Source organism: Bubalus kerabau, chromosome 14 (assembly GCF_029407905.1).
Source record: "Bubalus kerabau isolate K-KA32 ecotype Philippines breed swamp buffalo chromosome 14, PCC_UOA_SB_1v2, whole genome shotgun sequence".
NCBI lineage: Eukaryota > Metazoa > Chordata > Mammalia > Artiodactyla > Bovidae > Bubalus > Bubalus kerabau.
Genome location: NC_073637.1, coordinates 72,099,537 through 72,243,715, shown reverse-complemented (window position 1 = coordinate 72,243,715; position 144,179 = coordinate 72,099,537). Strand labels below are relative to the sequence as shown.

At 38.6% G+C, this 144,179-nt stretch overlaps 2 protein-coding genes and 1 non-coding gene across 6 annotated transcripts; all 3 read right to left on the bottom strand.

The window, feature by feature from the left end:
- Nucleotides 1-22,143: 22,143 nt before the first annotated feature.
- On the bottom strand, nt 22,144-22,214 carry TRNAG-GCC (transfer RNA glycine (anticodon GCC)). Its single transcript has one exon. It is a non-coding gene; the product is annotated as a tRNA-Gly (tRNA).
- A 6,623-nt stretch (nt 22,215-28,837) lies between these two features.
- RAD54B (RAD54 homolog B) lies at nt 28,838-142,288 on the bottom strand. 4 transcript variants are annotated; one of them, XM_055546648.1, is made up of 16 exons: nt 142,134-142,262; nt 141,448-141,726; nt 125,347-125,497; nt 118,283-118,451; nt 73,395-73,589; nt 69,826-70,107; nt 65,400-65,562; nt 62,011-62,236; nt 61,533-61,740; nt 53,050-53,189; nt 50,888-51,178; nt 44,187-44,362; nt 38,457-38,718; nt 36,904-36,970; nt 36,519-36,716; nt 28,838-29,141 (listed from the first exon to the last, which is right to left on the bottom strand). In XM_055546648.1, exons 2-16 carry the CDS (start codon nt 141,564-141,566, stop codon nt 28,924-28,926), a joined length of 2,865 nt encoding a protein of 954 aa, XP_055402623.1. In that variant the 5' UTR covers nt 141,567-141,726; nt 142,134-142,262; the 3' UTR covers nt 28,838-28,923. The 4 variants fall into 4 exon arrangements, with proteins under 4 accessions (XP_055402623.1, XP_055402624.1, XP_055402627.1 ...); XM_055546649.1 differs by lacking the exon at nt 141,448-141,726 and having other exon boundaries at nt 142,134-142,288; XM_055546652.1 differs by lacking the exons at nt 125,347-125,497; nt 141,448-141,726 and having other exon boundaries at nt 142,134-142,264.
- FSBP (fibrinogen silencer binding protein) lies at nt 87,892-96,150 on the bottom strand. Its single transcript, XM_055546653.1, has 2 exons — nt 95,644-96,150; nt 87,892-91,830 (listed from the first exon to the last, which is right to left on the bottom strand). Exons 1-2 carry the CDS (start codon nt 96,015-96,017, stop codon nt 91,305-91,307), a joined length of 900 nt encoding a protein of 299 aa, XP_055402628.1. The 5' UTR covers nt 96,018-96,150; the 3' UTR covers nt 87,892-91,304.
- Nucleotides 142,289-144,179: the final 1,891 nt, after the last annotated feature.

The following is a 144,179-nucleotide window of genomic DNA, read 5'->3' as shown; positions in this document are numbered from 1 at the left end:
AAGACTTTTATAAATGACTTAAGGAGTAAGACCATTTCTTCTATAATTTGGCATCCCTTATGCCTGCACACATAGATACACAATAAAATAAAATTTAAAAAGAATTTCTTCTCTTTCACTGACTTCTCACCCTGCACCACCTCCCAACAGCCCCTGACTCCATCGCATACTGTTTCCCGAAAACTTAGGTACTGGTTAGATGAAATACTCAGAAAGCCCAGTACTGGAGATATAGAATAAATTCTGAAAATTATAGATCATTTCCTTCCCTGTGATTAGATTAAGAGAATATTTAAAATTTAAAAACAAAAATCTTTCTTTTAGACCAGTGAGTGCTCCTCAGTCTCTTCAGTCGTGTCCGACTCTTGCAACCCCCATGGACTGTAGCCCACCAGGCTCCTCTGTCCATGGGATTCTCCAGGCAAGAATACTGGAGTGATGAGTGCACTCCTGCAGGGGATTTTCCCAACCCAGGAATCGAACCCATATCTCCGGCATCTCCTGCACTGTAGAACATGCATTGAAGGCAGTTTATTGACCCATTGAGCCACGTGGGAAGCCCATTAGCGCACTAAGACCCCCTAAACCTTGTTCCCATTAGCTCACGGTACCAGGATGTGGAGAAACAAACCTACAGACCTGTCTCCTGACTACCTTCATAAGGCAGGTAAAGCAACTGTTTATTTTGTGAAGTTAATGTGACAGGGGGGGAGGAGATTCATGCATCTCACAATGTGCCCAAGTTGATCCACTAGTGTGTGGGCACAACATATTAGAACTTCAACTAGTGCAACCGTAGATGTATATAGTGTATAAAAAAAATAAATTCTGTATACTGGGGGTACATATCCAAAAATGGTGACAGAATTACAATTTATGTAAGCAAAAATGTTTGGAAATCACTGACTTAAATTGCATATTAAATGTCACAATTTTCCATTATTCTTATATCCAAAACTTATCATGACATTTCAATTTCATTACTTCAGATCTATGATCAGAATTAGTCCCATAAAAGCTACATATGGAGCTTTAGAAGGTCCAATACTTTTATTACACTTATGAGGCAAAAGGAGAGGAAATGAGAGGACCATGAGATTGAAGTTGTTTAAATCTGAAGAGATTAACTTCATCAGCTCATGCATTGTACTAACATTTCTATGACTAACACCCCAGTGAAGTTGCAGTGAAGTTGCTCAATCGTGTCCTACTCTTTGCAATCCCATGGACTGTAGCCTACCAGGCTTCTCCATCCATGGGATTTTCCAGGCAAGAGTACTGGAGTGGGTTGCCATTTCCTTCTCCAGGACATCTTCCCGACCCAGGGATCAAACCCGGGTCTCCTGCATTGCAGGCAGACGCTTTACCATCTGAGCCACTGGGGAAGCCAGCCAAAGTGGAAGAATACTTGTGAAAACTTTGTTTTGTCAGCCAACGTAAAACAATACACCAACACGAGGTCCAATCTGAGTCAGCAGAGTCCAGCTTCTTCCCAGGAACACGAGGCCCTGGGCAGGTGTCTGTTCCGCTGCTCTTTGCCTGGCCTCTCCTTGACTCTGACCTGCATATGGTCCTTGGCTCTTGGCTCCTGAGGTCATTTATAATTATGTTCTTCTGCCCTTTGCTTGTCCATGGCTTTTTTTTAAAGTATACTTGAGTTACAATATTATATTAGTTTCAGGTGTACAACACACCGATTCAGTATTTTTAAAGATTATACTCGACTAAAAGGTATTAAAAGATAATGGCTATAATTCCCTGTGCTGTACAATATTATCCTTGTTGCTCATCTATTTTACACACAGTAGTTGGTATCTCTTAATCCCATACCCCTATTTTGTCCCTGCTCCTTCCCTCTCCCCTCTGGGAACCACTAGTTTATTTTCTATATCTGTGAGTCTGTTTCTGTTTTGTTTGTACTATTTTTCAGATTCCACATATAAATGGTATCCAACAGTATTTGTCAATGTCTCACTTATTTCACTAAGCATAATATTCTCTGGATTCATCCATGTTGGCTGCAGATGGCTTGTCTATTCCTTAAAGAGGCGTTAAGTCATGAACAGGGGTCCGAAGGATGCCCCAGGATTGCACTGGGCTGTAGGTTATTAACTCGAATTGCCTGAACAGAGCAGTTACATGAGATCTTCTCCTTAGAGAAATGTGTTTTGTTAAATACATGTTTTTAAATCTTCACTTCATTACTGAAGCCTCTTGGTCCCCTGTCCAGCCATCTAGGGACAAACTGAGGTGCAGTCTCGATTGTCTACATCTGCCAAGGGAGTGGTGCATGCCCCCTCTCCCGCGGGCAGTTCTTGCTCCCACACCCAAGGCCCATTAAAGCTGGTCTCTGGACACGCTCGTCATCTGGGAAGTATTCCCTTTCTATGAGCTGAATACCCATTATTAACACAAGGCCACTAATGAGTCAGCCCTGTTCTCAATTGTTTGGACAAGTCATCACTGACTAAGTCACTTCTCAAACTTGTGACCCAAGGGTTTGGTGCCAACGTGGAGGAGTTGCTTTTTCTTTGTGACCTGAGGGCCAAAATCTTAGCCAGCTGGACTATAAAGTGAACTAGTAACAGAGATAAAATGTTAAATTATTTTTCAACATAAATCAGATTTTTCATTTAAATGAAATTGTGAATTTTTAGTTATTGTTAAAACAATAATAACCAAATATCAACTCTTCGTTAAGTCTCCTTTTAAGGTCCTCCATATTTTCCCCCACCCAACCTCTGATACTTGAATTTCATTCTTCCAGGACATTTCCCTTCCCCTCTGACACCTTGAATCCTGGGCTATCTGATCCAGCTGTCCAAATCCACCCTACCATCAAGGTCTCATTCATGTCACACATTCTCCTAGATCTTCTGCTGATATTTGAAGACTATACTGATCTCCCTCTTCTGCCCACATTTGCAACAGCCTCAGTCAATTTAGGGGCTTCCCAGGTGGCACCAGTGGTAAAGAACCTGCCTGCCAATGCAGGAGGTGTAAGGGTCACTGGTTCAATCCCTGGGTTGAGATGATCCCCTGGAGGAGGGCATGGCAACCCACTCCAGTATTCTTGCCTGGAGAATCCCATGGACAGAGGAACCTGGCCGGCTACAGTCCATGGGGTTGCCCAGAGTCAGACACAACAGAGAGACTACTTTCAGTCAATTTATGCTACTTTCTGCTCTTCTCCAATGATGCAAGAAAATGTTGTATGTTTCATAATTACAAGCATATTTGCTTCCACCACACCACCAAACTCAATATCATACTAAGTATTTATGAAGCTACATTCAGTCAGCATGTTAGAACTTTTGACCTTGAGGCTGCCTGTTGCTGTGCTAATCAGAGGAGATGTGCCCCCATGCCAAGAAGAACCTGGTAGAAAGGAAACACCGTGTTCCTAGAAACAACATATGTCAGATTATTGGCTTATTAACCTAACCCTCCCTACTTATTAATAATAGCTACTGTTCATTGACCTTTTAATTTCAAACAGAAAAGTATAAAGGACAATGTTATAATATGTATGTTTATCTCAGATCAAGTTTTTAGAGAAAATAATGTTACAGAAATTAGAAATTTCTATATTAGAAATTCTTTTTCCCTAGTCCCATTACTCTCCCTCTCTAGCCATTGGCAACTAATATTTTGAATGTGTGCATCCTGACAGAGGATGAGATGGTTGGATGGCATCACTGACTCAATGGACAGGAGTTTGAGTAAACTCCGGGAGTTGGTGATGAACAGGGAGGCCTGGTGTGCTGCACTTCACGGGGTTGCAAGGAGTCAGACATGACTGAGCGACTGGACTGAACTGATCCTGACCGTGTTGCTTATGTTCATTTTACACACACACACTATGGATCTCTATTACGTTCGTTTCCTCTATTGAAAAACTCCTTCCAGAATTCACATCATTCCGTAGACCCCTCCCTTGAGTCCAAGTTGGCTGTGAATGGTAGAAATGGTTCTGGCCCAGTTCCATCTCTAAGCTGTAAGAAGGTCCGGATGTTTCTACTTTTGCACTCTTGGAAGCCCTGACCTACCACGTAGGAAACCTGGCCTATGTGAGAGACCACGTGTAGAGGCTACATGGAGAAGGAGAAGCCCCAAAACAACAAGGAGAGAGAAAGCCCGGCTCGCCTGAGCCCCTGCTGACCCAGGTCCAGCAGACCTGCCAGCCACCAAGTGACTACTGACCAGCAGAACTGCCCAGCTGAGCCAAGCCCAGGCTGCAGAATTGTAGCCAAATAAAATGCTGATTGACTTACAAAGTTTTAGGGTGGTTTGTTATGAAGCAATAGATAATCAGAACATATGTGTTCATAAACAATATTATTTTATGTGGATTCTTTTTAGTGAGTGTTATCTGTGCACATGGGCTTCCCAGATGGCTCAGAGGTAAAGAATCTGCCTGCAATGCAGGAGATGTGGGTTGGATCCTTGGGTCAGGAAGATCCCCTGGAGAGGGAAATGGCAACCCACTCCAGTACACTTGCCTGGAAAATCCCATAGACAGAGGAGCCTGAAGGGCTACAGTCCACGGGGTTGCAAGAAGTCGGACACAAGTGAGCATGCATGCATCAGTGTACATAATATTCTGAAATTTGCTTTTTCTTGGTCAGTGTTATGCTTTTAGATTTATTAATATTAAATCCATAGATCTAGTTCATTTTAATTATTATACATTCCATTTTATGAGCAAAACAACGTGTCTTATTTATTTATTTATTTTTTACAACTTGTTTTAAAAATTGAGTTGTTCTGTTTTTCTCTACTGCAAACAAAGAAATAACGGGCATTCTTAGGTAGGTCTCCTTGTGTTTATATTTGAGAATTTCTCTAGTTTAAATATCTAAGTGTTATTTAAGATTTTCCAGGCAGTGAGCACTGTATTACTGAAACAAAGCTTTTAAGTAGCCAATATTACCCTGCTTTACAAATGAGGAATGTGAGGCTTAGAGAAATTAAGTAACTGGCTTAAGATCACATAGCAAATAAGTTACAAAACTAGAATTTGAATAGGTTTATTTGTCTCCAGATCCTACATCCTCAACCTCTATACTGTTCTATATCCAAGTGTCCTATGGATCTACATTTATTGATTTTCTCTACCAGAATTATAAGTCCTTTTAGGGTTAGTGATTATAATAAGAGCTATAACATATTCACTACTTACTGTGTGCCAGGTGCTGAGGATAACATTTGAAATACTATTTAATTTCACTTAATCTTCACACAACCTGATGATTGAGGTATTATGCCCATTTTAGAAATGAGGAAACTGTGAACTTAAATAGCTTACTCAGAGTCATACAGATAGACAAAGGCCAAGACAGGAACAAAGCCAAGTTTTGCAAAGCTTGAAGCTTATACAAGTTGGAATAGGGAGGGTCTCTCATAGAAAAAGAATTCAAATATACAAATACAGAATTAGGTATGAAAGTGAATATTCAAACTGAAAAAAGAAATCACAATTAGTTGCTGAATTCTAGGTATGGAAGTCTCCTGAGATGGCTTTGGACAGTTTCCCTGAAATGCTTACAAAGAAAATGCTTCCTGGTTGCTACCTGGCTTCCCCTCACCATCTAGAACATTCTGCAACTCCCTTCACTCACAGGGGCTGTAATAGCGAGGCGCTCCAAGGTTGAACCAGCATTAGCTCGTGACTCATAAATCTGCCTCTGGGTGGAAAATAATTATGAATTATGGGGACATAATTCTGTCTGCTCTTCTCCAAAGCTCAGATCTCAGGCACGATTTTGGATTCACAAAGTCCAGAGGGCCTGGCATGGATGCTCAGTACATATTAGGGGCTACACCATTATATGCTGCCCACCTCCATAATTCTCCCTCATGTCACACGGGTAATTTTCTTCCCAGTCTCTATTATTGCCTTGTTGTTCAGTCCTAAGTCATGTCCAGCTCTTTGCAATCCCATGGACTGCAGATGAAGTTCCTTCCCCGTCCTTCACTAATCTCCCAGAGTTTGCTCAAACTCATGTCCATTGAGTCAATGATGCCATTCAACCATCTCATATTCTCTTAACACCTCCTCCTCCTGTCCTTAAAATTTCCCAGCATCATGGTCTTTTCCAATGAGTAGATTCTCTGCATCACATGGCCAAAGTATTGGAGCTTCAGCTTCTGGCATCATTATTGCCTACGATTAATGTGGGAGACCTGGGTTCAATCCCTGGGTTGGGAAGGTCCCCTGGAGAAGAGAAAGGCTACCCACTCCAGTATTCTGGCCTGGAGAATTCCATGGACTGTCTTCTTCTTATTTGTGTCTTCATGTGTCTATTGTCTGTTTGTCCTGCTGAAACATAAACTCCATAAGATCAGGAACCTTGTCCATCTTTATTCCACATTGTATCTCAACATCCAGGATAGTGCCTACATAGTGTCAACAAACAACTGTCAAATAAATGAGAAATATATTAATTGAATAAACAAATCAAAGTACTTTTGGATTAAAATAGCACAAAGTTTAGAGATGTTTGTAACAGAAACAAAAGAAAAAGGAAAAGGAATGTAATAGTTTGTAGTTTTTGAAACAAGTTCAGGTAATCTTCTTAAAAACAAATCTATATTTTGCACAAATCATGCATTATACTAAAGTCATTTTCTATCAAAATATTGAATATTTCAAATCCCAGGTGCAATCCAGTTTTTGAGCAAGATTTATTATCTCTCCTCTATAGTAATTACAATAAGTTTGAGATCTAAAATATTTGAGCATTATCTTTATTAATATGGTAATCAAAAAGTTACACCACATGTATTTTGGGAAAGAATGGCTATCTAAAAGAACTAACAATCATAGCTTCTTTTTTCAGTGGAGAAATATCAGTTTTGCCCCTACATGGATGATTTATCTTAAGAAATCATCAGAACATCAAAATAAGGAGAAATGTTCATTTCTAGACTATGAATCATTTGAGAAAATTGCAGAAACTCTGTGTTTTCTATCTTTTTACTTTGGTCAACTTGACTATTTCATTTTTTATCCTCATTTCACATTTAACTAACATGATAAAAATTCAAAATAATGACCTTGTTTTCTTTAACTACATAATTGTTACTGAAGAAAAATTATAGACTACAAGAAGTTATTGTCTGAGGTAAATATTTGAGGTTAAAATGTCTTTTGTTTTCTGTTGTTCTATTAAATACAGCAAAAAATATCCTCAAAATAACCATAATTAATGTTTCATTTGGGAGTGGTTCACTTGCCTGTTGACTTTCCAAGCAGCCCACAAGCCCCTGTTCCTGTTTGTTTGGGTTAACAAGATTTCCAAATCTTTAGCCAGTATTGTGATGAGATTTAAGAGTATGATTCTAGCTTCAATCTATTTACATTGCTGTCAAATGTATGTGTTGGGATAATTAACTTACCATCTGGAGAAAAATTAATTAGATAACTCACTTCTTATACCAAAATAATTCCAGTGGAACCAGACACTTAAATAGAAAAAAAAGAAAAGAAACCACAAAAGTACAAGGGAAAAACACAGGGGACTTCTATTTCTTGTGCTGGTAACTTGGGTAATTCAATTGTCCTCTTAAGAACAACATGGTAATATATTTTTCAGCACATACCCACCAAAGGATCCAATTATTCCACTCCTAGATATTTGCCAAAGAGGAGTAAAAGTAAAAGTCCACACAAAGACTTTTACATAAAAGTTCAGAGCAGTTTTATTTGTAAGAACCAAAAACTGGAAACAATCCAAATGTCTATTAATAGGTGAATGGATAAACAAATTGCCAGTGTATATACGCAATGGAGTACTACTCAGTTTTAAAAAGGACTGAATACTCTCACATGCAACGACATGGATGAGTCTTAAGATAACTGTGCTGCGTGAAAGAATCCAGACATAAAAGAATAAATGCTCCATCCTTTCGTTTATATAAAATTATTGGAAAATGCAAACCAGTTTTCAGTGATGGAACGTAGATCAGTGGTCACCTGAAGATGAGGCATTGGAAGAGGGAAAGGGAGGGAGGGAGAGTCACTAAATGACATGAGGAAACTTTGGAAATGATCATTTTGATGGTGGTAATGGTTTCATGATTATATACATGTGCCAAACTCATCAAATTATACACTTTATACCTATGCAGTTTACTAAATATGGACTATACCTCAATAATTAACTCAGCAACAGTTAAAACAATGAATTCAATAATATACCTAGACAAAATGAGTGATAAACAGAATCTGGCAAGATTCATCAGGAAAAAGAAGAAAAGTAAAAAATATACCAGGAATGAAAAAGGTGATAGAACTATAAAGAAAGTAGAAATCTAAAAATCATAAAATACACAACTTTATGCCAATATATTTGAAAATGACACTTTTAGAAAAATTTTATTTACCAAAACTGACATAAGGAGCATTTTTCCTAACCCTAAATAAACTTAACAACCATTAAAGAAAGCATTTCAGTGTTTGAAAAATCTACCCCTCTTAAACACACACACACACACACACAAACACCAAACCTGAAGAGTTTCACCAGCAAAGTTCTAGCAGATCCTCAAAGAATAGACAATCTCAGTCTTATATTTCAGAGCATAGAAAAGACAAATTCTACAGTTCATTTAACAAACTTAATATGACCATTATACTAAAACAAACTAAGGAGAGCACGAAAAAGGGAAATTATGGGCTAATACCATTTATGAATATAAATGCAAAAGTCCTAAATAAAATGCTTCTTAATACATGAGTATATTAAAAATTCCTCTTGGCTGAACTATGTTTATTCTAGAGATACAAATATGGCTTAATATTAAAATTTTATTAATGTCCTCTACCTAATTAACAAAGCAAAAAAAGTTATGAGTCTTCCAATAGTTGCAGAATATGCATTGATATAAATGAAAACCCATTCATAAGTTTTTTAAGTCATAGAAAAATAAGAATAGAAATATCCTTAATCTGAGAGTGGAGATCAATCAAATTCTTATATCAAACATCCTATTTGATGGTAAATGTTAGGTCTATCCTCTTTAAAGTAAAGGATGTCTATTATTACTGATTCTATCCTACATTGTACTGGAAGACATTGTAAAACAAGAAAAAGTAATATAAAGGCTACAAATGAATAACAAAACTGTCACTACCAGATGATATGTCAACAGACAAGCCAACAGTACTTACAGACTGTTGGAGTTCAGCAAGATCAACAGGCCTGAATCAACAACTTATCTATGCACCAGGAACAAACAAGCAGCCGGAGCAATTTTTAATAGCATGTTTTCCACAAAAAAATAAATACTACCTATAACAAGAATTGGGCTTCCCAGGTGGCACAGCAGTAAAGAATCCGCCTGCCAATGCAAGAGATGCAAGTTCAATCCCTGGGTCAGGAAGATCCTCTGGAGTAGGAAATGGCAACCACTCCAGTATTCTCACCTGGGAAATCCCACGGACAGAGGAGCCTGGCGGACTACAGTCCACAGGGTCGCACAGTCAGACACAACTGAGCACACATGCATACCAAGGACTAAATCTATCATTTATGAGCAATATTTCTGTGGAAAAGGCTATAAAACAATACCAAAGGATACAAAACACAATTGAAGGATTAAATAAATGGAAACAGATTGATGATATTCATAGGTGGGGAGCCCCCACATCTTCAAGAGAGCAAGTCTCCCAAAATGAATCTAGGAAAGTTAGTGCAAACCTAATCAAAATACCAAGACTGTTCTCTGCATCTTGACAAGCTAATTCTGAAATTTATAGGAAACGCAAAGGGCCAGAAGCAGGTGCAGCATTCTGAAGAACGCATCTGAGTATCAGGCTGTAGTGATTAATAGCGCTTAGGACAAGGACAGCCAAGTATATCCATGAGCCGTCACAGAAAGTCCAAAACAGAACCATAAATATAAAAACTTGAGATTTTCAAAGACAGCACTAAAAATCATGGGGAAATTATCAACTGGCATGTAAATAGTATTGGAATAAACAGTGATCCTTAAGAGGGGGAAAAAAGCCTAGATCCTGATTAAACAGCATATACAAAAACAAATTTCAGGTGGATTAAAAGCTTAAATGTGAAAAGGAAAACGTTAAAGCTTTTACGCTAAAATATGGAAAAATATATTCATGACTTTTGGGTAAAGAAGGACTTTTTAACCAAAATACAAGAAGTCATAAGGAAAGATTGAATTTAAAAACCTCTATACAACCGAATCACTTTGCTGAAACACGTAAAACTAACACAACATTGTGATTTATCTATGTTCCAATAAATTTAAAAATAAAATTAAAAATATTTATTGAGCAAAATGATACAAAGTTAAAAAAAAAAAAAAAGAGACCAAAAACCTCTGTACATCAAAGCATGTGCTAAGTCCCTTCAGTCATGTCTGACTCTTTGCAACCCTATAGACTATAGCCCACCAGGCTCCTCTGTCCATGGGATTCTCCAGGTAAGAATATTAGAGTGGGTTGCCATGCTGTCCTCCAGGGAATCTTTCTGAGCCAGGGACTGAACCCACATCTCCTGTGTCTCCTGCAGAGCAGATGAATTCTTTACCGCTGAGCCACTCGGAAAGCTCACATCAAAGCATTCTAGTAACGAAATGACGATACAAACTACTTCAAATAAGATAATTTGACATGCAACTGCACAAGATTAGTGTTCAGAATATGTAAAAGGTTCATAAAAACAAGTAAAACAGAAAGTTCAGTGTTTAAAGTGGACAATTCTCAGAGTAAATAGTCAATTAACATATGACCATACACTCAATTCCACTTGTAGTTAAATACAATTTCACTAAGATACGATTTCAGTTCCACAGAGACTGGCAAAAACCACTTGGAGAGTAATTTTTCCATAAGGATGGAATAGCTTATAGCTGAGCAATTCCATCTTTTAGACAAAGTCTTGCTCAGGTATCTAAAGAGACATGAGCAAAAATAAGTTTGGGAGCTTGTTTATAGAGGAAAAAAAATTAGAAACTACCTACCTGTTCATCATAGGATAAACAATGAATAGTGATGTGTTCACTCTATGAATATCACTCAGCAATTACAGTGAGAAACCAGAGCAACTTGTATCAGCATGGATAATGTTTTTAAAATATGTAGAGTAGAAGGAGTAGGTTGAAGGAATACTCACAGTGCTATAACAGTTACACAAAGTTTTACAGCCCACAAAACAATACTTTAAAACCTTTATGGAAAAATTCAGGATATCAGTCATTTCTGAGAAGAGGAATGAGGTCAGAGTAGGGTTCACTGTATTTGTAAGATTTTGTTTCTTTTAAAAAAAATTCATTTCTCTTTATTTTTTTAATGTAGATTTTATTTCTTAAAGAAAAAACATCTAAAGCGACCCAGCAAAATGCTACAGTGAAAGTTGTGGGATGGGTAGAGGCAGCTACTACTATATTGTACTATATACCTTTTTTGTATGTTTACAGTATTTCATAATTTTAAAAAGAAAAAGGTGGTATAAACAGGTACCAGGGCAGAAGTAATGTTGAGGGAAAAGACCCAGATGATCAAGTCATTAAAGAATGAAGACATGTGAATGCACACATGTAACTAGGCAGGCTGGGTGAAAGGAACAGGACGGGTTGAACAGAGAAGACTGTCAGATATCACATCGAATAGCACGTCTTTCACAGGGTCTAGTATGGAAAAAGGAGCAAGCAGCCGATTTATCGACAATAAATTTAAATCCCATTATTTTACTCATAGGAGAGGTTTCCCCAGTCTGGGAACCATCAGAGTTCTTTACACAGGTGTCAGTTAATCAGCTCTGCCAGCTCAAATAAAAAGATTTCTGTTGATCAAGATTTCTGCTCACGGCCATGGGACATGGCAGATCTTCTCAAACTGCAGCTGATGGCAAAGCACTCTGAAATTTCTGAGTCAGCGGCGAAGAAGCACACTGTGGCCGTGCTGCAAGGAGGAAACTGGATTCTGTTCTGGCTCCTGGGCATTCGTTCCAAGGGAGACACCCGAAATCATCTCTGAGACAGAAAGAACCTGATCCAATCTAATCATCAGAGCACTTGGAGTTCTGAGCAGAAGCAAATGAAGCTCTGAATCCCAGGAGAAGGGCTTATCTCCTTCAGAGAACACCCTCCTCTCCGCTCTATCCCCACAATTCAATTTTGGTATTGTCTAAAAGCATCTTGCCAGGATTTGTTTATGTTTCCAAGTTTCCATGGATTTTATCTACATTATACAAGTGTACTCCAAACATCAGTTACAGTTGTGTTTTTGATTTTTTTTTTTTAATTTACTGAAGGTAGAAAATAATGCTGACCCATCCTGAAAACCTAGAACACGAAATCATCCCATTGGCACTTTTAGCAAAGTAGAAAATCTTATACTGTTTTATGGCAATTTTGTGTTCACCTAGCAGTTCTACTTACAGCCAAAGAAACAACAGAATTATGGCATCTCAGATAAGAAGAAACTTATTTTACTCTCCAGAGAAAACAAGTAAACATTCCTCCAAGACCTAAGAAATCTCAGAACCACTGACATCGTTTTACTTAAGATTTGGAAAAACTTAGGCACAAAACTAAGCCTAAGGTGTCAGCTCAAAAGAACAAAACATTCAACTAAGATTTGGGAATAAAGATGGATGTGGGCCATTTTTCAGAAAGACTGTATTTAAGTAGCTGCAAATTGGGGTTTCTTAATGTAATTAATAATGAGTCTGAGTTATTAGAAAATGTTCAAAGATTGGTGCAAAAAGAAGAAAAAGAAGAGGGTCAGGGACAAGCATTCAGAGCGAGGGAGACAGAGAGAAGAAACTGTCCCAGCCAAGAAGACATAACCAGGCTAGCTATCAATATTAAAAAATTATAGTGATTTTCCAGAGTGATAAGATCTTTTCCATTCTTTCTTAAGACATTTGTATTAGTATTAAAATGGACTAAACAGAGAATGAGTAACTAAAAAACAATGTCAATGGCTGTATGTAGCTTTACAAGCAAAAACTAAAATTAATGGAAAAGAGCAGAAGATCAAAAACAAGTCAATACAATTTTAAGCAAAATGGGTGAGCTTTCCATTCATGTGTCAAGCTTTATTACAAAGTTATATAAATTGAACAAACATAGTATTAGGGTTAAGCTAACAAACCAACATAAAAGAATACAAAATGCAGACCTTCTCCATGCACGGTGGAAACTTCAACTGTGACCAAGGTGACATTACATTCTTCTGAGTGCATGCTCAGTTGCTCAGTTGTGTCCAACTTCTTTGCGACTCTATGGACAGTAGCCTTCCAGGCTCCTGTGTCCATAGGATTCTCCAGGCAAGAACACTGGAGTGGGTTGCCATTTCTTCCTCCAAGGGATCTTCCAACCCAGAGATCAAACCTGGGTCTCCTGCATCTCCTGCATTGGCAGGTGAATTCTTTAACACTGAGCCACCTGGGAAGCCCTTACATTGTAGTTTCCAAGGGATAAATTTGTTCAACAAATATTATTAGGACAATTAATTATGCAATCAGGAAAAAAAAAAACCACATAGATTCCTGTCTTACATCCCTTACAAAAATACATTACAGGTGAATTAAAGACCAAAATGGAAATCATAAAACTGAAAACCTTAGGAGAGGACTTCCCTGGTGGTCCAGGGGCTAAGACTCCACACTCCCAAGGCAGGGGGCCCAGGTTCAAGCCCTGGTAAGAGAACCAGATCTCACATGCAGCAACTTAAGAGTTCTCCTGCCACAACTGAAGAACCCACTCGCCACAACAAAGATCGGGGATCCCACGTGCTGTAACTGCGACCCGGCAGTCAAATAAACAAATAAAAACTTTAGCAGAAATTACAGAATCTCTTGATGACTTCAGGGCAGGAAAGAACTTCTTCAATAAAGGAACAAATAAGCAAACAAAATCACGAACTCTAAAAGAAAATTCAAATTTGGCTACTTTAAAACTTAAGAATGATATACATAAAGAAACAAAAGATTGAGAAGAAGTTACACTTGTAATGCAAACAACTGACAAAGGATTAGTGACCAACCAAAATATTAAATATTAAATTAATATTAAATATAATTAAATGTTAATATTAAATAATTAAATCAGCCTGAGTATTTTCAGCCTTAAATATCAGTAAAAGAAAAACAATAAGGAAATGGACACTGTAATAAAAAGGCAATGTACAGAAGAGGAAATCTAAATGTCCAGTTAAGAATATGGAAGGCTTCCGGTTCAAGATGGCAGAATAGAAGGACAAGCATCCCACAAGAGCACCAAAATCATAACTAGCTGTTGAATAACCATTGACAGGAGGACCCTTCGGTCAGTTCAGTCGCTCAGTCGTGTCTGACTCTTTGTGACCCCATGGACTGCAGCATGCCAGGCTTCCCTGTCCATCACCATCTCCCAGAGCTTGCTCAAACTCATGTCCATTCCCCAAATTGGCAAAATAATTTCAAGATTCATCCAGAAAAGTAATTGACAGAATATTCATAACCAAAGAAACATTTTAAAAAGATGGGTATTATAGGGAGGTCTGATCTACTAAATATTAATAAATCTTGTAAATCCATAGTAATTAAAATACTTCGTCTAAGTTCAAGAGCAGACAAATCAATTCAAAACACAAAAAGTCCAGAAATAAACCTATAGCATATAAATGGCATATCACATCAATTGGCAGAAAATGAATTATTTAAGTGCAGTTACAATTGGCCACCTTAAAAAAATTTCTGTTTTTTCTAAAATTTAGATTCCTGATTCATGCTTCCCACCCAAATTATAGATGAAAGAACCTGCAGAAATGAAAATAAGCATTTTTTAATCTGCATGTGCATGCTCAATCGCTTCAGTCGTGTCTGACTCTTTGCGACCCCATGATTAAAACCTGCCAGACTCCTCTGTCCATGGGATTCTCCAGACAAGAATACAGGAGTGGGTTACCATGCACTCCTCAGGGGGTCTTCCCCACCCAGGGATTATTAAACTGGTGTCTCTTATCTCTCCTGCACTGGCAGACGAGTTCTTTACCACTTAGCGCCACCTGGGATGCCCCATCTTTGAATCTAGGTATTAATAAAATCTATTATTTTAGCACGAATATCTGCATGCTCAAATAACATATGGCAGAAGAATAAATAAATGAATGAGATAGACCTAGAGCTCCTTACGGAAGAAATGAAAGGGGTTATCTTGCATTATGTTATTTGTCTTATTTGTTTCTTCATTTAACTCACATAAATTGCACACTTGCTTGGTGCCATCAATATCTCAGGGTATAGGAATTATTGAAAGCTTAACATGTCCTTCCAGATCTATCATATTTCACCTGTTTAAGGGCTCCATCCAGATGCAATGCTGGGTTAGATCGCTTATCTACAAGGCACTCAGCATCCTTTAAGACCCAGCATTTGTTCCTTCCATTCGAGGAGCCCGGATGTGGTCTGCTGACACTTTACTAATAAGAAGCGTGACTTTCCTATCTCCTCCTCAGCAGTACTCTAGAATCAGAAACCCAGCTCAGAGGTAGCAAGGCCTATGGAGCTAAGCTACTCAGAGAAAAAGCAATGTCCAAGTCAAAGGATTACTGTCTGACCTTAAGAACCTTCTACACCTGGGCTTCCAAAAATAACGATGGGAGTGAGACATGAGACTGGCCTTCTTCAAAGCTCAGAAATTGTAGACATTTTCAATTTCTCTTTATGAGCACTTCCTTAGGCATAGATACAACATCCAAAACACTCATTTATCTTCTACTATTTATAGAATTAACATTATTATTTCCATGTTTTCAAAGCCATCTGACAGTCAAAGCATTCCTTAATCATTTGTATGAAAGAGAACTGAAAAATCATTACTGGAGCTCTCTCAAAACATTCTCAACAAAGCAGTAAATATTTCATTCTGTGCAAAACTCAGTTTATTAAATCTTTATTCATCTTGCAACCAAATCAGAGGTTAATAACTAAGGTGTTACCAATTTCAGTGGTCTGGTCCCTCAGTTTTTAAAACATTTGCACAATTTTCACTTAATTAGTAATACCCACCCCCTTCCATTCCCTCAACCAACAGGGGAAGAAATGAATGTAAATTCTGGAATAGAAAGTGTTCTGGAAAATAATCCTGTCAGTCATACTGATAGCTAGAATGATTTTCCAATTTTTATGGCTGTCATAACAGCAGCCTGTGATTTGAAATCTTATAGAAGCAGGAAAGCCACGTTTGACGCTGTGCTTGGAACGCCTATGGGATGAGAGACAGCTGCGATCCGTTGCTGCCACCAGCAGGCCACTCTCACAAAATGATATTTTCCCCTGGGCTCTCGGCTTTGTTTCCATCTCCTCTACAGATATTTCTTGAACACAAGATTCCTTAATCAGGGTAAATAATTATTATGTAAGTGCTCAGTCGTTCAGTCGTGTCCAACTGTTTGCAACCCCACTGACTGTAACCCACCAGCTTCCTCTGTCCATGGGATTCTCCAGGCAAGAAAACTGGAGTGAGTTGCCATTTCCTTCCCCAGGGGATCTTCCCAACCCAGGGATGGAACCTTGCGTCTCCTGCATTGGCAGATGGATTCTTTACCACTGCGAATAATTATAACCTAATAACAAATCTCTTTCATATGGAGCCTCAGTAACAATTTTTAAAATATCTACTATATATGATTTTTTCTTTTCGAAATAGGTCTAGTTTTTTTTCCTTCTCTTCTATTCTTACTTCCATTTTTCTTCATAAGTGCCTAAACTCTTGCTTTTTGGAGGTAATTTTTCTGGTAAATGTACCTTGAGAACATGTGATCTGACTGCTACAAGACATTCCTTAAATTTTCATTTAGCTTACAGGTTTAAGGCTGGAGAATACAAGTGCATTCCAAAGCCACGTCATTCTGGGATTATACCCAGCTTCCACCAGGCTTCCCTAGTGGCTCAGTCGGTAAAGAGTGCCCATCAGGATAATGCAAGAATGCATGTTTCTTTGATGACCAGGCAAAAACTGTTACAACCTGGTTAGTAAGTTCTGATTCATCTGCTGTATTCACCATACATTGCACCTTCGAATGTCCATTTATTCCAGTCTTTACAAAATTTCTCTTAATGGAAAAAATTTCAATTCTCTGGAAGACTGTAGAAGGAACCTGGAACAATTCTTTGCTCTAAAAGATAAAAAACTTTGGGAAGATGGAACTAGGACGTTGCCTGAAGAAGAGCCGAAGGCAGTGGAATGAAACAGCGAATACGCTATTCAATAAAGTTCTTGGTGAAAATGAAAACTGTGTCTTTTATTTTTACTTAAAAAACTGAAGGCACTTTTTGGCCAACCCAATGTAAACAAATTAGGTCCCCTGGATGTCCCACTAACACCTGATAACAGCTTTCTTCCCAAGAAATGACAGAAGTGGTATTTCCATGATATTTCTCATAAGATGTAAGTACATGTGATTTCCCTCTAAGCTTTGAAATTTCCTTCTTTTGATGAGTTTGAGAGCAATAAAAGTTATCCATCATTTGTTTCTGTCACCATTAAATGCATTCAAGGTGGAGTGTAACCAACAGGGCTGTTCCCCGTTACAATTAGTGGAAATGGTTTCTCGTCTAGGCCACGACAGTAAGCAAAGCCACGGAGTCTCCTTGCGTGACGCTGGTTGAGACTGATTCCTTGGATGTCTCACTGAGGAGCTTCCATTTGGTACAAGACTGGACAGTGTGAATTCCCACCCAGCATAGCTCTAAAGTCTTGTGGAGGATGGAGATGATGGAAAATAAATTTCAAAAATAATATATGTGTACTTGAATAACTAAATCACCTTGCCGTGCACCTGAAACATTGTAAGTCAACTATACTTCGATAGTATATATACATATACCAAAAAAATAAAGATTGTGTGGATTGATCATTATTAGAGGAATGTGCTTCTGCCCCAATACTCCAGTGAAGAAGGCTCAATGAATATAGCTCCTGCCTCCCTTTGCTCCTTTATTCCCCATAACCCTTGGAAGGAGATGACTGCTACAGCCAGTCTGGACCACGAGGTGGAAGCTGCATGGTAAGAACAGAGGAGCAGCACCAAGCTGGGAGCCAGGGTGACTGAGGTCGCACAGGCCTGGACTACCAACCCAGACCCCAGACTTTTACTTAAGAAATCCACTTCTGCCTCATTTTCACTCCTGTTATTTTGGATTCTCTGATAATCAGAGCCACAGAATGACAGCGGAGTCTAGGAATGCAGGGGCAGGCGGGGATGCAGCCCAGGAAGAGGACTCAGTGAATACGCACAAACAGAACAGGGAAGTGATTGAGGTGAACAAAAAGTAGATGAACGGGGTGGCAGGCAGCGCACATATTCGAGGAACAACCTAGCAAGCCATGAAGTGTATTCAGGTACTAAGACTTACATCCATGTATGTGTATAATGGATCTTCATTAATAAAGCACTTAGAAAAGTCTTTAGCACACAGTAAATAATATAGAGGTGCTACCAACTAAAAATTAAGAAGAATGAATGGGGTGATGGTTAATTTTATGTCAAGTTGGCTAGGGAGGTGACTGGTGTGGGGCCAAAGCCCCTGCTCAAACCCCAGTTGTTTAGTAAATCACTAGTCTAGAGTTTGTGGTGAAGGTACCTTTTAGATACGATTAAGATTTACCATCAGTTGATTGTAAATCAGACGGAAATACCAGAGCACCTTATCTGTCTGCTGAGAAGCCTGCATATGGGTCAAGAAGCAACAGTTAGTACCAGATACAGGACAACGGACTGGTTCAAATGGAGAAAAGCTGTATATTGTCACCCTGCTTATTTAACTTCTAAGCAGAGTACATCATGAGAAATGCCAGGCTGGATGAATCACAAACTGGAATCAAGATTGCCAGGGACAATATCAATAACCTCAGATATGCAGATAAAACCACTCTAATGGTAGAAAGCAAAGGGGAACTAACTAGAGAGTCTCTTGATGAGGGTGAAACAGGAGAATGAAAAAGCTGGCTTGAAACTCAACATTCAAAAAATTAAGATTATGGCATCCAGTCCCATCACTTTATGGCAAATAGAAGGTGGGAAAGTGGAAGCACTAACAGAATTTAGTTTCTTGGTCTCCAAAATCACTGCGGACAGTGACTGCAGACATGACATTAAAAGACGCTGGCTCCTTGGAAGGAAAGCTATGACCAACCTAGACAGCATATAAAAAAGCAGAGACATCACTTTGCCAACAAAGGTCCGTCCAGACAAAGCTACGGTTTTTCCATTAGTCATGTATGGCTGTGAGAGTTGGACCATAAAGAGGGCTGACTGACAAAGAATTGATGCTTTTGAATTGTGGTGCTGGAGAAGACTCTTAAGAGTCCCTTGGACTGCAAGGAGATCCAACCAGTCCATCCTGAAGGAAATCAGTCCTGAATATTCATTGGAAGGACTGACGCTGAAGCTGAAACGTCAGTACTTGGGCCACCTGCTGCGAAGAACTGACTGATTGGAAAAGACTCTGATGCTGGGAAAGATTGAAGAAAGGAGGAGAAGGGGATGAGATGACAGAGGATGAGATGGTTGGATGGCATAACCGAGCCAATGGACATGAACTTGGGCAATCTCCAGGAGATGGTGAAGGACAGGGAAGCCTAGCATGTTGCAGTCCATGGGGTTGCAAAGAATCAGATGTGACTAAGCTACTGAACATCAACAAAAAAAATAGATTAACCTCCCTAATGTGGGAGAACAGATGGCATTAAGAGCAAAAACTAAAGTTGCCAAAGAAGAAGGAATTCTGCCTCAAAGCTGCAACATTCTGCCTGCTTTTTCCAGCTGCTGGCTTGCCCTAGATCTTGGCTTGTCCCACCAGCCCCCACAATCACATGAGTCAACAGAGAGATAGATAAGATAGACAGACAGCCAGACAGACTGCTCTCATTTTGTTTCTCTAGAGAACAGTAATACAAATGGAAAGTTGGTGGTCCGGTGGTTAAGAATCTGCCATACAATGCAGGGGACACAGGTTCGATCCCTGATCGGGGAACTGGGCTCCCACCTGATGCAAAGCAAATAAGCCTTCTCAACACAACTAGTGAGTCCACGCATCACAACCAAAGATCTCACATGATGCAGCTGAGACCCAAGGCAGCAGAGAAAGAAACCTGCACTAGAAGGTGTTGGAATTTGTTTATTGACAGCCGGGAGGGGAGTTAACGGACCAGAACGGTCAGATGGAAGCCTTGCTCAGCACACCATCACCTCCAATCCTCCTTTCCGCCCAAAGCCACTCTGAAGAATAACGTCTCTGTTCAGTCACCCTCCTTCCCTTGCCACTGATTTAGAGAAGATGAGAAGGACCATAATAGTAACAGTCTACCCCAGCTCTGGAAGTAAATCCTTAGAGGCACAAGGTATCTTTTAGAGGGTGACAAAAATGTTCTAGGGTAAGAGAATGGTGATCACTGAGCAACATTTTTTAATACAATATTAATAAGTGGAAAATTCTGAATGAGATGGGAATACCAGATCACCTGACCTGCCTCTTGAGAAACCTGTATGCAGTCAGGAAGTAACAGTTAGAACTGGACATGGAACAACAGACTGGTTCCAAATAGGAAAAGGAGTACGTCAAGGCTGTATATTGTCACCCTGCTTATTTAACTTCTATGCAGAGTACATCATGAGAAACGCTGGGCTGGAGGAAGCACAAGCTGGAATCAAGATTGCCAGGAGAAATATCAATAACCTCAGATATGCGGATGACACCACCCTTATGGCAGAAAGTGAAGAAGAACTAAAGAGCTTCTTGATGAAAGAAGAGAGTGAAAAAGTTGGCTTAAAACTCAGCATTCAGAAAACTAAGATCATGGCATCTGGTCCCATCACTTCATGGCAAATAGATGGGGAAACAGTGGCTGACTTTATTTTTATGGGCTCCAAAATCACTGCAGATGGTGATTGCAGCCATGAAATTAAAAGACGCTTACTCCTTGGAAGGAAAGAAGGAAAGTTATGACCAACCTAGATAGCATATTCAAAAGCAGAGACATTACTTTGCCAACAAAGGTCCGTGTAGTCTAGCTATGGTTTTTCCAGTGGTCATGTATGGATGTGAGAGTTGGACTGTGAAGAAAGCTAAGCGCTGAAGAATTGATGCTTTTGAACTGTGGTGTTGGAAAAGACTCTTGAGAGTCCCTTGGACTGCAAAGAGATCCAATCAGTCCATCCTAAAGGAGATCAGTCCTGGGCGTTCATTGGAAGGTCTGATGCTGAAACTCCAATACTTTGGCCACCTGATGTGAAGAGCTGACTCATTTGAAAAGATCCTGATGCTGGGAAAGATTTAAGGCAGGAGGAGAAGGGGACGACAGAGGATGAGATGGTTGGATGGCATCACCTTCTTGATGGACATGGGTTTAGGTGGACTCTGGGAGTTGGTGATGAACAGGGAGGCCTGGCGTGCTGCAATTCATGGGGTCGCAAAGAGTGGGACACGACTGAGCGACTGAACTGAACTGAGCTGAATAAATGGCACTGGGTCATTCACTTTAAAATGATTGGTTTTTATGTTACGTGAACCTTACTTCAATAAATTACTTTCAATAGTGAATTTTATGTTATGTGAATTTTTCCTCAAAAATATTTCCACCTCCTTCCTCTGGGACGGGAGCTTTGAGCCTGTTATAGAAAGCAGGGTTCCTTTCCCTGCCTCCGCATCACAGCTTTCCCAGGGAAGCATTTCCTTGCAGGCAAGATAGAGGTCAGTATTACATCCACTTGGGTAACAGACCTCAAGCTAAGTCCACCAAGTAAGCTGTTCTCGATAATAAAAGTGGTACCTTAGCCTCCATATTTTCTCTTTATTTCTCAACCTTGAAAGGTATAAAGGCTGAAGGACCCCCCAGTAACTGAGGTTGTTCACACCCCCTCAGTCTTACGTCCCATGACCACATGCTCCCCAAATGCAGACTGGGTGGGGCATCTGGAGGCCTTGCCCGGAGTCAGGAAGCTTCTGCTCCATTTTACAGGACAGGGTTTCTTGTTCCCCGTCCTGCATATTGTTGTACGGTTGCTAAGTCGTGTCCGACTCTTTGCAACCCCATGGACCGTAGTCCGCCAGGCTCCTCTCTTCATGGGATTTCCCACACAAGAATGCTGGAGCAGGTTGCTCTTTTCCTCTCCAGGGGATCTTCCTGACCCAGGGATCGAACCTGTATCTCCTGCTTGGCAGGCAGATGCTTTACCGCTGAGCCAGCTGGGAAGCGCTCACCCTGTGTATAAGGAAACCTCACAGCAGTCTGTCGTGTCTTGTGTTTGTCGATCTGCGCAACCTGAGCAGAACAGGAGGTGCAATCAGACCAACGGCATTGGTGAGAAAGCAGCATTTCCACACTGTCCTGTGCCAGTAGAAACATCGATGTGGACCAAGTTTTCCCATCAAGTTAAGGACAAAGACCACAGTGAAGATGAGGGAGAAACTGTGGAAACGAGCTTCTCTCCCGTCCCCTTGCTGCGTCCCTACCTCTGACATTATACAGATTTAAAACTACTTAAAATGTCTTTAGTATTTTCTGACATTTCTTTAAAACATAGAAATAAAGGAATTGTTTTTGTCTGTTTGATTGGATTTTCATCTCTTACTCAGAGATTTATCATTTTTTATAAATTAAAAAAATTACAAAGATTAACCTACATTTAACACTTTAGGTTTTCAAGTAAGTAACAAACTCCAACAAACCGTTCTGTCTGTCAGTAAGGATTTTCCCCCACAGTTGTTTTCATCATAAAAGCTGCATGCTGAACTGGTACAGATGTTGTGGACAACATAAGGCTCTTAGGGATGTTAGTCTGTAATGGCCTGAAGCAGAGAACACGGGTCAGCTGTAGAAGAGGCTTCAGGAAAACTATTCTAAACCAAAAAAGCCCTCTGTCACACAAGGTAAGAGAAAATTATATCCCTTTGTTGAGTTCTTTCTTCAACAACAAAAATAGCATGTCTACAAACCCCTCTAAGGTCCAACATACTAACTTGGAAGCAACTCAGAGAAACAGTGCCATCTACTGATTATACATGTTATTTGCTGCGAATCACAGAATTTCAATCTTGTCAGTAAGTTGCCAGACAATGTGAAGCAGGCCTTGAAGGCAACGTGCAGGAACAGTGACAGCAGGTTTATCTGACTTCTTCCTTTATCATACACGCTGCTAAATGGATGGATGAGCTCTTGGGACGCTGAATTCTACCAATCCGAGCTGCTCACACTTTAATCCATCAGTGATTCAGTCCTAATGAGAACGTGATTCAAATGTATTTATGCTGTCATTTAGAGCAAGATATTCCCATGAAGATATGTCAAAGGTGCATTTGTGTAATTAGAAATGAATCACATACTTGACTCAAATAGTACCCTTTGCACTGACAGTTTTTGTCAGCTCATTCTGCAGACATGATTCCAGAAATCATGGAAGTAAGAAAGGAAGTCTCTGTGCTGCCAGAAGGGAAGAAAACCCACTGGCTCTGCATTCTGGAGAAGGAAATGGCAACCCGCTCCAGGACTCCCTTGTCTGGAGAATTCCATGAACAGAGGAGCTAGGCAGGTTACAGTCCATGGGATGGCAAAGAGTCGGACACAACTGTGTGACTTTCACTTTCTTTCTGCCTTCTTCAGTGCCAAGCACAGCCCCGCACTCAGAAATCAGCTGTAAAAAATACCCTCAAAGTGAGATCTCTGAGCAAGGAACCCAATCATGGCGGTTAAAGTGTGCATGTGGCAGGGGCGAGGGGGTAGGGGCGGATGAAGTATCTCATTCATTTATTCATTCATTTCTCACTTGCAAGTCTTCTGCCAGGGACCATACAAGGTACTGAGATACTAGGATGAATATGATAAAATCCCCGTCCTCAGAGAATTCAGCCTATTGTTAAGAGGGAGCCAGGTATTACAAAATAACAGTTACAAACTGTGTTATCTTGGAGTAGGTAACAGACAAAAGAATTCTTATAAATTGAGTATCAACCACAGGAAAGGCGCTGGGTATGTACAACCCAGATGTTAACTGGACACTCCTTAAACTCTGGGTTCACTGAGTCTGATCCCCCACAAATCCCCAGCCTGTTGGCCTGAAAGCCTTCTTCGATCCCCAATGGCCGAGCGCTGTCTTCTCAGCCTCCGGGCTCCTGTGTCCTGCAGGCGGCCTTGGTCCCGTGTCACATGGAGGCTCTTGGCAAACGCAGCCTCTCTTCTGAAATTCTGGCAAGATTTCAGGGTAGGGCAGAGATCGAGGAGGGTTACTTTCCACACTACTCAGCAAACAGTCAAGTGAGGAACAACTGTAATTCAAACATCCTCCCTGGTTCCCATCACAGAGCACGTCCCTTATCTGACCCAGTCCCAGCCTCCCTCCACATTCTCACTTTTCTCCCCTCCATCCTTCCCGCTCAGATTGTCTCCAAAGTTACAAATTTTCCTTCCTCTATTCCACTTTGATAGCAACCAACACCCACGTTGTTGAAAGGTTCACCAAGTTTGAATAGGGTGTTTTTACAAATAAAAACTAAGAGGAATTCTGATGTAGTCTAGATAATATTTCTCCACAGACACAGAAAACAAACATCTGGTTACCAAAGACGGAAAGGGGCAGGACGGATAAATTAGGAGTTTGGAATCAACAGATATACGGAACTATATATAAAATAGTAAGCAGCAAGGACCCACTGTAGAGCACACAGAACTATACTCAGTATCTTGTAATAGTCTGTAATGGTGAAGAATCTGAAAAAGAATATATATATAAATGAATCACTTTGCTGTATACCCATACCTGAAACTAACACAACATTATAAACCAACCATACTTCAAAAAAAAGATAGTATTTCTCTACATGGCTGGCTATATATTTCATGTAAGTTTCACAACTACCCTCAGACATATCACTGGACAGACAGTAAAACTCAGTTCATCGAAGACACTAACGCTGTGTCATAGGTTGCTATGTATGCAAAGCACTTAGCATTTAGAACAGAGTAATAAAAACTTAAAGTTAGCAATTATTATTATCATTATAACATTCATTTTATCTCTTCTGTAGCAACATTTACTACCAAGGTAATATTTTCCAGTCTCATGCCTTTATTAAATACCATCTACATGCTGAAAAATCCTGAATTTCTCTCTAGCCTTGACCAATGTTTCTGAACTCAGCTCATACCAAACTGCTTATTTGACACCTCCACTGGCTACCTAATAGGCTTATCAAACTTGACATAATCAAGTCTGAACTTGTGCTTTTCCCGCACAAACCTCCTCTCACAGTCTTCTTATCTCAGTAACTGGCAACTCCATTTCTCTTTTGGCTCGGGCCAGAAACCTTGCATCATTCCAAATGATTCCAACATCACTTTTTCTTTTTTTTTTACACCTTAAATTCAATCCATTCAGATATCTTGTCAGCTCTGTGTTCAAAAATATCCACAATCCAACACTGCCCTGCTCCTCCTTGGTCCAATCACCAACGCCTCTTGACAAGATTATGGCAAGAGCCTCCTAACTCATCTCATTGTTTCCAGCCCACGTTCCACCAGTTTGTTCTCATCACGGAGCGATTCATCTCGCGACTTTCCTTGGCTCAATTCCCGGTGGTTTTCCATCTCCCTCCAAGTAAAGCTGAAGCTTTCAAGATGGTCTTCGCTGCCCTATAACATCTGACCTCCTCACTGCGATTCTTTTACCTCATCTCCTACTACACTTCTCTCCCCGCAGCGGCCTCAAGCTGTTTCTCAAATGCGTCAATACTCCTTCCCCTGTCTCAGGACCTTTGCACTTGTGGTTCCTTCCATCTGGAACACTTTTTCCCAGAAAATGTCATAGGTCTCAATCCCTGACTTTTTTCAGGCTTCTGCATAAATCTACTGCATATAAATAGCAATCTCCATCTTCACTTTAATATCTCCCTTATTCTTATTTTTTTTCATAGCACTTATCACCATGTGCAATATCACGTTGTTAAGTCACTTTAGTTGTGTCCAACTCTTTGTGACCTTATGGACTATAGCTTGCTAGGCTCCTCTGTCCATGGGATGCTCCAATACTGCAGAGGGTTGCCATTTCCTCCTCCAGAGCATCTTACTGACCCAGGGATCAAACCCACATCTCTTACGTCTCCTGCATTGGCAGGCAGGCTCTTTACTGCTAGCATCACCTGGGAAGCCCTCTGAAACCACAGAACTATCTACAAAAGCAGGCTCCTACTCAGGACACTCTGGGCTGCAGAAGTAGACACACACCCAGGCACGCCAGCTCTGTGCACGCTCCAAGGCTACACGTGTGCAAGTGCATGATCCCTGCTCATTGGGGGACCAGCTTGACCGGCTCTCACGGGCAGACCTGAGAACACTGCTGGAGGGGGGTCTCCTGGGAGAGGACATGCATCCTGACCAAGCAGGCCCAAGTTCAAGGCTTCCTGGCCTAGAGCTGTAGGCCTGGGCTCCCAGGGCCGCCTCCCCAGAGCCGGGGTTCCCTCTGAGTGGCCCCACCTGGCACGTCCACCTGACACCTCTCTTACATATGCGTATCATTCTCATGATGCTAGAATGAAAGCACAGTGAGGGCAGAGACCGTCTATTCTTTGCTATATGCGTAATTCCTAAGACGATGTCCAACATGAACTAGGTATTCAATAAATAATTGTGGAATGACAAATGAATTTAATCAAAATTAAGAAAGGCAGGGATTTCAAGCAGTTCACCCATACCTAATGTGAACAGAAGTCAAGATGAAGATTGAAAAGAGTTCATTGCATTTGCCAGCTGGGGAATGACTGGATAGAGGCCTCTAGTACTGGGGACAGAAACACTGAGAATGCCTCTGAAAATGGACAGTGGTGATGACCGTACAACACTGTGAGTATACAGACAGCAATTCATTTCGACGTGGTCTGTTTTTCAAATGTGGTATGACGCAAAATTTATTGTACTTTTAAAAATGTTTTCATGTATCAGCTCATTCCATTCAACAATTATTCTGCCAACAACTAATGACAATTGGAATCCATCGATCATAATTATTCAAGTGCTTTTCCTCGGTGATGCCTCTGTGGGTAATGTCTTAGGTCAGGTCACCTGGACAACAGACCGAGCAGATCTGCATGCAGGGAGTTTGTCAGGAGCGACATCTGTAAGGCACTGAGGGAAGCAGGTCTGGACACAGAGACAAGCTGAATGGCAGTGAAGCAACAACACAGGCCTCAACAGAGGGCCTAGAGCTGGAGTGGGCCCTGAAGGCTTGTCCCAGATGAGGCAAGGGGCTGGGCCTTTCTACCCTACATCATCAGATCAGTGGGCACCAGTCACCTAGGGGAGGGACGGGAACTTAGCATAAGGTAGCTCCTTTCAGCTGTGGGCTCTTCTTGGAGAGAGACTTGGCTATGAGTGGTCGCCGGTGACACTCCCAACAGCTGGATAAATGAGCAGCTTGATCCTAAAGGGGGCAACCTGGGCAGTACACCCTAGTGTCCACTACAGTTAACATAAGACAATAACGCAGCTAGTCTCTTACCTTTTTAAAAAGATTTTATAACTGAGAATAATGTCATACAAGATACATACTGAAGACAGTTTTATATGTTAAGCCTCATATAAGAAGCCTGTAAACAGAGTCCAGAAATACCATTTTCGCTTTTTATTAGTTGATTACTTCCTTTCTGAAAAACTTGGTCCCCAAAATGCCCGTTCATGAATCACAGATGCACAAATGCCCAGGCGCGCATGTGCGTGCGTGTTTAGTCGCTCAGTCGTGTCCGACTCTTTGTGATCCCACGGACTGTAGCCTGCCAGGCTTCTCTGTCCATGGGGATTCTCCAGGCAAGAATACTGGAGTGGGTAGCCTTTCCCTTCTCCAGGGGATCTTCCCAACCGACTGATCGAACTCAGGTCTCCCACATTGCAGGTGGATTCTTTACCATCTGAGCCACCAGGGAAGCCCAAGAATACTGGAATGGGTAGCCTATCCCTTCTCCAGGGGATCTTCCTGACCCAGGAATCGAGGGGGTCTCCTGCATTGCAAGCGGATTCTTTATCATCTGAGCTACTAAGGAAGCCCACAAACACCCAGCATGGCACTACAGATCTGAAGAACTCAGATTTGATGATAATTGAGTCTTTACTCAAAACCTTAAGACCATATTCGGTCTAAAAGAATTTCCCTAAAAGGAATCAAAAGCTGATTATAGGAGCCCTAACTGGAGATTAAATGAGTAATTCCTTTCTCTTTGCAACTTCAGTCCTGTAAAGCTTGCTTTGTACACTAATGTCAACAATTTCCTCCGAAGCCTTCAACATGATGGTAGCTGAGCCATGGTCCAGTGTATACACAGTGCTTGGTGGGCATGGCTTTACAGACCGCGCGTCAGTCCCCTACGAGTCAGAGGTCCCAGATTAGAAACCAGTGCTTTGACGTGTCCAGTGCTCCTCCCCATCCTGCCACAACCTACACACCATTCTCATCCGAACTGCCCTGCATCACATCGTCAGCATCTGTAATCCCAATCTCTCATTCTCTTTCTCCCTTGAGCTATAGTTTAAACTTATCAAAGTTTTCAATTGTCTCCCACATCTATGGCTACAATTCCTAATCGATTTAGCTTTCCCAAAGACAAGAAACTGGGCATTTTACCTTTTAGTATTCCTTATGAAAATTCTTTAGAAAGCACTTAATAAAGTGTACAAATTATGGAATTATTGATAAGCAATTATAGGATGATAGAAGTATGTCTCTAATGTTTCAATATTTAGGAACATATACAAAACATTAAACAAGTCAGTTCTGACTACCATATCAAAACTATAATATAGTGTGCAACAAAATACATTATTATAATTAAAATAATTTTATTTGTTTTCCAGAAGTACATTTACTTACTAGATTAACTTTTTAAAGGGGGAAGCAAAGTAACGTCATAAAGTAATATTTCATTATATAGCAATAGTTTGATTGGTTATATTTTGAAAAAAGAATGATACATTTTCTCTTATTCTTTCAAGAAAAGGATCTGTAAGATTTAAATGATCTCCAGGAAAATGTTTCCATTGCTTCAGTTGTGACATGGAGAGAGGTTTCAGGGAATCAGACTTCTGTTGATGTGGACCAAGCTGACAATTTCTAGACACAGGGAGTTTTTCCAATGAATCACCTGAAATAAGTAAAACAATAAGAAAATCCTTAGGCCAATCAATACTCTATTATATACAATACTTTTCTTATTATATAATGAGTTTGTGTGACTTATTATATTTGATTACCATAGTTCATGTTAAGATGAGCAAATTCAATTAATTCATTCCTTTTACGAATATTTATAAATTGTTTATTATGTGTTAACTTGAGCAAAGAGGGCCAAAGTGGTCAACAAAAATAGACATGGCCTCTGACTTCAAGGACCTTATGATCTAACAAGAGAACTACACATTAAACAAATAATCATCTAGAGAGATAGATGTATTATAGGTCCACAATTTCTCATCTAAAAGCCTGTGGTGCCAGATAGGTTTCCTAATTTAGAATACAACTGTAACAACGTGGGATAACACTCCATAATCAAATTCATTAATCAGCTATGGCAAGAACAGTTGTACAAAAGAGATTAAAGACCATCAATAAATTCACATTAATTTAGCTAAGGTATCTGCCACCAAATAAGACTGTTGCAAATTTATGAAAGTGAAGTGAGTGAAAGTCGCTCAGTCGTGTCCAACTCTTTGCGCCCCCGTGGACTATACAGTCCATGGAATTCTCCAGGCCAGAATACTGGAGTGGGTAGCCTTTCCCTTCTCCAGAGGATCTTCCCAACCCAGGGATCAAACCCGGGTCTCCTGCATTGCAGGCGGATTCTTTACCAGCTGAGCCATAAGGGGGAAGGTGCGGGGTCGGGGGATGGGGGTGTGGTGGTGGGGGGGTGCGGGGCGGGGGGTGACAACTTTTGGTCTTTCAAGCTTTCTAGATTTCGAAACTGGAAATAAGGAACTATGGAACCACATTACAAACAGAGCTAAGGGTATGAAGCTAAGACAGAGAGGGCTGTGAGCATGTACAACAGGAGAAGCTGACCTGTGTTATTCAGATCTGAAGGATGAGAGAGTGGCCACAATGGCAAAGTAGGAAGACCCTGAGCTCGCCTTCTCCCACTGGCACACCAAAAGTAGGACTATGTAATTGTTACAAATTGCAACTTTCTATGAGAGGGACGTGAAGACCAACAGAAGAGATTTTCCACAATTAAAGACAGAAAGAACTACAAGGAGATGGGTAGGAGAGGCAGAGATGCAGTCAGGACCCACCCCGCTGTGTAGCTGACCCACAAACTGGAGGATAATCACAATTGCAGAGGTTCTCCCCAAAGACCAAGGGGCCTGTGGCCCATGTCAAGCTCTCCAGCCTAGGGGTCCCGCACAGGGAAGATGAGCCCCCAAAATATCTGGCTTTGAAGACCGAAGGGAATTGCATATGGGAAAGCCAGAGGAATACAGGAAATAGAGGTCACTTCTCCAAGATCAGGAAAAACCCAACCTATTTAACACACAAAAATAAACACAGAGGCAAAATGAGGAGACAGAAGAATATGTTCCAAGCAAAGAAGTAAGATAAAACCCCAGAAGACGTAGTAAGAGAAGTAGAGATAAGCAATCAACCCAATAAAGAGTTCAAGATAATAATCATATAGATGTGCAACAAACTCAGGAGATGAACGGTGAGAAGTTTAACAAGAGCTAGAAAATGGAAGAACCAAACAGAGCAGAAGATACAAAAGCTGAGGCTGCTTTGAGGATCTAGGAGACAGTAGAAAAATACCTCGAAAGTACTGACCAAAAAAAAAAAACCCAAAACATTAAAAAACCCTATCAACTAGAACTGTACACCCAGCAAAGACAGAATTTAAGAAAGAGAAAAAACACTTTGAAAAATAAAATACTGAGAGACTTAATCACTAATAGACCCTTGTTGGGGGAAAAAAACAAAAAATGAAAAGACAGACAGTAGAAATGAATCAAAATATATCCGTAATTATAATTAATGTAAATAGACTGAATGCTCTAGTTGAAAGAAAACATCAGACCGGATAAAAAAAGAAAATTCAGGCTCATGCTATTTAAATGAGAGCTACCTAAAACGATACAGAAAGATTTAATGTAAAAGAATGGGAAAAGATGTATCAGATAAATACTAACAATGAGAAAGTCAGTGTAATATATTAACATAAGACAAAATGAAAGCAAAAGACGTTAGGGATAAAGCAATCCCTACATAATGAAAATATAAATAATAATAAAATAATAATGAAAACATTTCACAAACAACATATAAAGTATATAAAGCAAAAATTGACAGAACAATGAGAAAGAGAAAACTTCACTGTCATACTGTAAGATTTTAATGTATTTCTTAATAATACATCTAACAAAGAATTAGGTTATTAACAGAAAAATGGGCAAATGTTATGAACAGGTGGTTCACATAAAGAAAATACAGCTCTTAACCATAGAAAAGCATTCTCAACTTCACTCATAACAAAAGAAAATTAAATTAAAACTAGACAAATGAGCCATTTTTACTCTCAGACTGACAAAAACCCAAAATCTGATAATCCTAAACTGGGAAAGCTGTGGGGAAATAGTATACTGTTGGTGGGGTATAAATGATACAACCTCCACTCCAGTGGAGGGCACCTTAGCAGGACCTATCAAACTACAAATGTACATATTCTCTGACAGAGCAAAACTGATAATTAACCTTACAGAGATATTTGAACATGTGGAAAAAGATGTATGAATGAAGATGCATACTGACTGAAAAGAACCTAATTACACAGCTGTGAGGTTAGATGAATAAATTATGGTCTATTCATTCAATGGAGGATTATATAACTGAGGGGCAAATAAGAATAAGGAAACTTTCTGTAATGATACAGAAAGATCTTGAGATATACTATTAAATGAAAAAGGTAGAGTTGAGTTCAGTTTAGTCGCTCAGTCATGTCTGACTCTTTGCGACCCCATGAGCCGCAGTACGCCAGGCCTCCCTGTTCATCACCAACTCCCGGAGTCCACCCAAACCCATGTCCATTGAGTCGGTGATGTCATCCAACCATCTCATCCTCCATCGTCCCCTTCTCCTCCTGCCCTCAATCTTTCCCAGCATCAGGGTCTTTTCCAATGAGTCAGCTCTTCGCATCAGGTGGCCAAAGAATTGGAGTTTCAGCTTCAACATCAGTCCTTCCAATGAATACCCAGGACTGATCTCCTTTAGGATGGACTGGTTGGATCTCCTTGCAGTCCAAGGGACTCTCAAGAGTCTTCGCCAACACCACAGTTCAAAAGCATCAATTCTTCAGCGCTCAGCTCTTTTTATAGTCCAACTCTCATATCCATACATGACCACTGGAAAAACCATAACCTTGACTAGACAGACCTTTGTCGGCAAAGTAATGTCTCTGCTTTTCAATATGCTATCTAGGTTGGTCATAACTTTTTCCTTCTAAGGAGTAAGTGTCTTTTAATTTCATGGCTGCAATCACCATCTGCAGTGACTTGGAGCCCAGAAAAATAAAGTCAGCCACTGTTTCCCCATCTATTTCCCATGAAGTGATGGAACCAGATGCCATGATCTTTGTTTTCTGAATGTTGAGCTTTAAGCCTACTTTTTCACTACTCTCCTCTCTCACTTTCATCAAGGGGCTCTTTAGTTCCTTTTTACTTTCTGCCGTAAGGGTGGTGTCATCTGCATATCTGAGGTTGTTGATATTTCTCCCGGCAATCTTGATTCCAGCTTGTGCTTCTTCCAGCCCAGCATTTCTCATGATGTACTCTGCATAGAAGTTAAATAAGCAGGGTGACAATATACAGCCTTGACGAACTCCTTTTCCTATTTGGAACCAGTCTGTTGTTCCATGCCCAGTTCTAAGTGTTGCTTCCTGACCTGCATACAGATTTCTCAAGAGGCAGGTCAGGTGGTCTGGTATTCCCATCTCTTTCAGAATCTTCCACAGTTTATTGTGATCCACACAGTCAAAGGCTTTGGCATAGTCAATAAAGCAGAAATAGATGTTTTTCTGGAACTCTCTTGCTTTTTCCATGATCCAGCGGATGTTGGCAATTTGGTCTCTGGTTCCTCTGCCTTTTCTAAAACCAGCTTGAACAACTGGAAGTTCACGGTTCACGTATTGCTGAAGCCTGGCTTGGAGAATTTTAAGTATCACTTTACTAGAGTGTGAGATGAGTGCAATTGTGCGGTAGTTTGAGCATTCTTTGGCATTACCTTTCTTTGAGATTGGAATGAAAACTGACCTTTTCCAGTCCTGTGGCCACTGCTGACTTTTCCAAATTTGCTGGCATATTGAGTGCAGCACTTTCACAGCATCATCTTTAAAGATGTGAAATAGCTCAACTGGAATTCCATCACCTCCACTAGCTTTGTTCATAGTGGTGTTTCCTAAGGCCCACTTGATTTCGCATTCCAGGATGTCTGGTTCTAGGTGAGTGATCACACCATCGTGATTATCTGGGTCATGAAGATCTTTTTTGTACAGTTCTTCTGTGTATTCTTGCCACCTCTTCTTAATATCTTCTGTTTCTGTTAGGTCCATACCATTTCTGTCCTTTACTGAGCCCACCTTTGCATAAAATGTTCCCTTGGTATCTCTAATTTTCTTGAAGAGATCTCTAGTCTTTCCCATTCTATTGTTTTCCTCTATTTCTTTTCATTGAGCGCTGAGGAAGGCTTTCTTATCTCTCCTTGCTATTCTTTGGAACTCTGCATTCAGATGGGTATATCTTTCCTTTTCTCCTTTGCTTTTCGCTTCTTTTCACAGCTATTTGTAAGGCTTCCTCAGACAGCCATTTTGCTTTTTTGCGTTTCTTTTTCTTGGGGAAAAAGGCATAGAAGGTACAGAATCATACACATACTACACAATCCCTTATGGGGGCCTGGGGGGAACTGGGCAAATAATATTTATTCAGAGTTCCTTGCATATGTATAAAAATACATCTAGAAGGATACACAAAAAACTAGTAACAGTAGTTTTTTATAGGGTAGCAGGACTAGAAACTAGACAGATGAGGGCATTACAGAAGGAAGTGTTTCCACCATATATATTTTATACTTTCAAATAGCTTTCATATGTAAACATTACCAATTTTCCAGTTAAATTAGTAAATTTTTAAATCTTTAAAATAAGAAAAAAGTAATTTGGTAACAGAAAGTTTGACTCATACGGCAGAACTGTAAACTAAGTAATTAAGAGAATACAAATGATTTTCATGCACAAGAGAAACATTTAGTAACTGAACACACCAGGCCATACATACACCAAGTCTCAGTAGTTGCCAAAGAATCAATATCATGCAGACCATACCTGGGACTACAGTGCAGCAGCCAGAATTCAATAACAAAAGCTAAAATACATTTTAAGCATACTTTTTAAATACCTCATGAGCCAAAGAAGAAATCATAATGGAAAATAAAAAATATTTAGAACTGAAAAATAATTAAGATGGCATATCAAAATTATGAGTTTCAGCTTAGTAGAAAATTTACAGCCTTAATAGCCATTTTAGAAAAGAAGACTGAAAGTCATTAACCTAAGGATTCAACTTTAGAAAATAAGGGAAAAAATTAGATAAACACAGGGCAAAAGAAAAGAAATAATTAGAATAGAAATCACTAAAATGGAAAAAACATACAACAGAGGAGATTAATGTTGACTATATAAAGTATAGATTATTTCATGCTAGTCTTATACAGTTTCACTTCTTAAACTCATCTCAATACAATTATCAAGTGACTTCCAACTTCCGGACATTGCTTGCTCAAGTACTACTCCAAATCGAGTTCCTATCTGAATGGTGTTCATTCTGGAGGGTTGACACTTTCAGCCTCATTTAAGCAGCACAAGCGGTGTGTGAGGTATTAAGAAGCATGGTGGCTTATGCGTACTGTCTACAAAGTATGACCTCATTAGGAATAAGTTGTACACAAAATAAACAGTAGGATTAGCCTGTCGTGTGTGTGTGTGTGTGTGTGTGTGTGTGTGTGTGTGTGTGTGAGAAACAGAAATAAGGATTAAAAACATTTCTCTAATTCTTAAATCATTATCAGGATTTGAAAGATTTTTACTAAATAAGTCAAATTTTCCAAAACTGATTCTGAAATAAGCTAAATTGAGAGAACTAACAGGGTTCTAATTAAAATTTTCTCTCCTACAGTAATGGAAATAAAACCAAAAATAAACAAATGGGACCTAATTAAAAGCAAAAGAAAACTGTAAACAAGATGAAAAGACAACCCTCGGAATGTTAAAAAATAATTGCAAACGAAGCAACTGACAAAGGATTAATCTCCAGAATATACAAGCAGTTCATGCAGCTCAGTATCAGAAAACAAACAATCCAATCAAAACAAGGTGGAAGACCTAAACAAACATTTCTCCAAAGAAGATAAACGCATGAAAAGATACTCAACATTGAAAACACAATGAAAAGATACTCAACATTGATGATTATTAAAGAAATGCAAATCAAAACTACAATGAGGTATCACCTCACACTGGTCAGAATGACCATCATCAAAAAAATCTACAGACAATAAATTCTGGAGAGGATATGGAGAAAAGGGAGTCCTCTTGCACTGTTGGTGGGAAAGCAAATTGATACAGCCACTATTCCTTTAAACAACTAGGAATAAAACTACCATGTGACACAGCAATCCCACTACTGGGCATAAACCTTGAGAAAACCGTAATTCAAAAAGACACATGTGCCCCAACATTCACTGCAGCACTATTTACAAGAGCTAGGACATGGAAGCCACCTCAATGCCCACTGACCTACAAGAAGCTGTGGCACCTATATACAACAGAATGTTACTCAGCCATAAAGAGGAGGAAATCTGAGTCAGCTGAAGTGAGGTGGATGAAACTGAAGCTTGTTATACAGGGTGAAGTTAAAAAGAGGAAAATATCATATATTAATACATACATATGGAATCTAGAAAAACGGTACTGACAAACCTATTTGCAGGATAGGAGCAGAGACACAGACGTAGAGAACAGACTGTGGAGCAGCTGGGGGGGAGGGGGCGGGTACGGATTGCGAGAGCAGCACTGACGGATAAACAGCGCCACGTGTGAGCCTGCTGAGCGGGAAGCAGCTGTGCAGCACGGGCATCTCAGCTGGGTGCTCTGGGGTGGCCTGGGGGTGGGGTGGGGAGGGGATCAGAGGGAGGCTCAGGAGGCAGGGGATATATGTACACTTATAGCTGAGTCATGTTGTCGTACAGCAGAAACCAACACAACACTGTAAAGCAATTATCCTCCAAGTGAAAACAAAAAGGGGGGTGCGGCTAAAAAAAAAATTTTTTTTTCTCAAATATCCAGGTCGTAGCTGCCCTAAGACCTGAAGAAAAAAGAATACTAACATATGCAAGTGGTCAATATTTTAGTTATTCTGTTTTTAAATATTTTCAACTGCTTAAGAGTGACCACTTAACTTCATCATAACAGAAGTAAAATGCAACTAACCTGTATGATTTTCTCCTGTACATTCACAGTCAAGCAGGTCATGAGTAACGCAATGTGAACTTTCATGCAATGTGAACAAATTTTTAAGTTCTTCCACTGAAAACTGAATATGATCAGATGTCTTGGATAGGTCTACAACTGCCCCAGAAAGATCTTGCTTACTGATCTGTCTTTGATAGATCTTTTCCTCTATGGTACCTAAAGAGAAAACATTCATTAGATTTCCTTTAGATCTTTACAACTGTCATTTTGGTAGGGTAAAATACATTTATTATTATACTAGCTAACAAAATAATATTCCTGGTACTGAAGCACAGTTTAACACACAAAATATCTTTATTTACTCAAAGAGAATGCCTCTTTTTTCATACTGGAGGGTTACTACCTGTGGTTAGGAGTCTGTAAATATGCACAGGGTGCTTCTGACCATCTCTCCACACTCTAGACATTGCCTGTAGAAAATAAATGAGAATTCTGAAAGTACAATAGAAACTAATAACCTTCTCCACATAAGCAACTTGTATTCATAAATTTAAAACTAGGAATTCTAGATTTCACTTACAGCTTCAAAAAACAAGGCCCAGGCATAACTAAGCCTTCTCTACTTCAATTTTTTTCCTGAGTTAAAGAAAGGGATGAATGAACACTCACTATGGTACTGTAAAATAACCACAGGGTGCCATGCAACAGTGAGACGGGCTATCTGCATTGAAAAAAAAAAATGGGATAGCAAGTTTGGGAAGTAAGAATGAAAAGAACCAAGGATAGCATGGGCATGGAGGGTTTATTCTCGGTCCAACAGGCTAATGATTCACCTCTAAGGAACCCTAGGATACCTGCAATCAGCTCAGGCCCTAGGTAGATCCCTGAGGTTTTAAGATTTATCCATGATAGTATTTAGTAAAAGGTCGATATTCAAACCCTGAACATTCCAAAGAAAATTATGGCCCTCAACCAGCTTCTGGAAGCCCCTGGAATATCGTGCTTGACAAAAGCATCTTAGGTTACCTGGGGTCTTGGGCCACACCAAGCTGTTTATGCTAACGATGTGATTTAGGTGGGGACTTGGGCCAGTTTGACCTTTGCAGAGGCCAATTCGTGCCTACATGACCAACCTCCCACAAAAAGTCTAGACATCAAGGCTCAAGTGAACTTCTCTGCTTGACAAAATTCCATGGGTGTTGTCACTCACTGATGCTGGGAAAATTAAGTGTTGTCCACATAATCCCATAGGGAAAGGAAAACCGGAAGCTTGTACCTGCTCTCTCCTGGACTCTGCCCTATGTACCTTTCACCTGTGCTGATTTTACTCTGTATCCTTTCACTGTAATAAACCCTAACTTGAATATAACTGTTTTTCCTGATTCTGTGAGTCCTTCTAGTGAATCAATGAACCTGAGGATCGTCTCCCGGTCCCCTAACACAGCTACCAGGTGAGGTGCAAATCTATAGGTAGAAACCTCAAAATCTGTGAAGATGGACTGTACTCTGAAGAAAACCAAAGGCTGCTTCTGAGATATTTTCCTAAGGAAGCTAATTTTGCATTTTCACCATACCCTGCACAAACATGGCACCTGCAACACCTTGCTGTGCTCCCCTGATGGTCATGGACATCCTGAAGGCTCAGCTAACTACAGAGCCAAGTAGGGCCTGGAGACATACCCGGCTTGGGTATGAATCCTGGCTCTGCCTCTTACAAGCTATGTGACCTGGAACAAGCTTCCATAGCTTCATCTGCAAAACAGAGCTTACAACACGCACACTTGCAGGACTACTGTGAGGACGGAACAGATGTAAAGCATGTAGTAGATGACTGATACAAAATAAGGGCTGAATATGCAGCAGTTCTTATACTTCATCATCAGCCTCATATCCCCGCAGGCCCCATATCCCCCTTCAGCATTTTATAATGTTTGTTTAATATAGAAACAGTCCTACCTGGATATCAGTAGCTGGATTCCAATCAATGTCATAGAGGATTAAGTGAGATCCTCCAATAAGGTTAAGCCCCACACCACCAGCTTTTGAACTTAACAAAAAAATAAAATCAGAAGAGTATTTACTATTAAAGCCATCAACAATTTGCTGCCTTTGAGAGATTGGGGTCTGTCCATCAAGTCTTGTATAAGCATATCCATGACGCTTGCAGACTTCTTGTAAAATATCCAGGGTTCGTGTATAGTTGGATACCAACACAACTCTGTCAATCAAAAAGAAAGAATCTTCATATACAACCTGGAAGCAGTATTAGATTCTTTTAATTAGAGAAAAATACTAATATTATCACTGATATTTATAGAATATCCAAGAGAACTTTGTATAATTAAAACATAGATTCTCTTTCAAATTCCATTTTAAAGTCAATATCTAAGAGGGAATTCCCTGGCAGTCCAGTGGTTAGGACTCTGTGCTTTCACTGCCAAAGGCATGGGTTCAATCCCTGGTTGGCAAGCTGGGATCCCACAAGGCACATGGTGTGGCCAAAAAAAAGAAATCTAAGAGACTTTCAGTATAAAGATAATGGAGTAAACACCTTTCTGCTTTCATTACCTTTCTTAAGTCACCCTAAGAACAGCAGGAGAATAAGAAACAGAAACACAAACTCTATCTCTGATGAAACAAGGAGAGATTTATATATGAAAACAGAGACTAGTGGAATGGTGATGTGTTTAGGAGTGAAACCTAAGTGCCCAAAGAGGGATATACAAGTCCATTCACACAGTCACATCTTACAAAGCCAGCGCAGAAGGAAGGGGTTTAGACTGCAGCTATTACAAGAACAAAGTAAGTAGAACCCAGGCCCTACTCCCATGAAACTAGTTGACTTCTCTTTCTCAACTAGAATACTTATTCTCTGTGGAAAGTAAATCAAAGAAACTTAGACCAGGGAACTCTAGAAGGCAGAGATATAGCAACAAACCAAAATGCGAGTCTGAGTTTCTCATGTCTCTCATCCTCTAGCAGGCTAGCCCAGGCTTATTCACATGGTAACAAAAAGGTTCCAGGAACCCCAAGGGAGGGCAAGCCCCACTGCGCAAGATCTTTTCAAGCCCCCTGTTTTGCCATGTTTGCCAGCATCTCATGGGCCAATCCAAGTCAGGTTGCTGAGCTCAGAGTCAGAATGGGATATCACCCAAAGTTACACAGCAAAGGAACAAGGATAGAGGGAGGGAGAACTTGAGACCATTGGTTGCAATCTACCAACATTCCTATAAAAAGAATCTGCCTGTACTAATATAGGAACAACATTATTACTACTATTAGTAGTATAGGAAGAACACTCCAGTACTAATATTTCAGTCACTTTTTCCCCTTCCTTTTCAATACTATTGTGTGGATGAATAACATTATCCAAACATAGTTTTTCTGACACAACTTTACTGGACTGGAGGAAGTCTGGTTTAGAATATTTTTCCCAAACAAGTTCTTATAAGACTAGTTGTAGACTAACAGGAGCAGTGATTATCTTGGTAAGGAGTCTTGGACAATCCCCTTTCAGAGGTCGAGAGCTCTCCCTTCCCCGCCACATACATACCACTTTCAAATAAGGACAGTATTTTTATGATTACTTTACTGTCCCTAAAAGCAGCTGAAATCTGCAGGCAAGGCTGCCATGTGAGGTAGAGTGCAAGGTGTACCCAGCACAGGAGTGTCCAACCAAGATGTATGGAGGCTGGAATTCAGCATGAACTCTGCTCACAGGGTTTCAAGCCATGCATAAATGCAACAACCAAGAGGGAAGAGGAACTTTTTAAATTTCGAAGTATCTTTTTTAGAAATTCCATATAAGGGCCACCATCCAGACAAGTCAGGAGCTCTAACTCATCTTAACATACACAAAAGCACTGTTGAAGAGTTCAGCCTGTGGACCTGAAACACACTAGCCGGTTCCGGTTAAGGACAGCACAGTAGGCCAAGTGACAGCAATACTGTCCCTGAGGTCAAGCACTGTGAGCAACTTACAGCTACGTATTTTAAAGGTCTGGGAGATGTTTGTGCAGAGGCAGTTCAGCTGTGGAAAACCTGACCTCTATACCCAATTGGCCATATGAGAAAAAACATAAAGGGCTACAACTCTAGAACAACAACAACAAAAAAAACCCAATTAAAAAATGGGCAAAGGATTTGAATAGAAATCTTCCAAAGAAAATATACAAATAGTCAACAAGTACATTAAAAGATGCCCAGCATCACTAATTACTGTGGGTGTGTGGGCGCAGGTGTGCACTCAGTCGCTCAGTTGTATCCAGCTCTTTACGACCCCATCGACTGTAGCCTGCCAGGCTCCTCTGTACGTGGAATTTTCCAGGTAAGAATACTGGAGTGGGTTGCCATTTCCTACTCCGAGAGATCTTTCCGACCCAGAGATCAAACACACATCTCTTACATCTCTTGCACTGGCAGGCAGATTCTTTACCACTGTGCCATTTGGAAAGCCCCCATTAATTACTAAGGAAATGCAAATCAAAACCACAATGAGATATCATCTTACTCCCATTAGGACATCACAAACAAAACAGAAAATAGCAATACTGGTGAGGCTGTTGAGAAACTAGAACCTTTGTGCACTCTTGGTGAGAATGTAAAATGGTGTGGTCACTGCAAAAAAAGAGTATGGACGTTCCTTAAAAAATTAAAAAGAGAATTATCCTATGATCCAACAATTCTATTTCTGGATATGTATCCAAAGGAATCGAAAAGAGGGTCTCAAAAAGACACTGATACACTCATGTTCACAGCAACATTATTCACAACCGCCAAAAGGTGGAAGCAGCCCAACTGTCCATCAGCAGATGAATGGGTAAACAAAATATCATATATATATACAGTGGACTATTATTCAGCCTTAAAAAGGAAAGAAATTCTGACACATGTTAGAACATGGATGAACTTTGAGGACATTATGCTAAGTAGAATAAGCTAGTCATAAAAAGACAAAGCATCGTATGATTTCACTTATGTACGGTACCTACAGTAATCAGATTCATGGAGACAGAAATTAGACGGGTGGTAACATGCAATTAAAAGATGCTTACTCCTTGGAAGGAAAGTTATGACCAACCTAGATAGCATATTCAAAAGCAGAGACATTACTTTGCCAACAAAGGTCCGTCTAGTCAAGGCTATGGTTTTTCCAGTAGTCATGTATGGATGTAAGAGTTGGACTGTGAAGAAAGCTGAGCGCCAAATAATTGATGCTTTTGAACCGTGGTGTTGGAGAAGACTCTTGAGAGTCCCTTGGACTGCAAGGAGATCCAACCAATCTATTCTAAAGGAGATCAGTCCTGTTCTTTGGAAGGACTGATGCTAAAGCTGAAACTCAAATTCTTTGGCCACCTGACATAAAGAGTTGAGTCACTGGAAAAGACTCTGATGCTGGGAAAGATTGAGGGCTGGAGGAGAAGGGGATGACAGAGGATGAGATGGCTGGATGGCATCACTGACTCGATGGACATGAATTTGAGTGAACTCTGGGAGTTGGTGATGGACAGGGAGGCCTGGCGTGCTGTGATACATGGGGTTGCAAAGAGTCAGACACGACTGAGCGACTGAACTGAACTGAACACACTAGTATATATAAAATATTACCCAATAAAACATTTTAATCCAACTGTATTAAAGAGTTCATAGAAAGTTTCCTTATTTTGGTCACTTCATTATTATGATAAAAGCAAATGACACTATTAATGCTCCAAAGAGGTGAAGCAGACTCCTTGACAATTAAATATAATTACTATTTTGCAAACTTGTCTCTGTATTTTTGCATTCAATAAGTTTGAATATCTCTTACCAGGATAATTAAGACACAGTCCCTGCACTATAGGTGCTGATATAGAAGAAAACTACTGATCACAGTATAACATGTGAAGAGCTCCACCAGAGGCAGGGACATGACGCTAGGGGCGTACAGAAGAGGGGCTGTGAACTCAGTATGAGGCCAGGGGCTTCCAAGAGGAGAAAGCATCTGAGCTGAGTCTTAATGAAGAAAAAGCTGCCCAGAAGCATGAGAAATGGAGGTATAGGAACCTGCAACAGGTAAGAACAGAGGTGAGAAGCAGAGCAAATTATAGGTTCTGCAAATAGATTCTGGTATAATTGGACAACATGAAAGTGTGAAGGAGTCAAGAGGGATTAAGGCTGGAAAAGTAGGCATCGCCCATGTCATGAAGAGTCTTGACCAATGTGCCACAGAGTTGAGAAATTTCTGGAAGGTGAATGGGAATCTTTGAATGATTTTTAAGAAAAGGAGGGATGTGTTCACATTTGTATTTTAAAAAATATACAATTTAGGGCATACTGATATGCAATGGGATTGAAAGTCAGAGGAACACAGTTTATACAAGACTACCACAACCCAATTGTAATAACAAGAATCAAAACAAAAATCTTGGCGCTGAACAGCAGTAATTAACACAACAGTGTAATCCAACCAGACCTCAAAAATAAATTTTTTAAAAAATTTAAAATAAAACTCAAAACAGGTGCTAAAAAAAATCTTGGTACCAGAAAGCAAATAGATTCCTGAGATTAAGAAATAAAACCAACAGAATGTAGTGACTGATGACATTGGGAAAGTGCAGGAGAAAAGTGAGTCTAGAATGATGAAAGCTTTTTCTTTGCGTATGGTACCATTCATCAAGCCAAGGAACGGTGAAAAAAGATTTAGGCTTGCAATGGCAAAGTGATGAAGCTGGTCTGGTACATGAGAAGGCTGAGATCCAGACAGATTTAGATACCATTAAATAGAGGCTTGAACTAGAGATACAATTTGGAATCAACACTATATGGCTGACAGCTGAAACTAGGGAAATAGAACTGAGGCAGGAAGGATGTTTAGAGTGAGAAGGAGGCTGAAGAGAATGTCCTCAGGAGTATCAACATTTAAGGACAGAAAAAGAATGATTCTTAAAGAGATAAAGTAATGACTTAGGGGCTTCCCTGGTCGCTCAGTGGTAAAGAATCACCTGCCAAGGTAGGAGACACGGGTTCGATCCCTGACGCAGAAAGATCTCACATCCTGTGGAGTAACTAAGCCAGGGCGCCACAACTATTGAGCCTTTGCTCTAGAGCCTGAAAGCTGCAGCCACTGAGCCCACGTGCACAGCCACTGAAGCCCGCACGCCTAGGGCCCATGTTCCACAAGAGAAGGTCGTGCACTGAGACACCTGTGCACCGCAACGAGGGAGGAGCCCCTGTTCGCTGCACCTACAGAAAACCCGTGTAGGTGCTTTAAAAGCAGAAAATTTTACAAATCAACAAATTTAAAAACAGAAAATAAAAAAAAAGACACAAATCAACAAATTTAAAAAATCAACAAATTTAAAAACAGAAAATTTTAAAAAAAGACACAAATCAACAAATTTAAAAACAGAAAATTAAAAAAAAAAGACACAAGTTAGGTATTACATATCAAAAGGTATCTCTAGGGTTTATTAAATATAGGTATTTACATTTAGTTTTTCTTAGATTAAAAACTTACAGGCACATTGGTAATGATAAATTTTTAAAAGACTAGGAGCTGACCATGCCCCCAAAGAAGAAGAAAACTTATTTTTAATGTTTTCTTTTTTTTTTTCCAAAAAGAGGCAGTGAGAGGAGGGAGTAAAGACATGGTCTAAGCTAAAATTCCATAAGCACATAGAAGCAGTTATTAAACTGCCCTCTTACTTTTCAGCAGGACGAAGTTCGCGGATAACGGCTAAGAGCTTTGACAGCACCTGCAGTTTTCCGGACTCTTCCTCAGTAAACATGATCGGGTTGTAATCAGCAGGGAACACATTCATCAGGCCTTCATAGAGATTTCTTTCTTCACTCTCATCCCAAGTTGAGTTGCTTTCTTTTTCCTGTTCAAAAGGATGATTGTCAACCCTGGTTCATGTTTTTTAGACAGGGAGGAAAAAATGCTAAAATTATGGGTAAAAAAACTGAAGCTTAATAGCTACCTGAAAAGCCCACTCTAATTGTTACCTAAATCTTTAAAGGTCACAATTTGGCCATGTTTGATTAGAGCAGTTCTAATGATGTCTCCAAAATGCCTGCTCCCTGAACCCCACAAGTGCCATATCACTGCCGATGTGTGATGGAGGGGGAGGCGGGTAAGCGAGAAATAAACAGAGGAAAACAAGAGGGCAGACAGTGCTAGGAAATCTATGCTCTCCAAAACCCTGAGGATCCTCATCACTGCTGCCTCATTTTCTCTTCTTCCCTCCTTCTCTCCCTGCTGTTCCTTTTCTCTCCTGATTCGCAGGCTCACACAGCACCTCCCAGGTGATACTCAAACTCAAACACAATAGTTGACTCAATCTTATCCACTTCTTCTACAAGAAGGAATAATTCTGCCAACACATTAACAGAGAAATTTACTGTTAGTTACAGTATTTTGGCTTTTTTACAAAAAGTTTTTGTATATTATTCCAAAGAGATTATCACTACCTCCGAAATTCCCCTGCCAAAACTTACATGTGAACACAAAACTGGAGATTACATTTGTTAATGACTGCATCACTTTTTTAGATTAAATTTCTGGGATTGGCAGTCTTCTCACTCTCTCCCACATTTACCAGATTTATCACTGTTCTTGAAACTTTGTTCAGCCTATGCCCCCTGCCTGAAATGTTCCATCACTTTTTTTATTTTGCCCAATTATCCCACCCCTATAAACACTTGAGGACCCAATGCAAATTCAACCTGATTACTCACCGACACCTTTTTGGGGACATTGAGTCTTAAAATTTTATGGCTACACAGTACATTTCAACTTTGAATTTATTTAGTTGTACAATTAACAATTTTTTTATAAATCCCTAATGCTTTGATGTGTGTTATAATCTTTCATTAATAATACTAGAAACATCTTAAGGGCAGTGAATCCTATAGCATAAAATGCTTGGCACAAAGTACTAATTTTAACTTGGCTTATTCCCAAAACATAGCAATATTTGCATAAAATCACTTGATTAAAAATACTTGGAACCCTAAGATATTTACATAACTGGAATATATATGAGAGGGGAGATGGTTGCTGGCTGGTTTGGGTTAGGTTTCCTACACCAATGCCTACACCTTGGCAGGGTTATCAAAGGATGACAGACCCCAGGTCCAATCTGCAGCTTTTCATGTTCAGAAACTTGCATATGCTTAAGCTCTAGGGAAATGAGCCATACTAACCAAATTAAGAGACTAAATCAGACTATAAATTATATAAATTTATTGACCTATAAATGAGACCTGCCTATTTACACCAACTGGTCTATGTATTCTGTCCTATAAACGGTCCATGGGGAAGCCAAGTTATTAGCACTAAGTTGTCTGGTGAACATTAAACCAAAATACAAGGGAGATGAATGATCCTAAGGCACAAGAGTTTTAAACCAGGAGCACATAATCAGAATCACTTGAGGCAGCTTTTTCAAAATCTTCATGACTGGGTCCTACTCTCAGAGAATCTGAACTGGCTCACAAGTGTCTGGAGTGGACAAATGTACTCTTAAGAGCTTCCCTGAAGACCGTAATGTATACTCCTAATTAAGAATCAATTAACAGATAACATCTTTATGCTGAGACAGCCTGATTCATGGAGGTGCATCACAGAGATTTACCAGTTAGACTTCCCAAATCAACTAGATAGGGCAATCTCTTCTCTGATTCTATGCAACCCAATACTCTCCTTATAAGAAGATACACATACATCATATATAAGAAGATACACAGAAATACACAACTCTTAAAAGTTGTGACTTTTAGTATTTTTATTGGTTATATCCATGCACATTTCCTGAAGAGAAACCCATCATTTTGACTGAACTTGGGAAAACAATCTAGTTTCAGTTGGAACACATTTATTAAGCCATTGCTTAAAGATTACTTATATGTGTGAAAGGCTCATTTCAATCATTTTTTTATTGATCCTTACTTGCTATGATGTTAGAGGGATGGTAAATTATGTACTCTATTTGAAGTTTGTAGTATATTCTGCCTGTTATTAGTTAAGCGGTACATTCTAGGCCACCATAGGTTTTTTCTTTTAAGGAAGAATTCAGGATTCTTTTTTTGCTGGGCATCATGCCCAAAGAGTTTAATTTTTATCACTGTGTACAGATTCTGTTCCTTTAAAAGTTGCTTAATACATTGTTATAATCCTGTTGACTGCAGAGTTATAGAAAGCTGACTTCTCCTATGATAAACTATGTAAATATAATCCACTGTAGGAATAAACATGGAGAAATGTGACAGAACACTACATCTCCTAAATACATAATGACCTCCGCATAACATAGCACCCACAGGTTTTCTTTTCATTTGTTTGTAAATTATTTTACTGTTTAAAGAAAAATAAAAGAAGAAAAATTAAGGGTGAGTTGGGGATAATAGGGTATTAATAGTTACTGTACAACTTCCATGACCAGGCATTCTGCTAGGTTCTTTCCATATTCTTTCATCAAACTGCCCCAATAACATTATCAGGAGGTTGTTATTATCTCTGTCTTCCAGTTAAGACAAACTACGGCTCACAGACATAACTTGGCCATGGTTAAACTTGCTTTTAGTTAAATAAGTAGTCCAGAAAAAGAAATCCAAGCAGGCAAAGTGGTTGTCTGAGGAGACTTTACAAATATCTGAGAAAAGAAGAGAAGCAAAAGGCAAGGGAGAAGGGGAAAGACATACCAAACTGAATGCAGAATTCTAGAGAATAGCAAGGAGAGATAACAAAGCCTTCTTAAGTGAACGATGCAAACAAATAGTGGAAAATAATAGAATAGGAAAGACTAGAGATCTCTTCAAGAAAACTGGAGATAGCAAGGGACCATTTCATGCAAAGATGGGCACATGAAGGACAGGAATGGTAAGGACTTAACAGAAGCAGAAGAGATTAAAAAGAAGTGGTAAAAAAACATACAGAAGAACTATACAATAAAGGTCTTATATGACCCAGAAAATCACAATGGTGTGGTCCCTCACCTAGAGCCAGACATCCTGGAGTCAAGTGGGCCTTAGGAAGCATCACTACAAACAAAGCTAGTGATGGTGATGAAATTCCAGATGAGCTATTTCAAATCCTAAAAGATGATGCTGTGAAAGTGCTGCCATCAATATGTCAGCATTTGCTGACCACAAGTGGTCACAAGACTGGAAAAAGTCAGCTTTCATCCCAATCCCAAAGAAAGGCAATGCCAAAGGATGTTCAAACTATCCTACAATTGTGCTCATTTCACGTGCTAACAAAGTTACGCTCAAAATCCTTCAAGCTGGGATTCAACCATAGGTGAGCCAAGAACTTCCAGGGGTCCAAGCTGGGTTTAGAAAAGGCAGAGGGACCAGAGCTCAAACTGCCAACATTTGTTGGATCATAGAGAAAACATCTACTTCTGCTCCACTGACTGTGCTAAAGCCTTTAACTGCGTGGATCACAACAAACTGGAAAATTCTTAAACAGACAGGAATACTAGACTACCTTACCTGTCTCCTGCAAAACCTGTATGCAGGTCAAGAAGAAACAGTTAGAACCAGACATGGAACAAAGGACTGGTTCAAAATTGGGAAAGGAGTATGTCAAGGCTGTATACTGTCACGCTGCTTATTTAACTTATATGCAGAGCTGTTGCTGGTGTTCAGTCGCCCAGTCGTGTCTGACTCTTTGTGACCCCATGACTGCAGCACTCCAGGCCTCTCTATCCCTCACCATCTCCCAAAATTTGCCCAAGTTCATGTCCATTGCATTGGTGATGTCATCCAGCAATCTCATCCTCTGACGCCCTCTTCTCCTTCTGCCCTCAATCTTTTCCAGCATCGGGGACTTTTCCAATGTACTTTGCATGATATGCAGAGTACATCATGCAAAACGCAGGGCTGGATGAATCACAAGCTGGAATTAAGATTTCCAGGAGAAATATCAACAACCTCAGATATGCAGATAATACCACTCTCATGGAAGAAAGCAAAGAGGAATTAAAGAGCCTCTTGATGAGAGTGAAAAAGCTAAGAACATTTAAAAAACTAAGATCATGGCATCCAGTCCCATCACTTTATGACAAATAGAAGGGGAAAAAGTGGAAACAGTGATGATTTTCTTTTCTTGGGCTCCAAAATCATGGCAGACGGTGACTGCAGCCAAAAAATTAGAAGATTGCTTGCTCCTTGGAAAAATAGCTATGACAAACCTAGAGTGTATTAAAAAGCAAAGACATCACTTTGCCAACAAAGGTTCATATAGTTAAAGCTATGGTTTTTCCAGCAGTCATGTAAGGATGTGAGAGTTGGACCATAAAGAAGACTGAGCACCAAAGAATTGATGCTTTTGAACTGTGGTGCTGGAGAAGACTCTTGAGAGTCCCTTGGACTGCAAGGACATCAAACCAGTTAATCCTGAAGGAAATCAACCCTGAATATTCACTGGAAGGACTGATGCTGAAGCTGAAGCTCCAATACTTTGGCCACCTGATGCGAAGAGCTGACTCAATGGAAAAGACCCTGATGCTGGGAAAGACTGAGGGCAGGAGGAGATGGGGGTGACAGAGGATGAGATGGTTAGATAGCATCACTGACTCAATGGACATGAATTTGAGCAAACTTCGGGAGACAGTGAAGGACAGGGGAGCCTGGCATGCTGAAGTCAATGCAGTTGCAAAGAGTTGGACATGACTTAGCGACTAAGTAACAACAACGAAAGTGGAGAGTGAAAAAGTAGGCTTAAAGCTCAACATCCAGAAAATGAAGAACATGGCATCTGGTCCCATCACTTCATGGGAAATAGATGAGGAAACAGTGGAAACAGTGTCAGACTTTATTTTTTGGGCTCCAAAATCACTGGAGATGGTGACTTGCAGCCATGAAATTAAAAGACGCTTACTCCTTGGAAGAAAAGTTATGACCAACCTAAACAGCATATTGAAAAGCAGAGACATTACTTTGCCAACAAAGGTCCGTCTAGTCAAGGCTATGGTTTTTCCAGTGGCCATGTATGGATGTGAGAGTTGGACTGTGAAGAAAGCTGAGCGCCAAAGAATTGATGCTTTTGAACTGTGGTGTTGGAGATGACTCCTGAGAGTCCCTTGGATTGCAAGGAGATCAGCCCTGGGATTTCTTTGGAAGGAATGATGCTAAAGCTGAAACTCCAGTACTTTGGCCACCTCATGTGAAGAGTTGACTCATTGGAAAAGACTCTGATGCTGGGAGGGATTGGGGGCAGGAGGAAAAGGGGACGACAGAGGATGAGATGTCTGGATGGCATCACCGACTCGATGGACATGAGTTTGAGTGAACTCTGGGAGATGGTGATGGACAGGGAAGCCTGGCGTGCTGCGATTCATGGGGTCGCAAAGAGTCGGACACTACTGAGCGACTGAACTGAACTGAACTGAACAACATCAGAGTAGGGACTGATACTTATCGTTTCAACTCCCAAACAGAAAGTTCTCACTGTAGCCCAAATTGCCTTATGTTCAAATCCAAATGGACAGCTCAACTATGTAGCCATTAAAAACCATATTTGTAGAAGGCATCTAATGTGGGGAAATGACTATAATTTATTTAGTTAAAAAAAAAGATTTTTAAATAATAAGCATAGCATCATTACAATTAAGTTTCTCTAGAAAAAGACTACACATGTGTATCTTTAAGCTCCTATTTTCTCACCAAAAAAGGGATGGTAATAATACTTATTCCATAAAATTCTGTGAAGAATAAGTAAAATAATATTTGAAAAGTACTTAGTGTTTGATACATGTAAATGTTTAATAAGCATCAACTAAGATTATTATTATTAATACCAAATGTGGTTTTGTCTAGCTGAAGAGCTTTACCTCTTTATAACAAATTTCTCAAAGTGGTATTGCCAGGCCACAAGTTACATAAAATTTTAAGGTCTTTGATACACATTACTAAACTGTCTCCCAGTTAGACCAATTTACATTCTAACCAGTATATGATTTTTATTTTCTTCTTTGTGATTTTCACAAATTTTGTACAATAATCATGTATTACTTCTACAATGAGGAAAAAATAAATTATTTCTTAATGGTGGATTTTGTATGTGTCAAACCAAACAGAGTGACTGGCTTTGTTAACATAAAATAGGAAGGGAAACCAGGACCAAGCATTAGGTGAGGCACCAGGGGGCATGGGACACAAAATCCAGAAGGAAGACCCTGAAGCCCAGTTCACCCCTCGTTCAGCTCCATGAATAAGGACATGCTCTGAAGAACAAGCAGAAGGATGGAGGAGCTCTAGAGAAGAATCACACCGGAAAGGCTGCACAGCTTTTGGAAAACACACACATGTAACCTCAGAGATCAGTCTCATCTGCCCTCTTGGGTTCATATGACATAGAACCCTCAGCTCATATTCCTGACACAGTCTCACACACTACTTACCTTTATTGAGCCGAACAAAAGGCAGGGGTGATTGCACAGCTTTTTAAGAGCTCCGATACATATTAGATGAGAAGTATTTTCCAACAGTCCTTGAAGACAGAATCTGACGGCCTGAGAATTTAACAGTTTTCTATAAAGTGCAATCTGTAGGGCTCCTGGTCGGCAAAAGACTACATTCTCTATTTTAGGAGGGAGATATTGATTTATGACTTCTTGGGTTCTTCTAAGGATGAAGAGTCCAGTGAGGCAAGTAAGTTCAGCTGCTCTTTGCTCTCCTAACTCCCTTTCTTCCTGTGGAAAATAGCAGACTTAAAAGTGTTTTAGACAAAAAGAATACATGCAGTTAAAAAGAATATTAAATATTTTATCATGATCCAACATTTACTAATTGCTTCCCTTCAGATTTATTTTAAACAAAAATTATTTGAAATACAGTTTAGAATAGAAAAACCAACAATCATCTCTTTAAATGTTTAGCATAATCATTTAATTAAGGGAAGCCAAAGTCTTCGAATCCTTGCTTGTTTGGCTACTGCCACAACTGAGAACCACTGGAAATCAATAATCTACAAACTGAATTATCTGAAAGTAAGCTTTTATGTGAAGATACGATGGTACAATAGTCTTAAAATCGTTATCAAAGCACTAAAAAAGCAAATTCTTGGAAGAAAATATTTTGACAAGTTACTGATCCTAAAACTAAGCCTTTAAGAAATTACTGGCACAAGGCACTGCTGACTCTTTCAAAATCATTACACATTGTTTGTTCACTATATAATAGTACATCTTTAAAGTCAAAATACACTATGAGTGAAATATATTTAAATTCTCTACATAGAATCTTCTAATCTTCTACATTAGAATCTTCACAGTATAAGTACATATTTGTTTTTATATACATCATGGAAAATTTCCCTTATATTTTAAAACTATTTTCCATTTTTATTCCAAAAAAACTGGGTCACAGGTCAGAAAGTACAGTGATGCAAAAATAAGAAAATTAAAGCCAACTTTCATTAACCAGAAATAGCAAATGTCAAAACTTTTTACAAATATCTTCAAAATCATTTTGTTTGCATAAATATGCAAATAGATGTTTTATTTTTATTTGTTACAAAAAACATGATCTCAAACGATAAAGCATCATGGAAACCAGAAACCAGTTTGGTTTATCATCATAGTCCTCCATGTCTGGAGCTTAGCATTTGGCCCATTTCAGGGATTTCATATGTAAATACTGGGAAAATAAATTAATGTGATCTTATTTTTAAATAATGAATCATAAACATTTTCCTTTCTATGAAATAATTATTTTTATATGGTTCCTGGTTCATGGAAAATGCTCAGTAACTATCTGTTAACTAATCACAGTATTGTATTAATTCTGAGATTTACTTTTTTTCTCACTTTAACTTCTCTGAAATAGGATGCTTTTACAATTGATGACTTCTTACAATTACAACTGACAGTATGTTTTGTTACTGGTGCAAAAAATAATGGTGCATCCTAAAATTAACAGTATCCTAAATGCAATGAAATATACAACATACAGCACCTAACTTAGATTTTCCTATCTTCAGAAATGTTTATTTCCAATTAGTTTGTTTTCCTTAGTTTTATCTGATTTTTTTTACCCTTACAGCTAAATCTTTAAGCATTTAATAAAAATCTATGACTATTTCTTTATAATAAATTCCTAAAGCTGGTATTTCTAGGCCACAAGATACATTCACATTTAAAGCTTTTAATACATATTGGCAAACTATCTTCCAATCATACCAATTTTTATTTCAACCAGTAGAGGACAGTATTCTTAGGTACATTTGCTATTACAGTGCAAATCTAACCAATTAAAACATCAATAGAAAAGTACAAAAATCACTTCACAGTTATTTACATTTTTCAAAGTCAGTAAAGATAAACATTTTTATATGTTTACTATCATTTATAATTCTTTGTGAAGTACCTACCAATGAATCTTTTTAAAGTGATAATGTCATTTTACAAAGTAAGAAATGCAAGAGAAGTTGAAAGATTGTGGAGAAAATAAAAAATTCACTCTATTAATTTATTTTTTTCTAAATTAAAATAATACCCAAGTTATGGATGATTTTCCTAGATAAACTGGTCATTTTTAACCTACTTATTAAAGTAAACTATACCTCAGAAGCAGAAGGTTGTCTTGATATGATAATGGGTTCTTCATATATTTTTCTATAAGCTGACAAAGAGCCTAATATTCCTGGATTTACAAAATCAATTAATGTAAAAAATTCTTGGAGATCATTCTGAACTGGAGTACCTAAAGAGATAAAAGTGATCAGAAGGTCAAGTTTGTGTTTTACAGTATCAGTTTTTTTAAAGGAATTTGTACTCTCTTCCCTAAGAGGACTACATATAAGCAAAGTCTCAAATTAAGAAAGAGCAGCTAAACGAAGTTTTTAAAAATTAATAATCATGTAAATTTTTAACTCCGGTTGTAACTGTGAACTGAAGTCTTATTTAGTACAGCATTTTGGCAGAGTACAGGCTCTAGAGTCTGACTGTGCTGTGCTTAGTCACTCAGTTGTGTCTGACTCTTTGTGACCCCATGGACTGTAGCCCACTAGGCTCCTCTGTCCATGGGGATTCTCCAGGCAAGAATACTGGAGCAGGTTGCCATGCCCTCCTCCAGGGAGAGTCTGACTATTTGGGTTCAAATCCCACCTGTATCACTTACTCTCTGAGTAACCCTGAAAAGTTACTTACACAAATTTTATTTGCTGTAAAATAGGAATAATAATAGAAGTACTAGGGTTGTGAGGATCAAATGAATTAATTCATGCACTAAGAACAGTGCCTGCAGCACAATAATGTTCCATAGCTGTTATCTGTTACTATTAGAACTGTGTGACTCTGGACAAAGTTGCTTAAGTTCTTTTAAGTTAAACTGGGGATTGTTTTTTCACTTAAAAAAGTGTAAAGATAATAATTTCCCAGTGATATTACAAAGGAAAGTAAAGACAAAGGATGTGAAGTGCCTAACGTTTAATAGACACAATGAAAGGTACCTAATATTAATATATTACAAAGTAATCAGATAAAATTGGGATCGTCACTAATCCTAAAGAGTGACAGAGACGCTAATGGATTGATACACCCTGCACATACTACATGCTCAATAACTTTTGGCTAACTAATTTTTAAAGAGACACTAGCATGTTTCAATAATTATAATAATGTTAAATGAATATATAAATCAGCACAGTAAAACAGCATAATTTCAGATGAGTTTCAGAAAAGAGACTACAAAAAGTTGTCCAAAGATATAAATAATGTAAGATGTACATTAAAATGCACTTATTTCAGTAACAGATGACACGAACTTTTACAATGTTCACGAGTTTCACAATCACTTTCTTTGAAATTAAATGGGTAGACCAAGGTTGGACCAATGCTTACTAATTTTTTTAATACATCTAGTTAGTTTTAAATTTTTTCAGACACATCACATTTAAGAAAATACATTTATATTGATATGCATTTTGTTAAGCCTTTAAAAGAATCCATGACAATGATTAAGAAAAAAGTGAGGAAACAGGAAAAGCAAGAAGGGAACAAAAGGTACACGGTTCATTGTGATTGGCTTCCAGGCAGTCATCCAAATGATTAATCCAAGCTAATTCTGGTAGTTCTGTCCCCTTTGCCAACGACTGATGTTAAGAAAGAGTTTGTCTCAGACTAGGTTCTCAGAAGTAGAGCCTGAGATACAGATTAGCTACACATGATTTATGGAGAAATGACTCAGGAGAAAGGGAATCAGAAAATGCAGAGGAAGAAACCAACAATGTAGCTTGAGTTAAATTACAGGGAGCCTTACAGCAAAAACTGCACCATATAAAGTTGCTCCTGAAATTATCCTAAGGTGAAGGAGCTGGCATTTTTCACTTACTGCTCTATAGGAGTCAATCATTGACTGAGATGCAAGGGAGAGAAGAAGCTCTCATTCAACCAATGATAATTCTCCAGATAAGGCAGGAGAGTTCCTTAACCAACAGCCCCAGCAGCTAAGGGGTGGGTCCGACAGCCAGAAAAGGGGAGCTAGGGAGGGCACCGACAGTGTCTGCCAAGAGTATGCAATCCATCTTGTCCAGTGAGACATAAGAGGAAGTCAGGAGAAAAAGGCAGAGCCAGCCCCTGTTCTCCTTTAAACATCACCACATCTAGCTGTGATGTCTGGAACTGCTCTGGCCACTTGTTACAAGCATGGGGATGAAGTCAACACCAAACATGGCACAGCAAAGAACAAAAAGAACCAGAATCCTTGACAACACTGTTGGGCTGCTGTCCTCCTCCCGGAACCTGTCCTCGCTCTAGATTTGCAGTTGTGTGGGAGAATAAGCACGTTTAATTCACGTATCTGTTACTTGCAGCTGAAATCACCCTGATACGTAAGGAAAAGAGGTAAAAGCAAAACTGGAAAAAAGAAAGGTGAAACATCAGAAGGGGGTAGGAAAAGGATTTGGGGCAAAAAATAATAAGGAAGTAGAGTAAAGAAGGAAAAGAAAAGATGGATTTCCCTGGTGGTACAGTGGATAGGAATCCACCTACCAATACAGAGGATACAGGTTTGATCCCTGGTCCAGGAAGATTCCACACACCAAGGAGCAATTAAGCCTGGGTACCACTACCACCACAGCTAGAGAAGCCACCATAATGAGAAGCCTAGGCGTGGAAAAGAAGAGTAACCCCTGCTCACCACAACTAGAGAAAGCCCGCTCACGGCAACAAAGACCCAGTGCAGCAAAAAAGTAATAAACTTCTTAAAAAAAGAAAAGAAGGGGCTATAAGCTAGGCAATACACTAGGATAGTATCATTCCGATAAGTTGTCACAAATGTCTAGAAATACTTTAGTTCCCAGCTCGCTGCTTTTAGTATTCTTTTCTAATTCTAGACTATGCAGAACCTGTAGAAGCAGCTAAATAATATAACGTTAATAAAAGTTAAGTAAGCAGCAATGTCCAATGACAAGAAAAAAGGAAACACTAAAGATTTTTCAAGTTTGTGTATTTACTAAAATTATTTTCAGAGCTATGGAAGTGAAATTAAGAGAACATTCTCTTCCTCTACCTCTATCCCAGCAATAAAAGCTTTTTATTTCATTGTTTACTTTTAAGGAGACATAAATCTACCACCCAACCCAAGTACAGGAACACTACCAATAACCTACAGCTATATCCGTGTCTCTGATCTCCATAAAAAGGTGTAAGAGCTCTTTATACATACTCCTCTGTGTATTTTTCCTTTAGATCCAATAATTTCACTTTTAGCAGTCTACACAGAAAAAAGTATGTGCTTGAAGATATTCATCACATTTCAAAATTATGCAATATAACAGAAAAATGTTTACATTAAGTGTATTTTGATGTGCATTATGTGTGTCAATGAATAAAGATGGATATTGTATGTACTGGATTGGCCAGAAAGTTCATTCGGGTTTTTCCATATGATCTTATGGGAAAACCCAAACAAACTTTTTGGCCAACCGAATATATACAAAAAATAAAGAAATATGCATGTATGTTCTGTGTGTGTGTGTGTGTGTGTGTGTGACAGAGAATAATGAAACATAGCAAAATGCTAACAGCTCATTAAGAAACTGAGACTGAAGGATGACTTCCATTCTCTAGTTTCTAAGCATGCCATAATACAGCAGTACATATATGTATCTGTATGTCTGCGTGTATTTTTAACTTTTACTCTTCAATAAGAATTTTGCTTCAAATCTCATATTTTTCTTTTTTATACTATAAATAAAGGATATCTAATATTTAATGAAAGGCTATTTGACATAATGAGATGTTATGAATTGACAGTGTCCCCTCAAAATTCGTATCTTGAAAGTCCTAATTCCCAATGTGACTATATTAGAAAACAGGTTTTTTAAGGAGGTAAAGTTAAACTCATAAGGGTGAGGCCCTAATCCAACATGACTTGTATTCTTTCAAGAAGAAAGAAACACACAGGGATACACACACTCAGAGGACAGGCCATGAGAGGACCCAGTGAGCAGACGGGCATCTTCAAGGCGAGGAGAGAGGCCTCAGAAGAGATCAAACCTGCTGACAGCCTGAGACTGGACTTCCAGTCTCCAGAACGGTGGGAAAATACATTTCTGTTGTCATTGAAGAAATTCACCACCCAGTCTGTGGTATTTTGTTATGGCATCCCTAGAAGTTTAACATACCTCTATTAAATTTTAATTTAATTTTAATATTAAAACTTTTCCTGGAGGAAATATTAACTGAATATTCTTCACAGCACTGGGCCAGATAAGAGGAGGAAACAAAATCAAAATTACTTTCATTGGATTCTTAAGATAGCTTTTGAGCACCTATTATGTATGCAGCACTGCACATACTCAGAATCGAATGTTAATTCCATAATAAAACACAAATCACCTTGGGAGTAAGATACCCTGCCACTATTAAAAAGAATTTATGAAGGCAATTCTGAGCAGATGAAAACCAACTATAAGCATTTCTAAATATGAGAGCTTACCTAGTGCTAGTTTTCACCTAAATTCACAGCTCAGGAGCAGGAGCAACCAGGACAGGAAAGCAGAAACAGGGACATCTCTGGTGGTCCAGTGGTTAAGAATCCACTTTGCAAGGCAGGGGACTGAGTTCATTCCCTGGTTGGGGAACTAACCACATGCCACGGAGCAACCAGAGAGCCTGCTTGCCACAACAACAACAGCAAAAAAGGTCCCACATGATGCAACAAAGATCTGCAACTAAGACCCAATGCAGCCAAATAAATAAATATATTTTTAAAAAGAAAGAAAGAAAGCAAAACAAGGTAAAGAAGACAAAGCACAAATAAAGGGGGGCAATCCTAATTCCTCAAAGGAAATGACCTTATTGGTCATCATTGGGATAGTCCTTCTGAATGGAGTCCCAGAATCATTTTCTACTGAAAATATTAAATTTATTAATCTCCAAAATATATAAGCAACTCATATAGCCCAACATCAGAAAAACAAACAACCCAATCAAAAATTGGACAGAAAACCTAATCAGATATTTCTCCAAGAAAGACATACAGAAGGCTAATAAACTCATGAAAAGATGCTCAACATCACTATTAAAGAAATCAAATCAAAACTACAATGAGGTATCACCTCACATTGGTCAGAATTGTTGCTGTTCAGTCACTCAGTCATGTCTGACTCTTGCAATCCCATGGACTGCAGCACACCAGGCTTCCCTGTCCTTCACTACCCCCAGAGTTTGCTCAAACTCATGTCTATTGAGTCAGTAAGCCCATCCAACCGTCTCATCCTCTGTCACCCCCTCCTCCTGCCCTCAGTCTTTCCCAGCATCAGGGTCTTTTCCAGTGAGTTGGCCCTTCACATCAGGTGGCCAAAGTATAGGAGTTTCAGCTTTAGCATCAGTCCTTCAAGTGAATATTCAGGGTTGATTTCCTTTAGGATTGACTGGTTTGATCTCCTTGGTGTCCAAGGGACTCTTAAAAGCCTTCTCCAGCATCACAGATCAAAAGCATAAATTCTTCAATACTCAGCCTTCTTTATGGTCCAACTCTCTTTGACTATATGGACTTTTGTCAGCAAAGTGATGTCTCTGCTTTATAATACACTGTCTAGGTTTTAATACGATGGTCAGAATGGGCATCATCAAAAAATCTACAATCAAAAAAGCTGAAGAGGATGTGGAGAAAAGGGAACCCTCCTGCACTGTTGGTGGGAATGTAAACCAATACAACAATTATGGGGAACAATATGGAGATTCCTTAAAAAAAAAGAAACTAGGAATAAATCTACCATATGACCCAACAGTCTCACTACTGCGAATATACCCTGAGAAACCACAGTTCTACAAGACACATGTACCCAACGTTCACTGCAGCACTGTTTACAATAGTCAGGACATGGAAGCCACCTAGGTGCCCATCGACAGATGAATGGATAAAAACATGGTACATACATACAATGGAATATTACTCAGCCATAAAAAGGAACACTTCTGAGTCAGTTCTAGTGAGGTGAATGAATGTAGAGCCTGTTATAGAGAGTGAAATAAGTCAGTAAGAGAAAAACAAATATTGTATATTAATGCATATATATGGAATCTAGAAAAGTGGTATTGATGAACCTATTTTCAGGGAAAGAATAGAAACGGATACAGAGAATGGACGTGTGGTCACAGTGGGGTAAAGAGAGAGCAGGAAGAATGGAGCAAGTACATTGGATATATATACACTGCTGCTAAGTCACTTCAATCGTGTCTGACTCTGTGCAACCCCATAGATGGCAGCCCCGCTTCCTGGGATTCTCCAGGCAAGAACACTGGACTGGGTTGCCATTTCCTTCTCCAATGCATGAAAGTGAAAAGTGAAAGTGAAGTCACTCAGTCATGTCCGACCCTCAGTGACCCCATGGACTGCGGCCTTCCAGACTACTCCATCATGGGATTTTCCAGGCAAGAGTACTGGAGTGGGGTGCCATTGCCTTCTCCGATATATACACTACCAAGTCGAAAACAGATAGCTGGCGAGAAGTTGCTGTGTAACACAAGAAGCCCAGTCTAGCATTCTGTGACAATTTAGAGGGGTAGGATGAAGGGAGGGAAGGGAGGCTCAAGAGGGAGGTGATATATGTATAATTATAGCTGATTTGCATTGTTGTACAGCAGAAACCACACAACACTGTAAAGCAATTTTCCCCCAATTAAAAATCATTATCAGTTCAGTTCAGTCACTCAGTCGTGTTCGACTCTTTGCGACCCTATGGACTGCAGCACACCAGGCCTCCCTGTCCATCATCAACTCCCGGAGTTTACTCAAACTCATGTCCATTGAGTCAGTGATGCCATCAAACCATCTATCTCATCCTCTGTTGTCCCCTTCTCCTCCCGCCCTCAATCTTTCCCAGCATCAGGGTCTTTTCAAATGAGTCAGTTCTTCACATCAGGTGGCCAAAGTACTGGAGTTTCAGCTTCAACATCTGTCCTTCCAATGGGCATTCAGGACTGATTTCCTTCATGATGGACTGGTTGGATCTCCTTGCAGTCCAAGGGACTCTCAAGAGTCTTCCTCAACACCACAGTTCAAAAGCATCAATTCTTCAGCACTCAGCTTTCTTTATAGTCCAACTCTCACATCCATACATGACCACTGGAAAAACCATAGCCTTGACTAGACAGACCTTTGTTGGCAAAGTAATGTCTATGCTTTTTAATATGTTGTCTAGTTGGTCATAACTTTCCTTCCAAGGAGTAAGCATCTTTTACTTTCATGGCTGCAATCACCATCTGCAGTGATTTTGGAGCCCCCAGAAACAAAGTCTGCCACTGTTTCCCCATCTACTTGCTATGAAGTGATGGGACTGGATGCCATGATCTTAGTTTTCTGAATGTTGAGCTTTAAGCCAACTTTTTCACTCTTCTCTTTCACTAAGAAGCTCTTTAGTTCCTCTTCACTTTCTGCCATAAGGGTGGTGTCATCTGCATATCTGAGGTTGCTGATGTTTCTCCCACCTTTCTTGATTCCAGCTTGTAACTCATCCAGCCCAGCATTTCTCATGATGTGCTCAGCGTATAGGTTAAACAAACAGGGTGGCAGCAGACAGCTCTGTGGTACTCCTTTCTCGATCTTGAACCAATCAGTTGTTCCAAACAGGGTTCTAACTGTTGCTTCTTGACCCACATACAGCTTTCTCAGGAGACAGGTAAGATGGTCTGGTATTCCCATCTCTTTAAGAGTTTTCCAGATTGTTGCGATCCACACAATCAAAGGCTTTAGTGTAGTGGATGAAACAGAGGCACATGAAGGACTCAAAGACGTGGGATATGATGCAATAAAAATAACCATGCCCTGCCCGTCCTTTCTAAAAGGATAAAAGATGATCAGGAAAAGGAGCCTTGAGCAGAAAACAGAAGGGATGTAAACATTAGTAATGACAACTTTTTTCTCCTGCTACCAAAATGGTAAGTTGAAAGCACCATACAAGACCAAAATGAGGTGTGGGAAAATAATTCCTTTGAGTCGTTCAGGCCTAATTCTAGTCTAGGCCTTAAGCTAAAAAGGATAAGGCAGAAAAATATTCTTGTATTTATGTATAGTCTATCCCACTTTTCTAGACAATCTGGGCTAGAAGCTTTGGCCAGCAAAAAAACATATGCATACAGCACAAACATGGAAAAATAAAGGATATTTGTATTAAACACTTATCATATAAGGGTAGTCTTCCAAGAACTTTACATGAATTAACTCATTTGACCCTCAAAACATAAGGAATCTATTTCACACATAAGAAAATTGAGGTACGGAGAAGCATAACTTGCCCAAATTTGCACAGCTATAAATGAATGTCAGACTTGGAAACCAAGCTCAAGCAGTCTAGCCCCATCTTCTACTTTCTTTACCATGATACCATCGTGTTTATTCCTCAAAGAATCCAAAATCTGGGAAACATTACACAGGAATTTGATAATTCAGAATCCTACCGAGACTCAACTAACCCAGGTTGATTAGTATGAATTTCACTCAATATCATCAATTCTTTGGACGTCAAACATCATACTACAAGTTCTGCATATTCATTAGGCAAAATTCCATCATATCTCACCCAAAGTAAATACAGACCCGTTAAAATTATCCTTTTCTCACAGGAGAGGCTAATGAGGGCTGTAGTTGTCTTAATGGTACTGTTCTTCAAACGATGCCCTTCATCACAAATTAGAAGATCAAATTTTACATTCTTAATTTGATCCAGGGAACGAAGTAACATTTCATAACTGATGATAAGAACAGAATATAATGGAGATTTCGTGAATTCTTCTACTTTGTGGTCCTAAAAAAAAAAAAAAAAAAGGTAACCTTTAACAAATCATGGGCAAAAATTGTGTGAAATTAAATAAAAGCAGCATATTCCTGAAAACCATTATCTAGGTATTAGAATATATTAACTCATAACCAAATTGTAAGGCAAGATTCCATCTATCAGAAAAAAGAGAACTACACACACTTGAAAAACTACTAGACAGAGTGAAAGCTGCAGCACTGATTTGAAAAACCAGAGATTTAGTAAATAACCCAATCTAAATTTTCAAAAGTCTCTTACCTGATCAACAGTAAATATCTTGATCCTTTCGATTCCTAGCCATTTTTGGAATTCTTTCCTCCAATTATTCACCAAGCTTCCAGGTGTGACAATAAGTGTCTTCTTTACTACTGGCTTGCCTCCATAGGGTCCCTGACACTGTAGGGTCCAGATAAGCGAAATACATTGCAGTGTTTTCCCTAAACCCATTTCATCGGCAAGAATAGCTCCACATCTGCCATTCACCCTGTTAGAAATAATTATATTTCCTTCAACTACAAAAGGAAAATATTTTATGCCCCTAACATCATCACCTATTAGTCAAAAACCAGAAGCTGATATTTTGTAATTAGGATGAATTCTAGCCCCCACTAAACACATTTTCTAGCTTTTCATTCAGCTGATTTATGACATTTTGCATCTGTGCTAATTATATTCATTATATATTTACTGTCAACTAAATTATTAAAACAAACTGAAATTACAGTTGAATCTAAATGTTACTATAATGATTCCATATTTAGAAACTAGAAATGAATGCCAATTTCATATCTACAGTTAAATAATTTAACTATAACTGTGCTTCTCATCACTAACAGCTGAGCAGTTTTTATCAGTTTCAGTATTAGATATCAAAACACTTTAAAATGTAATGAAACATAAACCAGAAAGACCTAGTGATCTGTATTTATGATTTTCTTGCAATAAATGAAGTCCTCGACCAAAATAGCTCCTTGGCCTGTAAGAAAAATTAAACACTATTTGATCTAATACACATAATTTAGTAAAAATCTTATCCTACAAGCCTATTTGGTTCATGCAATTGAAAATTAAACATTATAAGGAATACTATCAGTAACTGGCATTTATACCACTTTATAGTTTTAAAAGCTCTTTGACAAGTATTAGATAAACACTTTAAAAGTTACAAAATCCAAAGGAATTAAGGAAATATAAGTATAGTTTGTTAATCCATTCTGTTTCTTACTAGTAGAAATAACAACCAAAACCAATTTTATTTATGTTTTCCAGTTCAAAATGTAGAGAAAAAATTACAAACATGAATTATAGCCACTATTATTATTTTAGATTACTATAGCCCTTATTTGGAGAAGGCAATGGCACCCCACTCCAGTACTCTTGCCTGGAAAATCCCATGGACGGAGGAGCCTGGTGGGCTGCAGTCCATGGGGTCGCGAAGAGTCAGACACGACTGAGCGACTTCACTTTCACTTTTCACTTTTATGCACTGGAGAAGGAAATGGCAACCCACTCCAGTGCTCTTGCCTGGAGAATCTCAGGGACGGGGGAGCCTGATGGGCTGCCGTCTATGGGGTCGCACAGAGTCGGACACGACTGAAGTGACTTAGCAGCAGCATAGCCCTTATTATTACTTTAGATTATTTTATATTTTGCCATTGCAAGATGCCAGCTAAACGAGATATAGTGAGTGGCAGAGAGAAAACAGTGATCCAGCATTCAGGTATAGCGAAGAGAGAGGAAGGCTTCCCTTGAAGAAGATGAACCTTGAGCAGAGTTTTAAAAGAAAACAGGAATTCACTACATTAATCAGTATTAACACATCAGCACAGCTGGAGCTTGAACTGAATTCCAAGCAAAGAAATACAAGGTTAGGAAGCTGGCAAGATTGGTAGAAGACAGAAGATAAGGATACTTGCCCTTGAAAGCTCAGACGGTATCTTGTAAGTCAATGTCTCCCCAACATCAGTCTTCCAAGAATGACTACACTGCTTTCCCATATACGTGATACTATATGTTACTATTCATTATTTTTCTCTAAATCAACTCACTTTTTAACTTAGATTTATTTGAAAAGAAAATAAATTCTTTCTAAGGATAATCTACTTGTGAAACCAAAAGTTTGATGTGCTATTTCTTTCCATTTATTCATTAACTAAATATGCTATGATTAAAAGTAAAAAATAAAGTTTGTCCATGTACACCTAAAATAATTCTATACACCACCCAAGTGGAGTGCATACCACAGATTAGGAAACATTGCTCTAAGTTCTGAGAATTGCAATCATTTTAAGCAAGGAAATGCCATGTTCAGAACTGTTTCCAGAAACATCAAACTGCCAGCAATAAGTAGAAGGAATGTGAGGAGCATCAGAAACAGATACACAAGTTAGAAGCTGTTGCAATAGTCCAGATAAAATATAATTTTATGACACCAGTTACTAGAACTGCTATAGTGAGGTGCCAGAAACAATTAGGTTAGAAATGGTATTTGGGAAGTCAAAATATTCAAAAGCTTAGGTGTGATTAGACAGAGAAGGTGAGAGAGAAGAAATAAAAGATGATTCTCAGGCCAACTGAGGTAAGATCTCCAAAAAAGAAGAGCATATTTGAGAGAACATGAATCTAGAAAGCTTCCAGGAGATAATTTTCCCCTTGTCAGGGGTCGCTAAGAGTCGGACACGACTGAGCGACTTCACTTTCACTTTTCACTTTCATGCCTTGGAGAAGGAAATGGCAACCCACTTCAGTGTTCTTGCCTGGAGAATCCCAGGGACGGGGGAGCCTGGTGGGCTGCCGTCTCTGGGGTCGCACAGAGTTGGACACGACTGAAGGGACTTAGCAGCAGCAGCAGCATCATTCAAGGGGTTCTTTAGAGCTTGAAGGAATTTACATTCCCAGCTCCCTAGCAACTGAGGCATACTGAGTGGCAATGACCAGTGTAAAAATCAAGGTCCTATGCATCAAAAACAACAAAAAAGGCCTGGAAGGAAATGTACTAATATGTTAGCAGAGATCTTTGATTCTTTTAACCCTCTTTGGTTTGAATTTATGTGTGTGCCTTCTACTTCAACTGTATTTTGACTATAATTCTTTAAGAAAACTCAATTATAAAAAAGGAAGAGGGACTCCTGTGTGTGTGTGTATAAACAGAGGTGAGATAAGAAGGAAACTTTTTTGCAAAATCCTCATAAGTTGTGTGTCCAATTCCAAGCAAGATGTTTAGCACACAGTATCCTTCAAGAACTACCTGTGGAGATTTCCCTGGTGGTCTACTGTGGCTAAGACTCTGGGCTCCCAATGCAAGGGGCCTGGGTTCAATCCCTGGTCAGGGAACTAGATCCCACATGCTGCAACTAAGAGTTCGCATGCTGCATTAAAAAAAAGATCCCACATGCTGCAACGAAGATTATAAATCCTGCCTGCCTCAACTAAGACCAGGCACAGCCGAATTTTTTTTTAGATAGAATTATTTTTTTAAAAAGAACCCACCTGTGGAATAAAACATACACATTATCATTTGCCATTCCTATCAACTAAAATATATGCTGCACTCATTGAGACTCATTATATACTAGGCTCGTCCTAGAAAACCATTATGTTACAGGTAAATCAAAGCTCTGATTAGATCAAACAAATTATTTTCCTACCTCATTCCCATTACACATTCATAAAGGAATGTGATCCCTTCTTTCTGATGTGGTCGAAGGTAATATACGAGGTGAGGATCTATCACTACATCCACAACAGGAAAACAGTTCTTATTGAACAGCCACTGGTGATTCTTATCTGGTCGGAGCATAACAAGGGAATCTTAAGAAAAAGGGAAAAGTATAATTATAAATGTATTCCACTCTATTAGTAATTACATTATCTTGCTCTAATTACTCAGAAGATACAACTGTTTGCAGTCATTTGCGACAAAAAAAAAAATCAAAAACTTTGAAATTCAAAAAGAAAAAAAAATTAAAACACAATAATTTTGAAATTCAGTAACATCAATGCTAAGCAAAGGTATAAAATTTTAAAAATAAAATCTCATGCCTTATTGATGTAAGATTCATGCAAAGAATGGCAAAGAGCTTTCCAAATTTCATGCACAAAAGTGCTTTGAAACCACTAAAATTCACTATTGTTTCATAAAGAATTCATTAAGCCACAACACTTACTAGCTCAGTATTCAAAGCAAAGAGAACTATTTCCAACTGAAAGCACAGGTTGGAATTTTGCCAAGATAGCCTTTACTAATACTCATAGCTTCTTATTCTCGAAAGGCTTTCCAAATTTAATATAAAGGCTTCCTTTATTTTAATTCCTATGCACACTAACAAAGTCTATTACCCTTATTAATCAGAAGAACTGAGAAAGAATGACAAATTTTCCATTGACTTCACCACCATTATTTGCTTAAAATTAATTACTTCATTCATGAAATGTAAAATTCATGAATCTTGACAAAGCAGCATGGAGTAACCATCAAATAACAATGTAATTCTTTAGTAATATGGTAATACAATTTAAAAGATTTAAAATCACTCAAAAAACAAAACCAAATGTAACTAGAAAGCTGGTATCAATTGATAAATCTGAAATCAGATAATAAACTCATCAAAATAATTTTTTGGATATGTATGTCTGCATCATGGTTAAAAAAAGTAAAATAGATTTTTTTAAATATGAAAAAAGAGAACAAAGATGAGAAAAGGAGATTAAAAAACAATAGGTTCCAGGAGACTAAGACTCAGTGCTTTCACTGCTAAGGACACAGGTTCAAACCCTGGTCCAGGAACTAACATCTCACAACCTGTGTGGGGCAACCAAAAAAAAAACCACAGGGGATTTAATAAATAACCCTCAGTGTGGAAATATATAGTCACAGAAATGAGAGTCTGGTCATGTTTACTGCTAGTAATTACCTGGAGGAAGGTTTTCTGTGGATCTTCCCAGGTTTCTGAGCAACCAAAAGAAACTCTCATTTTCAAGGTGAATCCCTGGCAGGTAGGGGACTAGAGAGTGAAAATGGAAAACTCAGCCCATATCCCAGTAGTAAAGAAGAGAGTATGTCTTGTGTATTTCCAACCAAGAAATGGTCCCATTTTTTTTTTCTTTTAAAAAAAAAAAAACAAAAAGAGGATCTCCCTGGTGGTCCAGCAGTTAAGAATCCACCTGCCAATGTAGGGGACACAGGTATGGCCCCTGGTCTGGGAAGATCTCACATGCCTCAGAGCAACTGAGCAAACGCTCTGCAACTACTGAAGCCCGTGCGTTGTAGGGCCCAAGTGTAACGAGCAAGAGAAGCCACTGCAATGAGAAACCTGTACAGCAACTAGAGCAACCCCTGCTCACTGCAACTAGAGAAAGCCCACACGCAGCAACTAAGGCTCAGTGAAGCTATAAAGAAAGAAAGAAAGCTTTTTAAAAAATTAGTTAAAAAGGACAAAGGGAATTAAAAAGAAAATAGAGGTAAAGATGATTCACAGCTCAAGCAAGGACCATAGAATCATAAGTCATCTAACAAAGCACGAAGCTTCGAGAAAAATAAAACCTAAAGCACCACAGCAATAGGACATCAGTTTAAATCTTTAGATGCCCTTCATGATCATGAAGCATCCTTTAATGCTAACAAAATCTCTCTTGCTTTAGTTTTAAGTCTACAGCTTAGAACTACCTTTAACAAGATTTAAAAAGAGAGAGGATAATCAAGTATTTACCACTTACAAAAGGGGCTTGCTTACACACACACACACACACATACACACTCATGTACACATATATACAAATTATCATAATAAAATTTTTCATTCTCTCAGTTATCAAATATTTATTGTACACAGTATATACCAGGCACTCTAAGTCTCTATGGTAGTTATTAAAACCCACATTTTACATGAGGCAAAACATAGTAAAGTAAGTGACTACCTCAACTGGTCGAAGAATCAGTAGTTTAGTGGCAAAAGCAGGACTCTAACTCAGGCCCTTGACTAAGCACAGTGTTCCTTTCAGTTCACCACAGCTCTCTACTACATAACAGGAAGGTGAAGAGAAAGAAGCATAAAGGACAGAAGGAGGCTTATGAGCCAGTGTGACAGACAAAATATTCACACAAAGAGAAAAATCAGAAGCAGAAACTCCCACTCTCTAAATTTCAATTAAGTATCAAATGAGCTAGAATAAAGCAAGGAGTTTTTAATTTGGGGGTTTTAATACAAATTATGCCAATACCTACTTTAAGCAAGTCAGTTCATCCTTCTGGTACTCAGTTTCCTCAAATGCAAAGTGAGGGATTGGTCTAAATTATCTAAAAGGTCCTTTTATTTCAAAAATTCTGTTCCCAAAATGGCAAGAGGGGAAAATAGTTATTTTAATACTTTTTGCAAGCATGCGTGCATTCTAAGCCCCTTCAGTTATGTCTGACTCTTTGTGACCCTGTGAACCCGCCAGGTTCCTCTGTCCACGGGATTCTCCGGGCAAGAAAACTGGAGTAGGTCGCCATGCCCTCCTCCAGGGGATCTTCCCAACCCAGGGGCTGAACCTGTGTCTCTTATGTCTTCTGTATTGGCAGGTAGATTCTTTACCACCAGAGCCACCTGGGAAGCCCTTAACACTTCTATTTATAGCTGGTTTAAGAGTTATTTTTATAATTATTTCAATATATTTACTACCATTATGAGAAAAGCTTACTCTATTCTCCAACTTCTATATAACAAAACAAATTCAATAGGAATAAGTCTTTTCAAACAAATGCTGAATTAACTGGATATCCACATGGAAAGAACTTCCCAGATGGCACAGTGGTAAAGAATCCACCTACCAATGCAGCAGATGCAAGAGAGGACAATTAGAACCCTAGGTTGGGAAGATCCCCTGGGGAAGGAAATGGCAACCTGCTCCAGTATTCTTGCCCTGACAATTTCATGGACAGAGGAGCCTGGCAGACTGCAGTCCATGGGGTCACAAAGAGACAGACACAACCAAGCACATACACTGCCTTTCTTACTGCCACATGGAAAAAGATGAACATCAATCATTAACTCACCCTGTACACACGATTTTAGGCAAAATGAATCAAAGACTTAATATAATTCAAATTTTATGTCTGTCACGTCACCAAATGAGAAGCTCTGTAATGACAGTTTTACCTCTGGGCCCAATGTATAAAAGGCACACAAGAAATACTTGTTGACTGAGCAAGCAAATCTTAAAAAGTCATAAACAGACTAGGTTTTATTTTTGATGCAATTTTTAAATTAAATTCATTAATGTGAAAATTAACTTGACTGGATTGAATTCTCATGAATAAAATTTGAATTCTTTACATGAAATCTCACCTTTCAAGATTTTTCACCTTTCAATATTTTAATACTCAATTAAGTCACTAATTCAGAGAAGGCAATGGCACCCCACTCTAGTTCTCTTGCCTGGAAAATCCCATGGATGGCGAAGCCTGGTAGGCTGCAGTCCATGGGGTCGCTAAGAGTCAGACGCGACTGAGCGACTTCACTTTCATTTTTCACTTTCATGCATTGGAGAAGGAAATGGCAACCCACTCCAGTGTTCTTGCCTGGAGAATCCCAGGGACGGGGGAGCCTGATGGGCTGCCGTCTCTGGGGTCGCACAGAGTCGGACATGACTGAAGCGACTTAGTAGCAACAGCAAGTCACTAATTACTAATACTTGTGATCAAAGCATACAATCTTCAAAATGGAAGTTCAAAAATAGTCCTAATTTATAAATTTACCTAATTTATAAATTTACTAATTTTTCTCCCTACAAAAGACATAAGGTTTTGCTGAAATTATACACATGTATGTGTGTATACATCTATAATTTGCACAATTTTCCTTCAACACATGTATTTTGGTTAATATACTCTTGCAATTGAACATTTATGAAATACTTCTCAAACTATATTATTATTCAACTTCAACATTATCCCTTATGTCAGACTATATATCTGAAAAATGATATATACTTCTACCTGAAAATGTTAAAACAAAATTTCAACTTTAAATTCACATACCAAAATATCTTTAGACAGTAAAAACAGAGATCTCAAATTAAGCTTTTAAATCTTACTTGGCGCATATGGGTCATGGCGTGGTTTGCAATTTTGGAAACTGTTCTGTTTATTTTCCTTTGAACTGAGTTTACAGACACTTTTGAAAGGGTTAGAGAAACACTTCTTGGCAGCTTGAGAAGAACTTAAGACAGCAGAACATCCTCCTCCAAACTGAAAACATCTTCCACTGTTGAAATCATCTGGAGAGATGATACCCATGACTTCTATTTCTTTTCCACCAATCATCATTGTTTGACCCTCTTCAATCTTTTCAAGCTCTTTCAATTTATATCCAGTGCCTTTAAATTAAGAAGGAAAAAATTAATTTAATTTATTGACACTCTAAGATGACTTAATTAGTAAAACCAGAGTCTCTTCTTATAACTGTACAGAATGAAAACTACTTTGAATGCAAATAGCCTCATATATAACCCACTAGCCAGAACAAAAATATAATTTATCCTTTTAGTAAAAATACACACATGCAAAAATCAAAATGAATAAATAACTATATAGTTATAAAAATTAGGTAAGGTTTAGAGACCCAAGGCTTTTTTTTAATTACTTAAAATACAGTCTACTGTATTCATGGTTTTGCCATCTGCTGTCTATGGAAAATCAAGTGAAGAAGGGTTTTGGTAGGCTATGGACCCTCCTTTCTTGCGAACAATCTACACAAATGCCAGGGCAGCTCTCCTTCCACTTAGAAACAAGTGCAAACGTGAAGAACTCGCAATAGAAGCAGTTTCTAACACAACTAGTACTGTACTCGTCCACCTGCGATAGCATAGTAAAACTACACTTGTCACAGACGCTACTGATAGTCCAAGTTCTCGCTCTTGAATAAAAAGCAGGATATTTTATAATACCACGCTTGTTTGAATTATTATTAATTCAACAGACATTTATTAGGTGCTGCCATGTGTAAGGTGTTGATGCAATATAAATATGAGTAAGTTATCACAGTCTGCTTAAAATGAACTCATTAATCAGATAGAGGGAGGGAATTTTATACTCCTCTGCTTGGAACATTAAATGCATGATTTTTGTGCCACTGTGAGGGGCAAAACTGTGTATACCAAAAACTTTAAAGTTTCTAAAAACAAAAAATAAAAGATCATCATATTTTAGATAACATTACATGACCCTTTTAAACTAGCTGGAAAATTGCTACAATTCCCTATTAACACTGGGCTAATAATTACAATCTCTGACAACTGGGAACTACATAATATACATTTTTCAATTACTAATGATAAAGCTCTAAGATGAAGCCAAATAGTTATTTGGCTGGTGTTCCTAAATGCTAAAAGACCCAGCCCTCCATTTCCCAAGCTATTTCAATTCAACAGCAGTCCTGACCTCTCCATATTAATGAAGATAACTGTTTTATCTTCATACTGAATCCAACTCTATTAATCCAATTACCATTAATTACATGAAAATGGGAGATAAGAATAAATTTAACTTTGAGGCATCTTCAAGAGGCCCTGCAACTCCAAAATCTCTCATTTCACTTTGCTCCCTAGTGATGACTGTCTCAAACATCTCTACATCTCCAGAAGACTTTCTTTAAACTCCTGAACTTTGTTTCCCACACTTGTTCTTTGCTGGGAATGTGGAATAAAAATCAACTGAATCTGACTATATTATCACAAGCTATTAGCAATTTCAGCATTCCAGCCTTCAGGTTTCTTAGGAGTGTTTATTCTTATAGTAATAATATTTAAATGCTGAATATCTAAATTATTTAAAAGAAAAACTGCTTGTATAATAGGTGATAACTTGCAAGATTAACTCCAGGTTGATATATTATTAACATTATAATTAAGCAACCAAGTCTTATATTTGAAAGCTTTCACTTTGAAAGCCAATAAATTAATTTTTTAAACCAGTAATTTTCAACTCCTGCTGGATATGAGAGTCATCCAGAAACCTAAAATATACGGATGTTCAGTCCCTCTCCCCATCATCCAGACCAAATAATCACAGCCTCAGAGATCAAGGCCTAAGCACTGGCATTTTTTAAAAGCACCGGAGGTGATTCTACCTGTATAGAGTTGATTCTACTTTTTTCCACTACTTGGAACTGAGAGATCATTTTATTATTAATCAAAACTACACATACTCAAAACCATATATACTATAGTTATGGGTAACAGTTCAGGGTAATTTTGGTAATTTTTTCCTTGCTAGGGGGCTTTAGAATATAATTTCACTAATTAAGTATAAACAAGTTCTCAAAAAAATTTAGCCTCAATCCTTGGTGGCTCAGATGGTAAGGAATCTGCCTGCAGTGCAAGAGACCTGAGTTCAATCCCTGGGTCAGGAAGATCCCCTAGAAAAGAGAATGGCAACCCACTCTAGTATTCTTGCCTGGAGAATTCCAGGGACAGAGGAGCCTGGTGGGCTATAGTTCATGGGGTTGCAAAGAGTCAGACACAACTGAGCTACCAACACCTTAACTAACATGGAATGTGTATTGCTAATTTTCTTTTTAATTTCTCTAAATACTAAGCATAATATTGGATATATGGTATTCAATATTTTCATAATAAAAAATTCTATTGCAGATAATTCCATTCAGCCTCAACTCTTGCCCCTCTGTCACTGCCCTTCGCATACTATATTCCTAAAACATTGAAGTAGTTTTAATTCACTCTTGCCTATACCTGTACATATGCAATGCCCCTTTCTCATTCCCTACAAAATTACTCATCCCTCACATATTACCTTAAACAATAACTCCTTTGAAGCTTTCCCTTGGCCTCGTAGGCTGATTTACATGGTCCTTCTATATATGTTCCTATTGTACTTAGCAAAAGTTCTCATTGTAACAATTATCTTAGTGCTTCCTAATTATCAGTTACATTGCCCTGTCCCTACTAAACTTAATAAACTATAACCCTCTTTGAATGCTTATTCCTAGCATAGTTATTGAAACTACAAACTATGTTATTTTCAACATGTAGAACAGACTTTATAATTATGGGCCACACTCAGAATTGAAGAGTAATTTAAGAGACAATGTAAAAAGACCGTGATAACTTTACATACTCTGATTTTGTGGGCTAACTTATGCAAATAAATCATGTTGGCAATGTTTTATAATGGAAATAACAGTTACCTCCAATTTAGATGAATTAATCTAAGTTATCTCTAGCTATTATCTCCTTGCTATTTTCAAATTTTTATTAGGTATCATCGAAGTTAGATATCATTCTATTCCTAATACCCACATGTTTTTTAACTTTTAATCACTCAGCATTCTGGAAAAAAAGAAAAAAGATGAAAAACACACAAAGAAAAACTGCTTAATCTCAGAAAAATGCCAATATAACTGTATATATCTAGCTAATCATTATATATTCAAAGAAAATGATACCATGGGATGAGATTCATCTCACTGAGTATACATAAGATTGTCAGAATTGCTATTACAAGATAAATTTATGTTTATCAGATCATTTATACATGAAAGTCAAGAAAGAACACCTTCATAAAACACAATTACATTTCAGTTTTGTAGTCAGATACACATATTAACTTTAGACCAAATCATAAACATCAGGTAATATCACAATACCTCTTCCAATGTCTTTGCCTTCCAAATCCTTTAATGTAAATGACTTTCCTTTTACAATAAGAATACCATCACCTTCCCACTTTTTGTGTTTTTTCTTTGAAGCTTTACACCAAACAACACTGAAATATTTAACTAGGCTATCAGGTTTCTCTTCTTGTCCCTCAGACACTGTTATTTCTTTAGGGGCTGAATGAACTAGAATATAAACAAAATAAAAACCAATTATTATAGATGACATTAATATTTAAGTAATAAAATCACTCAGCAAAATAAAAGCACAAGTAAATTGGATTGTATTAAGTATTTTTTCATATATATGCTATAAACTGGGAAATTCAAATATCAGCTTCTAGCATTACCACGAAAACAGAATGTAAATTTCTTATCATACAAACTTAGTACAACTAGAAAAATATAATCACTGGTAAGATTTTAAAACTCTAGTAATTAAAGATAAAATCTCAGCATCCATGGAAAAATACCTAAAATCACGCAACAAGATATAACAAGGAAAAGTAATACATTATCACAGAGTTCTCCAAAAGAAAAACCTGTAGTTTTTTCAATAAGAACAAAGGTAAAACTGCTGAAGCTGAAACTCCAGTACTTTGGCCACCTCATGTGAAGAGTTGACTCATTGGAAAAGTCTCTGATGCTGGGAGGGATTGGGGGCAGGAGGAAAAGGGGACGACAGAGGATGAGATGGCTGGATGGCAACACCGACTCGATGGACGTGAGTCTGAGTGAACTCCGGGAGTTAGTGATGGACAGGGAGGCCTGGCGTGCTGCGATTCATGGGGTCGCAGAGTCAGACACAACTGAGCGACTGAACTGAACTGAACTGAAGACACTAAAGCAGCAATCAGACTAAAATTTCATCAATATATTCTTGTCTCCTAGCTTAGGGAGCTAGCTGTCAGGCTGGGTCACTGATTCTGAGAATTCAGTAGTATATGATCAGGAAATTAAAAGTTCCTTATGAAAATCTATACTTTTCTTGAAAACATTCCCAGTATCACCTTACAAAAACATATGCAAAGGGTCTAACAGAGAAACTTTTTCAGCAATGAAACTGATTTATGGTGACAGAAACCAGAAAGTGGCTGCTGGCTCTGGAGTTGGGAAATTGACTGGAAAGGGGCAGGAAAGAAGAACTTGTCTGGGTGATAGTTGCATCAGATCAGATCAGATCAGTCGCTCAGTCGTGTCCAACTCTTTGTGACCCCATGAATCGCAGCACACCAGGCCTCCCTGTCCATCACCAACTCCCGGAGTTCACTCAGACTCACATCCGTCGAGTCAGTGATGCCATCCAGCCATCTCATCCTCTGTCGTCCCCTTCTCCTCTTGCCCCCAATCCCTCCCAGCATCAGAGTCTTTTCCAATGAGTCAACTCTTCGCATGAGGTGGCCAAAGTACTGGAGCTTTAGCTTTAGCATCATTCCTTCCAAAGAAATCCCAGGGCTGATCTCCTTCAGAATGGATAGGTGAATACATTTAACAGAAATCATTGCAGATCATTTAGAGCCATAAATTTTATTGCATGTGAAGTACAGAGCTTGAAAAAGACAAAACATAATAAGACAAAGGATAACAGAATAGGTTGAGAGGTATGTATATGATATTCTATATAATGGTATCTTTTAGTGCTTTGAAGCAAAAACACTCTTAAGTTATCTATTAACTCAAAGCACACTTGACACTAAAGACAAAATCTCCCCTTGTTACTCGGTCTTATTCTTTCTTTTCCCCTTGGCAGTTAACCATGAGCACTTCTGTGAGAAATACAGAGCATCCTCATACTGAGCCCTAGCTCTTGCTTCTCACCTAACTTTTATACTATTTTTTTCAATGACTAGGTAAGTTTACTCCAGCTGAAGAGAGGAAAAATCTCACTCCCCCGTTATTGAAGAGCTATTCACTGTATCTTTTACCAAATACACAACTTGACCTCCAAAGCTATCAAAACAACAGAATTTACAAAACAAAAGCCAAATTACTACTTTATCTTTTAAAATACACCCACCTACTTAAATAGGAAAAGAAAAAGCCCTGAGACTAAGAATAAAAAAAGAATTCCCACTTTCACCACTTCTAATCAGTGTTGTCCTGGAAAGTCTTAGCCAATGCAATAAGGCAATAAAAAGTATAAAGATCAGAAAGGAAGGGAAGAAGTAAAACTGTACCTATATGCGGATGATAAAACTGTCTACATAGAAATCCACAGGGAAACTAAAAACAAAGGACTGAGAACTAATGACTTATTCCACCTCATTTCAAAGTTAACTATCATGTAACAAAAATGAAGATACTTTGGTATTTAAAAGAAAGACACAATGATCAATGCAACAAAATAGTGGCCACTGTGTATGACCACTATTTTTCAACAAAGTTGGCAAAACAAACTGATTTTCAACACAGTTGGCAAAACAAATTCAATGCTGAGTTAACTGGATAGCCACACAGAAAAAAGATGAACATCAACCATTAACTCACCCTGTATACAAAATTTAACGAAAAATGAATCATAGACTTGAATGTAAAATGTTACTACAAACTTTTACAAGAAAATGTAGTAGAAGATATTTGTAATCTTGAAGTAGACAAAGGTTTCTTAGAATACAAATATATAAAACATTAAAAATAAAATATATGTTTAATTTTATCAAAAATTTTAAAGGATGCCATTAAGAAAACAAAGTCAAACAAATCAATAGAAAATGGGCAAAAAAACATGAACAGATAATTCAGGAAAGAATATATACAAAAAGTCAGTAAGTACATAAAAAGATCTTTAACATCATTAACCATTTGGGAAAGGCAAACAAAAAACACAAGATACACTTCACATCTACTAAGATGATTAGTCTCAAATGGATAAAAGCAAGTATGGTGCAGATGCAAAAAAACTGGAATCCTCACTCACTACTGGTGGGAATGTAAAATAGTCCAACCACTTTAAAAAACAGTTTCACGATTCTTCAAAAGATTAGTTACCATATGATCCGGCAATTCCACTCCTAGGTATATGCTCAAGACAGACAAAAACATGTCCACACAAAAAAACTTACACATGAATGTTCATAGCAGTATTATTCATAATAGCCCAAAGGTAGAAACGAACCAAGTGTCCATTCAACAAACAAATAAATAAATTGTGGTACATCACGTTATTATTAGTGATATTATTCATAATATTATTCAGCCATTAAAGGAATGGATACAGGCTACAACACATATAAACCTCAATAACATTATGTTAAGTGAGAGAAGCCAATCACAAAAGACTACACGTTACATGATTCCATTTATATGAAATGTCCAGAACAGGAAAGTCTATAGAGACAGAAAGCAGTTTAATGGTTGCTTAGGGCTAGGAGGTGAGGGTGAGACTAGGGGCAGGTGGTATGGGGACTGAAAGTTCAAGAGCACAGGATTTCTTTTTGAAGTTCTGAAAACATCTTAAAATTGTGGTGATAGCTGCACATAACTGTAAATATAGTACTAAAAAATCATGAACTATATACTTTATATGAGTGACTTATGTTGCTGTAGTTCAGTCACTCAGTCATGTCTGACTCTCTGTGACCCCATGAACTGCACCATGCCAGGCCTCGCTGTCATGAGTAAATTACGTGGAATGTGAATTATAACTCAATGAACTTGTTTAAAAACATGATAACACCACACACTAACTTGACTAAAATTTTTAAAACTATCTTAAGTGAAGGAGATCAGCCCTGGGATTTCTTTGGAAGGAATGATGCTAAAGCTGAAGCTCCAGTACTTTGGCCACCTCATGTGAAGAGTTGACTCATTGGAAAAGACTCTGATGCTGGGAGGGATTGGGGGCAGGAGGAGAAGGGGATGACAGAGGATGAGATGGCTGGATGGCATCACTGACTCGACGGATGTGGGTCTGAGTGAACTCCGGGAGTTGGTGATGGACAGGGAGGCCTGGCATGCTGTGATTCATGGGGTCGCAAAGAGTCGGGACACGACTGAGCAACTGAACTGAATTGAAAGTCAATTATAACTGAAAAAAAAAGTATAGAGTGCCTAGAAATATCACACACTACTAGAAGGAGTGTAAAATAGTACAATAACTTTGGAAAACAGTATGACAGACTCCTAAAAAGTTAAACATACACCTACTATAACCAGCCATTCCACTGGAAAATATTTACTAAAGAGAGAAGAAAACACATGTCCAAAAACCAAACAAAAAAAAATGTGTACAACTTCAAGCCAGGTACATCAGTCTCCTAAAAGTCTGAAAAACCACTGTCGCTATTAGAATTCAGATAATTCATTTGTGCGTCATTGGCATTCATGGATTGAGAAAGTGAATTTTGACTATCTGAAACCAGCAAGGTTTTTTTCTAAGAAAACAACTGACGTGCAGCTAAGAAGTTGTGTCCGGAATGCTTGGCCCAACAACTTAATCCCCTGAAAGGATTCTAGCTGCTGTAATCCCAAACACAACAGTCAAGAACAGAAAGGACTGAAGGGCGGTGGCTCTAGTTTCCTGGCCTTCCTATCACAAATAAGGGTGTTTGAACAAAGAGTAATTTTATACACTTCTTTGAGGGAAAATACGCTTCTAATATAGAAAATATGGTGTAGTTTTTTATTCTATTCTTTTCATATATTACTTTGAATACATTTCTCGTATCATTAAACAGTAAAATGATGCTTTCAGTTCAGTTCAGTTACTCAGTCATGTCCGACTCTTTGCAACACCATGAACTGCAGCAGGCCAGGCCTCCCTGTCCATCACCAACTCCCAGAGTTCACCCAAACTCATGTGCATCGAGTCAGTGATGCCATCCAGCCATCTCATCCTCTGTCGTCCCCTTCTCCTCCTGCCCCCAATCCCTCCCAGCATCAGAGTCTTTTCCAATGAGTCAACTCTTCACATGAGGTGGCCAAAGTACTGGAGTTTCAGCTTCAGCATCAGTCCTTCCAATGAACACCCAGGACCGATCTCCTTTAGAATGGACTGGTTGGATCTCCTTGCAGTCCAAGGGACTCTCAAGAGTCTTCTCCAACACCTCAGTTCAAAAGCATCAATTCTTCGGCACTCATCTTTCCTCACAGTCCAACTTTCACATCCATACATGACCATTGGAAAAACCATAGCCTTGACTAGACAGACCTTTGTTGGCAATGTCTCTGCTTTTGAATATGCTATCTAGGTTGGTCATAACTTTCCTTCCAAGGAGTAAGCATCTTTTAATTTCATGGCTGCCAAAAAAAATAAAGTCTGACACTGTTTCCACTGTTTCCCTATCTATTTCCCATGATGTGATGGGACCAGATGCCATGATCTTCGTTTTCTGATTGAGCTTTAAGTCAACTTTTTCACTCTCCTCTTTCACTTTCATCAAGAGGCTTTTGAGTTCCTCTTCACTTTCTGCCATAAGGGTGGTGTCATCTGCATATCTGAGGTCATTGATATTTCTCCCAGCAGTCTTGATTCCAGCTTGTGCTTCTTCCAGTCCAGCGTTTCTCATGATGTACTCTGCATACAAGTTAAATAAGCAGGGTGACAATATACAGCCTTGACGGACTCCTTTTCCTATTTGGAACCAGTCTGTGGTTCCATGTCCAGTTCTGTTGCTTCCTGACCTGCATATAGGTTTCTCAACAGGCAGGTCAGATGGTGTGGTATTCCCATCTCTTTCAGAATTTTCCACAGTTTATTGTGATCCACATAGTCAAAGCCTTTGGCATAGTCAATAAAGCAGAAACAGATGTTTTTCTGGAACTCTTTTGCTTTTTCCATGATCCAAAACATCTGCATAATGTATTACCAATGATATTCCCACAAAGACAGGATCCACTTCACTACTATATTTATCATTTTACCAATTTTTAACTGTATTTTTTAATGTTACAATTATCATACAGTAAAACTGACACTTTCTCTTGGTGTACAGTTCTATGAATGTTAACACAGGTATAAATTGATTTACCCACTACCACAGTCAGGATGAGTAGTTCCATCACTCCAAAAGACTCCCTCATGGGACTTCCCTGCTGGCTCAGTGGTAAAGACTCCGCCTCCCAGTACAGAAGACATGGGTTTGATCCCTCATCTGGGAAGATTCCCCATGCCTCGGAGCACGTAAGCCTGTGCACAACTGTTGAGACTGTGCTCTAGAGCCTAGGAGCTGTGACTACTGAATCCTCGTGCCCTAGAGCCCATCCTCCACAGCCAGAGAAGACAGCAGTGAGAGGAGCTCCGCTCTCCACTAGAGGAAAGCCTGCACAGCAATGAAGGCCCAGCAGAGCCAAAAATAAAAGTTATTTTTTTAAAAAAGATTCTCTCATGCTATTCTTTTTTGGTCACACCCTTACCCTATTCAGTTACTGATCTGTTTTTCTACCAATATAGTTGTGTCTTTTCAAGAATGTTTCAAACAAATCAAAATCATACAGTATACCACCCTTCAAGCTGGTTTCTCCCACTCGGTATTGTCTTTGAGATTTACCCCAAATTGATGTCTATATATCAACTTTGTTATTATTTTGTTCCTTATTATTTATTGAGGTGTTTCCATTAATAGCTCTTAACTATCGCAAACAAAGCTACTATGAACATTTATGTACAGATTTTTGTGTGAACATTCATCTTTACCAATTTGATAGAAATGGCATTTAACATGGTAATTTGAATTTTATTATTAGTGGTGAGACCTTTTTTATATATAGTTACATTTCCTCTTTGCTTGACTTCTCTAATTTCATATTATAAAGGATGTACCTAAGGCAACGGCACCCCACTCCAGTACTCTTGCCTGGAAAATCCCATGGACGGAGGAGCCTGGTGGGCTGCAGTCCATGGGGTCGCTGAGGGTCGGACACGACTGAGCGGCTTCACTTTCACTTTTCACTTTCATGCATTGGAGAAGGAAATGGCAACCCACTCCAGTGTTCTTGCCTGGAGAATCCCAGGGACGGGGGAGCCTGGTAGGTTGCCGTCTATGGGGTCGCACAGAGTCGGACATGACTGGAGCGACTTAGCAGCAGCAGCAGCAAAATAAGTTTCTCACCTCTTTAAAATGAATTTTCAATCTGATCTGAAAACCCTCAACATTCATTCATCCAACAATTTACAGATTGCCCAAAATGCAGTCTAAACTTGAACTCTTATTGCAAAATTTCAGTGAAATCTATAAGTAGAAAACAGGCACTAAAGAGAACTTGAATTAGTAAGAAATTATGTCAAAATTAAAGTAAAGGACTTTCCTGGTGACGCAGCGGATAAGAATCCACCTGCCAAAGCTAGGGACAAGGGTTTGATTCCTGGTCCAGGAAGATTCCACATGCCGTGAAGCAACCAAGCCCCTGTGCCACAACTACTGAATTCAAGCTCTAGAGCCAGCACACTGCAACTACTGAGGTCCGCATGCCTACCGCCTGCACTGGCAACAGAAGAAGCCACCGCAGTGAGAAGCCTCGCAGGGCAAGAGTAGCCTCTGCTCACCACAACTAGAGAACGCCTGTGCACAGCAACGAAGACCCAGTACAACCAAAATTAAATGAATAAAAAAACTAAAAATTTTAAAAATTAAAATACTATTGTATTTTAATATGTAAAAGGCGAATACTTAGTAAGTGTTGAATGTGCTAGAAGAATCAAGAATCCATTTATATCCTCTTTAATATAAGGAATTCACTACACCTTTTATTATAATAAAATTTCAAATAATTTGTGAAATTTTAAATAGGCACAGATTATTTAAACACTCTTCTCTATCCCTCCCTCCTAAAAAAAAAAGAAAGCCATATGTTTTGGCAACACATATAATTTAACAGATTAAAATGTGCCAGGTCGACATAAGCCCACTCATTAGAAATTATTTAACATTATACTGTAACTCAATAAATGATTATGTTTTATTAACAGGTCAAAAGGCTGATTCTTTTTTTAATAAGAAACTATGGGATTGGAGGGAGAACCAGTGCATTATTTTAGGGGTAAGAAAGAGCTCTTAAAAAGATCACTGACTTCCCCCTACTAAAATCCTTTCCCCACAGTAAATCACAGGAAAAGGCCATAGCATGGAAAAATAAAGTTATTCTGTCATGTGTATGTTCAGGGATAAACTAGAACACATGCATAAAAAGGGAACTTACATTGCCTGAAAGAGTTGCCTGTCCCCACTGTTTCCACTATAATCATATGAATAACCACTTACTCCCTCGGTTTCTTCAAATTCGCAACTTCACCAACTTGGCTCCCAGTCGGGCCTGCCCCAAAGTTGCTGTGTTAAAGGCCACTAAGTCCAGGTTCGATGCATGAGACAGGGTGCTCGGGGCTGGTGCACTGGGATGACCCAGAGGGATAGGATGGGGAGGAAGGTAGGAGGGGCGTTCAGGATGGGGAACACATGTACACCTGTGGCGGATCCATGTCAATGTATGGCTAAACCACTACAATATTGTAAAGTAATTAGCCTCCAATTAAAATAAATAAATATATATTTAAAAAAAAAAAAGAAATAAGAAACCACACACAAAAAAGGAGCTCTTTACTTTTTAGTCCTGACCAAAGTTCCTGAAAGTATTGGATAATGTTGACCATTTCTTCCTGAAATACTGAATTCTATTTTTATAGCTTCTAACACACTTCAAATTTTCCTCTTCCTTGATTGCTATTTCTTAATCATCTTTGCCAGTTCTTACTTCCTGTCTAACCTTTGTTTACTGGAGTTCTTCAGCCCTGAGTTCTAAGCCTGCCTCCCCTCGCTATGTACCAAATCTCCTTAAATTAGCTCCCAAGGCTTCAATACCATTACTATACTAAGTTATATTTTTTTCTCTAGCCCAGATCATAACTCTAGATTTGTATATATACCAGTACATGCAGTTGGGTCTACATGAATGTCTCATAAATGTCACAAACTCACCAGGTCCACTTATCTTCTCTTCAAAAATTGCTCCTCTTTCAGTTTTTCCATTTCTCAGTGAAAGAAGCCAAGAAACTGGTAATCATCCAGGGCATTCATTTTCTCAGTTCCTGAGCCAATCAACCACAAAATCCACATGATTCTACCCTCTTCATGGTTCTCAAAGCTGTGTACTATTCGCCTTCTGCATTGTCCTTACTCTTTCCAAATAATCATCTCTGGACTACGGAAATATTGCAGGGTCTTCTCAACAGTTCTATTGAAGTCTTCTCTTGCCACCCCTACACCCAAAGCCATTTTCCATATATACTGTATTTATTTTTAAATGTGGGCTTCCAAAGTAGTGCGGTAGTAAAGAATCTGCCTGCCAATGCAGGAGACACATGTTCAATCCCTGGGTTGAGAAGATGCCCTGGAGAGGGAAATGGCAACTCCAAGATTCTTGCCTGGAAAATTTCATGGACTGAGGAGTCTCACAAGTTTGAGTGACTGAGCTTACACACATGAGTTTTTAAATGTGAATCTAATCATCTACTTGTCTTAAAGGTCTTGAAGAAAACATTACTTCCAGCCAAAGTTCCTTCTACTTCTCTTCCTTCAACATGCTTATCTAAATTAATTTCTAGTCACCCTTCCATACAGTTTAAATTTCCCTGACTGCAAAACTACATCAAGTTGTGTTATCTCAGCATAAACTCAGCAATTATGTGACAAATTATTTAATGTCAGCCTTTCCCACAAAACTGTAAAGTGTTGAGAGGAGGGCCACTTTGGATCTTGGTCATCACCATATTCCCGTAACAGGGAGTTTTCAAAACTGCCATTATTATTCTAGGCACATTTTTACTTCATGTTTATAAAGATATTAAAATAGAATTACCTTAACACTAATTTTCATGAGAAAGTAGCCTTAGAAATTAACTTTGAACTCAGCTGCATAGTTGTACACACTATACATTCAGGATTATTTTCCAAGTAAATGTTATAAGAAAGATTTATCACTTCTTTATGTATTTTAATTTTTGCCAACATAAATTCTTTCATAATCATAATTTCTACCAAATAGTTTTGCTAAATCAAATTTTGCTAAAATATGAAGACTGTATTACTCCATTAGTCAAAAAGATACCAGTTTTTAGATGTTAGTTGTCATGTGTTATTTTTGTTGTTTTAATTTTTCCAGATAAAGTTTTGAGGGTTTTAGCATTAATGAAAGATGGGATGCTTTGATCAGTTTTTGAATTCTAAAAAATGTTGTGGTGTGCAAGTTTAGACAATTTTAGTTTCTTTATACACTATTTCTACTAGTAGCAGTCACTGTGCACTGAATGGAAGACTGACAGCAGCTTTCTGTATTTTTCAAATTTGTTCTTGATTTTCACTTGGTTAAGAGAAAAATGCAATTCCTCAGGATTGCTATTAAAGAAGGGACAAAAAGCCTGTCTTCATCAAAAATGGCTGGGAAAGATATCTTAAGAGTCAAATATCCTGTTGTATTCCCAGGAGAGCTGCCTGTTATGTCCAAACCTGCCCCTGCAAAAAAAAAAAAAACTAACTAGAATAAAAGACAGTAGTTGAATTCTAAGAATTCAGAATTCCTTATACTAACTGAAATAACATAAGAGTCTCAGATTTAGATACAGCCTTTCTTTTGCAGGAAAGAAAGGATAAGGAATAAAAGCATGAACTCTGGAGCCAGACTGGTTGCACTTGAAGCTTGAGTCTGCCCTAACCAGCAACATGACCCTGCACAAGTTACTCACCCCTGTGCTTATAAATTGTCAAATGAATGCAATACTAATACCTACATCACAGAGCTGTTGCATTAGACTAGCTAATACATGTAAAATGCTTAGAACAGTCTTTGCCATGCAGTAAGCGCTCTCCAAATGCTGACGACCATCATCATCATCGTGCACTTGTCCCTTTCCCATTTAGTCCCATTTTAAATGGAGGCATAGGGCAGGAGAAAGGACTGGCTACCTGCTCCAGTACTCTTGCCTGGAGAATCCCATGGACAGAGCAGGCTGGTGGGCTACAGTCCACGGGTTTGCAAAGAGTCAAACACAACTGAGAAGGACTAACACATAGAGGAGGCAAAGGAAAATGACTGCAAAAAAGCAGAATGAAGGTATTAGGAATTAAACATATTAGGAGCATAACTTCCTTTATCTAGACTACTTGTAACATATAAAATAATGACTAATTTGCTACATTCCAGACTAACCACCACTAACAATTCCGCTCTAACCTATAATTTTTCCCAGGCTTCTCAGGTGGCTCAGTGAGTAAAGAATTTGCTTGCAATGCAGGAGATGAAGGAGACATGGGTTTGATCCCCAGGTCAGGAAGATCTCCTGGAGGAAGGCATGGCAACACAGTCCAATATTCTTGCCTGGAGAATCTCGTGGACAGAGGAGTCTGAATGCCTATAGCCCATAGGACTGGAAAAGAGTCAGACACAGCTGAAGCAACTGAGCACGCATGCTATTCGTTTTTATTTCTAAACTTGGTTCTGATCTACTTCTCCCTTCACCCTGTAATGTGCTTTCCAAATCAATGCCAAAAATAGTCTTCATAAGCCAGAGGCTCGAATGTGTAGAGCAAGATTCACAAGGTAATTCACAGGGTAAGAATGCTTAAAACCATGCTTTGACAAAAGAGGAAGGCAGAGACATGGTCATTTAAATATTAATAGTGGATATTATCATCTTAATGGATGAGTCCTAAGCATAGTAACTCTAAGATTACGTGGCTTAATTATACATTCCATAAACCCAAACCTTTAATATTCTTTTGATAATTCTAAATATATACATTGTTTTTAATGGAGTAAATGGAATTTAAAATGTCTCATATCATCAAATTCAACAAAAAATATAAATACTCTTACAAACCATATTTTTTGAGTTTCAAAATTACCAAAAGCTATCAGAACTTTTAATATGCATTAACATATAACTGCAATATAAATGTGAGATTTGAAAGATATGGTTTTTATTACACTAAAAAATATGCAAACATGAATACACAAATTCTTCAAACTGGTAAACATCCATAGTTTTCTTTACCTAACAAAACAGACTGAATGTCAACTAACTGCAAGTATCATTATGTAAAAAATAAACCTAAAAGATATTTCTTTGCATTAAAGATCATTTTCAGAATGATACTTTGAGGATGGCAGGAACTATACATTTCATCATATTTCTCAATTCTTCATGACAAAGCATATATGCAATTAGTGCTAAAACAGAAAAAAAAAATCAACAAACTACAATATTCCCAGATATTTAAACTATCTGCCCAACATTTTTAATTCATTTAAATATAAAAAATTTATTCATCAATTTCAGTTCTGACATTCCAATCAATAAACATGCAAACTTTATTTTAAAAAATAATCCATACACTGTTGATGGAAGTGTAAAATGGTACAATCACTTTGAGAAAAGGTCTGGCAGTTTCTTAAAAAGTTAAACATATATCTTCCCTAAGCCAGCATTAAGTTCATGACACACTTATATGAGAATATACAAAACAACCAAAATCTGGGAAAAGGCCAGAAGTCCATCAAAAGATAATGGATGGGGACTCTCCTGGTAATCCAGTGGCTAAGACTCCATGTTCCCAATGCAGGGGGCCTGGGTTCGATCCCTGGTCAGGGACCTAAGATCCCATATGCCTCAACTAAGACCTGGTACAGCCAAATAAATTCATTAGACAAATAAAAAGAATTTTTTAAAAAAGATAAAGGATAAACAAACTGTGGTGTATTTATAAAATGGAATACTACTCAGCAACAAAAAAAAGCAATGAACTACTGATAAAAGGATGATGAATATTAAAAACATTAAGATGGATGAAAGAAAACAGAAACAAAGAGTCCACACTGTTTGACCTCAGTAATATTAAGTTCTAGAACAAGAAAAATTTATCTATTTTTTTTTTAAATTAGAATAATGGTTGCCTGAGGTGCCAGTGGATTGGTTAGGAAGGGGCAGGAGAGCACATTCTAGGGTGATAACTTTTTATACTTGATCTTGGCAAAGAATAGGGTGATAACCTTTTAAATCTTGAAATGGGTTTAAGCTACACAGGTGTAATTTGTCAAAACTCATCAAATGGTGTATTTAAGATTTCACTGTTTGCAAATCTTACTTAAAAACATCATACACACACAAATAAATATTGAACTCCAGTTCATAATCCTCATGCTGAAGTGCTTATGGGTAAAGTATTTTAATTCTGCAACTTGTTTTAAAATAAGTTTTCCTTAAAAGAAAAAAAAAAGAATTTATGGATGGATATAGATGGATAACTATGTGATAAGTTCAAGTCTAATGATATATCCATGTTAGTTAAGTGTGGGATAATTTGGGCAACATTTTTATTTATCTATTTATTAACTTTGCTTTCCACTATTTACAAAGGAACTGAAAACTAAAGATAAATAATATAAGTTCACATCATAGCTGCTATTTTTAGTGAAAACAACTTATAGAAGATATATAAAAAATATGGGACCAATTTCTCAAAATCATATACAAAGATCTGGTATGACTATTAATGTTTAATTAGGTTGCATATTTTAAAAATTTGCTCTTTTCTCTTTGTTAAGTATTACAACCATATTTCATCTAATTACTTTTACTATTTACAATCAAAGTCACCATCAAATGTTCAATTGATTTTGAAAATCTGTGAATCTTAACAATTGAAAAAAATAAATACACTATGAAATTTAGACATGGTATATTTGGCAACTATACTGGCACAAGGGCTTCCCTTGTAGCTCAGTTGGAAAAGAATGTACCAACAATTCAGGAGACCCAGGTTCAATCCCTGGGTTGGGAAGATTCCCTGGAGAAGGAAATGACAACCCACTCCAGCCTGGAGAATCCCGTGCACTATATCCTGCCAGGCTCCTCTCTCCACGGGGTCACAGGAGTCGGACCTGACTTAGCAACTAAACCACCACCAACCACTGGCACAATCACCTAAAAAAATGTCAGTATTTCAATTATGTCTCATCAAAAAATTTTACCTGTGTAGTACTGAATTCTTTGACTTATGGCACACAAAAAGTGTACACAAGTCAATACAATGTATAACCATGTATTTAAAAGAACATGTGTTAACAAACCATTTAACCACTATCATCTATAGTATATTTTAATTACAATTTACCACACTCAGTTAAAACTTGACATTATTCTAAAAGAAGGCACATGAAAAATAATTCATATTTTAAACAGTTTCATGTAAGTAATGATGCAACAAGGTAGAATCAATCTTTCAAAATTAAATTACACCAAGTTGATGTCTCATTACACAAAAGAGAAATATATTTGAGTATTTTAAGAAATCTGGCATTTGTTAGAAATGAAAGAACTTCATAAACTTTTTCAGGGTGCTATTATAAATCATACCTAGTTTTATAAAGTGATAAGTTGTTAAAAAAAAAACCAACATACCCATTTGAGTTCCAATGAGTAAGAAAAGACAAGATGACAAGAATAACGTATGCACTATCTAAATTACTAATATATTGGATGAAACAGTCTTATGACTTAGTATATTTTTCAAATTTAATGTATTTATACAGAACCAAGTCTACATTTAAAAAATAAAATCACTCTTTTCTATGTTTTCCCAGCATTACATTTCATAAGTAAAGCTCATGGCCCCAAACAGTTCTCTGTAGTATGTAAGATGTCAGGGGGCTTCAGTTCTATTCTATTTGCACTAATAGAATTTGCCCTTACATATGCCCCTTAGTGAAACTTGTCCTCAGCAAAAACTGTGAATGTAAGTTGGTAAGTAGCCAAAAACTCAAAAAATTCTCAATACAGAAAGGAAAAGAAAAAAGCTTTAGCTCAGAATTTCCCTAAGATACTCTGCAAGATAATAATAAGCAGCCTCCAAAACCAGTTCAGTAGTTAAACAAGTCTTTTTCACACAGAATTTTTCAAAAAACTATCCTATGCTAACTATAGTTGCTGGGGTGAGGAGGTGGAGCAATAAAAATGAAGCAGAATCACATTCACTTTAAGTTTTGCAGATTAAAATTAAACAACAGTGATTCAGAAAAACTGCTACAGTGAACTCAACTGCAATGAGTGGAATGCTGGTGTTTAAAAATATGTAAAACTAAGGTTTTCTATTCTATTCGGCCCTAAACGCTAACACATTTGTCACATGATATCAGCAACGAAACAACAATCTTGAACACCACTGGTGAAAAATCTTACTGAAGCAGACTACGTTTTCTCGGCAGCAAAAAAAATATTCAAGGACGATTTTGTATAGTCTATGTTTTTACCTTCCACACTTATTTTAGAATCTAATCACCAAAAAAAATGTATATTGTACTTTTTTTGAACATGTTACTTTGCTAATAAAGACATGTCATAGAATGACTATTCCACAGAACAATTTGGAAAACTCTGATTTAGCTGTACAAAGTTAGCATTCTAATTGAACATTCATTAACAATTCTGAGTAGTACCATGCTAAGATTATAATATGAATTATTACATTTTGTATGGTAACTTGCTTTCAATAATTTCAAAAAGTTAAAGCTTACTACTGTAAAGACTTACGACAATTATACTGTAAAAACATTACCTCAAATAAGAATTTTAAAGTCTTTGGACTGAAAGAAAAGTCAGAGAGCAGATTAAAAAAGATGAAATTGTCAAAAGGATATATCACATTATACATTCAAGACATTTTTGTAATATTTAACTCTAATAGCAGATATAAAAGCCAATGAAATTAAGCAGTCAACAGGCTCAAACAGTACCGTAAGGGTCTATTTTATTTACTTTCTTTCTATTCCTGTAGCCATAACTTAAATTTTGGATTTCATCTCCTCACTACAATGCCCACTCTGAAATGCTGTTATTATGACATTAAGACAGAGCTTAAGGCATATGCCCCTAGTCAAAAGCCTTACAAGGTTTCCCATTATACAATCACATTTGATTCCTTAAAACAGCTTTTAATGTAATCCGTAATCTAGCACCAGTTTCCAACTTCCAAAATGATATCCCTCAGTTTACCTTCACCCACTCTTCAACAAAAATTTTTGAAATTCTAATGATTTATGCATCATGTTAGGTTTCAAAATACTCTGTTCCAGCGGTTCTTTGAATGGCTTTATAGCTTGCATCAGAAATCTCTAGAGAGCTTATTAAAACAAACTGCTGGACTCTGCCCTTTGAGTCGCTGATCCAAAAGGAACGGATTTACATTTCTCTCAAGTTCTTAAGTGATACTGATGCTGCTGGTCAAGATGCACTCTTGGTGAACCACTGGTCTACACCAAAGGCCAGGAGCCAGAAACCCAATGGCTGAATGAGGCCCACTCACATGTTTTATGTATTTATTAAACATTTAAATTATTTGTAAATATTTTAAATATAAAAATGTCTCAAAAATGCAGATTTCTTGCTTATTTCTGCATATAAAAATTCTGCTAGAGCTGAAAAGTAGCTAACCCCAATTAGTCAAGGTATATGTCCTCATCCAGACTATCACAGCCCTAACTGGCTCTGTGTTCACTTAAAATCACTTAAAAACCACCTGGCTTAGCACTGTATTTGGGCTTATACGCTCTGACCCACTTTTTCTCTTCTTCTATGCCTTTCTTCATGCTGCTCACTCTGACATAAACAGCCTTTTCCCCCAAAAGTGTTGAAATCCAACCTACCCCATTCTAAAGCTTAGCTTAAAATAGCCTTCCTCAACAAACCCCTAGCCAAAATAGAAATCCTTAAGTAGTACACATATTAAAGATTTAACAAAATGTGTATGTGTGCTTTAAGAATCAAGGTTTTATTTATTTCCACAAATACTAAAATAGTAATATTTACAGAAACATAAGACTACAGATATCATAAGTTATACACATACAATGTTTTGCTATTTTTATTGTAAGTAAAATTTTAATTTTGTTCATTAAAGTTTACTGTGATTTTACTGTGAAAGAAATCTTTTTCAGACTAAGACATTCAAAATGAATCAACATATTAAATCTCAGAGTCAACATACTGGATTGGCCAAAAAGTTATTTTGGTTTTAAGTAAAAATAAAAAACATATTTACTGTACAACATATTCACTAATCAAACTACCTTTTTTGGCCACCTCAATATGTAACAGCTCCAACAGTATATCTTATTTTGCAGAACAACAAAAAAAAAGGAGGATGGGAGTAATTGACACAATCCCCCTGATTTCACAATCCACCAATTTTTAAAGACAATTTTAATGAAATAAATGTTTCTAATTTTTTACCATGTAGGATACTTTAGCGGATTTTTTCTTCTATGAAACCGTAGGGGGGGGAAAATTACAGAGAAACAAAAACCGAGTGCTGGTCCTTGCTATGCCATAAAGAGCTTGGCTAAACCAAGTAAATCACTGAGTTTTCCCTTGCCCTCAGTTTTATTACCCTTAAATTGAGATGGGAAAAGTGTTCTCCAAATACCTTCTATTTTAGTCCCTAAAATTCTAGTCCCTAACATTTTAGTCCCTAAAATTCTAGAACTTATTCCTTCAAAGAATGAAAGCATAAAAATCAGTGTCATATAGACAAGCTTCTATGAAGCTAGTATTGCTTCTAAATTAAACTAACTTATTAATAAACAGCTTGAACTACATACAGCTTTCAAAGTGTTAATTAAAAATGTTGAAGATTCAGAACTTTGAAAGAATATTTATGTATATACATATGCATTTATATATGTTAATAATCAAAATAAAACATCTTTTGTAAAGCCCAGGAAGACAAAAAATTTATAAGCATGCCATCAGTTTTACTATATCTCAAAGGAAAATTAAATAATCAGAAAATCATGTCAAAAAAGCTTTTTTCATAACAGAGATTAACAATATGTTTTAAGAATATGTACTCTGCTTCAGGATATTCCCAAATGAAACTAACCAGGCCAAAATTAATCAAATTGCAAGACTGAAAAAAAATCTCAGAGACTATTATATTCAGGTAGATCATGCCGTAGTCGAATTGCTTTCAGCTTCTCAACTTCAATTTTTGCTCTTAGCAGCTCTTCCTCTAGCTGCTGCCTTCTTTTCAATCCATCCCTCTTCTCCTGAACATATAATCCAAAACTTTTTTGATTTTCTAAAATTATCTGATGCTCCTCTTTCAGCATTTGTAGAATCTGAGGATCATACCCTAATTGTGACCTAAAATTTTCTCCACTCTCATGCCGAAAAAAATCATCTCTCCTTGGGATAGAAGATGGAGACGATGTCATTCTCATATCAACAGAGGAAAGTGATGGTGACAAAGATCTTTCCATTACACGCACTAATTCCTGTTCTTCTCTTTGCTCTAAAGTATCACTCTGTTGAGAATTTAAAACCAGCGGAGGAGGGGGCTTAATGTCTTCTTCTTGCTTCACCTCCACTGTAATAGCAACTGGATGGCGGTCCAACATTACCTGTAGTGAACTGGTACCAGCCTGTGCTTCCTCATCCAAGTTTGCACTACAGCACACAAAAAACCATTATAAAATGTAAATCAAATGAAGACAAGAACATTTTAAAACATAATTTCATATTTAATATACATCAAATTATCAAGGTAAAAAGCAAATTATGAAACTAAAAATATTTTTTAATCCTTGGAATAATGAAGTGACTAAGGCTGGGATTTTAATTATTTTATATATATATATATATACTCATTATATATATATATATATATATATATATATGGCTCTCCCCTATCCTTAACTTTAAAATTGGGCTCTTGAAAGAATAGTAAATTACAAATACTAAACAAGGCTATGGAGGTAAATAAAAAAGAAGTGGCATTTTTAACACTCTCAAAGAGCTATCAATTGTCCCTGTAAGCCTGAGGTTCTTAAATGCTGTAAAGAGTCATTTAACTCATTCTGGGCTTCACTATCCCCACATGGTAGTCCTAGACCTTCTATTTCTGCTCTCCTGAACTGATTAATCTAAAAACCACTGAGGTCCATGACTTTGGAAGGAGGACAGTGGAGGGCCAGTGGACAACACAAGGCAGTCTCTGAGAGGTACTGATTTCTGCATTTGTCACACACAAAAAATCAAGACTGTGTATGATTTGGGGTATGCTCCACTAGCAGGGGGTTCTCCTAACTTTCCAATTTCAAATACAGTGGCGTTTCCCCCTTACCTATCCAGAACCACATGACTCAGGTGCTCTTTAAGCCTTTTAACCAGTGGCCAGGTGAAGTGTACAAGAGCAAGGGTTTACATCTACCACTGAATCATCAGTACCCAGCATCATACTAGTACTTGGAATCTAGTAGGTACTCGTCATATGCTGAAAGACTGAATAAATGAAATGGTGTTTTTAATGCAATTTTTAATGGCCTCTATATATTGATAGTTTATTAAATTTACATGAAATTTCCATAAAACATGCATTCCTATTAGAGGCAACTACAGTTTTGGCATAATTAAAATTTTGATATACCAATATTTGTTATGACAAAACACAATGTTCCTTAAAATTCTGTTGGTTTTTAAATAATTTCATGTATAATATTAAGTTGTGAATTAAGAATACATGTTTCTTAGGTTTTTTTAAAAATATGTCTCTGCCTAACTTAAAAACAAAAGTTATAGAGGTGAAAGAGATTATTGGAACATTAATGGAAATGCTACACTTAATATTATTGAAAGAACATTTTATAAATCATAAATAAGTAATACAGGTAAGAATGCATTCCACATGGGTGATTAAAATGCTGGAACAAGTTCAAGTAGAACATAAGGAAAAGAATTTAAACTCTCCATATGTCACTAATAGCATTAAATTGCCAGAAATATCAGATATTTGTCTAAGAGGTACAAATGAAATAAGATATTTAATGTGTTATGAAAAATCTATTTGTATAATAGGTTATATAAATTATAATCTTGCCTTTGTGATTTTATGATTTTTGAAAGCAAAAAAAGGAATACAAATGTAATTCAAATTAGTAAGATTTACTTTTACTAACATCTCTAAATCCTAGAGTGGGAAAAAGTTAAAACTACAGCTACAAATGAAATTTTAAAAACCCACATAATTACTTTTCCAAATTAGTATGTATAATAGACTATAAGACTCACAATTAAACGTAGATATATACTCCCATGTAAATTTAAAATATGCCTTATATCTGTTATATTCCATGCTATTTTAGTTTAAAACATCACAAATAAGGCATAACAAAGTCTAAAAATGACTTAGAAAAAGTCACAAAAAATGATCAAACAGAAAAGGACTTTTAAAATTTATGAATATGAATTCTGAGGATCAGATAGGTTATAAAAACACAAAATATAATGATATTAAAGAGAGGCAAAAATAAAGACATAAATCAATGTGAATTGCAGAAACAGCCTTATGAAATAGTTGCATAGCTTTAAATACATTAAAAAAAAATATGTAGTAACATTTTCCTTATTAAGTATAAGAGTTTGATGAGATTAACAGGCATATTTATATAGAAGCATAATTAAGATACTGTAATTATAAACTTCCAAGATAATTAAGAGTCAAGATGATGTCAAATAAGTACATTAAATATATAAATACATTAAATGAAAATACTAGTATGGAGAAAGTGGCAGTGCAGACATGCTGACACGAATGTTTTAAGTGGCATATTTCTGATACTCTTACATTTAAAAACTGAAAAACTGTTTCAACAGTAGGCATAGAAATGTGTAAATCAATTAACTCATTTTATCAGAGAAATGTTGGTGTCCCAAAAGACTGATTGTGTAGGTATCTATATTGTATGTATGTATGTACACATATACCATACATAGATAAACAGATACTTGTATCTTATATATTATTTCTCTTTTACATTACTGTATTTTTAGAATACACAACTTAATAAAACTACATTTAGTTTTAGTTTTCAAATTATAAAAGCCTACAGCCAAAAGGTAGTTTAATACCTATAATGCAAAGCCAATGTTCTTTATGGCTCAAAGAGGTAAAAAAATTGAATGAGTATAAAGCAGTCTCACTATGAAGGGTTTTGACATTCACCATACTGGGATTTAATCATTTGTCATCACAGTGAACAGTTTAAGCAGTGACCCCATGAATTAATGTAGTGTGTATCCATGTCTTGGATTCCCACTGGTGTTATCTTTCACTATGCTATCAACTAGAAATAAGTATATTGTAAGAAGTTGGGCTCAAAAATACTATCCTCGTAAATTATCAAAATAACAAATATGTTTGACTAAGAAGGTTTTTCCCATTTCTTCCCTAACTTCAAAGGAATTTCACAGGCAATTAATCATTTTGCTTATATAAAGACTCTTTCACCAACAGGAAAGAACTTTGTAAAGTTAAGTTTGAAAGGTTTCTCAACTAGCAAGGAGTTTATGGTTTGCTTAAATTACTCCAAATGATTCAGAAAAAGCATGAAGCTGCCATTTTTATCTTTTGCTGGGGGTTAAAATCTGAATTAGCAGTAAGATAATAGTCTTTTAAGATTTCCAGGCAAGTGGTTACGTAGAGCACAAAATTCAACCAAAAACCTGCTTCTAATCCAGTTGCTCTTACTGACATATTACAATTCATATTTTGATACCCTTGCAAAACACTATGGGAGAGCTTAAAGTGAAACTAGACCATTAATACATAAAAGCAACAAAAGCTTTTATTACGTAATCTGAATCCTTAATTACACATTAACACCTTTTCCTGTGTTTCCCTGTCTCTTTTGAGTATAAATTAGAAAAATAATTTAAACTGTCTTAACATATACATATGCAATGGTGCTACTAACAAGTTTACTTAATTGTTCATTTTAGGTTTTTAGCTCAATTAATATTCAGTAACTGTAGACAATGAAAATTCATAATAAAGCGAGAGTCCCATTTCTCCTGAAACTGCTAACTTTATACAAAACTGAAAATCCAATGAAATGTAATCTTAAGTGAAATAAGAAAAAGGTACCTCTCAGAAGCTAATTAAATAAATTAATATTAAAGCTTCAAAAGTTTATGAGGTAATGTCACAAATTACATCCCATTTATTCCTCCCTAACCTTTACTTTTTAGAAACTACAGAAGGAGGGAAGGGGGAAGGGAAGACAATCAACAGTGGCTTAAATCAAATGCAGCAGAAAAATTCCTTATAGCCTCACTTTTCTTGTTTAAGAATGCAAAACAAAGAATCTATTCACTACTCCCGTAGTGGGGATGTTTACTATGCATATCTCTATCACAACTAAGCCAGAGCCCAATAGATAGGAGGCGCCATAATTTTCCACAACAAAATAAAATAAAGCTTACCTTTGTATGTGGTTTCTGTCTCTTACCAGGCAAAAACTGGAAATCTGGGGAATCATCTCCATAACTTTCTTGGTTGGCTCAGAAATATTGCTTTTGAAGTCTGACTGGGTCTCTTTTTGCTGCAATAGCTCCTGTTTGGCATATTCTTTGAGCCTTTTGTAAAGAGTGCGTAGGCCCTGCGCTGTTCGAGGAGGGCGGTCTACTCCAATTGCATTATAGTTAACTGCTATGATATCCCAACATCTATTCTTTTCCACTATCACTGAATGTTTGTTAGTGTGTTCTTCCAGAATTTTAACATATGGCTTCACAAGCTTTAACAAATCAAGCTTTTCAGATAAGGTAAAATTGGAAGATCTAGCTTTTCCTACCATTGTTCTTTTCAAATTAAGTAGGCAGTTTCTGAAACCACCATGCAGCTTCCAGCTCTGCTCAGCTCTTTTCACAAACAGAGAAAGATCAGGCTTAACTAGGCTAGCCTCATTTAGGCCCACGCCTACAGGGGAGGGTTTATTAAAATTCCTCCAGCTTAAGCTGACGCAGGTTCAGGAAATCTGCTTAAGCCAAGCCTGACCTACATAAAGCTTCTCACTGAAGAAGACAGGAAGGCACAAGCAAAACACACTTGCTTATAAAGAGAACAGCTCGAGATAGGATTTAATACACAAAGGTCTAGAGATAAGCATGGAACACAGCTAAAAACTGGCTAATTTAGTGAGAATATCAAATTTCGACATGTTTGCCTAGCTGATAGACTGAAACTGCATTGCAGTATCACTTTAATAAAAACAAAAGAGGAACTGTTTTGTGCTATTTGTTTACAAATCCAGTAGGCAGAAAAATGAAAAAACTAAAGATATGAGTGGTGAGTGCAGTGCTTCCTAACAGAGCCCTTATCACGGTTTCTGAGCTGCTGCTCTCTCTTACAAAATCTGCCTAATGCTGGTCTTGCTGTCAATCAGGAATTGCATATCCTCTAGCTAGTTAGGTTACACCCAGCTCAGACTCCACAGTAAAGCTAAGCTTCTCCTTCATTTTACAGGCTACAGTAGCCACCGTGTATTTCTTTCCCCCAGTTACTTATGAAAAAATATTTGAACACTAAATCTAAAAAGCAGATAAAAATTATTTTTAAAGCAATGGATTATTCCAGCTGTTAACGTACTTTGAATAAGCTAGCCTGCTTTACCATGTGTAGAAAACACCATTCACAGAGAGAACTGCATAATAACGCCTTGAGAGTGCACACAACAAAATCACATTGGCTCTTAGTACTGAGGAGGATTTCTGTTTAGCTATATTCACACAATTTGGACTATGAAAGCAAACAGTCAGTCTAGTCATTTGCAAGGCTATCCATTTGTGTGTTTAGGATATATTTCCTAATCTCTGTCTGAAAACATGATAAATAACAAAGTAAACAAACAAGCCTATTTTCTCCTGATACACATGTTTTTCCAGACAGGAGAATGAATTAGAACATACTTCAACACAGTTACATTCAATCAAACAATTACTGAACACCTACCTATAATAATGTTCCCAAGCACTGAGAAAGACCCAAGGAAAACAAAGGTAAACACTGAACTGTCAGGGAAGCCCAGATCTAGAAATCTAGATACAGATCCTATCCAAAGAACTGCAGCTCTACAGAAATGCCATACGTTTTCAATTACTTTGTTTTTCATTCTTTCAATGGAAGAGAATTAAATTTATTAAGTTCTCACTCTGAGCCAGACAATGTGCTAGAAGCTTTAAACATGTTATTTGTCAGGAAAAAAAGTGAACGATTGCCGGGTGCACTGTAGGATGCTAGATGTTTTCTGGCATACTCTAGAGGGTAATCTGATTCTTCAGTGTTTCTAGCCTTTCACTGTTTTTGAGCAGTTTTATTGCTGAGTAAGACTGCAGAAAATAGTCATGTAAATGATTCTGGTCCATAGAGAAGCAAACTGAAAATTGACCTGCTCCAGCCACCTGATCAGTTACTTAAAGGAAAGCAAGAACACAGGATATATACTATCTTTAAATACAAGCATTGTGTTAAGAAATGAAGTGCTAATGAAAACATGAAAAATCATTCAATCTCACTATCAAGGAAATGTATACCAAAAATGATTTTCATTCATAAGACTCGCAAAATTCTTAATGACTGAAAATGTCAGGAGCGGATGAAGGTGCAGGACAAAGTACTATTCAGGAAATGTTCACGGGAGTGTAAAATGGCTGTGGTGACGGCAATCTGAGAGTATCTATTCATAGTTTACATGTGCAAAAACTTTTAAAATTGCAGTAATTTTACTTCTCAGACTCTACCTGGAAAAATGCTCAAACACACAAGGCCTTCTTGGCAGATGCATAGTACTGGGAGCAATCTAAGAGCAATCAGTTGGGAACAAGTTAAAGTCACTAAAGTATATCCATATTATGGTCAACCCCGGGCAGCACTAAAATGCAACAGGCAGATTTCTATGTATTGACACAAAACAAGCTCCAAAATAAATGGTAAGTAAAAAAAAAAAAAAGCAAGTAAAACAAAAATACATACAATATAATTCCATTATGCTTATCAAAAGCACCCAAACCTAAATATTTCTGTGGGTACAGAAAATATATATTTAGGTACAGAATGCAGGTCAATACACAGGTAATGACACTCCAAAAAGGTCTAGAACTCCACTGTCTAATTACAGGAGCCATGAGCCACAGGCAGCTATTGAGCAATTTTTTTTTTTGGCCCTGCGGCACGTGGGCTAGGTTCCCCAACTAAGGATCAAACCCACAACTGCTGCAGTGGAAGCACAATCGTAACCACTGGACCACCAGGGAAGTCCATCTATTGAGCATTTTAAATGTGGTTAATGGGATGAAGAGGTTGAATTTTTTTTATTTTACTGAATTTTAACTGTGCCATGCTGTGCTTCAGTCATGTCCAACTCTTTGGAACTCCAAGGACTGTAGCCTGCCAGGCTCCTCTGTCCATGGGGATTCTCCAGCCAAGAATACTGGAGTGGGTTGCCATGCCCTCCTCCAGGGGATCTTCCCAACTCAGGGATTGAACCAAGGTCTCCCATATTACAGGCAGATTCTTCACCATCTGAGCCACCAGGGAAGCCCAAGAATACTGGAGTGGGTAGCCTATCTCTTCCCCAGGGGATCTTCCTGACCCAGGAATCCAACTGGCACCTCTTGCATTGCAGGCAGATACTTTACCAGCTGAACTACAAGAGAAGCCCTAGTTTTTAACTAATAAAAACATAATTTTTTAACTGCAGCAGCATATTATTCCATTAAACACAACTTCATTGTTTGGATAGGATTACATTTTTACTTAACCCTTTTGTCATAAATGATTCTATTGTTTCTAGTATTAGAACTCCCTCCTTCGCCAAACTTTAATCAGGCTCCTCTAAGCCTTCTTCTCAACTAGCAAGAATCCTACTAAACCAGTTTACAGACAATCCCCCTACCCTTGAAACCTAACCAAACTGTTGACACTCCCACCCTTAATACCTAACCACGTTTTTCGCAGTAATTTTTTACCTGACTGCCTTACCCTGCCCATTAGCTACAAACCCCTGTTGTAGTAGCATCTGAGTTCAGTCTCTCTCCCCTGCTGGAACAGTCTTGAGTAAAGTCTTCTTGCCTGTTTTAACTTGTCAGTACAATTTTTCTTGACATTACACATAATCACATCACCAGTGTAGTCAATCTTAAATCAGAGATTCTGCTTGAATGAATTTTTTCTATGCACTGATGTAACACTTAATTGATTTGTTTGAATATTTTATGCAAACAGCACAAATTACATTGACACCCTGTGTAAACTGTAATTGATTATTAATGTGAATTATTCTGTCTTAATTAGAATTAATTTTCTAGCTAAAAAATAATGAGCAAAATTTTTAATGTAAAAAAGTACACTGCTGCTGCTGCTACTAAGTCACTTCAGTCGTGTCCGACTCTGTGTGACCCCATAGACGGCAGCCCACCAGGCTCCCCTGTCCCTGGGATTCTCCAGGCAAGAACACTGGAGTGGGTTGCCATTTCCTCCTCCAGTGCATGAAAGTGAAAATGAAGTCGCTCAGTTGTGCCCGACTCTTAGCGACCCCATGGACTGCAGCCTACCAGGCTCCTCCATCCATGGGATTTTCCAGGCAAGAGTACTGGAGTGGGGTGCCATTGCCTTCTCTAGTTGAGCCTTAAACACAGATAAGGTCTAGGACTCAAGAGCATCTCCCCTACAGATGCAATCCCCTCCTCTGTTTTGTTTCTTTAATTGAAGCATAGCTGATTTATAATGTTGTGTTAGTTTCAGGTGTACAACAAAGTGATTCCACTTTACATACACATGTATCTATTCTTTTTCAGATTCTTTTCCCATTTGGGTTATTAAGGAATATTGAGCAGCACTCCCTGTGCTAAACAGAAGATCCTCGTTGGTTGTCTGTTCTAAATATAGTAGTGTGTTCACATCAATCCCAAACTCCTGTTTTAAGAGGAAGAAGGTGCTCTGGGCGGTGGATCCCAGTCCTTGTCACCCCCACCTGGTCCCTACTGATGCAGAATTAAATGCAGGTGCAGAAGCTAGTACTCTTATTGAAATAATACAGAAAAAAAGACAGAACTAAAGCATATTGCCTATTTCACTTTGAATACCAAAGGCAATTTACTAAGCAGAACAGGAATAAGTTGCCCAATACATTTTAAAAGCTTAAAGAAAGTAAACTAAACAATACTAAGAGACAGTGTCAACATAAACATAAACCTGACGAGCAATTTCCTCTCAACAAACAAAAACTGAGGAAGTTTAGTCACCTCAAATCAAAATTAAATATCCAGAAATATTTTTAAATAATATGTAACAAGGTCTGATCTGGCAACTTTGGTCAGCTATAAAATGGTTTCTTGCACTCACAAAAAAAAAACAACCATTTTTAGACAAAGAGATGGTAAAAATATATATTATTTCAGTTGTGTAAATTTTATCAGAAATTTATGGAGAAAAGATTTTAAAAGGTATTTTAAAAATGAAAGACCTTCAATTAAGCAACCAACAATTGCCTATAGAATATGAGACCTAACATATCGTACATCAATTGATTCAATATTTTTTAAATTGCTAACATTTAAATCCTTTATTTTTAATTGAGTTCTACGATAAAAGAGATACTGCAATGGCACCCCACTCCAGTGTTCTTGCCTGGAGAATCCCAGGGTGGGGGAGCCTGTTGGGCTGCCGTCTATGGGGTCGCACAGAGTCGGACACGACTGAAGCGACTTAGCAGCAGCAGCCCTATTAACATGAGTCACATTTTATCTCAAAAGATTTTCAAAGTTACAGAGAAATGTTACCAATTCATGACCAAATAGATATATGAACTCATAACACAGCTATGTTTTAATCTTCTATATCTGTCAAAGAATTCCAGCTAGACATGGAACAAAAAACAGTTCTACTACAATAGATGCTGCTCTGTTAAGTCTAAAAACCCAGATTTATTGAAATTTTAAAACAAGAATTAATATTTCATTTATTACTGTTCCATATACATATGAAAATACTTTGTTCAACTTTCTAGGGCAGAATCTATGACGAGTGTCACGAATATGCTGCTAAACATCTGGAGGACTTCCCTGGTGGTCCAGGGGATAAGAATCCTCCTGCCAATGTAGGGTACAGGGGTTTGATCCCTGGTCTGGTAAGAGTCCACGTGCCTGGAGGCAACTATGCCCATACACCACTACTGAGCCCACGCTCTGGAGCCCATGCCCTGCAACAGAAGCCACCATGAGGAGCCCAAGAGCTGCATCTGGGGAAAGCCCATGCACAACAAAAAAGACCCAGTGAAGCGAAAAGTAATAAAATAGTTCAGTTCAGTTCAGTCGCTCAGTCGTGTCCGACTCATTGCGACCCCATGAATTGCACCACACCAGGCCTCCCTGTCCATCACCAACTCCCGGAATTCACCCAAACTCATGTCCATCGAGTCGGTGATGCCATCCAGCCATCTCATCCTCTGTCGTCCCCTTTTCCTCCTGCCCCCAACCCCTCCCAGCATCAGAGTCTTTTCCAATGAGTCAACTCTTTGCATGAGGTGGCCAAAGTACTGGAGTTTCAGCTTCAGCATCAGTCCTTCCAATGAACACCCAGGACTGATCTCCTTTAGAATGGACTGGTTGGATCTCCTTGCAGTCCAAGGGACTCTCAAGAGTCTTCTCCAACACCACACTTCAAAAGCATCAATTCCTCGGTGCTCAGCTTTCTTCACAGTCCAACTCTCACATCCATACATGACCGTTGGAAAAACCATAGCCTTGACTAGACGGACCTTTGTTGGCAAAGTAATGTCTCTGCTTTTCAACATGCTATCTGGGTTGGTCATAACTTTCCTTCCAAGGAGTAAGCATCTTTTAATTTCATGGCTGCAATCACCATCTGCAGTGATTTTGGAGCCCAAAAAAATAAAGTCTGACACTGTTTCCACTGTTTCCCCATCTATTTGCCATGAAGTGATGGGACCAGATGCCATGATCTTAGTTTTCTGAATGTTGAGCTTTAAGCCAACTTATTCACTCTCCTCTTTCACTTTCATCAAGAGGCTTTTGAGTTCCTCTTCACTTTCTCCCATAAGGGTGGTGTCATCTGCATATCTGAGGTTATTGATATTTCTCCCGGCAATCTTGATTCCAGCTTGTGCTTCTTCCAGTCCAGCGTTTCTCATGATGCACTCTGCATAGAAGTTAAATAAGCAGGGTGACAATATACAGCCTTGACGTACTCCTTTTCCTATTTGGAACCAGTCTGTGGTTCCATGTCCAGTTCTAAATGTTGCTTCCTGACCTGCATACAGATTTCTCAAGAGGCAGGTCAGGTGGTCTGGTATTCCGATCTCTTTCAGAATTTTCCACAGTTTATTGTGATCCACACAGTCAAAGGCTTTGGTATAGTCAATAAAGCAGAAACAGATGTTTTTCTGGAAATCTCTTGCTTTTTCCATGATCCAGCGGATGTTGGCAATTTGATCTCTGGTTCCTCTGCCTTTTCTAAAACCAGTTTGAACATCTGGAAGTTACAGTTCACGTATTGCTGAAGCCTGGCTTGGAGAATTTTGAGCATAAAAAAAACACTTGGAATACATACGGAAATATAAATTCTTGGAACTGGTTAAAAAGAGAACACAATTTATATATTAATGTTTCTGGTGTTTTGCCAGTGCTCATTGTTTGGGTCATGAAGAGTTTTATAAATTACTGTACTATCTATAAAATTTATAATTTTTATTGCCTGTGATTATGGGACATAACTCCAATAATCCAACCAACCCAAGATTTTTAACTGAGCCAAAGATTTTTTTAAAAAAATAAAAGGGACACTTGCTAAACATTCAAAAATCAAGAACAAAAACAAAAAATGGCAAAGTAATTTATGTTTTCTCATAAATATCATACCGTACATGACTGAGTCAAATTTGAAACTCCAAAGAAAAGAAAGGTATATTTGTGACCTGGTGAGATAAGTAAAAGAATATATGTTTAAAATAAAAATTTTCATAAAAATACAAATCAGTAACTGACATTATATATCCCTCTAACATAAACTGACAGAAATTTTAATTATAATTAAGAGTTTTATTTAAATTACATGAAAAAACAAGAAAAATTTGAAAAATACTTTGTTGACTTTGAAATTTAGAGCTGCTTTTAAATTTATACAATGTTCTTATGAATTCATTGTTAACGATATGGAGTTGACACAAGAATTAGTAAATCTGCTTAACTTGGACAGACATGTTTTTGAAAGTTACATGCTTTTATTTCCAAGTCAAATCAATTCTTCTGAAAAAGATGAGATAGTTTTGTTGATGGAGATGTGAACATAATCAGAATTTTTTAAAAACTCAATTCAGCTAGTGAATTTTTACATTATGTTTAGAACTTATTTATTTCATAAATATGAAGTCTAATCAAGAATGCAAAATAAAACTTCAGCATCTAAATTGAGATCTGCTGTAAATGTAAAATACATGGCAGCTGTCAAAGACTCAGTATGAATAATAGTTAATAACTTTTATATTAATTACACGTTGAAGTTGCATACATATTGAATCGATTAAAATGTATTATCAACATTACCTTCATCTGTTTCTTTATACTCTCTTTAACATGGCTACTAGAAAATTTTTAAATCTTTACGTATGATTTATATTCTAGTTCTATTGGGCAGCTTTGGTCAAGAAGGTCAGACACCAAACTAATGACAGCAACTATTACTGGGAGGAGACCAAAAGTGAGGGGAATAGCTTAGAACCTTTCATTTAACTGTATTAAATGGCAGAGACATTTCAGAAAGCAATTAGTAAACCATATTAAAATGTAATTTAAACACATTATGATCTGACAACTGAGAAATATTTGCATAAGTTCATAAGATCACATGCACAAGGATGTTCACTGTAGGATTGTTTTTAATAAAATTGTAAATAAATCATGATGTATTTACACTATGTAAACCCTGCAGCAACTAAAAGGATTCTAAAATGAAAACAAAAATCTTCAAAGCACACCAGTGAGAACTGCAAAGTACTTTCAGCAGGGAATATCTTCATCCTAACCCCCGCCCTAAGAGACCTGACCACGCCTAGGATGGCCTCTAGCAGCCTAAAAGCCCTGTGTTGGGGACAATCTAGCTTCCCCATGAGTTCCATTCCGTAAAAGCTCAGAGCTTCCAAAAGAATTTACTGTTTGTTCCAGCCAACACCTGAGACCATAGGCCCTTGACCTCCCTTTGGCAGCACATTTACTAAAAAGGCTGACAATTGTGAATCCTTCCTCTGTCCCTCTGACATGCTTTGGATCTCCCACAACTCAGGAGTGTCCTTCCCAAGGACCTGAAAGTCATTCCTTTGAAATGCAATTATCAGAAAGAATAGAGTCAAGGCCTTCCAGTCTTGGTGAGAAGGTGGGATCCTAACTTTGATAACTGCCAGCTAGCAGACACAGTGCCTAATCTCATTTACACCAACCTGCTTTTTGCCATTTTTCACTTCCCTGACTCGACTTGAGCACTCTGCCTCCCTCATCCTCCCTTCAAAAGCCCAGTCACCTCTGCAGAAATCAGAATGGAGCTCAGTTCTTGACCCCACTGTCAGGAGTTATTGGATAAAATCTGTTTTAATTGTTTTTAACTAATGTCTGGCTTTGTTTATCTTTGACACTAGTGAATGAAAAAAATCAAGTTGTAGGTAGATATATGTATACTGCATGACATTTATTTGAAATACACCACTCACATCAATAATTCCAATTTCTTACAGGTAAAATTTATAAATGGGGTCGCATAGAGTCAGACACGACTGAAGCGACTTAGCAGCAGCAGCAGCAGCAGCAGCTGATGCTGGTGGTAAAGAACCCAACTGCCAATGCAGATGTAAGAGATGAAGGTTTGATCCCTGGGTTGGGAAGATTCCCTGAAGGAGGGCATGGCAACCCACTCCAGTATTCTTGCCTGGAGAATTCCATGGACAGAGGAGTCTGGCGGGCTACAGTCCACGGGGTCGCAAAGAGTCAGACACGACTGAAGTGACTCAGCATGCACACACAGCTTTACATACAGTATTTTAGATAGTTGCATGGGGAAAATGTATTTAGGTACATTAATGTCAATGAATGCATGATGTATTCTGAATAAAATGTACTGATGTCTACAACTTTAAAATTCATTTTTTAAAAATAAGACAGACTGAAGGATGAACAGATATGCAATAAAGCAAATACAATAAAATTTTAATTGTGGAATCTAGGTGGTTAGTGTATGGGTAGTCAATGTAAAACTATCAATGTTTCTTTATGTTTCAAAATTATACGTTCAAAAAATTACCCTTAAAAAATAAATATACCTGCTAATATATTTTAACTCTTTAGCTATTAAAAATGTGGGAAGTTTGGACAAAACCATATTTCTAAAGTAGAATTTAGATAATTAGATCTATTAAATTTAATAAATAAGGAACAACTCATCCCACGAGGAATAACCCCTATTGTACTTTCAGACTGTGCCATCCAGCCTCCAAGGGGCACGGAGTGCCACCCTCAAGCTCTGAGGTGTGGTGTTTTATCCAACATCAGATGTGGCAGGAGTCGTCAGTCCCTCCCAGAGTGGGGGGCTGTAGTGATTTTTTTCCCATGAACTACTTGTTAGATAAAAAGAGTACATGACTACTGAGATTATTTCCATATTTTAGGAGATTTTTTTCTTTAAAAAGGTATAGATTTTCTATCTTATTAATCTTTGTCTTAGCCCAGGTTCTCTGGCAAACGGCCTGAAACGATGACTGGAATGCTGAGGCTTTCCTTGAGTATTGCATACACAAGGCATCAAGAGTGGAAAAAAAGTAAACTGAGGCAAGAACCATGTAAAGTCCTGGCTTGGGGACTTCCCTGGAGGTCCAGTGGTTAAGACTCCACACTTCCACTGCAAGAGGCATGGGTTCGATCCCTGGTCAGGGAATGAAGATCCTGCATGCCACATGGACAATAAATAAATAAATACTATTTTTTATAGTGCTGGCTACCACTTTGTAACAAGCTATAAAAAGACAGAGTAGGCCACTTGGCAAATGCATCCACCTGGTACTCTCCTCAGAACACCTGACACACTATAAAAAGAAACAGAGCAGTCCATGGGCGGAAAAGAGGAATTTACCTGGCAGGTTCCCTCCTGTCTCCCATACCTCAAAGACCAAGCTCACACCCCTAGGAATAACCTCTACTGCACTTGCAGACTGTGTCATCCAGCCTCCACAGGGGCACGGAGTGCCACCCCCGAGCTCTGTGGCGCAGTGCTTCATCCAAGATCGGAAGCGGAGAAGGAGTCAGTCCCTCGCAGAGTGTGGTTCATCACCCGCGAGGCAGCGGCCACTGCGAGGTACTGGCTCAGGTGAAGCCGCAGGCCGGCCTCCAGAGGCAGGGCAAGGGAACACTTGGTCCAGGAGGCACACGGTGTCCAGAGACTCCGAGAAGGCATGTTTCACACCACAGGATGTGAGGAAGATGAGACTTTTAAAAAATTCTTCCACACAGGGTTAAAAGCCAGGGTGAATTCAAGCCCTGAGAATCATTCTCAGTTATAGCATTTACATCTCATACTTCACCACTGTGCTTTGGGGATGACACCCTGAAATGCTAAGCCTCACAACAATCAAACCTGGGAATTCCCTGGCGATTCAGTGGTTACCTCCGGCCCAGGGTTCAATCCCTGGTCAGGGAACTAAGATGCCATAAGCCAGGTGGCATGGCCCCAAAAAAAAAAAAAAAAAAAAAAAAAAGACAATCAAAACCCAGGTTAACAGGGACCTTGAAAACCCTTACAGAACTGAAGGAAATCTAAGAAGGAAAAACTCGGCGCTCTCCTAAGCTTCTCCTTTACTTTCACACCCCTTCCAACACCCGCTGGATGTTCTACAATTCAGCTCAATTCTGATGCTATCTACCTGGAGACAGCATCACATCTCACAGGTTGGGGCTCAGTCCCACAAGACTGCTCCCACCCCACTTCAGATGCCCATCACAGGCCAGGTTTTCAGCCGTGCTTCTGACCAACCGGCTATAAACCAGGGGTTCCCACGACCCCTCCTCAGGTTCGATTAGTTTGCTAGAGCAGCTCACAGAACTCAGGAAAACAGCTTGCTTACTTTTATGAATTTATTATAAAAGCATATGATAAAAGATGAACATTCAGAGGGAAGAGATGTGTAGGCAAGGCATAGGGGAAAAGCTTAGAGTATCCATGCCCTCTCTGGGCGCTGCCACTCTCTCAGCACCTCCATATGTTCACCAACCCCAAAGCCCTCCATACCCCATGCGTGCCTGCTAAGTCGCTTCAGTCATGTCTGACTCTCTGCAACCCTATGGACTGTAGCCTGCCAGGCTCCTCTGTTCATGGGATTATCCAGGCAAGAATACTGGAGTGGGTTGCCATGCCCTCCTTCAGGGGATCTTCCAGACCCAGGGATTGAATCCACCTCTTTAATGTCCCCTGCATTGGAAGGTGGGTTCTTAACCACTAACGCCACCTGGGAAGTCCCTGTACCCCATACTTTTGGGATTTTTATAGTGGTTTTATCATATTGCCATGATCAACCATCAGCTCCACTTCCAGTCCATCTCCCCTCTCTAGGCAATAGGAACAGGCTGAAAATTCCAAGCTTCTAATCACAGCTTAGTCTTTCTGGTGACCAGCCCTCAACCAGGAGCCCACCCAGAATCACCACAAAAGTGATAAAAACAAAAGACATTTCTATCTATCACCAGGAAATTCCAAAGGATTTAGGAACTCTGTGTCAAGAACTGAGGTCAAAGGCCAAACATTAGGAAAAAAAAGATGCTCCTACTGCTCTTATCACTGAGGAAATTACAAGGGTTTTAGGAACTCTGTGCCAGGAACTGGGGGGTAGGGACCAGTACAGATATTTTCTATTATCTCACAGAGTCAAATTACAAAACATTACTCCAGCCATACTGTGTGAATCTCTATACAATCTAAATTTACACACATTTTCTTTAAAAAGCTCTCAGCCATCTATTAAGGAAGATTGGCCAAGTCTTATCTTTGGGGTAAGAAACTGTGAGCTAAAGGAGACTGCTCCAGAAGCTGGTTGGGAGGAGTCTAGCCTTAGTTAAATTTTGTATACTAAAAATGTTGCTAAAGCTACTCGTCTTTAGACATTTTTTCACTTAATCATTTTTCAGTATAGCTAATATGGATGTTCCCCCAGCATGTAGCTGCCAGGAAATGTGGATGAGATACCTCCCACATCCTGGAAGGAGACAGAGAGTGGGAATCTGATAATTTTCAGAAGCTACTAAGGCTTCTTCTTCAGTGTGGTACCCTAGATCGAAGATGAGGAAACCCAATGCACACAAGGAAGTAACTCAATATCAGCACAAAGTTAAGACACATTATTTAATGAGTATGAGTACGGGCAATACATATGTCATCAGATTGATGAGAAAAACGAAGTGCGTGGTGCCAAGAGGTGCCAATATCTATCATTTAACATGAAGGGAACCAGTCTAAGAATGAAGTCAATCTTGTGGAGGACAGAAAAAATAGAAAGAAACTGGGCTCATAATGACATCTTTTAAACTGCTACACCAGTCATTCCTGAAGCCTGTATTTTCCAGTTACACATGCTAATATTAATAAAATTCAAATTCACAGTCCAATATTTTTACCAATACTTGAACAAAGGGAGAGGATACATGTATACCTATGTCTGATTCATGCTAAGGTTTGACAGAAAACAACAAAATTCTATAAAGCAATTATCCTTCAATTAAAAAAAATAAATTTTTTGAAAAGCATATTAACTGATATAAAAAGTTTTTAATCTTTCTTTCCATTGTGTTTATCCTGTTTGCCTATTTTACATTGCTTAAATCACCACTTGTCCACACTTTATTTTTAAATGAGGATTCAAGTAAGAGGCAAGACGTAAACACAGTTCATTCTCTAAAACGTAGAGGCTGAACACCATTATGATTTCAATTATTCCATACTAACTTTCCCAAAGCATAAAGCATACTGCCAGATTAATCTGTTGTTGTTTTGTTGTTATTCAGTCATGTCCGACTCTTTGCAACCCCATGGACTGCAGCACACCAGGCTCCTCTATCCTCCACTATATCCCAGAGTTTGCTCAAATTCATCTCCATTGAGTCAGTGATGCTAAATAACCATCTCATCCTCCGCACCCCCTCCTTTTGCCTTCAGTCTTTCCCAGCATCAGGGTCTTTTCCAATGAGTCTGCTCTTCACATCAGGGGGCCAGAGTATTGCAGTTTCAGTTTAGCAACAGTCCTTTCAATGAATATTCAAGATTGATTTCCTTTAAGATTGACTGGTTTGATCTCCTTGCAGTCCAAAGGACTCTCAAGAGTTGTCTGCAGCACCACAATTTGAAAGCATCAATTCTTCAGTGCTCAGCCTTATTTATGGCCCTTTCCCATGAGTGCCCATCTCTGGAAAAAAAGCAAGCAATTCTCTATATTCAGGAGAGAATTTGGTAATTCAATCTCCTAGAGTCCTGGATAATAAGTAATTTCAAACAAGGCTCAAGATATTTGGAGGGATGCGTATAGGAGAGTCAGTATTCAAATAACTAGGATTGTTTTTTACTGGTCTGATTTCAGGTTAAAGTTGAACATACTTACTCACTTCCGAGTCAGGAATTCAAAAGAATAGTCCCAGTATATATGCTTCCTCAAAAGCCATTCTTTATCCTGAGAACTACAGGCAAATATTTTGGGGAGAATTATTTTCACTAGTATTTTTAAAAGATGTAGGGATACACCTGTCGTCTTTTCCCTGTTTAGCAGATTGGGCTCCTGACATTGGTGAATAATCTGGACTGGGAAATAACTTAGAGACCTAGTTATTCCGTGACCCAAATCTTCATAAAAGAGCCTGAAAGGACAAGTGATAGCCTCCTAAATTCTTAATATACTTTTCTTTGGTGAAAAAAAGAACATGATGTCTCTGATTCCTTACAATTATATTAAAAAGAGTCACTAAAGAGAAAAAAAAAATTCACCATTTAATTGCTCACAAATTAAAAAAAAAAATCATAGTTCCCATTCAAATATCTTTTAAGGCTTAACTATAATATCAAAGTCTATTTGAAGACCACATAACAATACAATGAAAATGAACCCATAAAAAGCTGACATGATAGGTACTTAGAGATTGATTTGAATATCAAAGGATGTCAGGCCTTTGGGAAGAGTTAAGAAACCCACAAATATTTTGCAAAAATGATCCTTTTTATGATGGTGCTGTCAATAAAAGCATATATAAAGAAGCCTTAACATGCCATAATTTTCATTTGATTTTGCTCAAACAACCATTTTTTCATATCCCTCTCTTTTTCTATAACATTTACTACTAATTATGGTCCCTTTTTAGTAGACTGCCTCCATACAAGTGAAATGAATTAATAAATAAATATATTTAGGTTAATGATGACCAGTTATCTCACTATCAAAGAAGGTGCTGCAGCTATGGAAGAGTAAGGACTAGACTGAATCGTGTGGTGCTGAATTGGAGTTGGAGTATTGGTATGAAACCACGGTTTTTAATGGAGATTAAAAAATACAAATATATTAATAAATACATATCCTAACCCTGATCACGGAAGGGTTAAAAGGAGTAACACTGCAGTAATAATGAGCTTACCTAGTGCCCAGATCTTGGTTTTTAAATAGTATTTTCCATTAAAAAGGAATCAGGACCCTTGGCTAATTTCAATAACTGGAGCAAAGAAGACCTTACTGTGTCAGACAGTGCTCAAAAATTCATGGGGATTGTCAAAAAGACACAGAAGCCCTAGTAAAGAGGTTGCCATTGGTCAAATCTAAGGCAATCTGAGCATCACAATAAATAATAACAGATCACAACCCATTAAATAAAAATTTAAGAATCTGTAAAAATTAACAAGTAAATGAGAGGAGGAAAAGTTCTAGCTTAACCTCAAAATGCTAACTAATAAATACAGACGCAATAAGAAAATCACCATTTGGCAACAATCAAAGCTAAAACTACTGGGTGAAAGTTTGATTAAATACAAGTTGCTGCTGCTGCTGCTAAGTCACTTCAGTCATGTCCAACTCTGTGCGACCCCATAGACGGCAGCCCACCAGGCTCCCCCATCCCTGGGATTCTCCAGGCAAGAACACTGGAGTGGGTTGCCATTTCCTTCTCCAATGTGTGAAAGGGAAACGTGAAAGTGAAGTCACTGAGTCATGTCTGACTCTTAGCAACCCCATGGACTGCAGCCCACCAGGCTCCTCCCTCCGTGGGATTTTCCAGGCAAGAGTACTGGAGTGGGGTACCATTGCTTCGGGTTACATGTGCTTTAATTTGCTTCCTGGGGGTCCTGGAGGCTGCTCTCCAGGCAGAGGCGCTAGGCTGGGCTCTCCTGCAGCGGGCCCCCCATGCCAGCCCTGCAGACCCTCAGGAAGAGCCGTGTCCTCCTCCAGGATGTCCGTGCCTCCACGAGCTCCTCATAGGTGATCTTCTCTGCGAACGGCCGTGGCCTGAGCAGCTCCACCATGTCGGCCCGCTCCAGCACCCCCTTCTCCAACAGCCGCCTAGATATCTACATAGTCTCAAAATATCTCCACATAGATACTTTTTAAGTACAAAGGCAAAATTAATAATTTTACTGTGAAGAAACCCAGTAGACTTCAATCTATTCAAATAAACTTACTGTCACTAATAATTGGATAAATTGATACCATATCCCTCCTAATGATACAGTGTAAGAATTATTTCTGTGGTAGTTCTGCCAAAAATGTATAGCCTAAATCTACTCATGAGAAAACACCAAACAAATGCAAATTGAAGAACACTACATAAATGACTGGCCTATAATTTTAAGAATATTAAAATACTGCACAGAAAACAAGCAAAGACTAAGAAATTGTTCAAGATGAAAGGAAACTAAAGAGACATGACAACTATATACAACATTTTTGGACTAGCAGAAAAAATGTTCTCATATTCGTTTTTTTAAAGTTCCTACAGATTATCATGCTAAGTGAAGTAAGCCAGACAAACAAAATACTATATGGTATCACTTACACGTGGAATCAAAAAAAAAAAAAAAGACACAAATGAACTTATATACAAAATAGAAACAAATTCACAGATGTAAAAAAGAAACTATGGTTACTGAAGAGGAAGGAAGGGGATAAATTACAAGGTTGGGATTAATATATACTCTAATACTATATATAAAATAGATAACCAATAAGGACCTACTGTCTAGCACAAGGTATATTCTATATAATAACCTATAATGGAAAAGAATCTGAAAAAGAATGTGTGTGTATACACACACACACACACACATATAAAACCAAATCACCCTGCTATACAGCAGAAATTAACACAACACTGTAATCAACTGTACTTCAATTTTTTTTTATTTTAATTTATTTTTGCCATAAAGGGTATCATTGGGACAACTCACTCTCTCAAGTTGAGTGAGATCTGTGGATCAGATGATAATATTATATCAAAGTTAATTTCCTAATTATGATGGTTGTACTTTTGTACTTTATAGAAACTTATCCTTATATTCAGGAAATATTACATAATGCAGACTTTAGAGTAATGAAGCACCATGTCAGCAGCTTATTCTCATCTGGTTCAGAAAAATTACATACACGCACACACAAATGTCGTAAAGCGTGTGGAAATTCTTTGTACTATTCTTTGAATTTTTCTGTAAATTTGAAATAATCTCAAAATATAACATTAATAAGTTTAACTTTAAAAGCTCAAGAAAATATTTTAATGATTGTCAAGTATCAAAAATTGCAAGTATATACTTACATATAGATTTAGCATCACAGTAAATGACATACATTGTTTATACATTGATGGTGAGAATACAAACTTGTATTAGCCTCTGCAGAGGGCAATTCCTCAACATTATTCATCAAAATGATAAATGCACATACCTTGAGACCCTACTCCAAGATATCCTAAGAATATATCATCACATATGATTATAATATGTGGATATTCATTGTAGCTTTGTTTGTAATAAGATACCAAACAATTTAAATATCCATTAATACAGAACTGGTTAAGTACAACTGGCAAGTTCACACAATGGAATATTATGTTTTAAAAAGAATGAGGTAGCGGAGTTCCCTGGTGGCCCAGTGGTTAAGATTCTGGTCCCTCACTGCTCTGGCTAAGGTTCAACCCTTGGTCACAGGACGATGAGATCCCACAAGACAAACAGAGCAGCCAAAAAAAAAAAAAAAAAAAGATGAGGTAGTTCTAAATGTACTTAAAAAATATTTCAAAAATAAGCATTTATAAATTAATTAAAACCAATAAAATTCGAAAATCACATTAACATGATAGTGATATTTTACTGAAATTAAAGCCAATGGCATCCCACTCCAGTACTCTTGCCTGGAGAGTCCCATGGTTGGAGGGGCCTGGTGGGCTGCAGTCCATGGGGTCGCTAAGAGACACGACTGAGCGACTTCACTTTCACTTTTCACTTTCATGCATTGGAGAAGGAAATAGCAACCCACTCCAGTGTTCTTGCCTGGAGAATCCCAGGGGCAGGGGAGCCTGGTGGGCTGACGTCTATGGGGTCACACAAAGTCGGACACGACTGAAGTGACTTAGCAGCAGCAAACTGCTAATCACAATATAAACATTGTACCAAAAGATACGGCACGAGTTCTTTCATGTCCAACAATCTTCTTCTCCAATACAGCATGTGCATGTGTGTGTGTGTGCACACTCAGTCGTGTCAGACTCTTTGCAAACCCAAGACTCAATTCTTTGACTATCCTTAATGTGAACAGACAAAACCTTCATTTGGTAGAACACCCCATTTTGTCTACCTTTGTTCTCATTTGCAGACATGAAATCCTGTATTAGTACTCAATTTTATGGTGGCCATCCAAAAGATCCAACATATGCATACATACTTTTACTCATATCATTTAAAAGAAAACACAAAATTCTAAGTTTCTCTGAGAATTAATAAACCCCTGAAAACATGTCCAAACATCTCTAAGGACCTAAAACTTATCTGGAAAACACTTATCCCGCCAACAGAGAGAGATTTTTATCATTTCCTTTTTATATCCTTTATCTTCCCCTCTTCAATACCGCTTTCCTTTCAACCTACGACACACTACCTTTTAAAAAAAAACAACCAAAAAGTCTCTCTGGTGCCCTGCTATCCCTCAAGATACCACTCCTTCCCTTCAAAACCACATTTCTGTATTGATTTACATACATTATTTATTTCATACACTGCCTCCATTTGCCTGTTTCCACTCATCACATATCCATTACAATACGGCTTTTGTTCCAAACACTTTCTGAAACTATACTCTCAAGTATTACCAAAACCTGCAAACTGTAATGTTCCAGCAGCTACTTCTTGACTTCTCTAAAGCACTTGAGAGCCAAAGGGCTTATCTAAGACTCAACTACAAGTTTTTCAAAATCCCTTCATTTAGTCATAAAATGTTTTTTATTTTATCCTGTTTGACTTACAACTCAAAAAGGACAAAGTTACTGCCCTTTTATGCCACAGTTTAGTGAAGGAAAATCAGGTAAATATTAATAGATAAAATATAGTTGAACAACCTGAAGGAGAATTAATGGTCTCATCTTATACTTCATCACAATGAAAAGGAATCAGAAAGAATCAAAGATTTCTTTGTTTTTCTAAAGACTGTAAGTATAGCCATGAGAATCAGGAGGTCTAGGGCTCTCTTTATTAATTTCCAAGGACTGCTGCCACAAAGTATTAATACCACAAACGCTTAAAACAACAGAGTTTATTGTCTCACTGTTTGGAGACCAGAAGTTCAAAATCAAGGTGTCAGTAGGGCCTGATGTAAGAGATAGATGGGCCCCAGGTTAGATATTTACAACTAGCCTCCTGTTTGCATTTCCTGGGACAGGAGATGGTGGGCTCCAGCTGAGGCATTTACAATCAGCTTCCTGTTTGCCCTCCAAATTGGAAGTAACAACAGAAACAGGATAAAGACAGTGTTTGTCTCTTGGAAACACCTTAAGGTAACAGTCATGGCAAGGACAAAGAGGTGCAAAATTCTGTTTGAATAAAGGATTAAGATCTCTGCTCCCCCTCTTTTGGAACAAGGGATAGACGATGCATGCACAGAAAGGCTCCCTGTGGGTCTAAAGTCAGGGGATGACGCCAGGCTCTATCGAGTCTTGTTCCTCGAGAAGCCTTCACTTCGAGATCCATGTGGGCTGAGAGGTACAAGCCACCCCAGGGGAAGGTCCCAGGGTGGAAAGGTCCCAGGGTAGGTCAGTGTGGAAAAAGAAGCCAGATAATTGGCCTGAAGGAAGACAAAGACCCAGAAGAACTGACAGACATAAATGACTAAACCGCTTCTCTATTGTGCTCCTCACAAGGGGGAACACCCATCCCCTCTCTCCAGGGGTCCATCTCGGCCTTGCTTGTCTTAACTAAACAGTTTCTCTATGTGCTCTCCCACTTGCTGTTGTGCTATGTCTCTAATAACAAACTCTGTACCTGCATTTACACTTTTTTGCCTCCATGATAAATGCATTTCTCATTAGGGGCAAAGATCCAGGGAAAAACAGCTTCTAGCCCCTAGCCCTTGCTGTTTTGGTGGGTAGGATTCCTGGTTTTCATCCAGGCTATCCAGGTTCAATTCCCGGGCAGGTAATTAAGATCTTGCTTCACACCACCACTCACTGCTATCTCGCTGAGATCAGGCCATGTTTTCTCAGAAGATCTAGGAGAGAATCATTCTGTGTCTCTTTCTGGCATCTAGTGATTGCCACCAATCCTTGGTGCTCCTAGGCTTGCAGCTTACTCTGATCTCTGCCTCCACTGTCAGAAAGTCTTTTCCTCTCTGTATCTCTCTGTCTCTCTTCATAACCCGAATCCAGTATGACCTCAACAGACTTGAAGAGACTTGAAGTGTCCAGTAAAGTTCAACAGAATAAAAATATACTTATTAGGGCTCTTTCAGTTAGTAAAGAAACCAAATATAAACTAGCTTAAGTAAAAATGGTTTTCCTGGTGAACTAGATATTAAATACTATGAATTATTGTTAACTCTGTTTGGTGTAATAATGTGGTTATATAGGAGAGAACATTTATTTTAAGACATACATGCTGAAGTATTCAGAGGTAAAATGGCATGAAAGCTGCAACATATTTTCAAAGAGTCCAAAAAAAAAAATTGCATACACAGCGGGGTGGGGAATACAGACAAATGAGGCAAAATATTAGAAACTATTGAATTTTTGATGATATTTGGATTATTCTTTCAACTTCTCTGTATGTAGGAAACTTTTCAAAATAAAAATCTAGTAGGAAATGAGGGTCTATTTTCACTAGGACATGCAGGCTTGGAACTGACTCCAAGGTGAATTAGACCTAGAATTAAAAGAATGTCAAAAGATGAATATATAGGTCTTTCACCTCCATACTTTTCTATATACAACATTTCTCTCCAGCAATCACCAAAGGAAGCATGATGTTTCTCACAATATTTTTTTCCCCAGTTAACTTCTCTCTCTAAATGAGAGGCAGGAGAGTATCAGGAGATTGGCACAGGTTCCCCAGTCCAGTCAATGTACTAAATCAGAGAAAGGATTAAGGGATTAAGGGCTGAGTAAATTAACTCCCGCTTCAATTTATCTTAACTCTTAATTCCCTTCTCATATTTAGTAATAAGGAAGAGAATGAGAAACTACAATAGAACACAAAAACAGCCCCAAATCAGTAACATTAAATGTATTATATTCTACAGTCTAATATCATTCTCTGGAGAAGAGATTAGCTACCATGATAGCAAAGAAACAGGTATAGATGGATCATTACCTGCCACAGGCTGACAGCAGAGGAAAAAAAATCTGGGAAAACAGGATATTCACCTAACAAAGATGGAAGGAAGAAAAGAGAAAAGGAAGGAGGTAAGGGCACGACTGAGTGACTGAACTGAACTGAACTGAAGGAAAGCAATAAAAAAAGAGAGTAAATGAGTCAAACAGGGCAGAGGCTAAACTGCTATGCCCATGCCCGTGCCCAGAGTTGTCTCTAGGGATCTCACTAAATTGATACCAGCTCCAAAAGTCCTTCTCAACTTCATTCTAATACTTGTTACAAATCTGAAGTTATAAGGAGCACATAAATGGTACTAAGGATCCTGGCCAGTTGGGAAAACACAGAAGACCCTCTGCGCCAACAAGAAATGAACCCATTCACGTGTAAAATTTATTAAATATCACAATTCTCAAAAAGTTCCTTCAAAAGGGTTTAGTTTAAGACACAGTGTTGATTTGCATTGGTATCTTAGGGAGAGAAGCTGCATTCTGTATATGACTAGTATATGTATATGACTAGTATATGAGGCTCTCTCCCTGAAACTCTTTTCAACCAAAAAATGAATAAAATGTAATTTAGAAAAATGTAATCTTAATGGTGTGCCTTTCAAAAGGCCAAATAAACACCCATGAACACTCCAGATAATTTTTTCAACTACCTGGAAAATATTAATCTCTTACAATGCAACAAGAACCATAATCATTATTTTAGTTCAATTCAGCAGCAGGGGAATTTGTTAAATGTTTGGTTGTCCTGCAATTATATACTTTCAAATCTAATTGATTTGAAGTTACTCCAATGTACTATAATGAATTAACAATTTTACTCATTTAAAGTTCACCTCTCCGATTTTAATGCTGATAAGCATTTTAAGACTTTTTTTTAAATTAAATCTTTAAAAAAAAAATCAAACCTTTAAACACAATACATTTTGGTACTAGAAGTAAAGACCATTATTTGACCAATAAGTTTACAATGAATAACCTTAGACATATGCCTATTACAAAATATAAGATTTAGATGACATGGTTACAAATTCAATCATTAAAGATAAATTATGACCACAAAAAAATCTGAATTGCCAATGATCTAGCGGTGCTATTAATGTTTCAACTATTTTCAAATATAACATTCATTATTGAATATAATCAATTTAAATAATATTGTAATAAGACTCATCAAGTATAACCTGTACAGTCTTACCTGTATGATGGAGGTCTAATGTTGTCTTTGTAGATGCTTCCAAACAATATTTTTCCCTGTAATTATCCCCATGATTAATTCCTTTAGCACATTCTTTAGTAGGCAAATTAAAATTGCACGTTCTGGGATCATTTTGTGGCTGGAGAAAATTATTCTTATTTGCAGCAACCTAAAAAAAAAAGCATGTATTTTATGCTGATATTAAACCTAATTTCCCATGTTTTTACATAATAGATTTCCAATTTAAAACACTGAATATGAGGTACTAGTTTCTCATATCTAAATAGGGAATAGATATTTTAAAATAAACTAAAATTATAATTTTATTTCTTTAAAACTAGTTTTATTATGCTATAAAAGCTGCAAGCTGGTTAAGAATCCGCCTGCAATGCAGGAGACCTGGGTTCAACCCCTGGGTTGGGAAGATCCCCTGGAGAAGGGAAAGGCTACCCACTCCAGTATTCTGGCCTGGAGAATTCCATGGACTATATAGTCCATGGGGTTGCAAAGAGTTGGAGGGGACTGAGTGACTTTCACTTTCACTTTCAAAAGCTGAACGATACACACAGAATGAAAATTATGCTTACAATTATAGTGTATTTTAAGCAACAGATCAAATGAGGTTTTAAACAAGTCACAATGTGCCATTCTCAGTCAACTGCTTATTTTTCTTGCTAAATTTCTCAATATTAAAAGCAACACTTAAATATTGTTAATTTTTTACATGGCTAATGATATACTGCCAAAGTATTGTTTTAACAGTACCTTATATTTTAGAGTCAAATACTAAAATATTTACAAATGAGAAGAGATTCCTGGAAGCTGTGTCAAAATAATGAGTTGGGAAAAAAGGGGGAGGGAGCTGGAAGGTAAAAATGAAGCCAGAGGGGTCACAAACTGACAACTGCCAAGGCTGGGTGATGTGTACATGGGGGTTCTTTATATACTCTTTTCTCTATTTTTATTATGCATCAATTTTCTGTTGCTGCTGTAACAAATTACAACAAACTCAGTGGCTTAAAACAACACAAATGTATTGTCTTATAATTCTCTTAAGTCTGAACTCTGACTTGGCTCTTACCAGGCTGAAATCAAGGTTATCTGCATTTCTTTCAAGAGGGTCTAAGACAGAACACATTTCCTTGGCTTTCCAAACTTCTAAAAGCTACCAACATTGCTCCACTTCACAGTCAGTGCCTCTGCATCTCTCTGCCCCTGCTTCCTTAATCACATCTCTTTCTCTAACTCTCATCTGTCTCCCTCTTCTACTTTTAAGGACCTTTGTGATTATACTAGGCCCATCTTGATAAGCCAGAATGACCACCCTCCCTCCCATCTCAAGGTCCTCAAACATTAATCACTTAGTCAAGAGTCCCTTTTGCCGTGTGAGGTTAATATATTCACAGGTTTCCACAGATTAGGATATGAATGTTTTTAGAAGATCATTTTTCTGTCTACAATAGTATGTTTAAAGTCTTTTTTAAATAACAGCTCACAATAACAGACACAGCTGTCATAGCTCTATGAATATTCATTTTAACATATTTCAGAGACATTCAAAAACCTATCTGATAAGATTTTAAAGTAAGCCATGGAAATAAATTAATGAGAGTCACAAGTTTTATTTTTTGCAACATTTTATTTTGATATAATTTTAAGCTTATAGAAACATTCCAGAAATAATATAAGGAAGTCCCATGTACTCTTTACCCAAATTCACCATTTGTTTATAATCTGCTCCATTTACTTTCCCTCTATCTCTCCTGTGCATGTATGTGTATCACATGTGTGTGTGTGTGTGTGTGTGTGTGTGTGTGTGTACATTTGAAAGTAAACTGGAGACACTGTGTTCCTTTACCTCTAAAAATGACAAAGTGTGTTTGCAAAGAGCAAAGACACTCTCTTACATAATCACAGTAACTATCAAAATCAAAAATTTAACAATGGTAGTAAAATATTATTATCTAATCCACAGCCCACATTCAAATGGGGTCACTTACCCCAACAATGTCTTTTGACAGTTTTTTTCCCTGAGCAAGGATCCAATCCCAGATCACACAATACATTCAGTCAACAAGTTTCTTTAGTTTCATCTAGAACAGTTCCTCACCTTTATTCATCTTTTGTGATTTCTGACACTTTCAAAGAATACAGGCCAACTATTTTATAGAATGTTCCCCTATTTGGATTGTGTGATGTTTCCTAATGATGAGCTTCAGATTACGTATTTTGGAAGGACTATCATAGTTCACCATATTAAGGGCACAAAATATCAATCTGTCCATTACTGGAGGCAGCCATTTGATTAAAGTGGTGTCTACCAGGTATTCTCACCAAGTTAGTATTTTTCTACTTGTCTTTACAGTATGTTGTAAGGAGATGCTTAAGTCTACTCAAGTATCCTATTTCCTGATGAAACATTCACCCATTAATCCGATGGGTTTTGGAACCCATTAATATTTTCCGACACCACCATTACCTTTACTTTTGTGATTTAGCATTTCACTCTGAGAGTTTACTACTTATTTAGTTATATTACTATGGATTCAGACTCCTATATTATTCAGTGGGTTATTATCCATTAGTACATTTATTTTGATGCTCGATTTGTTCCAGATTTTTATCAGACCACTCAAATAAAAGACCCCTGAAGTCACCAAACCAATACATTCTTGGTATGGATTAATTCAATCTAAGAAAAAATTTAAGGATGGAATAGACAAAGGGAACAGTAAAGTTGACTGCTAAGCCTAATATTTTTAGGTTTTACATGTTGCCTTACTTAAAGTAGCTGTAAGGTTTCAAAAATGCCTACTTCATTAGTATTTAAAGAAAACTATTTAGTTTCTTGATAATAATTATAAGAGGAAAAGAATAAATCAGTGGTTTTGGTTTCAAATTAGTCCTTAGAACCTCCATCAGAAAATAAACCTAAAGACAAGGGTGTCAAAATGATTCAATGGAGGAAAAAACAGTCTTTTCGAAAAATGGTCCTGGAACCCAATTAGATATCCACATGTAAAATGATACAATTGGATTCCTACCTCACACCATACATAAAAACCATTTCAAAATGGGTCATAGACTAAAATGGAAGAATTAAAACTATAAAACTCTTAGAAGAAAACACAGTAAATCTTCATGACCTTCTCAGATACAACACTAAAATCACAAGTACTACCAACACCAAAAAAGAAAAACCCAGATAAACTGGACTTCATCAAAATTTAAAATGTTCGTGCTACAGACGAAACCATCAAGAAAGTGAAAGGTAATCAACAACAAGGTGAAAATATCTGCAAATCATATATCTGATAAGGCACCTATGTTTAGAACCTATACAGACTCTTACAACTCTGTAATAAAAAGCAAATAATCCAACTTAAAAAAACAGGATCTGAATAAACAATTCTCCAAAAAAGATACACAAATGGCCAATAAGCACATACGAAAACACTCAAAATTAGCCACCAAGGAAAAGTAAATCAAAACCCCTAGTCAGATACTACTTCATCCATAGTATGGTTATAATCAAATAGATAATAAGTGTCAATAAACATGTGGAGGACTGAAATCTCATACATTAATAACGGGAATGAAACAGTACAGCCACCATGGCATTAAAAGGTTAACCACAGAATTATTTTATGACCCAGCAATTCCATCCTAAGAATGCACCCAAGAGAAATGAAAACATATGTCTATATAACAATTTACACATGAATATTCATCAGCATTATTCATAATACCTAATAAATTTTAAAAATAGAAACAACTCAAACATCCATCAACTGACAGATGGAATAATAAAATATGGTATATTAATGCAATGAAATATTACTCAGTGTGGTAAGCAGAATAATGCCTCCCAAAGATGTCCATACCCTCATTCCCAGAACCTGCGGAAATGTTACCTTATGTGGCAAAAGAGATTTTAAAGATGCAATTAAGGTTAAGGACCTTGAAATAGAGAGACTGTCCTGAGATATCCAGGACGGCCCAATCTAACCAAATGAGTTCCAGTTTCAGAGAACCAAAAAGATGTCAATAAAAGGAGTCAAACTGCCACTATCAATTTTCAAAGAATTAAGAAGGGGGCCACCAGGATTGCAGCTGGCCTGTAGAAACTAAAAAGGCAAAGGAAACACTCTTAAAACCTCCAGAAATAAATGCGACCCTGCCAACACCTTGATCTTAGCTCTATGTGACCCAAGTTGAGCTTCTGACTTACAGAACTTATAAGATAATACATTTGCATTGTTTTAAGTCACTAAATTTCTGGTAATCTGTTACAGCAGCAATAGGAAACTAATACATTCAGCAATAAAAAGAAATAAATTACTGATACATGCCGCAATCTGGACGAGCCTTGAAAAACACTATGAAACTGAAACCAGTGAATCATAAAACGTCACATGTTGTATGACTCTATTTATATGAAATGTTCATAATATATATACATAAAACAGAAAGTATATTAGCGATTACAAAGGGCTGAGGGATTTGGATGGGTTGATGTATGTGAAGTCTCTCTCTTTCTGGAATGATTAAAACGATCTGAAATTGATTTTGGTGATCATTGCACAACTCTGACCATATGAAATACAACTGAATTGTAGTAGGTAGATTACAGGTATGTGCATTTAATTTAAATAAAGTTGCTTTTTATAAAAAGAAACAATATTTAAAATGAAAAACTATGCTTACATAGTTTTCTCTTTACATTGTGGCCAAAATTCTAAAGGAGTGTTGGATAAAACAAACAGATGCAGACCAAAAAAGAGTCAAGAATGAGTAGATATTTTCAACAACAAAAAGACAAAAAACCAGTTAAAAGCCTCAAAGGATGTGAAAAGACATTTCTCCACAGAAGATAAGTATATGGTCAATAAGCACATGAAAAAATGCTCAGAATTACTAGTCATTAGGAAAATATAAATCAAGACCACAGTGGAATACCACTTCACAACAACAAGGATGACCATAATCAAAAAAACAGCAACAAAAACAAAATAACCGTTGTTGCTAAGGATGTGGAGAAACTGGAACCCTCGCACATCACTGGTGGGAATGTAAAATGGTTCGGTACCTATGGAAAACAATTTGGTAGTACCTTAAAAACTAAACATAGAATTACTGTATCATCTAGCAACTCCACTCTTGGGTGTATATATATACTAGAGAACTAAAAACAGGTACCTAAACAGAAACATGTATGCCAATGTTCATATCAGCATTATTCACAACAGAAAAAATGTAGAAACAAACCAAGGATCTATCAATGAATGAATGAACAAAATATGGTGTATGTATATACATATATAATATATATGTGTGTATATATATATATACACATATGTATGTATGTATATGTATATATATGTGTATATATACATATATATGTATGTATGTACATACAATTGAATCAACATTCAGAAAACTAAGATCATGGCATCTGGTCCCATCACTTCATGGGAAATAGATGGGGAAACAGTGGAAACAGTGCCTGACTTTATTTTTGGGGGCTACAAAATCACTGCAGATGGTGACTGCAGCCATGAAATTAAAAGACGCTTGCTCCTTGGAAGAAAAGCCATGACCAACCTAGACAGCGTATTAAAAAGTAGAGACATTACTTTGCCAACAAAGGTCTGTCCAGTCAAGGTTATGGTTTTTCCAGTAGTCATGTATGGATGTGAGAGTTGGACTATAAAAGAAAGCTGAGCACCGAAGAATTGATGCTTTTCAACTGTGGTGTTGGAGAAGACTCTTGAGAGTCCCTTGGACTGCAAAGAGATCCAACCAGTCTATCCTAAAGGAGATCAGTCCTGATTATTCATTGGAAGGACTGATGTTGAAGCTGAAACTCCAATACTTTGGCAACCTGATGCGAAGAGCCAACTCATTTGAAAAGACCCTGATGCTAGGAAAGATTGAAGGTAGGAGAAGAAGGGGATGACAGAGGATGAGATGGTTGGATGGATCACCGACTCAATGGACATGAGTTTGAGTAAACTCTGGGAGTTGGTGATGGACAGGGAGGCCTGGCATGCTGCAGTCCATGGGGTCACAAAGAGTCAGACAAGAATAGCGACTGAACTCAACTGAAACAACTGAATATTACTTAATCACATAAAGCACTGATGTTCACACCTGCTACAACATGGATGATCCTAGAAAACATAGGCTAAGTGAAATAAGCCAGACACAACAGGACAAATATTTATGATTACACTTAAATATGAGGTACCTAGAGTAATCAAATTCATGGAGACAGAAAGAGTAGTGATGACCAGGGAAGGGAGAATAGGGAATTACTGCTTAATGGTTATGAAGTTTCTGTGTAATGAAAAGTTTCAAACACAGAAAATGGTGATTATTGAACAATTAAGAAAATGTAATTAATGCCACTTACCTGCACACTGAAAAATGGTAAAATGGCAAATTTTATGCTATATATATTTTGCCATAATAAAAAAAAGAAAAAATATTAGTAGATTTCAATCTCCAGAACATAAATCAAAGAACTGTAGAGTAGCCAAAGTGTGGACTGTCCATTTTACGTATGCTCCATATAATCTTTATAAACCTTCTATTATACCTAAGATTTAAATAATTCTTCATCTTAGTAGCAAAGAATATATATTAAGACTGTTTTGAGCACTTACTTTTTATAAGTAAAAAGGAAAGGAAGTTTCCATAACAGTGATATAAAACATTACTTATGTATGTTTTCTCTTTAAATTACCTTATCCAAAGTTCTCATTTACTTATGTGGTAACTTTAAAAAGAACACTGATCCAGAATAACTTTTTTTCTTGAACAAGAATCTCTACCCCTTCCCTTGTGGAGGTATTTTTCACTGTTACCAAAAGTTTATTTATAGACCTAACTCAAGTTTACTTTATGCCATTCCTTCAAATACATATAGTTAGCCATTACGTCTAAGGGTTTTAGAAGAATTTATCAGAGATACTGAAAACTCCTATGGGCAAAGAACATTGTTAACTGTTTAAATGGCAATTTTTTTAAATACATGCTTCTCTATATTTCTTTTTTTTTACCTCAAATAACTTTATATCTGAATTCAGTTTTGCAACCTCTTCACTAGGACTTGGATGACTTCTTGCTGGTGATATAAACTTTGGTTTTTTGAAGGGATTCCCTTGCAACTGACTTGGTGCTGCTGATCGTCTCATATCTAGCAGTATTAACCTGAAAAATACCCAAAAGTCATTTCATCAGAAGTCTGATTAGAACTACCTCCAAATATATCATCACTATAATCATGACATCTTTAAAAATATAAGGGAATAAGCCTGTAAAAAGCCTTAGAAAACAAATTCAACAGTTGGTAACATTTTATTTTCCATCACAAAAGGCTTTTGAAATGTATTAAGATTCAAAATATATGGTACAAACCTGAACATATATTGTACCAATTTTGATAAAACTATAGATTAGATAAAAACAATAAAGCCTTAAACGTAATTTAGATAGTAGTTTCAAAATCAAAGAAAACATAATTATTCACATACATATATTAAGCATGTTGCTTTTTTCCTATTCAACCAATCCATAAACTGCATGCAGGGAGCAATCATTGTTTTCTTAACCATTTTGTAAGCAGCATCAACCACAAAGCCAGATACATAACAAATACTTTTGAATGAGTGAATAAAACCCTGGCAATTCAAAGAATACATTTAGAGTTCAATTTTTACTATCCTATTTCCTTTTAGAGCAGTGAGGTATTTTAAATAAATAAATCAAGAGACAAGAACCATGTTTCCAAACTTTTGCTCAATGTTATTTCTATCAGGACAGGACAGGTGAGACAGATAAAAGACAAGAACATTACAAGCATACATCATGCTTCTGCAATGGACAGCAACAAGCACTCTAATTTAAAGCAATCTCACAAAACTGTACACAAGATAAGGTATCAATAAGGATGTACATGGCTACCAAAATAATTTGCTTAACCCAGAAATTACACTTCTGGAAATTTACCTAAGGAATTAGCAAAGATATACTCAAAGAATTATGTATAAGGTTTTCATGCCAATATTACTTATAGTAGGAGAAAAAAGGGAAATTTAAATATCTACAGCAGGGTACTGGATAAAATAGAATACACTCTCTTCCTACATCACTAAAATGTAGGGCTGCAATTTCCCAAACAAGCCATGTTCTCTTTTCCTCTAGGTCTTTGAACAAACTCCCTACACAGTGTTGGGTCTCTGATACAGCCTTTAACCATTTTTCTTTGCCTGATGAACTTCAACTTATGCTTTAGGACTCTTAACTATGAGCCGCCTTCATCTCCCCCAAAGACTGGATTAGAAGGATTAGAGATCCTTCCTATGTGTCTACTACCCAAGCACTTTTCACACTGTAATGAAGCTGCCTATTAATTCCCCCAAGTTGTAAACTCCTGGATCAGGCATGAAGTCTTACCTTCCAATCATCAGTATATTGCCAGTATCAACACAAGAAGGCATTCACTATTTGTTATATAAATAATTCTACAGCCATGAATGGGGGAGGGGGGGTGTGGGGGGTGGAGATCACATTTTAAAAGAATGTTTAATGATATGAGAAACTTTTTTATACATCAAATAAAAAATGGCTAAAAACAGCAATTTTAGCAAAGTTGCAAAAATACAAGATTAAAACTCAAAAATCAGTTATCTTCCAACATATCAGCAATAAGTGGAATTTGAATTTAAAAACACAATACCATTTACATTAGCACCCTGCAAAAATGAAATATTTAAGGGTAATCTAACAAAGCATGTACAAGATCTATAAGGGAAAACTATAAAAACTCTGCTGAGCAAAATCAAAGAACTAAATAAATAGAGAGATATCCAGTGGTTAAGAATCACATGCCAGTGCAAGGAACACGGGTTCAATCTCTGGTCTGGGAAGATTCCACATGTCACTGAAAGCAACTGAAAGCCTGAGCGCCACAATTACTGAGCCCACGCTCTAGAGCCCACAAGCTGCAACTGCTGTAGCCTGCACGGCCCACAGCCCATGCTCTGTAACAAGAGCGGCCGCCACAAGTTCAGTTCAGTCGCTCAGTCGTGTCCGACTCTTTGCGACCCCATGAACCGCAGCACGCCAGGCCTTCCTGTCCATCACCAACTCCCAGAGCCCACCCAAACCCATGTCCATTGTGTCGGTGATGCCATCCAACCATCTCATCCTCTGTTGCCCTCCTCTTCTGCCTTCAATCTTTCCCAGCATCAGCGTCTTTTTCAATGAATCAGCTCCTTCCATCAGGTGGGAAGTATTGACGCTTCAGCATCAGTCCTTCCAATGAATATTCAGGGTTAATTTCCTTTAAGATTAACCAATTTGATCTACTTGCTGTCCAAGGGACTCTCAAGAGTCTTCTCCACCATCACAGTTTAAAAGCATAAATTCTTCGGCACTCTGCATTCTTTATGGTCCAGCTCTCACATCCATACACAACTACTGGAAAGACCTTGACTATACAGACTGTCGTCAGTAAAGTGTTGTCTTTACTTTACTTTTAAATACACTGTCTAAGTTTGTCATAGTTTTCCTGCCAAGAAGCAATCGTCTTCTAATCTCATGGCTGCAATCACCATCCACAGTTATTTTAGAGTACAAGAAGAGGAAATCTGTCACTGATTCCCCCTTTATCCCTTCTATTTGCCATTAACTGATGGGACCAGATGCCGCAATCTTAAGTCTTTTTTAATACTGAGTTTTAAGCTTTTTCACTCTCCTCTTTCACCCTCATCAAGAGGCTCTTAAGTTCTTCACTTTGTCATTAAAGTGGTATTATTTGCGTATCTGAGGCTGTTGATATTTCTCCTGGCAATCTTGATTCCAGCTTGTAACTCATCCCAGCGTGGCATTTCACAAGATGTGCTCTGTGTATTAAGTTAAATAAACAGTGTGACAATAAACAGCTGTCATACCACTTTTTAAATTTTGAACCAGTCAATTGTTCTATATAAGGTTCTAATTGTTGCTTCTTGATGTGCATACAGGTTTCTCAGGCAACAAGTAAGATGGTCTGGTATTCCCATCTGTTTAAAAGTTTTCCATAGTTTGTTATTATCCACACAGTCCAAGGCTTTAGCGAAGTCAATGAAACAGAGGTAGATGTTTTTCTGGAATTCCTTTGCTTTCTCTATGATTCAGCAAATGTTGGCTGAATTGATGTTTTCGAACTGTGATGCTGGAGAAGATTCTTGAGAGTCCCGTGGACACCAAGATCAAACCATTAATATTGAAGGAAATCAACCCCGAATATTCATTGGAAGGATTGATGCTGAAGCTCCAATACTCTGGCCACCTGATGCAAAGAGTTGACTCACTGGAAAAGACCATGATGCTGGGAAAGACTGAAGGCAGGAGGAGAAGGAGACGACAGAGGATGAGATGGCTGGATGACATCACCGACTCAATGGACATGAGTTTGAGCAAACTCCAGGAGATGGTGAAGGACAGGGAGGCCTGGCGTGCTGCAGTCCATGGGATCACATAGGGTCAGACACGACTGAGCAACTCAGTAACAACAAGGTGGTGCTAGTGGCAGAGAATCCGCCTGCCAATGCAGGAAACATAAGAGAAGCAGGTTCAATCCCTGGATTGGGAAGATCCTCTGGAGGAGGGCATGGCAATCCACTCCAGTATTCTTGCCTGGAGAATCCTATGGACAGAGGAGCCTGGCAGGCTACAGTCCATAGGGTCACAAAGAGTCAGACACAACTAAAGTGAATTAGCATGCACGCACACACGCAAAGAAAATGAACCTAGAAACAAGACTTTACACTCTTCAGAATAATTAACTTAAAATGAATCATAGGCTTACATGTAAAACACAAAGCAAAAATACTCCTAGAAGAAAATACAGAAGAAAATCTAGATGACCTTGGGTATGGTGATGACTTTTTAGCTACAACACCAAGGAAAAATCCCATGAAAGAGATAACTGATAAGCTAGACTTCATTAAAATTTAAAACTTGTGCTTTGCAAAGACAATGTCAAGGTAATGAAAAGACAAGCCACACTAGGAGAAAATACCTGCAAAAGGTGCATCTGATAAAGGACTATTATCCAAAATATACAAAGAAATCTTAAAACTCAACAAAAAAACAATCCAGTTAAAAAGTGGGCCAAAGATCTTAAAAGACATATCACAAAAGATATACAAATAGCAAATAAGCACATGGAAAGATGCTCCACATCATATGTCATCAAAAATGAAGAAAATCCAAAACACAATACCAAACGCTGGTGAGGATGTGGGGCAACAGGAATTTTCATTCATTCCTGGTGGGAATGCAAAATGGTACAGCCACTTTGGAAGACATTTTGGCACTTTCTTAAAAAATTGAACATATTTTTATCATAGGATAAACTCCTTTCAACAAAGAGTTGAAAAACCTGCATAAAAATGTTTTATCGCAACTTTATTCATTATTGCCAAAACTTGAAAGCAACCAAGCACTCAGGTGAATGAATAAACAAACTGTTGTGCATTCAGACCATGGAATGTTACTCAACACTTAACAAAAAAAAAGAAACAAAAGAAAAAGAGCTGTCAAGCTATGAAAAGACATGGAGGAACCGTAAATGCATATTACTAAATGAAAGAAGCCAATCTGAAAAGGCTACATACTATATGATTCCAACTATGTGACATCCTAGAAAATTACAGAGGCAAAAGTATGGAGTAAAAAGATCAGCAGTTGCCAAGGGTTAGGGGAGGGGCAGAGATGAAAAGGTAGACCACAAAATTTTTTAAGGCAGAGAAAGTATAGTTTACAATGCCCTAATGATGGATACATGTCATTACATGTTTGTCCAAACACACAAAATGTACAAGGCCAAGAATGAATCCTAATGTAAACTATGAACTCTGGGTGCTTATGGGTGTCAACGGTAACAAATGTACCATTCTGCTGAGGGATGCTGATAACAAGGGAAGGCACGGGTACATGGGAAACCTCCACCTAAACCTAATGCTGTAAACCTAAAACATCTCCCTCCACTTTGCTAAACCTAAAACTGCTCTAAAAACAGTAAATTTTAATTTCACAAATGGCTACCAAACATGTTCAGCAACATTTCAATGATAGAAAAAGACAAAAAAATAGTATGTAAGTTTGTGCTAAAGACTAGAATGCAAAGGGACATGGGGAACTTTCGGGTGTGATCAAGGTAAGCTCCATCATATTGCAGTGTGGTTACAAGTTTGTTAAAACTCATCTAAGCGTACACATTGAATTATTAACTGAAAATTACACATCTATAGAGAGTTTTAAAAGACTAGAAAAACACATGCCACAACATGAACATTATAAATAGATGTCAGAAGTACCAGTAATTTTTATTTTTTTCTGACTTCTTTACTGTGTATTTCCAATTTTCTACAAAGAAAAAAAGAACTACAGCCAATTAAGCTGGGACATGCTATCACTGCTGGTTAGACCTTTCCCACTTTCAGCAACGTAAAAATGAGGAAATACATGAGTATCTGATAAATAACCAGTCTGGATATAGTTTGAGGGATCAGCAGTAGTATAAAAATTAACAGAAATGTCAACTAAAATACAGACCAGAGGCCAGATGGAGAAGCTCTCCCAGTACATGATGATAGCAACAACCGAGAGTTAGAAGAACCCTCTTCTTGCCTGGCAAAAACTCAGCCAATAAAACTGTCAAAACTCAGCCAATGAAAAGTCACTACTGGGACCTCCCTGGTGATCCACTGGTTAAGAATCCGCACTTCCACTGTGGAGGGGAGTGTAGGGGAGGCATCAGGGTGGACTCTAGTCAGGGAACTACCACCCCACATGCCGCAGTGCGTGGGCCAGCCCCTTCCCCCAAAAATGAAAGAAAAGTCACTAGACTTCAAACTGTCGATTCCCCCAATGGACTCTTTGTTTACCCTAGCCCTTTATATTTATTTTTGGTTTGGCTGGGTCTCCCTGCTATGCACGGGCTTTCTCTAGTTGCAGCGAGCAGGGGCTACTCTTTGTTGTGGGGCATGAACTTCTCATTGGTGCGGCTTCTACAAACGGGAGCACAGGCTCTAGAGCGTGTGGGCTCCAGTAGTCCTGCTGCAGGGGCTTAGCTGCCTCACAGCATGTGGGATCTTCCTGGACCAGGGATCGAACCCATGTTTCCTGCACTGGCAGGCGAATTCATATCCACTGTGCTACCAGGGAAGTCCTACAATAGCCTTCTCAATTCCTGCCCCCACCCATAAAAGTGTTCTCCTCTCCTGGGTGTGCAGGTTTTGCACATGGCTCACCATGACTGCCAACCGCAAACTGCAATTGTTTGCTGATCCCAAGTAAACCCATTTTACCCGGAGAAATAACTGGCAGTCTATTTGTTTAAAGTCAACAGTTTGGTGGCCCAGACTGGGATCCAGAGAAGACCTGTGATGACTCCAAGGCCGGTGAGCAGGACCCACACCGAGTCCACTGGTGCCCAGTGCTTTTCTTCTTAAACCCTGGGGCTCGAGAGTAAGCCCTTCTCCTGGATCTGAGCTTACAACCTCTTTGGGTTTTGAAGCTCTCCAGGTTTTATTCAGGATCTGTTTCAGGAACTCATTCTTTCTGTTTAAGGCCTAGTTCTGTCTGTGAGTACCCATTTGGCACTTTGGCATGACACTTTTAAAAAGCAGGGTGTTTCAACTCTAACTGCACTAGCCTCCAGCCTGAGCCCTTTTAGAACAGGGGCTGTTTTACCGGAAATGTGCCAGTTCAGCCTTTGGCCAGATTCCCTTTGAAATGGGCTGTTCTAGTGGAACTTCACTATTAAACCTTTGGGCTCGCTCCCACAGATTTAGGCTGTTTCACTAGAGTTTTGCTGAGCAGCTTTTAGCTTGGCTCTTGCATGACTGGGCTGTTCCCTTAGAACTGGTTGGTATTAGACCTACAAGGTATTTGAGCTGTTTAGGCTTTTGAAACTTATTCTTTCACTCCAGAGGAAAAACTCTGACAAATGGGATCCCAGTTACCTAAATTATTTTGAGGGTGCACTCTACCACTACAGGGACTCCGGTCAATTTTATGTTTAAAAACTGCAGTCCTTCTGCATGCACATTTCCAGGTAAATGGACCAACCTACCCAAAAGCAATTTAGAATATCAATGGCCATTAGGAGGAACTTGTGAAATTCCCAAAGTTAACTTTTCTTAAAACCAAACTGGACAATCATAGTTCTGAAATTCCCAAAACTGAAGGAAATGGGTATTTTGATTGCTATTCTGAGGTTTCCAAATGTTATCAGGAGCCTAAAATTGTCTCTTTGCAAAATAACGTCTTAGCTGACGCAAACAAAGAAAGGTAAAAAGCTTCAAGATCCTCCACCCCTCTTCCTCAGCCCTCATGCTGAGGACTGCCCTCTGGCACCATCTCTCTTCCCTTCCACACCACCTACACCTCCTCTTCACCCTCAGTTTCCCCGTAATAACTCTCCAGTGGAACTTCCCTTTTTCACTAAAAGTCTCCTATCCCCTTTTCCTCTGAACGCTATCAGAACTCGCCTTTTCTGAGGACTCAGAGGATAAACTCTTGCTTTCTTATAAACCCTAAACTAAAGCTAAACTGCAAGCAATAGTCAAAGATTTTCCAAAAGTAAACAAAGATCCTCACAGGTTTGTATCGGAGTTTAGTATAGTCATTCAAACGTATCAACCTGGTTTCTCCAACTTGTATCAGCTGGTTCATATGTGTGTCAGCAAGTCAGGCCCACAGTATGAAAACTGCTGACTTGGAGGAATTCCCTAGCAGTGCGCTGGTTAGGAATGGGTGCACTCACTGTCAGGGCCAGGGTTCAGTCCCCGGTCAGGAAACTAAAACTCCACAAGCCATGCAAGCATGGCAGGAAAACACACACACACACGCTAACTGGGAAAATACTGAAAGGTCTCTAGAATTACAACCCGGAGACCAGTCCACCAACTTACATGGTCAGGCTCAAGCAATCTCCAGGTGACCCCATCAGGCATTTTTACAGACTTTTGCAAAGACTGTTAATCTGAACAAAATTCAGGCTTGCACAAAAAAATGTGATGAATCTGTTCATAACTATTCCAATTTTAAATTGTTTTTTTTAAAAATTCTGTTTTTTTCCTTCAGATGTTGATTCCACTTAGGTAGCTTTTAACTCTAAGTACATTAATGGGCTGAACCAGGACCTTTCTCTTCTAATAAAATGGACCAGGATAGGATGGAAAACTATGCCTATTCCAGATTTAGCTACTCCAGCAAACCAGCTCTTTCACACTCTAGATGAGTCACCTCAAAGAAAGTCTGCCAAAATTCTTAATATTCAAGTCCAGGAAATAAATTCAAGCCCAGACCCTAAATGAAACCAAAGCCCTCCTAGTTTTGCTATGGCTTCAAACAGTCAGGACACTGGAAAGAGACTTACAAATTTAAGTGCTTTCAGGTGCCCTCTAACCAGCCTTTCCAACATTCTCCCAACTGTCAATGAAGCGATTCTGAGAAACCACAGGGGTTCTTCCCAATTCTTCCTCTTAAAAGTTTGGAGAAACATTTGCCAGATTGAGGATGAGTCTCTTCCAGTCTTAAAGGACATCAGAGCCTTACTCTCAGTGTTCAACACCACTACAAAAAGGAGCCTCTGCCTCGGAGCACTCAGTTCAGTTCAGTTCAGTTCAGTTGCTCAGTCGTGTCCGATTCTTTGCGACCCCATGAATCGCAGCACGCCAGGCCTCCCTGTCCATCACCAACTCCCGGATTTCACCCAGAAAATAGTGGGGATCTCTAATGAACTTCAATTGATTCCTGTCTTTGAATCTATACCCTTTTGTTTAAGTCACTTGAGAGATACACACCCTTTTCCCTTTAGTTTCTCTGCCCAAACCCACTTATTAGATTGATCCTTCCTTAGAAAAGTCTCATGCCAAAACTTCTTTCTCCCAAAGGGTAAATAATTCTAGAGTTTTTATAGTAGTAAAGCAACCAACCAGGTGAATGGAATTATCTTTTGACAACCTGTATTTGCTTCATCTTTCATGTTACTAGAGCTGATTCAGAAAACATAAATCATCTGTCCCTATTGAATCAGCTACCACCATCCTTATGGGCAAAATCTATACCTGAAGTTGGCAAAATTCAGTGCATCTCCCATCAAGGGAGATATTTACAAGTGGCACTAGTGGTAAAGAACCTGCCTGCCAATTCGATCCCTGGTCGGGAAGATATTCAGGAGAGCATGGCAACCCATTCTAGCATTCTTGCCTGGAGAATCCCCAGGACAGAGAAGCCTGGCAGGCTGCAGTCCACAGAGTTGCAAAGAGTCAGCCACGACTGAAGCGACTTAGCAAGCTTACAGGCACACACGCACTCCCATCAAGATTCTAATAGATCCTTCAAATCCCCGCCCCCAAATTAATTAATACCCTACAAGTAAAGAAGCCCTTCAAGGCATAAAACCCATAACAGAAGATTACAAGGCTCAAACTTTACAATCCCTAGTATTAGTTATACTCCTATAATATTCCCGTTTTACTGGTGAGAAAACCGAAGGGCCAAAGGTAGAGCTGCCCTAGGACCTCCAAGCAATAAACAACACTGCTATCTCTTGACACCTTGCTGTTGTTCCTAACCCTCTACTAAAATCCATTCTCACTGGAAGTAAATTATTTACTGTAACTGATTTATCAGTGTATTCTTTAGCATTCCAGTTGATTGAAGCTACGAAATGCCTTTTTGCCCTCACTTGAGAAGAAAAAACTCACCTGGACAGTAAAAATTCAAGGTTTTACTGAGAATCCTCCTTATTTCTCATAAACCCTAGAGGCTGACCTTTATGATAAAAAGTTCCCCACAGGTTCTACTCTGTTGTAATATGTGAATGACTTGCTTTTTTGCTCTCCCTCTCAACCTGCCTCCTTGGAAGACAGTATCCACTTGCTAAAGGTTTTAGCCTTATAAGACATAAAACCACCAAGGAAAAACTGTAGTTTGCCCAAAGCCAGGCTCACTATGTAGAGCATGTGATGTCAGAACAAGGGCTGTGTGGATCCAGAGAGTCTTCTTAGTGTGCTAAGTTTCCCCAAGCCCAAAGTGAAAGTGAAAGTCACTCAGTCGTGTCCAACTCTTTGCGATGCCATGGACTTCTCCAGGCCAGAATAGGTGTGGGTAGCCATTCCCTTCTCCAGGGAGTCTTCCCAACCCAGGGATCGAACCCAGGTCTCCTGCATTGCAGGTGGATTCTTTAGCAGCTGAGCCACCAGGGAAGCCCAAACCCAAAACTGTCAACTATGAGGCTTTCTTAAGCTAGTCGGTTATCACTTTGATAACATTTTAAATTTCTCTTATGGCCAATCCTCCGTATGTTTTACTAAAGAACAACAGGAACCAATTTTATGGGAAGAACCGGAAAACATAGTCTTAAAGGCCTTAAACAAGTTTCATGAACCCACCTGCCCTTGGGCATTCTAATTATCAGATTTCCTTTCTCCTTTTTGTGTATGAAAAGGAAGGAAATGCCCTTGCATACTCATCCAAAAACACGGGGACCACCAACAACCCATAGGGTATTACAACCATTACTACCGCTGCCGTTTTGGTTAAGACCATCAAGAAAATAGTTGTGGGATCCTCATTAACACTCATGACGCAGAAATCCTCCTAAATTCAACATTTCCAAGTCAGCTGCCTCGAAGTTCTTTTGTTAAACACTCCTTACATAACACTTGTACAGTGTAATAAGCTGACCCTCCCCACTACTCTTCTCCCCTCTATCAACCAAGTCCCTCACGACTGCTTAATGCTGAGGGATCATCTGATTCCTTGTGAATGATCTGCAAAAAAATTCCTTTGGGTAACACTGACATCTTATGGTTCACTGATGGCTAGGAGAGTGACAATATTAGAACTCCTTTTGACAGTGTTGAGGTAGCACCTTTACTACTTCAACTCAACAAACTGAATTATATACTCTTACATGGGCTTGTACTTTAGCCAAGGGCAAAACTGTCAATATTTACACTGATAGTAGATATGCTTTCAGAGCAGCTCAAGATTTTGGAATGTTGTAGAAGCAATGTGGCTTCCTTACTTCAGCAGAAATAAAATTTTAAAAGTCCCTATGTTCAGGAGTGACTGGATGCATTACTTTTACCTGCCACGTTAGCCACTATTAACATTCTGCTAAACTTGACTCTGAGAGCTAAGGGAAATCACCCTGCTGATATTTCCACAAGAAATACCGCCCTTAAAGGAATCAACAGCAGCCAAAGCTCTTTCACGGTCCCAATGGATATTCTTCTAAATGGTAACTTAGAAAACTGGCTAGAAAAGCCCAACAGGTGGCTTCAGAAAACGAAAAACAAGATTGGAAATACAATAATTAATGGATTGGTATTTTAATATCAAGAAAGCTCTGGTTTGGACCAAATAACTACCCAGTCTACTAAAGACTCTAAAATTCCCCTCTCCTAAGCACTGTACACCACAGTTCAAAAGCATCAATTCTTCTGAATCAATGCTTTTGAACTGTGGGGTTGGAGAAGACTCTTGAGAGTCCCTTGGACTGCAAGGAGATCGAACCCGTCCATTCTAAAGGAGATCAGTCCTGAATATTCATTGGAAAAGACTGATGTTGAAGCTGAAACTCCAATACTTTGGCCACCTCATGCAAAGAGCTGACTCATTTGAAAAGACCCTGATGCTGGGAAAGATTGAAGGTGGGAGGAGAAGGGGATGACAGAGGATGAGATGGTTGGATGGCATCACTGACTCAACGGACATGAGTTTGAGTAACTCCAGGAGTTGGTGATGGACAGGGAGGCCTGGCATGCGGCAGCCCATGAGGTCACAAAGAGCTGGACACGACTGAGCGACGGAACTGCTACTGCAAGCACTGTACGTAATACCACTTGCTCTACTGACAAAATGATAGCGTTCATGAATCAATGTTTATGAGGAATATTAACAAGGCCACAAAAAAGTGCCTACCTCACTTGTTCCGCTTGTTTAAAATACAACCCAGGCAACCTGAGAGTACTTCTCCCAGATATTTTAAACTGACTAGTGGACCATTTGAGGTCTGGCAAATGGATTTCACACAACTTCCTTCATCTTATGGATAAAAACATGTTTTTGTCATGGTCTGTACATTTTCACACTGGACTGAAGCCTTCCCCCTTACAGACAATCTACCACCTCTTCTGCAGCTAAAGCTTATTTGGAAACGATTGTCCCAACCCGGAGAACTCCCCTCGAACTTCAAAAATATTTGAGGAACCCATTTTACTCGCTAGGCACTTCGACAACTCAGGTCAGTTCTACACCACTTTCACTGCGCTGTTCACCCTCAATGCCCTGGTTTAGTCAAACCCACTAATGGCTTTACTAAGCCTCAGATGACAATTTCTAAAGGCTCTCCAAATATCTCGGCCAAAAGCATTGCCACCGGTGCTCCTAAATCTCACATTTAAGAATCACTATCTTAAACCCTTAAACTTTTCTACTCCTAAATCCTATCATGTCTAATTTTTCAACCCTTCTCCTTATCCTCTAAACTAAAGAAAATATTAATGAATTTGAGTATGCAAGTATGGGAAAAGCAGCAAAGTGGGGATTAAGAAAACACTCTGGAGCCAGCCTGCCTTGGCTTGATTTCTAGCTCTGCCATTTACATATGCCCTTAGGCATCCACCAAGTCATCTAACTTGCTGATGATGCATTTCAGAGTAAACTGCAGATATCATTGTGTGTGTGTGCTCAGTCGTCTTCTACTTTTTGCGACCCCATGGACTGTAGCCACCCGGGCTCCTGTCCATGGAATTTTCCAGGCGCAAATATGGAGGGGGTTGCCATTTCATACTTCACAGGGACTTCCTGATCAAAGGACTGAACACACAGCTCTCACAGTCTCCTGCTTGGCAGGCAGATTCTTTACCACCATGACACTGAGGAAGTGCTAGACGTCAGGATCAGTTCAGTCAGTTCAGTTGCTCAGTCGGGTCTGACTCTTTGCAACCCCATGAACCGCAGCACGCCAGGCCTCCCTGTCCATCACCAACTCCCAGAGTTTACTCAAACTCATGTACACTGAGTCAGTGATGCCATCCAACCATCTCATCCTCTGTTGTCCCCTTCTCCTCCTGCCCTCAATCTTTCCCAGCATCAGAGTCTTTTCCAAAGAGTCAGCTCTTCGCATCAGGTGGCCAAAGTGTTGGAGTTTCAGCTTCAACATCAGTCCTTCCAATGAACACCCAGGGCTGATCTCCTTTAGAATGGACTGGTTGGATCTCCTTGCAGTCCAAGGGACTCTCAAGAGTCTTCTCCAACACCACACTTCAAAAGCATCAATTCTTCGGCACTCAGCTTTCTTCACAGTCCAACTTTCACATCCATACATGACCACAGGAAAAACCATAGCCTTGACTAGATGGATCTTTGTTGGCAAAGTAATGTCTCTGCTTTTGAATATGCTATCTAGGTTGGTCATAACTTTCCTTCCAAGGAGTAAGCGTCTTTTAATTTTATGGCTGCAATCACCATCTGCAGTGATTTTGGAGCCCAGAAAAATAAAGTCAGCCACTGTTTCCCCTGTTTCCCCATCTATTTCCCATGAAGTGATGGGACCAGATGCCATGATCTTCACTTTCTGAATGTTGAGCTTTAAGCCAACTTTTTCACTCTTCACTTTCACTTTCATCAAGAGGCTTTTTAGTTCCTCTTCACTTTCTGCCATAACGGTGGTGTCATCTGCATATGAGGTTACTGATATTTCTCCTGGCAATCTTGATTCCAGCTTGTGCTTCTTCCAGCCCAGCGTTTCTCATGATGTACTCTGCATATAAGTTAAATAAGCAGGGTGACAATATGCAGCCTTGACGTACTCCTTTTCCTATTTGGAACCAGTCTGTTGTTCCACTGACTCATTGGAAAAGACTCTGATGCTGGGAGGGACTGCGGGCAAGAGGAGAAGGGGACGACAGAGGATGAAATGGCTGGATGGCATCACTGACTCGATGGACATGAGTCTGAGTGAACTCCAGGAGTTGGTGATGGACAGGGAGGCCTGGCGTGCTGCCATTCATAAGGTCACAAAGAGTCAGACACGACTGAGCGACTGATCTGATCTGTTGTTCCATGTTCAGTTCTAACTGTTGCTTCCTGACCTGCATATAGGTTTCTCAAGAGGCAGGTCAGGTGGTCTAGTACTCCCATCTCCTTCAGAATTTTCCACAGTTTATTGTGATCCACACAGTCAAAGGCTTTGGTATACTTCCCCCTAAATGTTTCTGAGTCCTTATTATTTCTTAAATTAGTGCTATCTGAGCCCTTTCCCATTTGGCACCCTGCTGTATGGTAGAAAGTGAAGAGGAACTAAAAAGCCTCTTGATGAAAGTGAAAGTGAAGAGTGGAAAAGTTGGCTTAAAGCTCAACATTCAGAAGACAAAGATCATGGCATCCGGTCCCATCACATCATGGGAAATAGATGGGGAAACAGTGGAAACAGTGGCTGACTTTATTTTTTTGGGCTCCAAAATCACTGAAGATGGTGACTGCAGCCATGAAATTAAAAGACGCTTACTCCTTGGAGGGAAAGTTATGACCAACCTAGATAGCATATTCAAAAGCAGAGACATTACTTTGCCAACAAAGGTCCGTCTAGTCAAGGCTATGGTTTTTCCTGTGGTCATGTATGGATGTGAGAGTTGGACTGTGAAGAAGGCTGAGCGCCGAAGAATTGATGCTTTTGAACTGTGGTGTTGGAGAAGACTCTTGAGAGTCCCTTGGACTGCAAGGAGATCCAACCAGTCCATTCTAAAGGTTATCAGTCCTGGGTGTTCTTTGGAAGGAATGATGCTAAGGCTGAAACTCCAGTACTTTGGCCATCTCATGTGAAGAGTTGACTCACTGGAAAAGACTCTGATGCTGGGAAGGATTGGGGGCAGGAGGAGAAGGGGACAACAGAGGATGAGATGGCTGGATGGCATCACTGACTCGATGGACATGAGTCTGAGTGAACTCCGGGAGTTGGTGATGGACAGGAAGCCCTGGCGTGCTGCGATTCATGGGGTCGCAAAGAGTCGGACATGACTGAGCGACTGAACTGAACTGAACTGTGATGCTCTAACATCTGTTATATTCTAACACCTGCCTATTTCTGTTCTCCCAAGTAAAGTGGCAAATTCAGGCTAATGACACATCAGAAGGCCTATATTACCGGGTAATTTAATCCACTGCACTGTGCAACAGTTAAGAATACAGTTTTTGAGGCAAATGCCTGAATATAAGAATGGACTGACATTTCTATCATGTGATCTTCAACGGTTTACATAACTCTTTGGGCTTTCCCGGTGGCTCAGTGGTAAAGAATCTGCCTGCAATGCAGGAGATGCGAGTTCAACCCCTGGGTCGGGAAAAAGCCCCTGGAGAAGGAAATGTCAACCCACTCCACTATTCTTCCCCAAGGAAAATCTCATTGACAGAGAAGCCTGGCAGGCTTCAGACCATGAGGTCGGACAGGACTTAGCAACTATACGAGGACAACAAATAATGATTATTCGTAAGATGGTTGGCTGCTGCTGCTAAGTTGCTTCAGTCGCGTCTGACTCTGTGCGACCCCAGAGATGGCAGTCCACCAGGCTCCCCCAACCCTGGGATTCTCCAGGCAAGAACACTGGAGTGGGCTGCCATTTCCTTCTCCAGTGCATGAAAGTGAAAAGTTAAAGTGAAGTCGCTCAGTCGTGTCTGATTCCTAGAGACCCCATGGACTGCAGCCCACCAGGCTCCTCCGTCCATGGGATTTTCCAGGCAAGAGTACTGGAGTGGGTTGCCATTGCCTTCTCCAAGATGGTTGGGGGGGTGGGGGTTAAATCAAATACCTAAAGTACTTACAATAAAGTCTGACACAGCAAACACTCAATGTTATCTGTAATGTTACTATCTATGATAATTACTATTAGATATCTCGCACATAACGTTCTATGAGACTAGAAGCTGAGGAAGGTCCCAAGAGAGGGTCTAGCAAAAGATGAAGTTGGACAAAGGAGATATCGACCAGAATCTAGGGATTCTGTTTGGCTTTAACGCGGGCGTGGGAGGAGAATCATCAAACCTCTAGGATGCAAGAATGCAAATACAACAGTCAAGAACCAACAACACACCTCCCCTGCTGTTTCTGCTTTCCGCCTTCCAACTCCATTAGAAAGAAGGTGAAGTCGCTCAGTCCTGTCCGACTCTTTGCGACCCCAAGGACTGTAGCCCACCAGGCTCCTCTGTCCATGGGATTCTCCAGGCAAGAATACTGGAGTGGGTTGCCATTTCCTTCGCCAGAGGATCTTCCTAACCCAGGGATCGAAGTTGGGTCTCCCCCATTGCAGGCAGACGCGTTACCGTTATTTCCCTTTGTGGCTCAAGTCGCTCCTTTGATTTTTGTGGCATCGCTGAACAAAAAAATTCTTCCATTACTTAGTTAATTCTAATTAATACCGCGCAGTAGAGTATAGCTGCATCCTGAAGAAAGACACCCAAGCGCCACAGGAGGTGAGCGGGAGGGCAGGAGCGGAGGCACCACCGCGCTGAGTCGCCTCTCCTGGCGGCCTCCCCACCACAAACGCGCCCCTACGGCCCGCCCTCCGGCACCAGCGCCCCACGGCCGGCAGCCAAGGGCCCCTCAGACTTAAGACCCCATCGGCACTCCCAGACCCGCAGGAAGCGGCTGCGGCTACGCCGCCGCCTTCCTGCCCTCCCGCCTCCTTCGGAGGCTCGCTCTGGCGCCTCTCGCGTCTTTGTCCCACACAAGCCTACAGCCTGTCACAGCGTCACACGCCTCCCCCCTTCAGGGACGCACCGGCGAGAATCCGAAGGGAGCGACGGCCCAGGTACCAGGACTACGCGAAGTAGACAGCGACACCCCCAACGCCAGAGCATCTGAAGGCGCCCGCCTCAGCGCAGCCAATCGCGGACGAGTCCCTGGCGCGTGCGCAGTAGCTTCCTGCCGCAGTTCCGGGTCCGCCTAATTGGACGAGGTGACCGCTTCGTCTCTAATTGGACGACGTGTTCGCATAACTGCGCAAGCGCCTTCGTGTGTCTCCTCGAGCGCTCACTTCGAACTTGGCTTCGGATTTGCGGTTCGTGGAGAATCCTATGGGCGGAGGAGCCTGGTGGGCTCCAGTGGACACGACTGAGCGACTTCACTTTCTTTCACTTTCGCAAGTTTGCTGCCAACACTCAAATATGGTGTAGATGCTAAGGCTACAGACCACATCCTAGGACACATAAGGCATATTTCTTAAATCAAGAGATCGTCTCCATGGACATGTTTGTGCAGTTTGATGGTCGTCTGAATAGCAGTATTTGCTGCGAAAAATAGTATACAAACATAATTGATTTTTTTTTTTTTAACCTATAGCTCTTAAGTTACGCCTTACTTTAGGAATGAGGTACAAACAAGATCTTCACGACCCAGATAATCACGATGGTGTGATCACTCACCTAGAGCCAGACATCCTGGAATGTGACGTCAAGTGGGCCTTAGAAAGAATCACTAGGAACCAAGCTAGTGGAGGTGATGGAATTCCAGTTGAGCTGTTTCAAATCCTGAAAGATGATGCTGTGAAAGTGCTGCATTCAATATGTCAGCAGATTTGGAAAACTCAGTAGTGGCCACAGGACTGGAAAAGGTCAGTTTTCATTCCATTCCCAAAGAAAGGCAATGCCGAAGAATGCTCAAACTATAGCACAATTGCACTCATCTCACATGCTAGTAAAGTAATGCTCAAAATTCTCCAAGCCAGGCTTCAGCAATACTGAACCATAAACTTCCAGATGTTCAACCTGGTTTTACAAAAGGCAGAGGAACCAGAGATAAAATTGCCAACATCCATTGGATCATCAAAAAAGCAAGAGAGTTCCAGAAAAATATCTATTTCTGCTTTATTGACTATGCCAATGCCTTTGACTGTGTGGATCACAATAAACTGTGGAAAATTCTGAAAGAGATGGGAATACCAGACCACCTGGCCTGCTTCTTGAGAAACCTGTACGCAGGTCAGGAAGCAACAGTTACAACTGGACATGGAACAACAGACTGGTTCCAAATAGGAAAAGGAGTACATCAAGGCTGTATATTGTCACCCTGCTTATTTAACTTCTATGCAGAATACATCACTTTTCACTTTCATGCATTGGAGAAGGAAATGGCAACCCACTCCAGTGTTCTTGCCTGGAGAATCCCAGGGATAGGGGAGCCTAGTGGGCTGCTGTCTATGGGGTCGCACAGAGTCGGACACGACTGAAGCGACCTAGCAGCAGCAGCAGCAGAGTACATCATGAGAAACGCTGGGCTGGAAGAAGCACAAGCTGGAATCAAGACTGCTGGGAGAAATATCAATAACCTCAGATATGCAGATGACACCACCCTTATGGCAGAAAGTGAAGAGGAACTATAAAGCCTCTTGATGAAAGTGAAAGAGGAGAGTGAAAAAGTTGGCTTAAAGCTCAACATTCAGAAAACTAAGATCATGGCACCCAGTCCCATCACTTCATGGCAAATAGATGGGGAAACAGTGGCTGACTTTATTTTTGGGGGCTCCAAAATCACTGCAGATGGTGACTGCAGCCATGAAATTAAAAGATACTTACTCCTTGGAAGGAAAGTTATGACCAACCTAGATAGCATATTCAAAAGCAGAGACATTACTTTGCCAACAAAGGTCCGTCTAGTCAAGGCTATGGTTTTTCCAGTGGTCATGTATGGATGTGAGAGTTGGACTGTGAAGAAAGCTGAGCGCTGAAGAATTGATGCTTTTGAACTGTGGTGTTGGAGAAGACTCTTGAGAGTCCCTTGGACTGCAAGGAGATCCAACCAGTCCATTCTAAAGGAGATCAGCCCTGG

Excerpts from the sequence above, each read along its gene's own strand:
- FSBP (XM_055546653.1), bottom strand. The coding sequence starts at position 96,017 with ATGGTAGGAAAAGCTAGATCTTCCAATTTTACCTTATCTGAAAAGCTT. Across the intron at positions 91,831-95,643 it reads GACAGAAACCACATACAAAG|TGCAAACTTGGATGAGGAAG; the intron begins GTAAGCTTTATT and ends TGTGTGCTGTAG.
- RAD54B (XM_055546648.1), bottom strand. The coding sequence starts at position 141,566 with ATGGACAGAGGAGCCTGGTGGGCTACAGTCCTTGGGGTCGCAAAGAGT. Across the intron at positions 70,108-73,394 it reads AGGCAAAGACATTGGAAGAG|GCACTGGATATAAATTGAAA; the intron begins GTATTGTGATAT and ends CTTAATTTAAAG. Across the intron at positions 36,971-38,456 it reads ATCCAGCTACTGATATCCAG|GCAATGTCTAGAGTGTGGAG; the intron begins GTAGGACTGTTT and ends TATTTTCTACAG.